The sequence below is a fragment of the Enhydra lutris genome, unplaced genomic scaffold (genome assembly GCF_002288905.1).
Source record: "Enhydra lutris kenyoni isolate GAN:26980312 unplaced genomic scaffold, ASM228890v2 scaffoldscaffold1, whole genome shotgun sequence".
NCBI classification, from domain to species: Eukaryota; Metazoa; Chordata; class Mammalia; order Carnivora; family Mustelidae; genus Enhydra; species Enhydra lutris.
In genome coordinates, this window is record NW_019154085.1 from 81,131,096 (window position 1) to 81,275,274 (window position 144,179).

A 144,179-nucleotide genomic window follows, 5' to 3' on the forward strand; every position below is an offset into this window, starting at 1 on the left:
ACTTAGAAATAGAGAATTTGCAGATGTAATCTAGTTAAGATGGGGTCATACTGCATAAGGATACCAATCATTGGCATCCTTAGAAAATGTTATACTAGTGACGATTTGAAAAGCACCAAAGCACACTAATGTTCATCCCTTCTTGATGCTGGAAACCCCAAGACGTCCATGTAAAAAAAGCATGATCTAAACACCTGGAATATGAAAAAAACATCTGTAGAGAGTGTTTCAGCAATCCCAACCATTACAGCCATCCCAGCTGAGGCCCTGGACATGTGGCTAAAACCATCCTAGATGATCCAGCTCAAACTGAGTCAACTCTGACTAAAAGAAATGTCAGCGAACCCAAGGTTGTGAGAAATAATCATTATTTAAAGCCATTAAATTTTGTGAATGGTTTGTTATGAAGGAAAGGGCAAAATTGTCTCTGAAAAGAACCCAAAGTTTATAAAATTTCAAACACATCCTCCTCTGTCATCTCCAAGAATACAACAAATACTTCTTTATACATACACAGCCAGAGAGAGATCTGAAAACACTACCTACTGGATTTGAAGTGGAGGACAGGGAAGCTTCTAGAAGCCATAAAGAGGAAGGACACAGATTGTGTCCTATAGCCTCCAGAAGAATGCAGCCTTGTCAACACCTTGATTCCAGCAAAATTGGATTCATTTCAGACTGCTGACATTAATTATTATAAGATAATACCTTTGTGTTGTTTTAAGCCACTAAGGTTGTGGCAATTTGTTACAGCAGCAAGAGAAAACTAATACAGGGACCAAGTCTTGGAGGCTGTTACATGCTTTGTGTTATCTTATGGCAACCAGGGATTTACTAAAAGGGAGATAAATGGCATCAGAAAATATTTTGATAAAAGATGGACTGTTGGGTAAAAGGAGGCAGAGATAAGGCTGTGGTGATCACACAGACAAAAAAATGATGAGTGCCTTAACTGGGGGAGTAGTGTATAGATGGCGAGGAGAGGACCAATTGATTTCAGTGATAAAATCAGTAGGACAAAGAGCTCAACTGAATGTGGGGGGATAATGGAAAAAGGAAGTATCCAGTATTACATCACAGTTTCCAACTTGGGTAGATCCTGATAGTGTCATTGAGATAGGAAATGCAAGAATAGGACCTTAGTTTTGTACTGTTTTAGTGACAGGAGGTTGAGATTTGAGTACACTGAATTTGAGATGACTGTGAGAGTGCCGGCAGTGGACTATAGCCCAAGGACTAGATCCCAATTTTAAATTTAGGAGTCCCATGCATATGAGTGCCATTAAAACAAACAGAACAGACGTAAAACTGGTGCACTAAGAAACTGTCTCTGGGGCCACGATTCAATGATAACTATCATTCTTCTTTAACCTTTGGAAAACAGAGGTCATTATTGGCAAGGCTGTTACAAAGATTCAATGTGGTTAGCACAGTATCTGGAGTTAGTAAATAGTAGGTATTTCTACTAAATGTCCCAGAAACAAGAAACAACGACAGTGGGTTGAGTGATATTAAGAGTCTCAGTCCACTTTGCTGACAAACCAGATACATTCAGTGCCCTCAAAGTACTCACAGTCTAGTTGGCTCCTTGAAGGAAGGGGCCAAATTTTACTCACTGCCATATTCCCAGTGCCCCCTTTCAATGACTGGCTCCAAGGAGTCAGGCATTTTATAAGTTCTGGCTGGATGGATGACAGAAGGAGAAAGAGGGATCTAAGAAAAAGCAAGGGAGGCAGAGAGGAGGGAGTAGGAGAAAGAGAAGAGAGCTAGAAAGGAAAGAGGAAAACTACAGGGGGGAGGAGGCCAGGAGAAAGGCAGAGCCCCCAAAGGAAACCAAAGTACAGTTATGTGGACCTGGAGTGAATAGAGGGCGTGGGAGCCTGGGGATGGGTGTGACCACAATATCTATAAGGGGCACATATAGAAAACCAGGCCTTTGTCCCTAGAATGGGCTCTACAATCACTCCCGGATTTTTCATGATTTTTTTTGCCTCCCCCCGCCCCCTACCCGGGGCAAACCATAGCTCCCTGGAGGCCAGGAGAAATTAGCCAGCTACCCTCCCGCAAAGGTTTCAAAGTTCGGGTTTGGGGTTTGTACGACTGAGAGGAGCTGGTTTCTGAGAGAAATAATATTTCGAATGTGGCCCTCGCCGACCAGGCCCCTAGGGCTGACTTCCCCAAATCCGGGGCACTGCAGGCCCAAGCACTGGGGACCAGCCCTCGCGAGGGCACCACCTTTCTGGGGCCCCCAAGTTCGGAGGCTGGAACGCCGCGAGGGTGAGGCCTCGCGCATGCGGGATACTGGCCATTCCGGGTCCAGTCGCAACGGAGGGACGACGACGGGGAAAGGGGTGCGAGGGAAGGAGACAGGGGCGGGCGGAGTGGGAAAGAAGGGCCCAGGCCGGCGATGGAGCTGTACCTCAGCGCCTGTTCCAAGGCTGCCAACGTCGCTGCCACCAAGACGGCCAACAGTAGCCTGGCCGCGGACAGCCAGCAATGCGGAGACGTGAGTGGCAGCTAGCCTGGCGTCGTGGTGCTACGCCAGGCTTCCCGCCGTCTAGGGCCGGGGCAGGGAGAGCCGCAGACCCGTCGCGCGGTTCCTAACCGCCCGCTTCTGGCGCCCTCGTGCGGGCGGCGGGTGGCAGTGCTCTCGGGCTGCTCTGGCCGCAACTGGCTGTGGAGCAGCGGCGAAGCGGGTGACCCGGGAAGCGGGAGGAGGTCTTCGGGGCTGTCTGGGAGGGCGGGACCCTTCGGCCCTGACTGTATAACTCTTGACTGGAGTAGGAGTAGATTGGCCTAATACCTAATACTAAAAGGAAAGGCCAAACTCTCCAATTGCATCTGACAGGGCGTGCACAAAACCCACTTACCAGGGGTCGGAGCGGGTCAACTACTGGATCTGCCTCTTGGGGTCAAGCTGCCTCTGATTCCAGGAAGCAAAACTTTATACTATACTACGAAGTTAAGTGAAAAGGTAAAGTAATTTTTAATGGTCTTATGTTGGTTTTCTTTGCTCTTTCCTACTTGCCGTTAGATTGAGGCACTACATCACACAAAGCCCACTAGGGGAATTTGCACTACCATACACAGGAAAGAAATAACCAGCCCCTCACCTAACCTAGGATGGATACCAAGCAACTTCATCTAGTAGAGTTTGCACAGTATCTTGGGCTAGAAAGTTTAGATTCTTAGTTCTGTCTTAATTCATAACTTACAGAACCACATTAACTTTTCTTTACAATAACCGTATTTATACCTATTTAGTGAGATTTTGTTAAAAAATATTTGGTTGAAAGGTAAAAACTTATTGGTGCTAGTTGGGCATTTAATTGTGTTATGATTTCAGCCAATAATAACTTGGACAAAACCTGCATTACAGAACACTTTTCTATGATTTTGTTATGACTACATTCTATCTCATACATTCAGTGAGAAAACAGTGACGTTGAAATAAGTTAACATGTTTAGTATATAACTAATGACTCCATGATTTGCCCCAGCCTCCTCATCCAGCCTTTTCTCTAATCGAGAGCCTCAGCTTCTTCCACCTGGGGTCTCTTACGCCACATAAGAGACATACCACGTTAATATTTCTGTGCCTTCCTTCATCTTGTTTTCCAAACCTGACATATTGTCTCCTCTTCTGCCCAATCTGTGACTCTGAACCATCTTTCAAGATTCTTTCTGAACTATTACAGCTCCCAGTTAGCTTATATTTCCTTAAAATTTGCATTGCCCTTGGTTTGTGTAATTTTACTCAACACTATAATTTTATAATTTTAATTTTATAATGTAAATCACACTAGAGTTTAGTGTGCCTACCTCAAACTTTCGTGTTTTTAGTCCTCAGCATTACCTCGACCCTTAAACATCCCCAGCCTTTGACTCAGTGCTACTGCTGAAGGAGAGTCAACACATTCTTTTTTTGAGTGGTTGTTTTGATCAATAGTGCAAAAAATTTTACAAGAAAGAATTCCGAGTGACCCTTCTGCCCTCCTTCTATCTATGATGTCATCAGAAATTAGTAGGGTCCCTTGGTATTTGTTACTTGTTTAATAAATATGATTACTCAAAGTTTTGTTTCTGAGAAATATATAATTCCCCCTTGTTTTACTACAATAGAGCAAGCTAACGAAAAATAGGCCACTTCACACTGTTTGGCTAAGTCACATCCCAACAAACTAGCTTTTCTAAACCATGCTTGAAATCAGGGTATAAACTTAGCCCTGTCTTTTGTCTGCTTAGTCAAATATATTGTTTGCTGAATTACCATTTCTGTCAAATATTAATTTGCTTGTCAACTACTTTTTTAAAAGATGTTCTATTTTTTATTAATTTTTTATTCCCCCCAAACTATCTTCATGTAATCATAATCAAGCACCAGACTATTTCCCTGAAGACTGAGTTTGTGAGATCCTTCTTTTTCTTTCAGTACAATCTCAAAAAAGAGATGGTTTATGTTTACACTTTAAAGTTTTTTTTAAAAGAGAAACCAACCACTTTAATTGACAAAGGGATGCACACGCTGGCTCTAATGAATGGATATCAACATCTTAAAAAAAAAAACAAAAAAAAATCCATTCTTGAGTCATGATTGTTGATTGTTCCCCTTGCAAGAAAGGTATGGGCTTTGTACCTGGTCTTACCAAATTCAAGACACTGTCCTAAGAGATTCTTCTCTTTGCCTTCTCAGGGAAACATTAGTAATGAGGGAATTCTGTTTTACGATGTACATCCTTGGAAGAGACTGAAGCCTTGCTTTAAGCAAGAAGTCAGAAACTTATCAAGGAAGCTTTTAAATGGAAAAGGAAAGCTGGCATCCTGTCATATTCCTGCAGTCCACCCCTTTGCCCACATATGAACCATCCTCCCACCTATAGCTTGAGGGAGTTCTTTCGAGGGTCCCACCTAGCCAGGTTCCTTAGTGTTCAGAATCTGACGGAGGTGGCTCCTGCCAGACTGAACACAGAGGTCACAAACTGGTACCTGCAGCCAGACCTGAATTGGTGAACAATGCGGAGGGGCTTATCAGGGGAACTGAATATCTGCCAGCAGGGCAGGTGTTCTCGGGTTTGCCACGTCTTCCACACATTACAGTTGTCTTTCCCTTGAGCCAAGTGCTTTTTGACTGTACTTTAGACTAACTTACACTTCTCTGGCCAGGAAAAATTAAAGGAAAGTGAAAAGAAAGAAAAAAGAAAAAAAAAAAGAAAAAGGAAAAAAAAGAACACAAAATATTAGGACAGCTTCCACACCTACTTCATCCTCCACTTTTTCCCTTTCAGAAGTTCCCCAAAACCCATTATCACCATCCTGCAATTGGAAAATGGGCTGAAACACACACACACACACACACACACACACACACACACCACACACACACACCACAAACCCACCTCACTTTGGTAATGTTTTAATTTACAAATGGATGAGATAATTCAGCTGTTTCCTCTAACATAACAGATAGATAAACATGACTATTAGCTGATATTTTCCTTCGTTTACAGGCTAATGACTACTGTATAAGGTTGTATGTGGTCTTTACACATATAAAGAAACTTCAGTCCTTATCAATATCTTTTATAATTGGTTCTTCAATATGTTGAACTTTATAATACAGACCTTGATTTTTTTTTTTTTTTCCCTGACTGTACTACTCTCAAAGACCACTGGGTTTCTTGCCTTAAATAAGACTCTAACACAAAATAACCTATATTCATTATATTTAATATCTAAGTTTTACTTCTACTTTTTTGGCTAAAGTTGTTTCCATGAATCTTGGTGAAAGACTTTCTTAATTTTATTCATTTTCAGATTATTGATATATAATAATCGTAATTACTATTATCCCTTTATCCTTTTAAATCTAGTGAGTACCTTGAACTGGAAGTGAGAAAAGGAAAAGGAAGAATCATAACGTTCACTCTCTTTATACATTAAAGCAAATTTCATCCTATTTTCTTTCTTTTCCTTCTTTCTTCTCTGACCCAAGAGCCAGGGCTGATAGTGATCTGGGAGGAATTAATTGAGTGAAGGTAGGTTTTTAGAATAACTCAGGTGAGTGGGGAAAAAGAAGTTAGGGTAATATAAATTTATGTTGCCTAATGCAAATCTTTCTGTTGCTGTTTCTTCCCCCATTTCAAATTCTTCTTGCATGCTTTATTTTCAGTGAACAATCTAGTTATTTCAATAGATTAACATTTAAAAGTGAAATTCATTAGTTTTACCTTTATAATATTTTAAAATCTGTGTTTGCAGCTTTTTCAACCTTCTTACGGTTTTAACTTGACTGATCCTTATTGTCGACTTTTGGAAAACCAATATAAAAGTCTTCATGATCCACATTTAAGAGCATACTATAAGCGCAAAGATATCCTGAGAAGATTAAAGAAAGGTGGCTATATCACCAGCAATAATAAAGTGGGTTGAAGATTAATTATTTTTAATCATTATAAACCTCCAAGACTTGATAAAGCTTGCTTCTGTAGCTCACTGGGGGGTCTGTATCACCTCTAACTTGGTCATGAGAAATACTTAATGGGAAATTTTATAAATTACTCAGTATTTGGGTTAAAGGAAAACAGACAATAGTTTCTTCTAAATGAAACTGCTTCCTCCCTCATCTTTTTTCTTTATAATATCAAAAGATGATAACCAAATAATTTGAGGATATAAAGGTAATTTTCCCAGATGTATAATAGTCCTCTTTCTCTGTCTCTAAGGTCACTGTATGCTTGTCAGGGATTATGCCCCCTAAGCTTTTTAAAAACTTGAGATAAAATAGGAACCTAGTAATAGAATCTTGATGAACTATATTCTTATTGGGATAGAACATTATTATTACACTGGTATTTTTATTATGTTATGTTATTCACCATACAGTACATCATTAGTTTTTGATGTAGTGGTCCATGATTCATTGTTTACATTTCTTCTAATAACTCAGTTGTGTGTACTAAATCCCCTAGCATGGCATAATGCATATTAATAAAGTAATGATAACTGGTTAGAAATTTCCTGTTGATTAAAAGTTGTAAAGAGTTACTGCTTACAAAATCGTTAGCAATTTATTACTCTTAATACAAAAATATTGTCAAGTGGTATGCTATTACTATTTTTCCTCAGAAAGTAATTACAGGGTGCCTGGGTGGCTCAGTGGGTTAAGCCTCTGCCTTTGGCTCAGGTCATGATCTCAGGGTCCTGGATCGAGCCCTGCATCAGGCTCTCTGTTCAGCAGGGAGCCTGTTTCCTTCTCTCACTTTCTGGCTGCCTCCTCCTCTCTCTCTGCCTGCCTCTCTGCCTACTTGTGGTCTATGTTTGTCAAATAAATAAATAAAATCTTTTTAAAAATAAATAAATAAATAAAAAGAAAGTAATTGCTATGATTTTTAAATATTTGTATTTATATATTTTTGTCATTACTGTTGTTTTGTTTTTTAGATTGTATGTACCTTGAGAGAATTGAATAAGTACAGGCAGTATCTTACCAGTTTAAAGTTAGACTTTGAAAGAAACTATATAAGAGATCAAGTAAGTTAAACACTTAAATTTGGTTTCTTTACATAGGGCTTAGAAGAAAGCGTTATTTGTATGCAAAATATTTTCACATAATATTTTTACCTTTAATTTTGACAAACTACTTTTTCAAAATGAAAATTTAGAAGAGGAATAAATATTTTGAGATGCTATATTCAGCCAAGAAAAGAAAAGAAAAGGAACCAAGTCATCTATTAACAAGCCGATAGTAGTTTGTGTAATTTAGCAATTAAATTACTACTCAGATATGTCATTTCTACCTGAGCTAAGAGCAATTGGAAGAGTCTATTGTGGCAGCAAGATTCTTCAGCTGGAGCCCCTCAAAACAGCTTCTGTAACAGGAAAGAAGGAGTATGAATAATTACAATGTCCTACTGGTGACCGGAAGAATATATACACCATGCATGTGTACCCACACACATGCAGCTGTGTTCATTCAATAAAAGATGTTCTTAAATGTGAAGTGGAATGATCTGCTGTAGAGGGGTATAGACAGTGACTTCCTTTCAATTTTTGACAGTGTGTGCACACATGCACACGTGCATGAGTGAACTCAGGTTTTAGGGTCAAGAGAGTTGGATAAAAATGAGAAATGTGTTGTGTGTGTGTATGTTTACAAATTTATGTTCAAAGGTTAGGAGAGTTGTAGAGGGGCACCCGGGTGCCTCAGTCAGTTGAGCATCTGACTCTTGGTTTTGGCTCAGGTTATGATCCCATGGGTGGTGGGATTGAGCCCCATCATGGTCTCCACATTCAGCGTGGTGTCTGATTGAGGATTCTCTCCCTCTTTCCCTCCTCCCACTTGTGCACTTGTGCTCTTTCTCTCTCTGAAATAAATAAATAAATCTTAAAAAAGAGAGAGAGTTGTAGGAAATAATGACTTTCTTACACTATTAAGTTTTCTATAATTTACCGAGTTACCCCCTTATGTCTAGAGCTTCTCCTCCCCTCTTTTCTTATTATCATTTAATTTTTTCAGAATGGATAGAAAAATAAGATGAAATATTTATCATTTATTTTCAGAGAAATATCTTTATTTTGGGTTGGCTGTCTTGTCTATAATAGCTAAACAGAATTAGCTATTCAAGAAGTACAGGAATTTTACTAAGCATGTGATAGGACAGCTTTATTTCTGGGAATGTAAAAAGATTTTATATATACATAGTCAAATTTACATACATTTATGTTTATGTGTATATATGATAACACAATTTTTTTTATAGGAAATGCTTGCAAAGCAAGTAAATAGACTACAGGAAAACAGTCAAATACCTAGACGTTCTGATGTTGCACGGTTCCAGAATTTTTTGTTACAGGAAGGTACCCAATCTATTAAGGATCAGGAAAGATTAATAAGGCACAGGTGAGATTGAAGTTAATGTGTATTGCATTTGTATATTGTGGACCCAAATATGTAGGAAGATACTAGAAAGAATTGAAGGTTGGATTTTTAGAGAACTAGACATTACTTAACTCCACTACCGTCCCCACTATGGAGAGGAAAGGAGACCAAGAGGTATGGGAATTGGGAAATTATGGTGGCAAAGCTGAAAAGAGAAATTTCTGCCAGAAAAGACAGGGTTGCTGCAAGTCCAAAAGGTAATCTAAGCTGATAATTGGAAAAGCAAAATCAGATCCAAAGTCCTTCCTATTGTAGGAGATGGAGGAAAATTATCTTTAGCACATGCTTCTACAGTAGCTTCTTATGATCATCTTCAAGGACTGACAGCATTAAGTTTGAATAAATTAGTGAAAAGTCAAAAAACGAAACTTTATCTAATGCTAATATAAATATGCATCATCTCTAAATTGTCTTAAGGTCCTTGGATATTACCTACTAACGTTCAATCATTACCATTCTGTGATCAAGACCATTTCTCAGGAAGTGAAGGGATATTATTGGTCTTTTTCCTCCTCCTTCATTAAAGTGAGAGATTGGGCTGCAGAGCCTGACTTTTTATATTCCATATTTTTATTTCATGGTAGTTCCATAAAACAGATTGACATACCAGAGACCCAGACTATTCGTTCAAGGCCTGGTAAATTACAGCAGACCTAGTACATGTCTTTTTCTTAGGAAACTCAGATCTGTTTTTTGTTTTTTGGTATTTTTCCAGATTTGAAGTCAGTGTTTCAGTTATTTTAGCTTTCTTTGCAAACCCATATTCCTAAATGTACAAAGTTATGAATACTTACTGTGCAAAATGTTTTTAATAAATTTGCTCCACATTTTATCATTGGTCGTACCATAATAAGAGATACTTATATACTAGGGAGATTTGTATAAGGAGTAAAGTATGGTGAGTTGGTGGGTCAGGCTGGCCTAAAGGTCCATGAGCAGAGCTGATAGGAAAACTGTAAAAATTCCTGTAGTTTAAGAAATAAAAAGCAGGGGTGCCTGGGTGGCTCAGTGGGTTAAAGCCTCTGCCTTCGGCTCAGGTCATGATCCCGGGGCCCTGGGATCCAGCCCCACTTCTGGCTCTCTGCTCATCAGGGAGACTGCTTCCCTTCCCCTCTCTCTGCCTGCCTCTCTGCCTACTTGTGATCTCTCTCTGTCAAATAAAGAAATAAAATATAAAATAAATAAATAAATAAATAAAAAGCAAGAAGGTGGTTTAGGAGTATCAAAGCGGAGATGATGCCATTATAAGGGAAAGAAGCAATTCACCTTTACTTGTATTTGCACTTTTACTTAGATATTTGGATATGATAAATAGGGAATTAGAACAACTTGAACACACAGCAGAAGAGCGACGCCTAATTCGGATGGATAGAGAAGAAAGACGACAGAGAGAATACACAAGGAGAAAACTTAGTCTTCGTAGAAAAATTGAAGAGGTGAGATAATAAATTTAAAATATTTAGAGAAAAATTGTATACAGTTGCTTCATTTGTAATTAATTTGCTTCTCTATTATACTTCTTGAAGTAATTTCAGGTCTGAATCATTTATCCACATTAATCTTTTTTCCCAGCTGTAATGTACAAGTTGTTACATAAAATAATGAGGCTGACACCACAGACTATTTATCTGAGCCAATATCTACTATTAAAGAGATGATTGTGAAAGTCACTAGACACTTTAACTCCCCAAAAGTCCTCATTAGAGGGTGGAAAATACTTTAAATTTAGCTTTAGTAAAACCTAACCATGCCTGCATTCGTAATAAAAGTCTGTAAGAAAAGCCCATCCTAAAGCCAATGTATGACTTTAATTATCCTTGACCACATTGCTGTTAGGTCCCTTACTTGTTCTAATTTGCTTGTTGGTGGTGGAAAGAATACAAAGGTTTATTGTGAACAGGTACTGAGTACAGTAACATTCGTGCTCTCTAGGAATGGAAGAATAAAGAGATGTTACTTCTGACAAGGATTGGAGAAGATGTTAAAAGAGAAGCTAGGATAGAGGAACAACGGCGTAGAAGCAGAGAAGAGAGTGACAGGAAGGTAGGGTGAGCTTTAACCTCTAACTGGGGCTGTTTAAGAAGCTTCTGCCAGCTTTGATATTTGGTAGTACAGTTTGTGAGGTAACAAACAGCCAGTTACCCCAAATGATATGCATTACACAAAACTGAAAGTTATGAAGTTCTCTATATTTCGTCCTATTATATTCTGACAATAATCTGAAAAGTACTGCCGTATTTGATACAACTGCTTTTAACTTTATCTCACACCATAAACTATATTTGTAATTCCTCTAGAAAAAAATGATAAACTGATTTTTCTGACAGTCAGAATTTCTTGGGAAAAGTTCTCAATATTTCCCACCAGCTAATTCTTTTTAGAGTAACTATTTTTAATTTTAAATACTACATAATATTTTATGATTGTAGAGTGTAAACCATATAAAGGGAAAGAAAAAAATATTTGTAATCCCAGCATCACCCTATTATGTGGCATACACACACATTGTGTAATATTTCTATGAAAATCTATTACAATAAATAAATTATGTTATTATGCCTTATAGAGTGTTTTGTAGATTTTTTTTATTTAATAAAATAACATTGATAACTATCCATATCACTTAATGTTTGTCTAAAATTCTAAGTAATTTCAGTGGCTTATTGTTGACAACCCAGATGTGGCATAAGATACACATACTTTGGTTATATTGTTACATACCACTACATAGAACATTTTTTTAATATTTTGAATTTAAAGATGTATGATAAGCTTTTATTCTAATTTTGTTACATATACCTTTTAGTATTGTCAGTGCTGGTATGGTGAGCTCAGCTTATTCCACTTTACCATAATTTTTATTTTCCAATATTTACCCCTTTTTTCAGTGAGCGTTCTCTCCATGTTGATTTTTTTTTTCTTCCAGACATCTCTGGAAGTATCTGGTTTGGAGAGAAACAGAATGTCCCAGGTCTCCTCTTTTTTATCAGGTCTCTGATACCAATTACTATTCAAGGAGTCCTGGCCAATTTTAGTGGCAACTAGTGCGATGGAACAAGTTCTGGCACTGGGAGAGCCCATTAGACATGACCACTGATGTCAGGCATGGTAACACCACAGGCTGCCTGAGACAGGTTATTGGCAGAGCTATTTGAATTCTAGATATTTCCAGTGAAGTTATTCTAAATTGTTTCTTTTGAATCGTGTCTTAATACAAGAGGTTAATCTTTTTCACATTGACATGTTGTGTATGTGTATATATATACATACATATATATATGTGCTTAAATTATGTGCTTAAATTACGGTTATCGAAATCTTTAAAAGATTTTGCCTTTGCATCTTTATCAAAAGTCAGTTGTATAGACTGATTTTTGGACTCTTTTCTGTTCTTTGACCTATTTGTCTATTATACTGTCTTGATTATTATACCTTTAATAGTTCTTTAAATTAGTAGTGCTGACCTTCTAAGTCTGTTCTATTTTAAAGTTGTATTGGCTAATCTAAGCCTTTTACATTTCAATATAAATTTTAGAATCAGCATTTTAATTTCTACAAAGAAATCTTGCCAAGATTTTGATTAGAATTATGTTGATTCTATTGTCCATTGGGCACAGTTGATGTCTTGATAATATTGAGTGTTCCAACTCATGAACCAAATATCTCTCTCCATTTATTTAGACTTCCTTAATTTTTGCAGTTTACGGGTATTACACATCTTCTGATAGATTCATCCCTGGGTATTTCATAATTTTTATGTTATTATAATTGGTATTTTTACCAATTATTTAAAATTCTGATTATTTGATGTTAGTATATGGAAAAGCATATTTTTATATACATTTTGTATTTTTCATCAACAAAATCACTTATTCTAGGAATTTATTTCTAGATGCCGATTGATATTCTACATAAATGATTATCTTGCCTTCAAATAAAGGTGGTTTTATTTCTTCCCTTTGAAGGTGGATGCATTTTCATTTATTTTGCCTGATTGCCCTGACTATAACCTCTGTTATAACATAGTGTAGAAAAAATGAAAATGAACATTATTATCAAATATTTCTTTTGCCCTTTCTCTCTTCTCTATAGGCATATTGGGCTTGATGTTGTTCCACACCTCACTGATACCCTTCATTTTGTAACTTTTTTTTCTCCTTGTTTCCTTTTGGATGGCTTCTTTTCCTGACTGCATTAATTAATCTCTTCTTCTGCAATGTCTATTATACTATTAATGCATATCTCATATTATTCACCTCATACATTTTAAAAAATTGATTCTGTTCTTTTTTATACCTTCTATGTCTTTTCTTATGTTTTAATAGTCTTATCTTTAATTCTAACATTTGTGTCATTATGGGTCAGTTTTGATTGATTGATCACTCATTTTATGGGTTATATTTCTTTGCTTCTTTTTATGCTTGGCATTTTTTGACTGGATGCCAGATATTGTGAATTTTACATTTTGGTTGCTGAATATTTTCATATTCTTTTAAATATCCTTTAGCTTTTTTCCTTGAATGTAGATAATTTCTTTGGAAACAGTTTGATTGTTATTAACTATTTAAGATTTGTTAAGAAGGTCCAGGGCCATGTTTAATCTGACACTAGTTATTCCCCACCACTGAGGCAAGACCCATTTTAGAAATCTACACAATGTCCTATGACTGACAAAGTTCTTCCAGAGTGGCTAGTGAAAATAGGCATGATAGATAGGTGCCAAGCACTCTTCTCCCTAATGCTTTAGTACTGTCCTTTCCGTGGCCCTGCTTAGTTTCCTCACACACCTGTGCTGATCCATCTGTTGCTAATACTCTAGGGAACCCTTTGAGGATCTCTAAGGTTCTTTCTCTGCACAGTCATTTCCTTTCTGAGACATCTAGGGTCAATATTAGCCTAGAGATTCACAAAGGGAAGACACATTTCATGTATTACGTGTATCTCTGGTAGGCCTAGGTGTTTTTGGTTAAGTTACTCAGGAATCCCTCCCATTGAAGATGATTTAGAAATTCCCTAAGCTCTGCAGGATAGCTATGATTAAGAGACCCCACCTCATCTGTGATGGGACCAGTGCCCTGAAGGTGTACCTTAGGTAACTGTATCTAAGTGTTCATGTTTGATCACAGATGGAAATTTACCCCTCACTGCCCTCCTAAATTTGTACCATGTAACTTTACAAGTCACAGGACAGGAGTGACTTTTTGATTTCTAATATACACTCTCACACTTTAAACATTTGTCTTTCATTTTTAAACAGGAAGCTGATGTTAACTTATATGTGTATATATATATATTAATATTTTAGAAACAAGCCCTTCTAGAGAAAAAAATGGCTTATCATTTACAAAAAATGCAAGAAAACGGCTTTAAAGGAGAAGAGATGAGAAATGACACATTTCATTACAGAGGACAAGGTGGAACGTATTGTGAATGTAAGAATATTAAAAGCTGATAGAGCTATGTAGAAAATGCTTATTTATATATTTACATAAAAATCTTTTTGTAAAATTCTGTTTGCTTATAATTGCTATCTGCTTTGTGCTAGGCACAGTTCTAGGCATTTCTCTATTACAGTTCAAGCTAAAAAGCAGACATATGTAAAAATTAAAGCAAAGTAAAATAATCTTATCAAGTGGTTCAGTAGACAAGCTTGCCTATACTGCAGTTCTAACCAACTTACATATGCTTAAAAAAAGTGTATTTTTAGATAAAATAATAGACTTTTTAGCATAAAAAGTATAAATGAAACTTTAAAAACTTGCGTGTAAGATAATTGCTATTATATAATAACATGGTAATCTACTATGTTGCCAGACAGAAAGGGCAATACCAGAAGAAAATGCTTGGGAGGGTTGGGGGCAGGAGGTTGGGGAATAAGGAAAGGAGGATGTAGAGAAGAAGGGAAAGTAAGGAAAAAAAGAAAAAAGAAGGAAATGAAGAGTTTAAAGGAGGGACATCCAGTCATGACTTTGCCATACCCAATCTCTACCAGCTTTCTTTTATTTATAACATTATAAAATATAGTGAGTTTATTTAATTAAATAAATTAATGATATTAATTACAATTTCATGGCTAGAATGCAAAAATGTAGACTTGCTTTAGTTATCCTGACTATGTAGTATTAGGAAAGAATAAGATCATCTTCCATCCCATCAATCCTATCTCTATCCCGTCAATTCTGTTTCTAGGCGAGAGCCTCCTCATGTTTCTCCAGTAGATTACTAACTAGTTTCCATCGGCTCTTTTTTCTACCTACTTCAAATCCATTTTTCATGTTGCTACTAATTAAACTTTAAATCTGTCCTGAGGCTTTCTTCCAGCCCCAAAATGTAAAGATCCCCATTACCTCTTAAATGAAGTTCAGACTTTTGAGTCAACCGTTCATCACCATTGAGAGCCCAACCCAAACCTAACTTATACACTTCATTTCACACTACCTACTTGAAGAAAGTAGCTATGACCTAGGGCTGATGTGCTTAGGCTCTGGAGCCAGACTGCTGAATCCCAAGCCCTGCTTTCCCATTATCTAGCCATGTAAATAGCTTGGACAAATTACTTAACCTCTGTGAGCTAAGTTTCATCATCTGAAAACGAAAATAATATCCCTAGGGGAGCCTGGGTGGCTCAGTGGGATAAAGCCTCTGCCTTCGGCTCGGGTCATGATCCCAGGGTCCTGGGATCGAGCCCCACATCAGGCTCTCTGCTCAGCAGGGGGCCTGCTTCCTTCTCTCTCTCTTTCTCTCTCTCTCTGCCTGCCTCTCAGCCTTCTTGTGATCTCTATCTGTCAAATAAATAAATAAAATCTTTAAAAAAAGAAAAGAATATTCCTAAATTCTCATAAAAATCTCAAAAGCACTAGCCCATAATAAGCAGTCAATTTATTTCATTGTCCAATCAAATGAGAAGACTATTCCTAAAACACAAGTAACTTTTCTTACTTCTGTGCCTCTCTTTGTCCAATTTTCTTAGCCTGGAGTGCTGTGCTCACTGTCCATCTAACCCTATCCCACAGTTCATTTAGCTCCACAATAAATGAAACTCCACAAAGTCTTTCTTAATAACCCTAATTGGAAGATCCTTCTCTGCGGCTCCTGGCTGGCTTAGTTGGTTAAGTGTCTGCCTTCAGCTCAGGTCATGATCCCAGGGGTCTGGGATCCAGCCCCACATTGGGTCTCTCTGCTCAGCAGGACGGCTGCTTCTCCCTCCACCTGCCAACCCCCTGCCTGTGCTCTCTCTGTCAAATAAATGATCAAAATCTAAAAAAAAAAAAAAAAAAAGGAAGTTCCTTCTCCTTTAAATCCTTTATAGTACTTTGTATCAGTTTCCATACACTCATTACATACTTTCCATGTCTTAATCATCCATAATATTCTAACTCCCATTTTTGTGTTCACAGAACAAAGAGTACTGTGTGTGTGTGTGTGTGTGTGTGTGTATAAAATATATATATACTAAATGGACTAATTCAACCTATTCAGCTCATTGAAATAATGACAACAATCTCTAGCTTCAGAAAAGAAACCACTTTAGGGGCCCCTGGGTGGCTCAGTCAGTTAAGTGTCTGACTTTTGATTTCAGCTCAGGTCATGATCTCCTGGTTGTGGGATCAAGCTGTGCTCAGTGTAGAGTCTGCTTCAGATTCTCTCTCCTCCCTCCACCCCTCTCTCAAAAAAAGAAAATGTTTAAAAAAAAATGCTTTAGTAACAATATACAACCCTACATATTCAACTGCTAAATTTCTCACTTAGTAAGAAAAGAGTTTCAAGTAGACATTTTAGACATTTGTTACCTCAGAACCCCTCTTCTGAAGAAGATGTAAATGAATTTAATTTATATTACCAAGGTGACAGAAGAATATCTATTTTACAAATGAAATTGAATTATACTTCCAAGTAACATTGTCATCTTCCACTAAGTTGACAGTTTCCAGAGAGACAGAGAGAATGAGAAGAAGGGAATATTAGGTGAATTTTCCCCAATGGGGAGACAGATCACTCTCACATTTTACATCTCTAATGAAAACTTCTTTGATGAAAGTATAATTGAGTACACTTGATGTGAGGAGCTTTTGCCCTCCGTAAATGGTTAGAAACAGGAAATACAATTACTTTTATCACAAAGGAAGAATATGTATGCAGTTGCTTATGCCAGGCTGGAAGGCACACCCAAGGACTACAAGAGTCACTGTGGACTAGTAGGTCTTAAGCCAGTAGCTATGTTGGTATGCATCCCCCCACAGACAGGAAATGATATGTTACAGTTGGTCTGTGTGTCACTTTTCTCTCTATGAGAAGAAAATTCTGTCCCTCCAAGTATATCTTTTAACTGTGGATAATGTTTAAGAGTAATAATGTTTAATAATATAATATAATTAACAATAATATATATATAATGATAATAATAAAACTGATATATATAATATATATAATATATAATATATAATATATATAATATATATAATATGTATTAATAATATAATATAATATAATTAACAATAATATATATATAATAATAATAAAACTGAAGGATAATGTTTCAAGAGTAATTGTCTTCCCATTTCACATCTCTCCATTTTCTCCAGTACTTCCCCACAGTGCCATATACAAATTAGCATAAGGCTCACTTCCCCTTGGGCATGAAGAAATAGTCTATCTTGGGTAATTCTGTCATCACTATTATTAAAAATAAATGTTTTATTACATTTCTTTAGCTTATTCTCCAAAGAAGAAAAAGAAGACTTACAATAATATGAACTTAATTTACACTGTTGGTGACCAGAGAGCAAGTAAAGAAGCATATGGTAATTGCATATTTTGATAAGAAATACTAAGTAGTAATTTGGAGAAAGACTGAGCTTGGATAGCATCTTTTGCATAAATGCTTTCAATGCTTAAATCTTCTGTTTTTTGTTGTCAAATAACTGATTTAGAGTGATGCGTACCAGTAATGACACAATCTCTACTACTTTCAGAATCTGATCTCTAGTTACTGATTTAGTGTTCTAAACTTAACATTATGTCATCATTTTAGAAAAATCAAATGAAGAGTCTATTGCTGTTAAAGAAGCAGTATATGAAACTTAACAAATTGCAAAACAGTTTTAATAACACTCAAAATGATTTTAGAAAACTCTTAAGTGGGTCAGAAATTAACTCCAAAACCACTGTGAACCCTATTTATTATTTATGTCATACTGTGTTACTTGATACTGTCTAGTAGGCTCATGGATAAAACCAGGAACCCAAATTACAACATAAAACTCCTCCAAATAATATACTATCAAAAATATGAGACTATTAAAAGTTGAACAATATGAAACTCCTCCCACTATCAAGTTTCCAGGGAAAAATTAAAGTATAAAAGCTAAAATTCCAGATGGGATCAGGAGGGAGACAAACTGTAAGAGACTCTTAATCTCAGCAAACAAACAGGGTTGCTGGGGGATGGGATAGGGTGGTTGTGTTATGAACATTGGGGAGGGTATGTGCTATGGTGAGTGCTATGTAATGTGCAAGCCTGATGATTCACAGACCTGTACCCCTGGGGCAAATATACATTATAGGCTAATAAAAATAATTTAAATACATAAATAAATATTTGAACTTTTTAAAAAAAAAAGCTAAAATTCCTTTGGCCTTATCAGTTCAAATCTAAAGAAAAAAAGTCCAAAATCTTTCCTCCCTGGTAATGTAATGTGATCAGTCTCATCAAGACTTAGAAACCGGGGAGTGACAAGGTTGCTTTAGTGGAAGCTGTCTTCTACTCAGGACCACTGAGTTAGAGTTAATTCAATACTAAGCTTCATGGGTCCTATTTTTAAAGTTCAACAATTTTTTTTAAGACACTGTAGTTATTACAACATACAAAATTATGACAACACCAGCCCCATCTCTACTAAATATAGACAATAAAACTAAATTCTTAGTTTCTATAGCAGTTATCTCACACAGAATAATCTTCTAAAACTCTAGTGTTTAATACAACAGACTGGTCCTAATGATAGCAAAAATTCTAGTATTATTAGGAGAGGATGGTAGATGGAAAATATTGTTTTCAGCCTTACCAGGATACCAGTCTGTGACAATTGTTCAGGGATCAAACCTATAAATTTCCTTTTGCTGTCACACCTCCCTCCCTCCCACTAACAACGCTAGGTAACCACTGATTATTCTTCATCACTATAGTTCTTTTGTCTTTGGAGCAGGTCTTATAAATAGAATCTTAAAGTAGATATTTCATAATGTCTTTCTTCACTCAGTGTTTGAAATTTATTCAAGTTATTGCATGTATTGATAGTTTACTCCTTTTGTATTTCTGAGTAGTACTCCATTGTATGTAAGCACTAGAATTTGTGTATACATTCATTGTGTATACATTCATTAGTTGAAAGAAATTTTGGTTATTTCCAGGTTTTGGTGTTTATGAATAGAAAAATCAGAAGTGTTTATAGTCAGCTTTTTGTCTAAACAAGGGATTGTCAAGTCATATGGTAAACATATGTTTATATTTATAAAGAGCTATCCAACTGCTTTCCAGAATGCCTATAATATTTTGCATTCCCAGAGCGCCTGGGTGGCTCAGTGGGTTAAAGCCTCTGCCTTCGGCTCAGGTCATGATCTCAGGGACCTAGGACTGATCCCGGCATCGGGCTCTCTGCTCAGCGGGGAGCCTGCTTCCCCCTCTCTCCCTCTACCTGCCTCTCTGCCTACTTGGGATCTCTGTTAAATAAATAAATAAAATCTTAAAAAAAAAACTTATAAAAAAATATTTTGCATTCCCACTAATAATGCATGAGAGATCCATTTACTATGCAGTCCTGCAACCATCAGTATTGTCAGCAATTTTTTAAAAAGATTTTATTTATTTGGCAGAGAGAGAGAGAGAGCACACAAGCAGGGGGAGCAGTAGGTAGAGAGAGAAGCCACCCAAAAGACACCACCCAGGTGTCCTAGCAAGTTTTTATTTTAGTCATTCTAGTACATGTAGTGGTATCTCATTGTGATATTCATTTGCATTTCCTTAATGTCTAACGATGATGACCATCTTCTCACATTTGTTTGCCTTTCATAAATTCTGCTTGGTAAACTATCTGTTGAAGCTTTTTGCTCATTTTTAATTTTTGCTGATTTTTAATTGGGTGGTTTTCTTACTGTTGAGTTTAAGGAGTTATTTATGTATTATGAATAAACATCTTTTTCAGATATGTGATTTGCAAATATTTTCTTTCGGTTATTTGCCTTTTCATTTGTTCCACTGATCAGTTTATGCATCTTTCTCTTTGCCAATACTGTGCTATCTTAATTATTGTAGCTTTTTACTGTCTTAAAATCAGGTACTATAATTCTACTATCTTTTCCCTCAAAATTTAAGAACTGTTTTAATTCATTTGCCTTTTGCATATAAATTTTATGATCAGCTTGTCTGCAAAAAATATCCTGGGACTTTTGAATGAAGTACATTAGATCAATCTACAGATCATTTTGAAGAGAAAAGAAATTCTTAAAGGTTTTGGTCTTCCAATCTTTAGACAATATCCTATCTCTTTCTGTTTCTTTAGGTTGTACTTGATTTCTGTTGTCTTTTTATAGTTTTCAGCATAGAGATCTTGTTGTGTTATATTTGTATATATATATTTATATATATATATTTATGTTGTGTTATATTTATACGTAAGTACTTCTTTTCTTTGGTACTATTATACATGACATTTTTAAAATTTGTTTTCCAATTGTCCATGACTATCTTTTTAGAAGATTTATTTATTTATTTGAGGGAGAGAGTGAGTGTGAGCCAGGGGAGGGGCAGAGGGAGAGGGAAGGAAGGAATCTGCCAGCGTACTCCCTGCTGAGTGCCAAGCCAGATGTGGAGCTTGATCTCACCACCCTGAGATCATGACCTGAGCTGAAATCAAGAGTAGGATGCTCAACTGACTGAGCTATCCAGGCACCCCTGTCCATGACTATTGTTTTACTATGCCTCCTTTTACAGATTTTTTTTTTTTTTTTTTTGTGGTTGGTCCAGTTAACAATGTACTTAGCTTTTCACAATCAACTATTAATAGATATTTAACCCTTTAAGTGGAATGTGGAAATTTTGCCATTATATATGGCTCCTTATCCCTCTTCTCTGTTAGAGTTGTCCTTGTATTACATCTATATACGTGAAACGTCCACTTAGACAATATAATAAATTTTAAATAACTAAGTAGAAGATTAGCCTATTATATTCACTCAGATAGTTACCATTTTCAATTCCCTTTAATTTCTGATATCCCAGATTTCCTTCCAGTATCATTTTTTTCAGTCTATAGAATTTCCCTTCGGATCTCTTTTAGAACAGATTTTCTGGCACTGAATCACCTTAATTTCCCTTCATCTAAGAATGTCTTTATTTTATCTTCATTCCTGAATGATAGTGTTTGCATTTGATATAGAATTGTACATTGAAATTTTTTTCCAGAACTTGAAAACTGTTGTTCCATTTCATTGTGTTTCCATGGTTTTGATGAGATATGAGCCATATTTGAATTGTTGATCCTCTGTAAGTAAGGTGACATTTTCCTCTGGTTGTTAAGATTTTTGGGGGTGGGAAATAGTTTTTAACAACTTCATTATGATATGTCTTGGTGTGGATTTCTTCTTTTCTTTTCTTTTTTTTTTTTCTGTTTTAAGTTTCACTAAATTTCCTTAAGCTGTAAGTTTATATCTTTTGCCAAATTTCTTTAAAGCAGATTTCCTTCTCCCACAGAAAGAACTACAAATCTGGTGCAAATCTGGTAATTGTCTAATCATTATTTTTAAAATATATTTACTACAAACTACATATATACATACAGACATAGATACTGTTAAAATATTTTAATGTAACTTATATGCTGTTGTATCTAGTCTTATGTGACTTGCTTTTTACTCTCAGCATTTCAGAAGTTTTATCTCTGTGCTGCCTGACATTTTATTTCATTTCACTATTGATCTTATCCCATTATGTGAATATACCACAATTTATACATTTGTTTTTCTGTTGATGTAAGTATCTATTATTCAGACAATATTGCACTGAACATCCGTGTGTGTGTGTGTGTGTGTGTGTGTGTGTGTAAAATCTCATGGTACTCACAGAGAGGAGATTCTTTAGGGGGTATAAGCCTAAATATAGGATTTCTGGGTCATGTTTTCCCTTCTGAGAAGTTATCTTTTCAAATCTTTTGTCCATTTTTCTTCTGGGTTTCTTTTTCCTATGGATTTTAAAGACGGTTAAAGCCATACTAGACATTGTCTTTTATATACATATATGTAGTATAATAAACAACTTCTAATTTCTAATTTTTCTATTGTTTCCTTTTATCTATTGATGACAGAAGTTCTGAATTCAATAAGGCTGATGTTAATTTTTTTGTCTTATTTATAGCAAATATTTCCAGTCTTGTTAATGACTTTTTTAGCTTTTCTTATTAAACATTTCAAAAATAAATAAAAACCAGCAGTACCCTTAATGTGTCTATCATCAACTTCAACAATGACTCATGAATAATTTTTTGTCTACACACTCAACCTCTCTTCACTGCCTTGTTTTTCCAAAGCATAGCCCATCAATATGTAAATATGTATCTAAAAGATAAGGATTTTTTTAATGCATTACAGCAAAACCATTATCACATGGTACAAATAATCCTTTAATATAATAAAATATTCAATCCCAATTCAACTTTCCAATGATCTCATGTCACAAAAATATTTTGATGTTAGTTTGAATGTACATTGACATGCATTGCAATAATTTGTTATGTAACCTAATAGATTTTCCTTCCATATACCCCTCTCTCTCCCTCCCTGCTTCCTTTTTTTTTTTTTTTAAGATTTATTTATTTATTTGACAGACAGAGATCCCAAGTAGGCAGAGAGGCAGGCAGAGGGAAAGAGGGGAAGCAGGCTCCCCGCTGAGCAGAGAGCCTGATGCAGGGCTTGATCTTAGGACCCTGAGATCATGACCTGAGCCGAAGGCAGAGACTTAACCCACTGAGCCACCCAGGCACCCCGTCCCTGCCTCCTTTTTTAAAATTCATTTGTTGAACAAACTGAGTTGCTTGTTTTGTGAGTTCCTCACAGACTGGACTTTTGCTGATTGTATCTGTATGTAAAAATTGTATTTTATTTTTTTTTCTGTATTTCCTGTTAAGTATTAATTAAATCTATACACTTTTGGGGCACCTGGGTGGCTCAGTCATTAAGTGTCTGCCTTCAGCTCAGGTCATAATCTCAGGGTCCTGTGATTGAACCCTGCATCTGGCTCTCTGCTCAGCAGGGAGCCTGCTTCTCCCTCTTTCTCTGCCTGCCACTCTGCCTACTCATGATCTCTCTCTGTCAAATAAATAAATAAAATCTTTTTAAAATATTTAAAAATTCTATACACTCTCAGGTTTTTTTTATGAGGTATAAGTGACATATGACATTATCTTAGTTTCAGGTGTACGACATAATGATTTGATGTTTGTATATACTGCAAAATGATCCCACAATAAGTCTAGTTTCCCCCATCACGATGTAAAGTTACATAATATGCAATACAATATTGTTGACTATAGTCACTGTGCTGTATATTACATTCCCATGACTTACTTATGACTGGACGTTTGTATCTCTTGACCCACTTCTCCCATTCCTCAACCCCAACCATGCCCTCTCTGGCAACTACCAATGTGTTCTCTGTATCTGTGAGTTTGGTTTCATTTATCTGTTTTATTTTTTAGATTCCACATATAAGTGAAATCATATGGTATTTGCCTTTATCTGATTTGTCTCACTTAGTATAATACCTTTTTAAAATATAAAATGGTGTCATTCACAAATAGTGACAGTTTTACGTCTTCCTTTCCAATTTGGATTCCTGTTGTTTCTCTTTTTTTGCCTAATTGGCATCCCAGTAAAACTACCATAGATCCTTTAATCTATCTTTTTAAATGTTTGTTTTTTCTTTTTACTGCTCTGTTTGGGTGAGTTCCACTGCCCTGTATTCCAGATCACTAGCCCTTCCTTCTGTTTCTTCCAGTCCGCTGTTGAATCCCTAGAGTGCCCTTTTCATTTCAGATATCGTATTCTTCAACTCTGTGACTTATGTTTGATACTTTCTTATATTTTCTCTCTTTATTGATCTCTCTGTGTTCATCCATTCTTTTCCCAAGATCCGTGAGCATCTTGAACCGTGACTATTATCTTGAACTCTTTATCAGGTAAATTACTTACCTGTTTCATTAAAGTTTTCTTTGGGGGCTTTTCTTGTCTTTAATTTGGAACACATTCCCATTTCCTCAATTGGATTGATTCTTTGCTTCTATGTATGAGACAAAACATCTATCTCTTCCAGTCTTAAAGGAGTGGTCGAAAGAAGACTGGGGGTGTGTTTCACCTTTTGTCTGTGCAGCATCCTGCCAAGAACTCTCTGATTGCTTCAGTCCCGTGGGACTCCAAAACAGAGAGCCCCTTGGCCACCAGAGACAGGCATTCAAAGGGTGTCCCCTGTGAACTATGTGTACTTGCTGACTTTGGCAGGGCCACAGTGGAGCGTTGGGGCAGGCAAGTCCACCCACTGGCTTTCATGGGGCAGGGCCATAGAAGCAGTGCTAAGAGGGTTAAGAGAGTTAAAAAATATCATTTGGCATTGCTAGCACTTAGAAATGGAGGAGAGCATAAAAATGGCACCAACCAACACCTCCTTCCCTGGAGAGAGTTGGAATAGACCTCTCCTGTCCAGCAAATGCTTTAAGAATAGCCAGTGGATCTCCTTCACATATGGTCTAAATGCATTTTCAGCCTGCTGCTTTCATGCTGGATCTCAGGGTAAGTAGTCTGTGCACAAGCCCTTTAGGAACAGAGTTTCAGTTTCTCAGTGTCCTTTGAATCTCCTAGACATAAGCCATGTTGACTTTTAAAGACAAAACTTGGGGGCTCATATTTCCAGTGCAGGTCCCAAGGTTACAGAGTTCAAACTCATCGATGTGCTCCATATTTGTGAAATCCTTCTAACCTGTGGGTTGCTGCACTAGGGGTGGGGTTCTCAGCTTGACCACATCTCTGCCTCTCCTCTCAACCAAATGTGGCCTTTTTATCTCTTTTTCAGAAAGAATTGTTCTAGATGTAGCTGGAGATTTAGTGTGTCCAAGGGAGGAGGTGAGGTCAGGGTCTTCTTATGCAGCCATTCACAGGTTCTGTTTCTCTAACAAGACTGATTCATAGATAGTGGTTAGTCTTTCCATCAGGCAGCATATAATATCTCCTTTTCTTTCTCTTTGTAATGTTAGCAGCCATTTATGTTCAAGGCCTAGATCCATGAACTAATTACGGGTTGCAAAGTTGGGATATTTTAATTCTATCATTCCTTCTTCATAGATTAACTGTAATACTTGTATAAAATAAACTTCCTCTTAATTACTACTTTGCTACAATGTGGTGTACAGGATACTTCCAAAAAGCAGATTGATGCTTAATATTTTACTACCATTTATCAGTTTTCAAAATAGTTAATTGTTTCAGTAGCATCCTCCAACAGTGAGCAACCAGTTTTGTTTTATGTCATTATGAATTTATAGATTTAAATAAATTGAAAGTGCTTCAATACAGTTCTCTTACTGTGCTTATTCATGCTGAAAGTTTGATAGCTTTGGTGAGTGGGATCTCCATTTAAGATAATTCTTGAGTCCTTTGTGACATAACCCTAATGATTTTTGATAGCTTCCTTGCTATCTGGCAAGACAGGATTATTCAACCTTATCGTGTACACATTCAATTGCTTCAGTATCATTGAGTTTTACTGGTGTTTTTGCAAAGATAAAGTAAACATATATAGATGATAGATATACAGACAGACCTGTTTGTGGAAATTCTCCTGTTTTATTTATTTATTTGTTCTTATGTGGATACAGTGTTCTCTTAATTACTGTAACTTTATAATAAATCTTGAAATTTGGCAATTTGAGTTCTCTAACGTTCATGGTTCTTCTAGGCTGACTTGCTTATTGTAGGGCCTTTATATCTCCATATAAATTTTAGACTGAGCTTTCTAGTTTCTACAACATACTCTGCTGGAATTTCTTTGAAATCACTTTTCATTTTCTTTTTTCTCACTGGCTAGCACCTCCATGATAGTGTTGAATAAGATGATTGTGTACAACTTAATCTTGTTCCAAAAACTTAAGGGAAAGTGATCAATATAAATTAGAGTATCATCTTTAGAGATTTGAAGATAACTTTTATCAGAGGAAGGACATATCCTCATATTCTTAGTTTACAAAGAGGTTTGATCATGAATGTTTATTGAACTTTATCATATTTTTCCCTGCATCTTTTGAGATAACCATCTAAATTTTCTTTTTTATGTTTTAATGTTGTGAATCACTTTGGTTTATTTTTAATGAGTAATGGATTAACCTCATTCATTTTGCATTAGCTTTATCATATATTGTTAGATTCAATTTATTTTACTTATAATTTTTATATCTTTGCTAATGGGGGGATGTTTACTGAGGTTTTCTTTTCCTGTAATACCTGTAATACCAAAATACCTACTTAATCCTTTAAGTAGTGATTTTGGTATCAAAGTGTTCTTGATCTCAAAGTATGAGCTGAGAAAGAAGTTCATTCCTCTTCAATTTTCTGGAAGAGTTTATGTGGAATTTATGTGATTTCTTCCTTAGATCTTAGATATACTTCAGAAATGAAGTTATTAGAGCCTGGGGCTTTCTTTCTGGACATGTTTTTAACATATTCAATTTCCTTTGTAGATATGTAGTTCTTCATATCAACTATTCATGAATGAGATTAGTTTGTGTTTTTTAAGGAATAAGTCACTTGTATATGTTGTTAAACTTAACTGCCATACATTTTTCATAATATTCCTTTATTATTAATTTTAGTATTCTCTATAATTTTTGTTGTGCTGTCATCTCTAATCTTCCTGATGCTGAAAATTTGTCTTCTCTTTTTCCTGGTCAATCTGGCTTATCACTTTTATTAAAGTTTTCAAAGAATCAGCTATTAGGTTCATTATTTTCTCTCTTTTTTCTATTTCTTTGATTTTCATTTTGATCTTTACTATTTTTCTTTCTTCTGCTTATAAATGTGGGCAAGAATGTGAAAGAATTGAAATTCTGATGCACTGCTGAATGATAGGTAAAAGGTATAGCCATTTTGGAAAACAGTGTGGTGTTTCTTAAAAGTTAAACCTATACCTACCATATGATCCAGTCATTCCACTACTAAGTATTTACAAAGAGAAATGAAGACTCATGTCCACATAGTTGACTTTGTACATGAAAGCTCATAAAGGTTTATTTGTGAAAGGCCAAAATGGAAACAACCTAAATAGTAGGTAAGTGGATAAAAAACTGTGATTTATCCATATAATAAAACACTTCTCAAGAGATAAAAAAAAATTTAATGGTATTGTAAAAGTTATTTTGATTGCAGTGATAGCCTCAGAGTTGTAGACATATTTTAAAATTTAAAAAAATTTCAATTTAAATAAGTGTGGTTTGTTGTATTTCAATTACACTTCAATAGTTTGTTTAAAAAAAAAAAAAAAAACTATGGTGTCTCTCTCTCATTTACTTTCAGGACCTGCAGCAAATGTTATTTATCAATCTTTAAGTAGTTCAAAGACTGTTGTCAAAAAACCAGCAACTTCAGCTGGCCAGTTAGAAGTGCAAGTTAATAGTACAGAACAAAAGGTATAATATTGTCTCAATCTTTTGAATGGTGATTATTTATCTAGTTAATTTTTCACTTCTATGACCTATCTCCTTCACTAGCATGATACTGATTGGCTAAGGAAATTATGATCTATTCATGAGGCCAAATCTCTCCTTCAGAGTATTGAGTCACTGTGTAATTTAGCAGAAACTAATTCAAACATTTAGCAATTGCAATAAATAATAGCCAAAATTTATTGAACATCTATTGTTGACGAAGCCCTGTGCTCAACCAGAAGGAAGGGAAAATGAGGAAATTGGGACACATACGATAAAAAGATGAATAAAACATAATCACTCCCCTTGAGGACCCATTGCCTGATGGTACAGACAGACACAGGAAAAATATCACAATGAAATGATGTTCTCAAAATCAAAATAAAATTTTGGCCAAAATTTTGAGAAATATGTTTGCTAAGCTATAGGCTGGATTGGAATGGGTTATATTTATTTCCCTTAGACAGATTGATGACTCTAAACTTTTTAGAACCAACCACTGAATGGATTATTATGCCTTTAAGCAAAGTATGGAATACTAGAAAAGGAACAATTGTACATTGCTACATAATGAACTCAATTTTAAACTAATTAAATTTGAGATTCCCTATAGAAGATAATCTAGAAGGTTGTTAATATATATTTTCCCTGAGACAATTTTCACGTGAAAGTTAGGGGATTAATGGGGGAAAATTTTTATAAATTTGGTTGATTGACAGAGGCAAAATTTCTTTTAGAAGTACAGTTGTTAATGAATGTTTTTCTCTATACCATATAGAAAGACGGAGTAACCAGAAAATCAAGTACTTTTGATGATAGAGGTAAAATGAAAAATAATCATACTTGTTATTTTGTTAAGTTCATAATCATGGTTTTATCATATAGTTTTTCAAATTGTTCTACCTGATTATAAAAACCATGGTTATTTTGGAAAGTAAGGCATGGTATAAAATTATTTATGAATATAGATATTATAATTGGCTTATATATTTCAGGGATTATTTGATGAGTATAGCTTTTGTATTTTGCGAACTGTGGAAAAGTTAGGGTCCCTGCTGTGGCTGTTTATCGTGCTACAGCACATTACTGATATACTTGATTCAGTAAGGTACAGCACAGAGAACTATCTCCAGGAAGGTCCCTGTACTCCACTGCCATCAATTCTCCATAGATAATACATCTTATTTCTCATCTCCCCTTCAGTGGACTACACATTAGCTAAATTTTTCTGTGCCTTGTTAGATTTCTGGAAGTCACTAAAAATAGTTCCATACATATCTTACATATATATACAGAAAATATTAGACACCTCCATCCAGTGGCCAATGATTGCCTCAAATTCAATAGAATATCAAAGTCATCATCTTCCTGATCTTTCTTCTGTTTTCACCCAGGCACAAGATTTGAGTTATCTTTGACTCCCTTTTTTTGTATTTGCATCCCAAAGTTGCCACTTTCTGTCTAATCTATCTCCTTTTCTTTTGCCCTTTTCTATTTTTTTTATTCCCAGAGTTTCTACCCTTGTTTCCTTCATTCTTGACTATTTCAGTAACCTTCCTCCATTCTCCTCCTCCTCCTTTAATCCACTATAAATTTTACTGTGAAAGCAGTCTTCCCTAAAACACATCTTTGGTTATTCCCCTAACCAAGTAGTGACTGGTCTTCCATTGCAGACTGAATGAAATGGAAACAATTAATTCTGGCAGTGGTCTGTGTTTAATTATAGGCATTAAGCTGGCATAATGTTATATAAATTAGGATTAGAGGTTAAGGATTTCAGACTTGTCTCTAAAGGCAATGGTGAACCACTGGAAATTTGCAGCCAGTGAACACTTAAAAAGGTCATGTTATTCTTGGAGATACTTCCTTAACTCAAATATATCCCTAATTGTGGTAATTTAGTGATTGTGGTGGCTCAGCAGAGACCGCTGGATCAAATATATTCATTAACATTCACCCTTGCTCCAGAAATATGATCTTCTCATATGTAAAATTATCTCTTCTTTCTCTAGGAGCTGTATTCACCTCAGCTCAAAATTCAGTTATTTCACCTCAAACTTCACCCACAAGAAATTATCCAAGAACTTCACAGTCTTACTTGGATCCTCCAAAAGATGAGGTATATAATATTTCTCTTGCTCTAAATGCAAGTAGAATAAATGAATAAAAATTGTATAAAAATGAATAAAGTTGGTATAAAAATTTTCAATCATGAAGGGACCATACCAAACTGCTTCACTTCCTGATATTAGTCATATTATAATAAAATTTTAATAGGCCTCAGATAATTTTTCTAAATATAATTCACAGTACATACCTGAGCCTTCAGAGGAAGTATTAATTTGGCCTTTGATTGGGCTTTGACTAATACTGATGGACTGGTCAGAGAAAATCATGCTATCAGTCCTCTTGGCTCTTGACCAGCCATCAGATTCCTGCTATTGGAAAGTTAACCCCAAAGATTCAGGGTATGTCTTCTGATATAAATTAGATTTTTTTTTCCTCTGTGAGTTGCCTACTTATTATAGGAGTCAAAACCACATCATCCATTCCATTAGTAGCAAAGTGTTAACTGTTTAACCATGCTAAAGAAGTTAACATGATTTGAAAATGGCAACTTATTAAGTTCTTTCCAAATGAATTCTACTTGACTTGGGTAGGAAGTGGCATCATTTTCTGTTTCTTCTAATGCATAATAATTGACAGACTACATTACATATAACTTCTAAGATATATGTTTACCATAAAATGCTTCTCTATAGTACAGTTTAATTATACATATTTTATAGCTCAGTGTTCTGCTATGTCATTATCCATTTTAAGTATGCTAAGAGTCAAAAAAAATTCTTAATAACTTCAATATTTAAAATCCTCAATCTGCCCAATAGATTGCAAAAGCTATGACCTTTACTAAAAAAACAAATAAACAAACAAAAACTCCTGTAAAAACAGTATTTAAATTTTATTGCTGATACTTTTTTTAATCTTCATATTTTATTTGTTTTTGCCAACTGAGAGAGGTTTATTCACATCTTCCCCAAATTTTATTGTAACCAATTTTCCATTCATGTTCCTTTCTTCTTATGTTAGTCACCATACAGCACATCATTAGTTTTTGATGTGCTGCTCCATGATCCATTGTTTGTGTATAACACCCAGTGCTCCATACAATATGTGCCCTCCTTAATACGCATCACCAGGCTCACCCATTCCCCACCCTTTCCTGTGTAAAACCCTCAGTTCGATTGCAGAGTCCACAGTCCTTCATGGTTCATCTCCCCCTCTCATTTCCCCCTTTATTCATCCCTTCCTTTTCCTAATGTCCTCCATGCTATTCCTTATCTTCAACAAATAATTAAAACCATATGATAATTGTCATTCTCTGTTTGACTTATTTCACTCAGCATAATCTCCTTCAGTTCCAACCATGTTGATGCAAATGTTGGGTATTCATCCTTTCGGATGGCTGACTAATATCCCATTATGTATATGGACCACATCTTCCATATCCATTTGTCTGTTGAAGGGCATCTTGTCTCCTTCCACAATCCGGCTACTGTGGATATTCTTTTTTTTTTTTAATTTTTTAATTTATTTTCAGTGTAACAGTATTCATTGTTTTTGCACCACACCCAGGGCTCCATGCAATCCGTGCCCTCTCCAATACCCACCACCTGGTTCCTCCAACCTCCCCCCTCCCCCCCTTCAAAATCCTCAGATTGTTTTTCAGAGTCCATAGTCTCTCATGGTTCACCTCCCCTTTTTTTTGTTGTTGTTGTTCGATGTGTTTATTATTAAATTTTCCACCTATCTTGATCTCAAAAGAGTACCAAATGTCCAGAAGTTCCAAATTTATTATGAGAAACAGCATGGCCATTTTATTATACGAAGTATTTCACTCTGCTTCCAACATATACACAGACTACCACTGTCAGAAAATGTGTTTCTAGCAACCTATGTTCAGCTCTCAGACCTGGGGTGCAAAAAAGAAGCCTATTTATTTCACTGGATTTACCTCCCTGAATATGTTGAGTTCTTGAACAAGTCTAGAGAATGACATTCCTCTATATTCACAGAGCCTGTTCTGTGCTCCAGCTCTACTTTAACTTTTATCCTATTGTAGCTTTGTTTAAAAACACACCTATTTTTTTGTTCCACCGAGTTGATTAGCTTACTCTCTAATCAGCGCATTCCACAGATAGTTTATTTTAGGATGCCAGCGAATACTACTGTGTAGGAAAGAGTTAACACAGCAGGCTTGAGACTGCTGTCTTTAGAAGGGCCTGCTTTCAAGGTTGCCCTTTGTCTAGTGTTGGGGAGGTTAGCTTTTCTAACTGTCCCTAAGTGATACAGAACTTTCCCTACCTGAATGGATGGTGCATTCTATTGCAAATAATGTGATTTTTGCTGACCATCTGATTTCTTTTTAGGAGGTTAGAATTTTGATATACATTAAGGCGGAGGGTGTCCTTATGACCAGGCTTCAATAAAGACTCAATAAAGACTGAGTGCTAACTTTCTAATTGATTTCTTTGGGCAGAAACACTGTACATGTTACTGCATTTTTTTTTTTAATTGTTGGAGAAAAGTGTGTCCTCTTAAGTGTGTTCTCTCACAGGAGGAGAGAGTATAAGAAAAACTATGCATGGATTTTTCCAGACTCAGCCTGTGTCTTTTACTCTTCCTTATCCTATAGTATACCCTTTTACTGTAATAAATCTTAGATGCAAGTACAACTATATTCTGAGTTCCATGAGCCTTAGCAAATCACCAAATGTGTAGGCAGTCTTGTGGACCTCCCATGATACAACTGTGAACTTTTAACTTCTGTAAATAGATTTAATATAAATATCACAAAATGTGTGCATTTCTTAAAAATTGACATTTAAGAAAAGTTCTCAAAATCTTAAATTTCCATATTTTAAATATGTAAGTAATAGTTGATGTTCAAATACTGGGGGAAAAACTCCCTTGAGGATGTTTGTTTTGTTGTTTGGATTATGTAGAAGGAGATAAATGCTGATTGGAATGAAAGAACAAACAAGAGATCAAGCTACTTCTGTGAATCAGGTAAACATCAGTAACAGCTATTAATAAGTTATGCAATCTCTTAATTGACTTTTTCAACTAATATTTATTGAGCTCCTGCTTTATGCCTAGTATGGTGCTGAATATTCCTTGAATGTTTGGTACAAATCACTGGCAAAATATTTAACCTGGTCCTGGCTCTCTTAGTGAGAAAAAATTTAAAGCTACAGATTCAATTAGATTTGAAACTATATATTTTGTTTCTTTTTAAGTTTGTTTTCACCACTACACTTTTCTTATAAATTTATTCATCTAAATTTTCAAATTTCTTGGCATAAACTTATCATATATCCTATCCACATGGATCAGATTATCAGAAGGCAGTATAGCATAACAGGGAGGAACATATATTTGGGCAAGACTACTTAAATTGAATCCACACTCCAACACTAAAAATTTATGTCTGGCCAAGTTATTTAATTTCTCTGTTCTTCGGTTTTTCCAACTATAAAATGAGAATGTTACCTAACCCAAATTCACTGCCCATCTCTGGAAAGGCCAATCGAGAGATGAGTTTTGATTGGAAAGGAATCTTTGAGCTTTATTCAGGAGGCAGAAATCTGCAGAGAAGCAGACTCTTGTCAGAGGTTTCTGCTTGGCCATAAGATTTTTATAGGGGTTTAATCAGTTAAGGGAGTGCAGTAGTCTGTGACATTTTTTGATTACCTGCAGACTCAGTAATGCCAGCTACAGTTATTTCAGAGCTCAGAAACTGTGCAAGAAGTTCTATTTCTTGGGTGTCCAAGGTGGATGTTGTGTAAGAAGGTCTGGTTTCCTGGTACCCAGGGGTTGTGCAAGACTACTCTGTTCCTTCTGCAAAGAAGGGCAAGGTCTACAGATGCACAAGGGAGGTCAGTAAAGTCACTGTGTGACCTTAAAAAAGAAAAATATTTTGCTGAAAGATTTTTGGGCTAATCAGAGTCCAGGTGGCTTCAAACAGGTTTCTGGCCTCTGTGGCCTGGGAATGCTCTGGTCCTTCATTCCCAAGTCTAGTGGTCTGCATATCTCAAAGAAAGTAAATTAGTAATTAGTTCTGTTACAGATCAAGGACCTTAGGTCAGTAAGCAAAGAGTGGGTTGATTTGAAGCAAGTTAACCTTCAAGACTGGCTGGAGTTCTGTTACATGAACAGTAATAATAATACATCATTCATATGATTCCTATAGCAATTCAATACATTAGTATTTGTAAAAGTGCTTAGAATAGTGTGTGGTGATATGTAAGAGATTTTGAAATGTACTGTAAAATTTAATGTGCAATATTTTCATTTTTTTCTAGATCATACCTAAATTCCAATTTTTTGTTACTTTGTATTTATAAATGAGTTTTGTAATTTCAAATATATTGGATTTCTAGTTTCCTTTTTGTTATTGATTTCTAATTTAATTGCTTTGTGGACTGACGCCATGGCCTTTATGTCACCGGATTTTTGAAATATCTTCAGAATTGCTTTATTGGCTTAGCACACATGATTAATTTTTTACATGTTCTGTGTGTTTGAAAATTATAAATATTATTAATTTGGTGGTGCCATGTTCTAAATATTTCCATTCAATCAAGCTCTTGAATTGTGTAGTTCATATATCTTATATATCAAATATATCATATATATATAAAAATATATATATGCTATATACTTATTTTTATTTACTCTGTTCTAAAAATCATTGGGAATGATTAGTTTATCAATTCCTCCATGTAGTTCTGTCCATTTTTAATTTTTATTTCTTGATTTCTTAATTTTTATTTCTTGATCTAGGTTAGCAGGCACATCCAGGACTATCCTGGTGAATCGAGGGCTTTTTCATTTTTTATTTAAATTTCAGTTAGTTACCATACTGTGTAATATTAGTTTTAGGTATAAAATTGAGCTTTTTGTTATTATGTATGACCTTTATCATAAGTGAGGCTTTTTGTCTCTAATATAGTAGATCTGATACTAATATAGCTATATCAGCTTTCAGTCTTAGTATCTTTTTATGTAAAAATGTGGCTTTTGTAAACACTCTACATCTGCATCATCTTGTTTTATTTTTATTGAGTCTTGGAATTCGACTTTTATTTGAATTTAAACCATTTACATTTATATTAATTACAACCTTTGGAAGATTTTTACTGCCTCATTGGTGCTTTTGCTTTGTTCTACTTTTTTTATATTTTCCTTTAATTTGTCCTTTCTTGCTTTCTTTCAGTGTTAAGCTTATTTTTTTCTTATGTAAGTCATCATTAGTTTTTAATGTAGTATTCCATGATTCATTTTTTTTTAAAGATTTTATTTATTTGACAGATACAGATCACAAGTAGGCAGAGAGGCAGGTAGAGAGAGAGAGAGAGAGGAGGAAGCAGGCTCCCCGCTGAGCAGAAGAGCCTGATGTCGGTCTCGATCCCAGGATTCTGGGATCATGACCTGAGCCAAAGGCAGAGGCTTTAACCCTCAGAGCCACCCAGGTGCCCATTCCATGATTCATTATTTGCATATAACACCCAGTGTTCATTGCAACACTTGCCCTTCTTAATACCCATTACTGGGTATGAAGGGGTATCCCATCCCCCCTCCCTCTGAAACCCTAAAATTGTTTCCCAGAGTCCATAGTCTCTCATGATTCATCTCCCCCTATGAATCTTCCCACTTTCAGTTTTCTCTTCCTTCCCCTAATGTCCTCCATGCTATTCCTTCTGTTCCACATGAGTGAAACCATATAATAATCTTTCTCTGCTTGATTTATTTCACTTAGCATATTCCCCTCCAGTTCCATCCATGTTGATGCAAATGGTGGGTATTCATCCTTTCTGATGGCTGAGTAATATTCCATTGTATATATGAACCACATCTTCTTTATCCATTCATCTGTCAAAGGGCATCTCAGCTCCCTCCACAGTTTGGCTATTGTAGATATTGCTGCTATGAACTTTGGGGTGCATGTGCCCCTTCTTTTCACCATATCTGTATCTTTGGAGTAAATACCCAATAGTCCAATTGCTGGGTTATAGGGTAGCTCTATTTTTAACTTCTTGAGGAACCTCTATTCTGTTTTCCAAAGTGGCAGTACCAACATGCATTCTCACCAACAGTGTAAGAGGGTTCCCTTTTCTCCACATCCTCACCAACGTTTGTTGTTTCCTTCCTTGTTAATTTTTGCCATTCTAACTCATATAAGGTGGTATCTCAATGTGGTTTTGATTTGAATTTCCCTGATGGCTCATGATGTTGAACATTTTTTCTGTGTCTGTTAGCCATTTGTATGTCTTCAATGGAGAAGTGTCTGTTCATGTCTTCTGCCCATTTTTTTACTTGAGTATTTGTTTTTTGGGGTGTTGAGTTTGAGAAGTTCTTTATAGATCTTAGATACCAGCCCTTCATCTATAATGTCATTTGCAAATATCTTCTCCCATCCATGGGTTGCCTCTTGATTTTGTAGACTGCTTCTTTTGCTGTGCAGAAGATTTTTATTTTGATGAAGTCCCAAAAGTTCATTTTTGCTCTTGTTTCCCTTGCCTTTGGAGATGTGTCATGAAAGAAGTTGCTGCAGCTGGTGTCAAAAAGGTTGCTGTCTATGTTCTCCTCTATGATTTTGATGGATTCCTGTCTCACACTGAGGTCTCTCATCCATTTGATTTTATCTTTGTGTATCATGTAAGAGAATGGTCAAGTTTCATTCTTCTGTATATAGTTGTCCAATTCTCCCAGCACTATTTATGGAAGAGACTGTTTTTTTCCATTGGATATTTTTTCCTGATTTGTTGAAGATTAATTGACCATATAGTTGAGGGTCCATTTTTGGACTTTCTTTATTATTTTTTATTATCTTCTTTCTTCTAAAACTTCAGTTATGTATATTTAAATCTTTTTTCTTCTATATCCTTTAAAAACTATCATATTTTCCATTTCTCCGTGCTGCATTCTGGTTAATTTATTCAAATTTGTCCTTCAAATCTCCAATTCTTTCTTTAGCTTATCTAATTTACTATTTTATCAATTCAGTGTATTTTGAAATTTCTCTGATTAAACATTATTTATATGCATACACACACACACGTAGTTCCTGAACAATTATTTTTCAAATTTAACTGGACTTTTTTGATAAGTTCTTGTTCTATTCCCGTGTTTTCCAATCCCTTCTTTAAATATTTAAACACATAAGACATACTTTTTGAATATTCTATATCTGGTAATTCAAATACCTGAAATCACTGATGTCTAATTCTAATGTTTTTTTCCCCCCTGTTAACAGTCATGAGAATTTGTTTCTTCATATTTGTCTATGTGTGTGTGTGTGTGTGTGTGTGTGTGTGTGTGTGTGTGTGTAGGGGGCATTATTGTTATATGTGAGTTCATTTTTGACAGAAATGTATCATTGAGAATTCTATATTTCGATAGTATGTGTTGTTCTATAGAAACTCAAATTCAATCCATTAAATATGTAGAGCTCCTTGAATACCGATTAAACTTCTATAAAGCTGTTTAAAAATTTTCCATATGCTTCTGCTAGGCATCCAAGAGGTATAAATACAGGTTCATTTTAAAATAATTTCTCACTTGGAGTTTTATGGACATGCAGTAGATTTGAACCTCAAAGTCATATAGGAATTCATAATCACAGATTATCTCTTAAGAGCTATTTTAATTTTTTCCCTCTTCTTCCTTTATCCACAGCTGAAGCCAAGACATAGTTTATTTGTGCTGCTACCTCTGTGACATGAGTTCTGTTTGTTTTGTTTTTTTTTCTTTTTTGTTAAGACAACTCTTCAACCAATGTATAGCTCTTTGGCACCCAGTATATTTTTAGAGGCTCTTACTCAGTTTTGATTCCCCATTTTGTTTGTAGGTATTGCCAATGCTCATAGAGCAAGCATCAGCTGCAAAAGTTGCTTACCACTCTAGATTTGTGTTATTCCAAATTTTTTACTCTGAAAGATTTCTCTTAATATGTTTAAAAGCTTAGCTGCTTTTAAGAGGGTGGTTTTAATGATTTATATAGAATTCTAGGCAAATATTTTAGATATTTACTCTAGCATATTAATGGAAACAGAAAACCTTTTTATTTATTACTTTGCTTTTAAAATAGTATTGTCTTCACACTTAATTTCTCAGATCTGTGCACTCTTAATTCTAGTTACTTCTACCAAACTGTACACAAAAACGTATCTAAAAAAACAAAAACAAAAACAAACAAACAAAAAAAACTCAAAAAAGTTTCACAGGGTTTAAGTAAGAGTTTTTATAGACATCGTTAGTACCTATTGGTTACTCATTTGCTGGAAGATACAAGAGTTACCATCTAAACTTAACTTTGAACTAGTTCTAATTACTAAAACTACTTTCTGAATTTAGGGCAATCTTTTTGTCTAAAACTTTTATTCATTTTTGTTTTTGCATAATTGACATACACCAATTCAGTATGCCTGTAGAGATGTACTGCAGAAAGACTTCCTGTATCACTTCAATCCCAAGTATTTCCCAAAACTCAGCAATAGAATCTTGCTGGATTATATATAAAGTTAGATAATATCCAAGTAGGAGGAGATTAATGGCAGCAAATCAATCAATAAATGTTTAGGAACATATTAATTAAATAATGGATTCTACAAACAAATGTTACTGGATACTTACTATGTGTTAACTGCTGAGGATATAGTGGTAAATTTATGTCATAGTCAGGAACACAGAAGAGTAAACATTTAATTATAATATAACATAATGAGTTTTATAATAGAAACGAGTAGAATGCTTCAGGAGCACTAAAGAAGAATATTTATTTACTCAGGCAAAGCTTTCTAGTGGAATTAATACAAACTGAGTGAAGCCTAAAAGAAGAGAAATTACAAAGAAGGAATAGGATGCTCCAGACTAAGGAAATGGCAAAAACAAAGGCCCAGTGGCATGAAAAACATGATATATTTAGCAAATTATGTCATTCTGTGTCTATGGACCATAGAATATATATGAATGGATAGAGACTAGCCAGAGTAGACACTGCTGAAATGAGAACATCAGATTATATGGTATATTTTATGCTTTCCTAAGGAATTTAGGCTTCATTGTGGAGAATCTGCCTTTAAACAAGATAGCACCAAAGAATAAAGATCTACTAGAGGATATTAATTTCCACTTTACAAGTTGCTGGGGAAGTATATAAACTAATTGTAATTTTATTTTTCTAATAAATAGGACCTCAGGTTCATGCCACAGCCCATGGTACTCTCCCTTCTCATGCTTTCTCAAATACGTAAGTATCTAAGAAAATTAATGTGTAAATATAAATTAATATTTTAATAATTATATGAGTGCTATTAAAAAGCAAATGATTATATGGAATCCTCTAGTAGTTCTACTTGGATTTAGTGAGCCTTCTGTCTTTTGCAAACTCTCAGCACTAAGCTTAAATTGTAAAGCAGACAAAGAGAATGTTTTTCCTCTTCTCTGTTTCCTTATCCCCACTGTGGTTCTATCTTCCCCCTTCACTTCAGAGTCTTCATACCACGTCTGAATATATCCAACAATAATCCCTCCTCTTCAAAAGTCTTCCAGCATTTGGACCTTGTTTCTTTGTTTTTATCTCCTTTGAAACATTTATCATTTATTAGGCCTTTTGAGATTATTGGCTTCCCAAGAATGGTAAAATAGTTTACCGCAAATATTGATGACATAATCAATTATTCTTCTCCTAAACGGTATTTGCAATATAATCCCAAATCCTCTGATGATGGAAATTGCAAGTCTCTGGAGAAGAAATTTGGGAGGCCTCAGGGATTTTCATTCCTCAAACCTCAATGGCCACCTATTATGGTGGTTAGGTATGGTTTTTCTCAACTCTAGGGGAAAAAAAAAAAGAAACCTATTATTTTAGACCCAATATCATCACCTTCTTAAAAAGATAATATACCAAATAATGTTTGGGATATATTTTAGAAACCCTAAATCCCTTTGAAAATGGTAGGCCAAAGTTAAGTGGTGTATGGTGATAAAGGGTATCAAAATATTCAGATCAAACTTCCTTGGAGGAAGTATCTTGATGCTGTCAATTTAACTGACTACTGAGAATTCATAGGATATGTAGCATTGTAATAGATGCAGAAGGAAGAAAACTGACTTCAGTTTAAAGCACAAAGTGGAGGAATGATGATCACGTGTAAATAATGACTATATTTATTTTACTTGTTGAATAAATACATATAATATAAATATTAGTATAAATACTTGCCTCTTCATTAAACAAGTTAGAAGAGGCTCATAATGAAGTCTTAATTCCTGCCTCTTCATTTTCTCCCACCCAAGATTACAGACATACAGAATCAATTCATAGTAAATATTTTGGCTACTCTTTCACTAATAATCTTGGCTCAGCTAAGATTATTAACTCTAGGCATGGTCTGGGGCTCTTTCACCAGTCCCTCCCAAACTAACAGGAATAAGATACATTTAGCTTCATGTACCCATCCCAACCTCAGGTCAGAGTACAAATAAAGCACAACTAACAATACTTTCCAGTCTGGCTCTGGCCATCATACACATATCACATTCCTCTTGTTCTGATTTAACTCCAGATTTCATTAGACTCTATGAAGAATCATCACATCTGATCTACTGTCCACCTAAAATTCCCTCTCTTTCCTCTATTATTTAGTTCTATCTTTTTCTAATGTTAATATAAAAGGAATACAGAAAGGTTTATAAAATGGACATGGAAATTCAGGACCAAAAGAATGAAGACAAAGCAAATACCATAGCAGTAGGGGTAAACAGAGTTGCAATAATTATGTACTGCAATTAGGTAATGAGTAAGTTCATATTATTGGGATGGAAGACATAAAGAGTAATAGATTGAAGAGGCAGTAAGTCTGCAGCTATGCAGATTGTGGTCAGGAATTTGTAGTTTACTTAATGGGTAGCACTCTGATGGTTTGGAAGGGGAATGTAGTGGTCATATTGGCATGCATGATAGACAATCTGTCAGAATATATAAGAAAAACTGAAGGCAGGTAACCAGGAACCAGTTCTAGAAGTCCATTAGTGACCTGCATTAAGGCTTCATTTTGTATTGGAGAGTAGGCCTAGATCCAAAAGACTTTAAATGAGAATTTATCAAACATTTATTAAGAAACTTTATGTTTCTTTATGTTCAAAACATAATGCTAAGTGTTAAGCAGATACCACAATGAACAAAGCCATGCCCCTGTGACTGGAAGGTGTTGTTTTTCAAGGATACCGTGGAGCTGGAGAAAGGGGATAGAAATAGAGCAAGTTAAAACACCACAAAGCTCACTGTTTTTAACCTAGATCAACTATTTTTCTTGAATAAACATTCTCTGGAATGCTAAAAGTCTTTGGTTAATTTTCAGAGTTCTGAAAACTGAAAAAAAAAATAACTATAAAAACATTTACTTTGAAATTGTTTTTAAAAAAAAAACTTTTTTTTTTTTTTTTTTTTTTTTTTTTTGCTGGTTTTCCCATTGCTTTTATGGAGGAGTAAGTTTTCAGAGATCCTTATTCTGTCTTTTTCACTGATGTCATACTTTATCTGGTTATTATAATTGTTCAAAGTGGTCTTCATTAAAGCTTTCTGTTACTTGGTCAATTTTATTCTTAGGTCTTTGCTTTTTGGATCTATATGCATGCCTTTGGGGCAGAGAGCCTGTTGGGAACAGTTATCAGTTAATAGGTTGGATTCCATGAGTTCTGTTTGGTACCTACAGTATAATGTGAGGAGAATAGAAAAATGAATCTGGGAGAGTTAGATTGCAGAATGACTAAAAAAAGAAAATTATGCTCAGGTTGACCTGAGAAACCGAATCCTGGAAAAATAAAGAAGGCCAAAAGATAGAAAACATGTCACTGATACCAGCTTTCATGCTCCAGGTTCCATCCCGCAAAAAGGTTTTAGTCTAAATATGTCTAATTTCTGAGCTAAAACCAGTAAAGATGGGTTTTTGGGGTTGTTTTGTTTTGTTTTGTTTTCCTTCCAAGATTTAGGATGTAATTCTCAGTCTTGCTGTTTCTCATGATTGAATTTTAGACTTTAGGAAAAACTGAATGTTATAATGTATAGCACAGGCCTACAAAAATGAAAAAAGAATGTCAGTTTTCTTTTAAGGAAGCAGGAAAAGAATTGAAATACATGAGAGTATCGTATATCTGATTATAAGAAAAGAGCCCACGTTGAAATTTATGAAAGTATCATATGGTCTTTGATCTGGTTTTATTAACTATTTATTTTTTCTATAATTTTCATTATTTGTTACAATTCAGAATTTTTTTTATTTCATTACTGTGTGTTGATAAATAATTCTAATTAGAACACATGACAGAATATTTTCATATGAAGAAAAGGTCTCACTCTAAATTAGTATTGCATATGGCTAGGAACCTATTGTTTGAACCCACAGTTACTGAATAATCATTCACATATTCCCTTCTTGCTGTTTGGTAAAAGAGTAGGTGGGACCATGGGATTTAAAAGAGTAGGTAAAGGATAATCAGAAAGCTCTGGTCAAATACTTTACTTCATGTTGCCTTTTACCAGGCAGAAAGGACTTGCCTATCTTCTAGCTCCAATTCTGTGTCGCCCCTGAGAGAAGCACAGAGCAGGCATGGCAAAGGTGGCTCAGAAGTAGACTTTTCAGATAGATATATTTTTTATGCAGCAGCCACAATTCTATTCTCCTAAGCAATAAAGTATGTGGTTATCAAAGGGGCAGGATAAATTGAGGGGGAGGGACAAAAAAAAGTTTATTTCACCTTTTGAATTTCTGTAGAAAACCCTGAGATATAAGGAGAAGAAACAGATGCTTCAATGATTAGAACTTTTGGGGAAAGTTATGTGAATTCTTCACCCTAGGTAATAATTAAATGCTCAACCTTTCTTAATTTTACAGAGAACAGAACCTCCTACAAAACTGCTTGCGAGAGAAAGTATGTATCATAAAATCAATTGATAAAGCAACATATTTAAAAACTGTGAATCAAATAATGAGTAATTACCTATCAATATTGGTTTATCTCTTTGACCTTTTTTTTTTTCTTTAAAGTTTGCTTTCAATTAATTCTTAAATTTTGCAGTGATCTAAAGTTCTTATCAAAAGATAACACTGGCCCTTCAGGAAGAAGTCTCATGGGCATAGAAGTGTATGGAATGACATTAAAGGACCTAGCCATCATAACAGCATCGAATACCACAAACTCATTTTATCATGGGAAGCCATTGGGTGACAAGCTTTAAAGACTTGGCTGGTGAGCTGGAATGCCTGGGTCTGGCTCTAGCCATTTTAGTGAGAAGTGACCTGGTCATCTAAGTAACTAAAAAAGTGACCTGGTCACCTGGTCACATAAAAAAGTACCTGGTCACCTATGAGCTGAGCCTTGGAAGAGGCAGATAAGATGGTCCAACTTAAAAAGCCCAACTCTGAAACTAGTCAGACCAGTCAGGAAAGACAAAGTTATTAGAGAACAACACATACTCTTATATACTTTTTCACACTGGCTCTTACTCAAGTCATAGAATGTGTAGCAAATATAAAAGCTCTGATTCAAGGGAATATTTCTCAGCTTAATATTTAAATGGAAAGCGACTGAAAACTAGGTTCTAATTACTAAATTTCATTACATAGGAAACTTTATGAATATCTCTCTTTCATATATCAAAGTCAGAAACTTTCACAACTAGCCTAGGAGTAATAATGTAGATTTTTTTTTAGTATCTCCAGTAATAAGAAAAATAATATATATTGAATGTCTTAGTTTATATGTGCTAGAGTAGATTAGAACAATTGCTTTTTCTGTTAAAATCTGATTTAGGATGCCATTATATAAAACAAGTATTTTACAACATATGCTGCCATCCAAAATGTGTTTTCAAAGCACTAGCCATTGTACGGTAAAGTAAAAATTACATTAGGAGACTCATGAATTACAGCAAGATAGAATTGCTTTTCCTAAGGTGCCTCCAAACACTCTCAAATGTGTCAGGAAAGAGTATGTTACACAGGTGTTAAATTTTCTTTGAATGTTTGCCTGAACTGTGAATATTTCCCTGTTAATCTAAGGTAATATTTTGGTTATGAACAGCCCCATTATAGGAATCATACTGTTTAACCTGGTGTCTATGTACCAGCCTTCCAGTCTTTGCTGCCAATTACTCAAATTTACAGCCTTTGTGTCTTAAGAGTAATAACAATTTAAAAACAGACTACTCATTTATGACAGGCTAAGGGATTTTGCAAGCCTAAAATTCATTTTCAGTAAATAAGAAGTGGTTTATAGAATTCTACAGATGCATTTTTTCTACTTTAGGTCCATTTTAAGCTGTGACATTACCACTGACTACTAAGAAAATGGTTTTCCAAATCTGGTCCCTGGGCTTCTATTTCTGGCTCAAAAAGGAATTCAATTTCCCTACCCTTGTTCTTCTCCTGGCTCTTTCAGATCCCAGTCTAGGAGGAGCCCTTTGCTTCTATCTCAACTAGTTTGTTCCTTCATTGCACCATCTTTTCTCAGCCTTCCTATCTAAAACAGTTTGCTCTGATACTCTTTTGTTGAATACAAAGCCAGTCATCTCCATAGACATTAACTTTTCTGTTGCCTATGAAATAACTTTTAATAGTTAGCTGCACTCATTTCCCTTTATGCAAATCATAGGGTCACCTCTGCATCAGAGAATGGGAAGAAATGACTTATTTTTAATCCTTATAGCTTAGCTAGACAGATGTCTCTGAAGGCACCCAAATGTTTTGACCACATCTGTTTTGAGAAATATTTTGTAATAAATAATCTGGGATATTATTAAATAATACCATTGGATTGTAGACACTGTTTTTTCTTGCCAAAACTCGTATGTTATTTGGGAGACAGCAGTTTGGTGATTTTTTTTTTTTTCTATTTTTACCATAAAGTCATTTATCTCAACAACAAATGTTGGGGGAAGACAACAAAAAACTTGGAGGGAATGTGAATCAAATAGAAACTTATAAAAAAAAATTTTACTCTAGTACAGAGTAAGCCAACTTGAAAGTAATCTGAAAGTCTAAATAAATTCTTTACTATGTTCTTTTTATAACCATGATGGTATCCTGCTAGGAACTGTTTGATATAAAAAAATTAAATGTTACCCTCTGTCCCAGAATGGAATAAGTTTTTACATGATTTTCTCTTCATTCCTGCTTGCCTCTTTTCCAGGTAACTTCTGAAGAACTGAATAGTATAATTCAGAATATAATGACCTGGGTTGTAGCTACAGTGACCAGTATATTATACCCAGCCATCACAAAGTATGAAGAAAGGTTGCGAACTAAAGCATATCCAGTGTCTGATGAATCTATCTTCTCATCAGACAGTTCAAGTTTCTGTAGCACATGCAGTGAAGAGTTTACATATGGAAGCTACACATCTGCTACAACTAAAACATTTCAGGGAGAACCCTGTATGTTTACAGTTGACCTATCAATAAAGCGACCAACCACACCTTTAAAACCACCTTCTGCCCATGTGGAAAGAACAACTGTGGGTAAAACATATCACGTGGAAGGGCAATCTATATCATCTGAACTCAAATATAATAAAACCAGTATGACATATGCATATCCTAAGCTCAGAACTTGTAAATCTGATAGTCACCTTTTAGCATCATTTGAAACAAGCACAAAAAAATTTAAGGATGCCACCACTGAAACAGATGGCTTAGAGAGTCCACGGTTTCCTGATCAAAAAGCAAAAGCCATGAATGAAATGAAGAATTTAAAGAACATTTTTGTTAACTTTAAATGTCACTTAAAAGGGGAAACTGAATTGATTTTAGAAAGTATTTTTCAAGAAATAATGTCTGATTTAACGCAGGCTATTCCTTCTATTTCTTCTGTTACTGCTGAAATTTTTGTTGAGCAAAATGAACCTGAAAAAAGAGACTTGCTTTCCAATGTTGATATCTGCTCAGCAGCTTCAGAGATTGTAGAGAATATGCTTGAGAAGCTACAGTCTGCAGTTGAGAAAAAATGTGTTGAGATATTTTCACAAGAAGATTTGTCAGTTGACATTAAACCAAGCTTGCCACCCAGTAGAAAATATCTCAGTCTATCAAATAGAAAATCTGTAAAGGCTTCACAGCCTTACAATTTGGAACCCATGTGTGATATTGCTGAGGGTATGGTACATGCCATTTTAGAAAAGCTGATGACTCTTGCATCTTGTAAAAAAAATGAACTTACATATCTTGAAGATGCAATTAAACTTTCTGATCAGCAACCTATGACAGACCCAACATACATGTCCCTCAAAAGAGACAACAAAATGAAACATAGTCCTGAACCTGATGCAGCTAATTTAATTGTTAAAGATCAAATACAAAATTTAATGTCAAATATTTTTTCCCAGTCCTCTTTGGTTGGATATATAGAGGAAGTAATCAGCACTATACTAGAATATGTACAAACTGAACTTAATAATGAGAGACTTACTGCATCTGAAGAAACAGTAGTGTTCCTTCAGCTTCTTGATGATATCTTCACTCAGCTACATCAAGAGCCAGTAAGTGCAGATATTCAAAAATGCAGACACTCTAGACCAAGAAATCTTTCTGACACTGAAGAAAAGTACAGACTTACTGGCACTAGATTAGCTAATGGTCCTAAATCTAGAAGATTGTTTCCACCTATTAATGTTCCTGGCATGGTCCTTTATTCTGAAGATGATAATGAAGAAATAGACAAAATTGTGAAAAATGTGCTTGATTCATCTTTCAGAGATGAAAAGCCAAAATCACAGAAAGGAGTTCCTGAGAATTGGTTTACAAAAGGAAACACCAGTTTTGAATATAAAAGAAATAGCAGACCACCTACAAATGCTGCTTCTCAAAGAAGCAAAGTTGCATTTTGTGATAGGGGATTAAAAACTGAGCTACCATCTTTTAATAAGAAAGAAATTTTAAAGGAAAAACCCTGTCTGAATACAGACATCTTGATTTTCAGCAGAGATCAAAAGCATCACATACAAAAAGCTTCAGAAAACATAGTTAAAAGTATTTTAACAGATATGCTCAAGGACCTATCTTCTGTTCCTCCTTCAGTTCTTGTTTCAGAAAAATCTCAACGACTATCATATCAAGAACGGATGGACCAGATGTTTTCTGTGTCAGAAATTAGCGCAGTGTCTCAAGAAATAACAGATGCTGTGTTAAATATACTTCATAAGGCTTCAAGCTGCATTCCCAATACGACCAAAAGTTCCATTTCATCATCAGTTCAAACTTCTCTAGGTATTTCTGATACTCCACACATGGTCAAAGAAGCACCAAATAAAAAGTCATTAAAAGTATGGTTTGACAGTGAAAAGAAAGTGAAATATTTATCTTCATTCAATGCAGATCCTGCAAAACCTTCTGTGTCACAATCTGAAGAAAGTGAACCTCAATCTATAGATGACATTACTGATAAGATCGTTAATACAGTTTTTAAAAGGCTGAAGTTGTTTATTTGTCCAAAATTGCAAATGGGCCTCAAACCTTCAGTTGTGGAGAAATCTTCCTTACAATCTCAACTTAGTTCTTACACAACTAAAGTGGTAAACATTGTTTTGCGTGCTATCCAGAATGAACTAGAACTCAGTAAGAGAAGCCTAAATCACAGGGAAAGAGACGATACCAAATCCCTTACAGATGAAGGATTTTTTGCTGATACTGATAAATTAGAATCTCTTGTCTCAATTATGGAATCTCCATTGTTAACTTGTATTTGTGAACTGTTATCAAGTGGACATTCTGATCAAAGCAATATATCACTCCCTTCAGATAAGCCCAAGACTGCAACTTCATATGGATCTGACAGTACTGATAAACAAAATATTTTGCCAAATAGGCAGGATAAAAAATCTTTTTACAAATATTTGGCTACTCCATGTGCTCTCCATAGTGTTGTAAATCGAAAAGATGTCAAAGACAATGCTAGATTGCAAGTGTTAGACAGTATTGGGGAAACACTATATGAAATGTTACTTAAGCTTATAGGAGCCCATCCACACCATCAGCCACCTAATAGTAAACTAAACAGAGAAAAGAATGAAAATCCTGAAATGGCTACTCCACTGCAGTCTAATATTCAGCTCATTTCCAAAACAATTTTGGAATACATCCTTGCAAAATTATGTAGTGTTGATATGGATACCAGTTTTGCAAGTTCTGGATTTAAAGCTGTCTCAGAGTCTTTTGATATCGACAACCTATCATTTGCTTCAATTATTGAGGAAATAGCCAAATGCACTGACATAATCTCCAGCATCATTTCCAGGATGATTCAGGAGGGTAATAAAGATGTGACAAAAAATAAAGAAAAAACTATTGCTCTTGTGTCTTCCAAAACAGGGAGCACAAAAGAAACACATTCAAATGAACTGAAAGCTCTAGCTTCGGATATTCTAAATGTGGTTTTTGCTAAACTGGAAGGGTTCGCTAATGGAAATTTAGAAACTCTCGGTTCTATTAACAATGGAAATGAAGAAAACAATAAGACAAACTTGGAATATGAAAGTCCCAGTATTTTCACAGACACACATGAGGAACTATTGCAGTCTGCTTTATACATGAATGCAAAGAAGATATCAAGTACCATTTTGAAAGCTATTCAAGCAGAATTAAATATGAACTCATTAGATTTGAGGACAAGTATAAATACCCCACCACCTGAGAAACAAATGCTTAAGAATATAGTCAATTTAATTTTAGATGCAGTATCCTCAGATATGTTTAAGGAAACTGAATCCGAAGAGGGGAGCATTGAAACTTATCGATACAGGCCATCCTATGAAAATTTTCTTCCTGGAGGAGCTGAATCAGATTCATTTCTAGAAGGTGTCTCACATACAGAGAAAGAATTCATTGGGGAGAGAACATTACTAAGAGAAGAAGCTAAATCAGATTCTCTTAAACAATGGGTTCTAGAAAGAACATTAAACAAAATCGAAGTTAAACTCAAAGAACCACAGAAATCTCCAATTGTTCCCATTATAAGAAATATTTTGAAGGAAATTTTTCAAAACGCTTTGGTCAACCAACTAAATGTGCTTTCTCTCTCCCACTCTCATTTAAACAGCACCATTCACAATGTTGATGGGCCAATTCCTCAAACATCTGTTCAATTTATAGATAAAATAGGCTCTTTAGTGTCTGAAGCAGATGTAATCGTAGTGGCAGATGATGTTGTTAGAACAGTATTTCATAAACTTTACTCAGCTGCTATGCCGGAAAGAAATACAAGTGAAAATAGGTATAAAACCATCACCTTTAGAGCAAATGTTTCTTTACAAGAACACACCAGATTCAGTGTTGACAAACAGGCCAAAGTAAATGTAGTTGAAGATATTGTACAGGCAATATTAACAAATTTAGAGACTTTTGCTACTTCCAAAGTAAAATCTCTCTTCTGTCCCCAAATCAGCTTCACCGTTCCAACGGCTTTATCTTTTCAGCAGGATAAAAGTGCATTAAGCAAAGCATTCTCGGCCAAAGATTTGTATTCTGATGATCACTTGTCCTCTTGCTCAGTGGATCATATTACATCAGAAAAGACCAACTCAGTGTGCCAACTGTCTTTGAATAAATTAAATACGTATGCAACAGAAGTGGCTAGAAAAATTTTACAAGGAATCAAACATGAGTTAGATAAAGAAAGGGAAAGTCCTTTCTCAACTCATAACATTGTGGTTTCTGAAAGTATTGCAAGCCAAGTTGTTAACACAGTATTAGATATCGTATCATCAAAAGGCATATGTGACAAAAACAATTCTGAGAAAGAGATTAATTCAGATCAACAAGAAGGTATTATTGAAAAGCTGTTTAATAAGACCGAATATAGAAAAGTACTTCAGTTTCAAATACAAGATATCATTGAAGGTATCTTATGTGATATTTATGAAAAAACACTGTATCAAAATAATCTATCATGTGCCAAACCCACTCTGAAATGTAGCATAACTGGGAAACATTCCAGAGAAAATTCTGAAATATTCATCAAGGATGCAAATAAAATTATTCCAAAACTTTCAGTTCCTAAATCAGATGTCATTTTCATATCTAATGATATAGTGGATATTGTTCTTCATAATCTCAGTTCTACTGTCCGGCTTAGCATAAATGCAAAAAATCCTACATCTGCAAGATTGCCCCTGACCTTTTGTGACATATTTTCAAAAGCAGAGTGTCAACAGCCTCCTCTTATGGGGTCAAAAAGTGAAATAAAGACAGAGTATTTGCCATCCTCAAGAAATCTGAAATCAGCTTACGCTGATGATTGTCAGATAACTACAGTAGAGAAAGAAGATGCCAAGAAACCTGCTCCTGACCCATGTGAGGAAAATGCTAACTTCATTACTAAAACTATTTTCAATCGGTTAGAAGCTTTTGCCACAGAAAGAATAGACTCATTAATTACTCTTGCTTTCCAGTCTAAAGAAAAGTCAATTGCTAGCCTGGAACAGGAAAATTATAAACAAGAAGATAACCTCTTTCATGAATCAAGCCAAGAGGAATCAAATGTGAATGCCATGAAAATATCCACTAAAACAATCCTCAGCCAAGAGCTCACAGATTCCACTTTTGCAAGTTACAAAGAAAATGTTCAGTCCACAATTCATCTCTCACGAGCTAGTCTTAAAGAATATGCAGACATCATTGCCAGTGCCATTTTGAAGCTTATTAAAAATGACTTAGACTTAGAAATTCAAAAGATGTATCCATATCCAAACAACATTTCATTCCAAGAAAATATCATTGTGAGTGGAATTGTCAGTAGTATCTTAAAGAGTTTATATGATAAAAGATCTGCAAAGGAAATAAGCGTTTACTCAAAAGGCAATCCTAAATTATTTTCACAACTAACAGCATCAAATGAAATATTGCTGGGACAAAGAGAGCAGGAAAAAAACAAATTATCTCCATTTTCAAAATATCCATTGGAACAAAACCAAATAACATTGGAAAAAGAAAGCCAGAGAACTGTTTTGGAAGAAATATTTATGAGAAATGGAGAATCGAAACAAAAAGAAAAAAATGAATTGCTCAGTGGAGTGCAAGAGGTTTTAACTAAATTGCATCAAAGAATAATGGATATCATAGGCCATTTGCCTCCATTTAATGATATCCCCCATTTAACATCTAACTCTAAAATTAAAACATCAGACATAACACAAAAAAACTTTCAATCACAGATTAACAGGATAGCAAATGACATCGTTGAAAGTGTTTTGGGGAAAATGTACTCTATAGTTGTTACATCATTAAATGAAAGTAACAAAAAAGCAGAAGCATCTGACAACAAAGATACCTTGTCTAAGATAGCAACCTGCATCAAGGAAACTAAACAAGCAGGAAAAGGAAGTAATTCCCCCAAATATGTGACACCACAAGGTTATTCTTATGCAGGCAGTCAAAGTGTCTCTCTATTAGAAGACAAATTTTTGCAGTATTCACCACTGCAATTGGGGAAGGATTTAGTCGAAATGGTTCTTAATAAGATCATAAATTTTGCCTCAATTCATCTAGAAGAGACTTTGTCCCCTGAAAATTGTTCTGATGAGTTGCAACCTGTAAAGTCACATAATTCTAAAGTGAGCTCTAAGAGCAGCTCTAAACCAGATTTTAAAACAAGTTTAAAAGCAAGATCAAAAGTTACTCCTTTGCCTAAATTTAGAACAAAATCACACCTAGGACCTAGTGGTGCTAAGGTCAAAAGCAAGACCAAGTTAGGTCCTGGAGAGAAGACTCCAAGAGACAGCCAGTCCAAGACTACCACTGGGCTGCCACACACACTATCAACAGGAGATGCCAAAAACTTACTGGAAATGAGATTGCCCAATTCAGAACTAAGAATGTATGCCAAGGATATAGTAAGTAGTATTCTGGAAACAACTGTGAAAGAATTTGAAAAGGTGAAGCAAACTAGAGCAATGATAAATGTCAAAGCTTTACCATCTGATCAAATCATGGCAGCAAATAAAATAGTTAATGCAGTTTTGCAAGGATTATATGCTACAAATAACCACAATTTGGCTTATCCAATCAAATTCTCACATGTGGATGATCTCAAACTTTCACAGGGGAATTCAGATGCAGAGTATCTTGCCAAACCACAAGCATGTTTTTACCTGGAAAATGTTTCTTCACAGCTCGAACAGATTTTTCCTAAAGAAGGTATATTTAAAAAAATGTTTGACAAATGGCAAGCAGAATCAAATGATATGGAAAATGAGAAGTGTAAGCTAATGATGATAGCTGAAAATGTTTTGACTGAAATTCCAATAAAAACAAAAGAATTAGAATATTCTCTTTCACTTTTAAATTTGCATCAACTTGAGGATTGTGAAAGCAGGTGTTATAATCATTTCAAAGGAGCTTCTACTAGAGTTGAAGATACAAAAGCACAAATTAATATGTTTGGAAGAGAAATTGTTGAAATGCTATTTGAAAAATTGCAGCTGTGTTTTTTGTCCCAGGTACCCTTCCCAGATAGGAAAGGAACTCTAGGAAATAGGAAAGAATATATTAGTACTAAAAGTAAATATGATTTGCCAGTCAAGGACATCCTCAGCAGTGTACCAATATATAACACAAAGACAGTAGACCAAATTTCTTTGGGCTCCAGCAACCAAATTGTTCGAGATATTGTAGAAAGGGTTTTAAATATTTTAGAGTCATTTGTAGACTTGCAGTTTAAATATATCTCTAAATATGAGTTTTCTGAAATAGTGAAAATGCCTATAGAAAACTTTTTTCCTCTCCAACAAGGACTAGTAAGCAAAAAGATGTTGCCAAAATTACAACCACTAAAAAAGTTTCCTGACGAATCCAATTCAAATACTATTATTTCCAAAGAAAACATACAGAACACCATCCTACACATTCACTCATTCCATTCAGAATTAGTTACATATGCTATTAATATTGTCAGTGACATGCTCAGTATAATTAAGAACAAGCTAGACAAAGAAATAAGCCAAGTGGAACCATCTTCAATTAGCACATTGAAAGAAACCGTTATAGCAAGTGAGATCATTGGCACACTGATGGACCAGTGTACTCATATCAATAACCTTCCAAAGAAAAGTTTGTTCCAAGGAGCAGAAAACACCTATCTTGTTAATCAAGTTGAATTAGCAACTTATATGAAAATGCCCACATCAAAGTTAAAGGAATTTAGTTCTGGGAATAATCCTTCACAAATCAGTGTACCTGGTTTTGTGTGTTACTCAGAGGAAAGTATGAAAAAAAAGTATAAGCCTTCATCAAAATTACCCTCACATCCCAGAGCCTCTGTAGAAGATACAATTAAAAGCTCAGAGCCAATGGAAAGGCTTGATTCAGAAAATGTACCATCATGCTTTAAAAATGAAGTACAAGACTATAGTCCAAGGGAATCAAACTTTGGCCATTTTGACCAATTAATGCAAGGAAATAACTCTCTCCCTGAAGGCAGTGTCTTACAAAAACTGTTTAAGAAAGCAACTGAGTCCACAGAAGCAGCATTAAAGCAAGTGATGTCATTCATAGAAATAGGAAAAGGTGAAAATCCAAGAATATTTCATTTTGAAACTCTAAAGCCAATTGAGCCAAACCAAATTCAGACAACTGTTTCTCCACTTAAAATATCTTTAGCTGCAGAAAATATTGTCAATACTGTGCTGTCAAGCTATGGCTTTCCAAGTCAACCACACATTAATGAAAACATGGAAACAAGGAAACCATTTTTCCTATCGAAGCAAAACCCTTTGTCTGTAATATCCGGAGGACAAAAGAATGAGGAGAAAAGTTTGCTTAGAATGTGGGATAAAAAAATAAGCTATATACCTGAAGAAGAAAATAAAAAACCTGAAGCCAGCAGGGAAGATTTTTCTTTATTGCAAAAATGGGAAAGTAAGAGATCCCCAAATGGAAAGGCTCTGAAGGAAGTTAAAGTAATTGCTTTTGCTGATCATGAACTGGGTCCAAAGGAAATTCATTTGGTAGCAAGACATATCTCTACATCTCTGGTCACATATTTCAAGAATTTTGAAACTAGAGGTAAGCAAGAAATAACCTACTTTAAAAGTTGGCATAACAGAAAAAACAGGTATTTTTAAAGCAATTTACAGGTTTCTTTTTTCTTTTTTTCTGACAATAGCACTGGAAATGGAGTATTTAATTACTTCTTAATATATCAGGATACCAGAAAAGAAAAAAAAAAAAAAAGTTTGACATTCACATGGTTTGAACCTGAACAAGTCTGCTGTTCAGTTTTCCATAACTACAGATGAGAGAAAATGGCATTACTTTAAAGCAGAGGATTGTGGTTGAGTGTGAGATAGAAGCTCCAAAACGTTTTTAAAGTTTTTATGCATGACTTCTTTATGATCATGCCAAATATACATGTAATTGATTGAAGGTTAGTGACTCATCTCTTCAAGGTGAACAGTTGAACTCTTTGCCATTATTAGTCACAATGTATAAGAAGGGGTGTATTAACCATTGTTTGTATTCCAGTATTCTTAAATTCTTTAAAATCTGAACATCTCCTAACAAAGTCATTTTCATTCTTTTTCTAAGAGGTTGAATCATATATAAGAGCCATTTTTTGTATATCAAAACCTGCTGATTATTGGCAATTTCTTTACTGGCAATATTCCAATATTGCATAGTACCCCTGAACTGGATCAATAATTCCAGTTACCAGTAACTAGTTGCTATAATACCAGTTCAGATACATCACTTGCCAATCATTCAAACAGGAAAACACATCTTACCAGTCCTGCCCACCTGCATGGGGGTTCATTTCCCATCCTTAAAACTGTCATTCTTTCAAAATGGATAGCTGTGTGTCTGCAATTTCATGCTCATAAATATACTTTCTCCAAACACAGCCTAACTAAACTTAGAGAATTATAAAGAAAAACAAAACAAGAGAAGATCTATGATTTCATCCCACTGGTATTTTTCTCTATCAAATGCATTCTCTATTTTCAGACACGGTCAGGGCCTTCCAGTGATTTTACTCCTGCTCCTTATTCCTTTTGGAATACTCTTTCCCCACTTTCTTCATCTCAACATAGCCAAAGCCTGCCTAGCAGTCAAAGCTCAGCTCTAAGCTTCCCATCTCCACAGTTTTGCCTAATATTACATGCAGAGGTATAACAGATGATTAAGTGTTGAGGAAGTTTTGTTTCTCTGGCTGCCACTTGAAGAAGTTGGCCATCCCAGGTAGGTATATGATTTTCAATAAATACTGTTTTGAATAGAAAAAAAAGAAGAGAGGTGTGACACACTAAAATCTAAGGGTTAAAATACTACTGACACTGCAACCTATCCCTAACCCTTCTGGAGTTTAGCACATTTTCATTTCAATCAAGTCATTGTTGCAACACATCTCTGTAGCTCCCTAAAAGTAATAGAGGGATGCCTGGGTGGCTCAGTCTCAGGTTACGTGTCGGGCTCTTGGTTCCAGCTCAGGTCATGATCTCACGGTTGTGGGACTGAGCCCCCAGTTGGCTCTGTGTGCAGCGTGGAGCCTTCTTGTCCTTCCCTCTCTGCTCCTCCCCCCCACCCAAACATATAAATAAATAAATTCTTTTCAAAAAAGTAACAGGTAACCTAACACTAAATATTTTCACTAAAAAATAAATTTTAAATAATTACATGAGCTCTCTAGAGATTACTGCAGACAAGCTAAACAGTAACATCAAACTTGGAAATCAGTTTTCTGCTCCATGATTTCCAGCTTCTTAGAGCTCCTAACCCATCTAAGCAAGACAGATACCAACACTTAACTGAGAGACTTGAATTCTTTAGGGTTATTTTCTCAATTTTCTGGCTAAAATTAAGATTCCACAGGTGGAATCCACAGGTGGGTAATAAATGTCTGAAGAAAACCCAATTTCTTTCTTGACTATGTTTTTCTTTTTCTTTAGGGAGATATTCCATAGGTGAAATTCAAATGTAAATAATTATCAATATATTGAATTTTACATATTTCTCTTTATGCATGCTAAAAGTGGTAATTTTTCTTCCAGTTTCCAGTGAGGAGAAGGTGTCTATTATTTCTACATTGTCAAGGAAAAAATGTGAATCAAAACAGCCTCTAAGAAGTATCTACAATGATTCTTCACTTAATCAACTTTGTGAACATCTCACTGAGTCTATCATTTGCCATTTAACTTCAAGCATTTCTGGTAACACCAAAGATAGCAGAGAAAGGGAGAAAATACTGGAAAGCCAAAATGTAGGATTTAACAAGATTATTTCTATTGATTCTCAAACGTTTGAAAGCAGGTCAATTTCTATTGGAGAACTTGCTTTAAGTATTTCTGATATTGTTACTGAAATCCTTTTTAACAGTAACATTATAGAGGTTGACATTGCACAGCAAATGTTTCCTTTAAAAACAAAGTACATTTACTGCCCAAGAGTAGCTTCTGCTAACTTTGATAATCTCTTTCAGGATCTCTTAACAGGAGTGATTCATATAATGTCCAAAGAAATAGGAATAAACCATCATCTTGAAAGCAATGGAAGAGAAAAATCATTTTCCATGTTTAGAAGAAATAGTGTGACCATTTGCAATGAAACAAATACCATGGAAAGACAGAGAGGCTTCAGAGATCGGAAATCATCTAATTACCAAACTGATCATGTCCTTCAAAAAAGTAAATTTAATTATCTGGCATATAAGTTAGACAATCTGATTGGTACCCTAAAAACTCGTGAATCCAAAGAAGTAGTCAATAAAGTTTTTAATATTGTTTTAGATTTATTTTTACCAGATGAACATCCAAGTGAAGCCATGAATTCTGATAAAAAAGCAGGAACATTTTTTCCATCCTCAGATGATCAGCAAAGTAATAGCCTACTTGGAAATAACTTAGGCCTCACCCCCAAATCAGTTTTTCTTCTCAACATTGTGTGTGAGAAACTTATCAGAACACTTTTGGAAAAATGCACAAACACTGTTTTACTTGATAATAGCCCTCTTTCCAATGAAATATCAGCAGAAGAATGTAAACTTTTAAAAACACTGCAAAGTGTAAAAGATGAAGAATTTGATTACTGTAAGGGAGAAATGGACTGCGAACAATTTCAAGGAGATTATATGTCAGACTTTTTAGAAAATCTGGCAGAAATGGATCAAGATTTATTATCATCAGACTCTATGCTTACTGTTATTTCCCATAGCTTGGTTAAATCACTGATGGACAAACTATGTCACAGTGTACAACTCCCCCAAAGCCCACCTTTTGCAAACAAGCCTTTGAAGTATACAAGAAAAGAAATGCAGTCTAGTTTCATAAATGCAAAAGGGCCAGAATTAACAGAATTAGGACAAGGTAAATCCTTTTTAGGATTCATGAGTTACAATGGTAATGCTTTGACAGGATCCCTGAATAATCCCAGTGGGGTTAGCTCCAAAGTAAAAGCACCATTTGGCAAGAAATGTTCAGTAAATTCCACCTCTGTGTCACCTCTCAAAAGACAGGGAACAAAAGATGTGGATTCAATACCCATCCATAATAAGCTCTATCCAGGAGATATAAATACAGGTGTGTACTCAGCCACATTTTTGGAGGAAATAATTTCAGAACTGTTTTTTAATCTCTCTACTTCACTGTGGGACAAAAACAAAAATATCACTGAGGACTGGCTCTATGAGATGAATACAATATTTGTCAACAATGTAGTCAATGAGTTTAATAAGGCACAAGTTACCGTTTTACGGAATGTTGAAGAAAGGCTGTGTTTTCCACCAATCCATAAAGAAACTATTAGTAGAATTGTTGACTTAGTTTATTATGATGTTTTACAGCAATATAAAGTGAAAGTGACCTGTGATGATAATCAAGCATGTGACAATACCTCAATAGCAGAACAAATAACTAATGGCATATTGTCAGAGATTTTAGATTACCAACTCCCATCTTGCTTCAGAGGAAAGCTCATTCCAAATTCCTATTACCCTCTCCAAGCTGAAATTATATTGCAGAAACTTCAAAATAACATGAGAAAATTTACTTCCCAGTTTAGGTCTTCAACAAGCTACAGCACCATGTTGTCCCACTCATTTTTGGAAGATATCATCCGAAGACTTTTATCTCAACTCATTCCTTCACCCAACAAGGCTTCCCCTTTGGGGAACAAATATTTCATGAGTTCTGATTTCAATGAAATGTCTACCTGTATAATAAATAAGGTTTTATCAGCCATTTCAAAACATAAAATTTGGTTCACTATATATGATAATCAGTATCTATGTACTGGAAAAAACCTCCAGAAGATGGTGGATTCTGTTTATAGTAATATTGTGCAAATGTCCGAGTCTCTTGTTTCAATACAGAAAAGTATAGTCAGCCGAAGCCCAATTATGACTGACCGAATAGCCAGTTTTATTATCCAAGAGATTATTGAAAATCATCTTCAGCCATTTTTGTGTGGAGAAGGTTTACCTCGTCCAAAGACTCCATTGGATGCAGTATCAAATATGGTTAAGCAGGTTCTTAATGAAGTCAGAGAGTCACACAGATTCCAGACACCATCACCCTTAGGTATTTATCCTGAGACATTTGTAGGGGAAATTGTTGCCAGACTTTTATCAAAGATTTTTAGTCCAAAGCATGACACTGAAATTGAACTGGAAAATATGACCCAAAAAATAGTAAACTCAATAAATAGCCATTTTAACAAAGCTAAAATTCACTTTCTATATGATGACAAAAAACAATCTTACACCTCTGTAAATATAGATATTGTGGATGAACTCGTCACCTCAATTTATGGAAATGTTTTAAAACAGCATGGGCTAGACCCCAAAGTTGATAAAGAGTCTAAAGACAGTGATATTTTTGTGGAAAATATTACCAATTTAATTATAGCAGCTATTTCAGATTACCTTCTTCATCCACTCTTTTCTGGTGATTTGTCATCATCTTCTCATTCAATTTCAATGGCTGAGAATATTGTTCAGGACATTCTTGATAACATCAGTAAATCTACCAAGCCAAGTCCGAGTTTATCTCCATATAACACTTTGCTTCCATACACGTTTTTAGAAGACATGATAAGAGTGCTATTATCTAGAATCTTTCCTTCTGCATCTAACATTGTTCCAGACAGAGAAACTCCAAAAGACAGATCCAGAGCGAATTTCAATGAAATTGCTTCAAAGATAATCAGTGATATTAGGATGAAAATTTCCCAACATGAAATTCGATTTTCCAAAAATGAGGAAGAAACCAAGTTTGTTTATTCAGAAGATGATGTTCAGCATCTTGTTGACTCAGTATTCAAAAATATTTCACAAAACTCTGAGTCTCAAGAACCATTTGAGCAAAATATCACAAGCAGTAGTGATATTTTTATTGATAGAATAGCAGGGTTTATCATTAAACATATCTGTCAACAACATCTTCAGCCATTTGTGGATGGAAATGTATTACCTTCTTCATCATACACATATTTGGACAATAAGAAAAAGCAGTGGTTTTATGCCACTGTTTATTCCTCAACTTTTTTGGAAGATGTAGTCTCTGGGGTTTTAAGCAAAATACTCCACAGGGTATTAGGCATTGTGCAAACAAAACCAGTAAGAGATTCAGAAGATGAACTGTTTGATAAAGCTGAGAAACTCATACATTTGATAACAGAGGAATTCTCAAACTTTGAAGTTAGCATTCTAGAAAATGCTGAGGAACAATTGTGTTTGCCTCCAGTGGAGAGAGAAATAGTCAAGAACATTATTGATAAGGTGTACAGCAAACTTCTGCAAGAATATGAGATGGAAATAACACCAGACAAAGATTTTCTAAATGACACAAAGACGTTAGCTGCAAGGATAACCAAAAGTATCCTTGCTGAAACTTTTGATTTCCAAATTCATCCAAACCTTGTAAGAAAGCTTCCTTTAAAGTCACACTCCAAACTCAATACTAATGTTTTGATGAAGAGGGTTCAATGTAACATTACCAAATCAAGATTTCAAAGGCAGACATCAACAATATATACTACTATGTTATCACATACTCATTTGGAAAAAATTGTCACTCAGCTTATATCTCAGATGAGTCCATTGGCCTCCAGAACAGAACACCCAACTACTACTCAATCAAATCTAAGTAATACAGTCATAAAACTGATAAATGAAATTATGTCAATAATTTCAAAACATGCAATATGTATTATTAAACATGGAAATGAAAAACAAAGTATGATTTCAGAAAAAGATATCCAGTCTATGGTTGATTCCATCTATGCTGATCTTTCATATTTGAATTTATACCAATCTCTTACAAAAGATAAAAAAGGTATAAGTAACATACCTGTTTCAAAAATAGCAAGTTTTATAATAAAAGAAATCTTTAACCACCATCTTCATTCATTTTTATCTGGAGATAAAACTCTTGTTTCATCTGCAGTTGATCAAACATATAAACAGAATGTAGCAGATCCTAAACAAAGAGAGTTGTCCTTCATTGTGAACTCAGCTTTCTTTTTGGAAGAAGTAATTTCTGAGCTTTTATGTAAACTCCTTTATGCATTCTCACATAATTTCTTGGCTGCTGAAAACCCAGATACAGTAAAAACCAAAACTGCCAGCATTGTTACAACCTTAGTAAACTCAATTGTGCAGGAGTTTACCACATCAGAGATTTTAGTTGCAGATAACTTTGATGATGATATGCGTTTTTCAGAAGGATATAAAGAAATTGTTCAAAAAACAGTCAACCTTATTTATGAAAAAATTTTAGATGAATATAAATCTCTGATTCAAGTATACAGGGCTATACAAAGTGACACTGTTTGTTTTGGAAGAAAAATATATTATTTGATATTAGAGGAAATTTATGATTATCAGGTGCAATCATTAGTTTCAGGAGAATTAGTGTCTTCTTCTTATTCTTCCCCGCAAGCTGATAATATCATCAAAAATGTGCTCAATGTAATCACAAGTGATAGCCATACCTTACCATCATGTATTACTGTGCTGCCTCGTTCTCTTCTGGAAGATATGATTTACAAGCTGCTAGTGCATATCTTCCCTTCACCTGACACTGAAAGTGAACTAAAAGAGGAAGAAGTTACCTCAGATTATGAGTTTGTAGATGCAACTTCAAAGCTGACAGATGAAATTATCAAAGAAATATCTGAACATGAGATCCGTCTTGCCACAGCAGAGGAGAATGCAGAAACTATGCAATTAGAAATGATTGAGAATTTGGTTGACTCTATATGTAATAATATTTTGAAAAAATCTGAATTTCAAGCTGAAGTACAGAAAGGTGCAGACAAAAAAGAAGGTTCATTCCTCAGTAAAATAGCTGGATTCATCATGAAGGAAATCATGGATCATCATCTACAGCCATTTTTACATAGTGAAGAATCTTCCAGTGATGTATCTGATTATGGGCAAAAGTCTGTACTTAGTAAACCTGATAAAGAAAAGACACAGCCTGCTCTATATTCAGCTACATTTTTGGAAGATGTAATTGTTGACCTTGTTCATAAATTTTATTCTCTTCCAAGTATTACTGAAGATTCTAAAAAAGAAATGCTAGAGCCTGACATTGTGGGCTTAGCTATAAAATTTGCAAATTCTCTGATAGGAGAATTTAGGAAAAGTAAAATTAAAGTTCTACCAAATGCTGAGGAAATGTTTTCTTTTCCACCAATTGATAAAGAAACAGTTGACAAGATATCCAATTTTGTATATGATCAGTTCATAGGAAAATATGGCTCTAGTGATATTCAGAAGGATGACAAAAGTAACGTTGTAGCAGAAATGATTGCTGCTTTAGCTCAGAAGGCAATCTCTGCTTTCAAGATTCAACCACTTTTTTCAGGAGACTGGTCTTCCACCTTCTTTTCATTTCTAAATCCGGATAACATCACCCAAAGGGTTCAGCACCTACCACAGCAAACCTCTACACAGATAAACAGATGCTTGAAAGGAAATGAACTTGCTTTACCAAAACAATCATATAAATACACTTCTGTAGCCACAGGCCAGAAAAATGTGTCAGACACTTTGGAAATAGATAGTGGTACAATAAGTAGAAAGAAAAGTTTCAAAACTGATGAGACATCAATGAAAAAAGGTGACATCCAAGATCCAGTAGTTACCTCTATAACTACAATTATGAAAAGCAACATGAATAACATGTTATCAGTGCCAGCTGCAAATGTGACAAATGAAAATAAAGAGACAGAAAATAAAATGGAAATTTCAATAAAATACGAGAATGTATCAGGAGTCACTTGCCCAACTACTAGTGTGAAACATAAAGACAGGCAGGAACCAGATTTGAGGGTAACTCTTAAAAATAATGAAATTGAGAAGATAAGCATATCAGCTTCAAAGGATGAGAGGAGACAAGGTAATAAGTTACACACACAATCTCCAGTAGTTACTGATGTTACAGTATATGAGGAGGAAATACCTGGACCAAATTTTGAAATAAACAATGAAAAGAAGATTGACAAAACAAGGGAAAATACATCAAAAGAGGAAGACAAGCCCTTTCAGTTATCCTTGACATCCAAAGTGAGGAACACAGAGACCACAACAGAAAATATTTTGAAAACAGTTGTCCAAAAGCCAAAAAGAGAGGATGAAAAAGATCTTCCATCTCAAACAGATATAAATGAGAAACAGTACTCAGATTATGAATACGTTCAAAATGTCATTGAAAACATTTATGACAATATTTTAGAATTATATCCTTCTCCAGAATCAACAGATTATTCAAAACCCCAAACTCCCCTAAATGATACATTACATGTAATTCAAGAAGTTCACCAAGATTTTACACAGTCTGTTTCAACAAAAGATTCATCCCTCTCAATTAACAAAAATCTTCCAATCAAAGAGAAAGAGGAAAAAGAGAAAGTGAGAAGTATAGAAAGAAGGAAAGAGATAGAGAGAGAGAAAGAAAAAGAGAAAGAGAGTAAGAGAGGGAAAAAATCAGAAAATGTGAAAAATAAGGAGATTAAAAATGAACCTAGTAAATCAGACAGTCCTCAATACCCATCAAAAAGTAAACCTGGAATTGTTCCTGCTAAATTTTTAGAAGATGTTATCATCGAGATGGTTAACAAATTGTTCTTTTCTTCATCTTCAGAAACACGCATAGGTGACAAATGTCAAAATGTAAGTGAGGATGGTAAAAATCAAGCTGAACTTTATGATATAGCTATGAAATTTATGGAGTCACTGTTGAAGGAATTTTCAGATGCTCAAATTAAGGTATTTAGGCCACATAAGGGAAATCAGTTTTTTCCACCTGTTGATAAAGTGTCATCAGTTTCTAAAGCACTTCCCAGGCATAAAGAAACAACTACAGACGAAACATCATCCAACATTAACAAAATAACTGTGGATAAAATGCCACTTATGCATAAAATGACTGAAACACCATCATCAAATAAGATACCCTTCCTAGATAAAATACAAGTAATTGATAAAACATTGGTCAACAAAGTTGTCCATTCTTCTGTGTGCAATATTTTGAAGGAATATAAATCTCAAGACTTGATTTGTAAGAATATTAAAAATAATGGGGAAAATTTTGCACGAAGACTAACCAGTGCAGTGATAAATGAAATTTTTCAACATCGGCTTAATTTCATATTTTGTGATGAGGTTCCAACTTCAGCATGTTTGCCTCTGGAATCTAAGGATGTTGTTAGAAAGGTCCAAAAGGTGGTACAAACAGCCAGCAAAGAATGTCAACCATTATCACCATCTATCATCATGCTGCCTCATGAATTTTTGGAAAATGTTATTTCTGCTCTTTTAGCCAAAATTTTTTCAACAGTATCCAACACTGAAGTAGAAACATCTGAGTACAATTGGTTCACAGAACTGGATTTCCTTCAAATGAAATTATTAAATACAGTTACAATAGCAATCTCCAAAGATAAAGATGTGACCATACAATATGTGGAACCTTTACATCCCAATGATGATGAAATTATTCAATTAGTGATTCATTCTATTTATAATAATCTCTTGTCACAGTATGGATCACAAGAGATAATACAAAATTGTGTAGCCAGCGGATGCAGAATCCTTTCAGAAACAATAGTTGACTTAGTCCTGAAAGAAGTGACTGGCAGTCAATTGCAAAACTATTTTTCTGGAGAGCTAACTCCACATCAGTGTGCAGAAGTTGACAGTGTTGTTGAAAATATTCTTAAAGATGTTATCCAAACTCCTGATGCTCTCCAGCCTCAACCATCACACGTTCGTATACTGCCTTATAATATAATAGAAGAAACTGCTGTAAAATTTTTATCAAAGCTTTTATCTGTGTTTCCACAAGTGGATAAGGAAAGAACCAAATCTCTAGAAACTGACATGCAAAAAATAAGCTCAAAAATATTAAATTCAATACAAGAATTTATCTCCAAAAGTAAGATTAAACTTGTATCACCAGCCAAGGAATTCCCTACTGTACCTTTAGCTAACAATGAAACTATTGAAAAAGTAGTTAATTCTGTTTATGCCAGTGTTTTAAAGCACTCTGGCTCACACACTTCTGTATTTAAAGATTTAATGGATAAAAGTAATGTCCTCTCTGATATAATAGGTCTTTTAATGGTGAAGGAAATTTCCAATTCTGAATTTCAACCTCAAGTAGAGGACAAAGTATCAAGTTCAGGATTAGTTCTGGAAGCTGTCAAAATTATGGAAAAAGTGCTCAAAACTGCTGATGAATTTAAGTCTCAGGAAAAGTCTTCATCCAAAAAAGGTTCTATGTTAGATGCCAGGTTTTTAGAGGAAGCATTGGCCTTGTTTTTGGCTAAGATTGTAAAGTTGCCAAGTGCCTCAAGCAAAGATGCAAAAAATTTATCAAAGCCCGAGTTAAATAAAATTGCATCTCAACTTACAAAATCTGTGACAGCTGAAATTTCCCAAAGTAATATTAATCTTGTTGCTGCTAATCCTGAAGAACACCTTTTAAATCCAGAAAGTATAGAAGTGATTTCTCAGGTTATTGATTCTGTTTATAATAATGTACTCCAACAGTCTGGAACCCAGGAAGAACTTTATGATGATATAAAATGTACAAACACTGTTTTCCCTAGAAAAGTGGCTAGTTTAATTATTAGTGGAGTTTCACAATTTCCATTAGATACAGTTACCAGAAAGAATTCAAATGCTAATCTCTTTGGAAATCTAGATGTTGATAGAATTATTCAAAAGGCCCAAAAGCATGCTGCTATTGATATAACACATGAGTTAGAGGAAGAAGAGTCATATCAAGATTCAACTGGAAATTTTCCAATTAAAATAGTTCCTCATTTTGGGAATAAACCCATCAAAATAGATCCAGAAATTATCTCAGAACACTTAGCAGTAATTTCTGTAAAAACTCAACCTCTTGAGAAACTCAAGATGGAGTGTTTAAAAAACACTGGACATAGTATAACAGAACTGAGAAAGGCATCAATAAATGGGAGAAGCTACTCCTTACCAGACACATCCAATGTAGAAAAGATAAAGAGAGAAAGACGTTCCTCATTGAATAAGTTGGGACGACTGGATGTAAAACCCTTTGAGGTAAGTGCAAAAGCAATAGTAAAAACATAAGTGAATAGTGAGACATAGTGGTTCTGTGATTCCCTTCCTCCAACAGGCATATGGGAATGCATTTTTGTTGTTACTGTCAAGCCCTATAGGAGAACTGGTTGCATGGGTTCATCCATATAGTCATATAATTTACTGGGACTTGCCATATCAGCTTAGGGGCTCACTCTAAAGGTCTCAGGCAAGTTCTTTTATGAAAATCAGTTCAGAGTGGTTTTTTTTTTTTAAGAACAAAAAGGCAGGGACCTACCCTTAACAGTAAAATAAGGCTGACTATTTATAAACTTCAATTGCCAATTCAGAAGAGACACAATGCTCCATAGCTCCTGTAAGTTCTTTATTGTGGATATCAAAAGCAGTTTTAAAAGGCCAGTTAATAGAATATCAGGATATATGAGGTTTCAAAAACTATCTACAAAAGTTTAAAATAGTTTAATTCCTCAAACTTATAGCTTATACAGTGGTAATCTTTTTACTTTTAGCAATACTTATTAATAAACATTCCACTAAAAATCCTAGATTATACTGGTTTCTTATTATTTCACTTCAATTATATTAGCTTCTTCAAATTTTTCTATACTCTCAGTAAGTGCCCAGTTTCCCCTTTTACCTATATTCTAGACCTAGGGCAGCTACCCTAATGCTGCCATTTTGATGAACCGATTTCCTCTTGCTATGGACCTAGCTCTGCCTTAAAGCTCCATACTAGGGCCCCAAATACATTAAACTAAGTAGGACTTTAAAATATCAAAACTATGTCCTTGTTACATGGAAACTATACCACTGAGGACCGAGGGATTGTCTGGCCTATACATTTACACTGACCTACACATTTTGATTTTTGTCAAATCCCCTTATATTGATGGTGTTCACTCATTAGAAGACTGAGTGTACTTAGGGAAATAATCTGTGGCCTGGGGCAAAGTTTTATAGACCTTTTCTCCCTGGAGCATAAACTTGAATTTTTTTCCAATGCTGTTCTGCAGTACACTGAACTAAGTCTTAGGGCTGGTAAATATGTTAATTAGTGCTTTATGTTTTCATACTCAAATACTGAGATCATCATGAGCTGAGGCATAATTTAATCTTCTTTGCCCTAAACTTTTTGGATCAGAGGACAGTCCTTTTCACCCTTAAGTTTTGTTCTTATATATGTGTTCTTATCATTCTATTAGCATATTATTTAGCAGTCTTCATTTATATACAAGTAATCCGTTGGGGGTTTAATTTGTGTGAACAGACTGTAGAATAACATTACTCAAAATTGGTTTTTAATTATCTGTAGAATTTTCTGTCACAAATCTTACTTTTAGTCATTGCCTCTCTTTATTTAAGTCAATTAGCAGGAAAGAGAATATTTAATAAAGCAAAAGCAGAAAACCAAGCAGGAAAGAGAATAATTAATAAACCAAAACAATCACCTGTGTCTTTTTAAGGGGAAGAAAAGCCATCCTAAAAATTAAAAAAAAAAAAAAAGTATATTAAAGAAATAGATACAGAGAACTCTATCAAGACACATGATTTTTACTAATCTGGGTATCAACACTGTCTATCTCTAGCATAGGGACAGAGAAGAGATAAAAGAAAGGTAGATTGGATCAAAGAACTTAGACATTTGATGGCTCTATAACAGGGCTTTCTTTTCTGTTTTGAGTAGTATAGATTCCCAATACACTAGGTATATACATATCAAAATTATGTACAGTAATAAATTCCAAAACCATAGGGGATGATTTTTGATTTTCTAAACCATTAATTCCCCTTACTGACACAGAAAATCAAAATTGATTGTGTTTTAATTTCTTTAAAAAGCTGTTTCTATATCTTTCCACAGAAGATATTCTTTTAGGACACCATTGTCTGAAAAATTGGCTCGCAGTATTACAAATGATGTTGAGGTTTATGATTATTGAGTCAGTTTGGAGGTTCTGTGGTATCATCAAAAACAGAAATTAGAGAAATTCTGTTATCTGTAATTGTCTTTTCTTTTATTTGTCTTTAGACATTGGAAATGGAAAGTAAGACTTGACTAGAAAGGTAAAAAAAATTAAGACTTGTTTTGACAATTCTTTTGGAAAATATAACCAAAGATTCAGGAGTGGAAGAATAAGGATTAAGGAGTCGAAGACCTTCACAAATCTGGTTATTCATCATTTTTAAAAGCCAAAATCAGACAATATCTTGATTTTTTTTCTTATTGACTATACATACATTTAGGATTCTTTATGATTGCCTATCTAGAATTTTAGAAAAATAGATTATAGTGTCTATTCTGTTCCAAAACTTTGAAGGTCAATGAAAAAACAAAAATTAAATTATGAAGCAAGAAAATTTAAGTTTAAGCAAAAGAAAAAAGAAAGAAAAGAAAAGAAACCAGTATTAGATGTTCCTCTACACTTTGGAGTAAGTTCTGATAGATTAATATGATCTTTGGAATATAAAAGAAATGCTAGACACCACAAATATTTTTCATAACTTTCATTTGTTTCCTCTTTTTAAAACATTGTTAATATACAAATAGTGGCATTTGAAGATAATACTCCTTAAACTGAAACTATAAGTCATATTAAAGTAGTTAAATTATAACAGAACCACAGGAGATTGATTGAGGCATTTGTTTTTAATATGCAATGTACCTTCAATTCCAGGCTGTTTGCAGAAATTCATTTCAGAATATAAGAAAGCCTGATATCACCAAGGTAGAGCTTTTAAAAGATGTTCAGAACAAAAAAGATCTTATCATTCGGTTAGTAGCTCATGATATTGATCAAGAAGATTCAGCAAGTACCATAGAAGAGGAACTAATGTCTGAAGATGAAGTTGTTTTAAGAGAGATTGTACAAGAAGAATGCTTAAGAGAACAATTTGAAGACCAAGTGAAAGAAGCCAAGAAGCCAGTAGAAAGCAAAGTTTTCTCTCCCAAGCCAACAATAAGCACAAGCAGCCTGAAAAAGTTTTTGTCTCTAAGCAAATGTTGTCATCCCACATCCAGTGTAAATATTGAAAGTACTGAAGCAACCTCAAATCATATAATAGAACCAAAAGAGAGAAAAGTTAAAAGAGCTATTGCTGAGATTGACATGGCCACATGCTCAGCAACCATAACTGAAACAGGCACTCAGGAGAAAAAAACACAGAATAAGGTGAATGAGAAACATAGCTGTCAGTGACTGATATCAATGGAAAGAGTAGAGATCTTCAGAAATTCTGTCTGAGAATGTATCTTAATTAGCCATAAAAGAATACTAAAATGGTTCCAGTCTCCTCCTAAGCCTAGTAATATTTATGATATGAAAGAAATCATTAACAGATGAACCCATGAAACTCAATGGAGGGAAAGCAGATAATGGAAAGAGACCTAGATTAGTTAGAAGCCCAAGGAGAACATAAAATAGAAACCATTGAAAAGAAATGCAAGCTAATTATTTAAATCTATAATTTAATAAATTTCAGTCTTTTGTATTTTGGCTGGTAAATATCCATTGAATATTTTGTGTAAAGAAAACTTATACAGGTAGGATAGGACTAGACATTGGGTCAATGTAGGAAGAAGTAAAAAAAAAAAAAAAAGATTCATACAAATTTAGATTGTCTGGGTCTAAATCCTGACTCTCACTTAATAGCTATGTGTGCTTTGGGCAAGCTACATAGCCAGCTTATTTAGTTACTTAGCCAACATGCCCAAAATTAACAAGCTAATCAAAATATTTTAAATGTCACCCTTATGACCAACCCATAAGCTCCACTATCATCATGGGGTATAGCTATTGTCCCTAAAATCACACCCCTCAAATGATGGTCTGGATTTCAGTGATCATTGGGGTATGGCCCTGTCCAAAAACTGGTACCAAAACCTGTTTTTGGAAAGGGTATATGATTTAGGATTTCCTGGTAAGAAAAGTCTATTGAGTATCCACTTGACATGATTCCTGGGTATGTACAAAAGCTGAGATGAACAAGAGAAAAAGAACAGAGATACAACTCTGTTCAATTCAGAAGCTTAACAAGTAAATTATCTTAATGCATATTCTGATCTATCTGTTGGGAAGCTATGTGTGATTTCATGACCAGATGCAGTCTTCAGAATAATTTTCTTGAGCCTCATAGTCAGAAATGCTGGCTTCATAGATAACTAAAGAAATATTATAGATTAACATTTGCAAAACTCAAAATGGAGGGATGCCTGGGTGGCTCAGTGGGTTAAGTGTCTGCTTTCAACTTAGGTCATGATCTCAGAGTCCTAGGATGGAGCCCTGTGTTGGGCTCTCTGCTCAGCAGGGATCCTGGTTCTCTCTATCTCTCTGCCCCTCCATCTGCTCATGCTCTCTCTCTCTCTTTCAAATAAAATCTTTTAAAAAAAACTCAAAATGGATTATATGAACAATAATCCCAATAATAGTAGCTTTTGGGGATTTTAAGAAATATCACAATAAAGATATTCTCATAAAAAATATGGCCATGAAATCACATGACTTCCCAACAGAGTACATATTAAAATGGTTGACTTGAAAAACTTCTGAATTGACCAGAGTTATGTCTCTGTTCCTTTTCTTTTTGTACTCAGTAAAATAAGATTTAAAATATTTGTAAAGTGCAGAAATGGAAAACTATATTCTTCAAATACTGTTTAAATTTATATTAAAAACTATTCAAACTCCAATATAAAATATAGATCATCAGCACTGAGTCATTTCCCCCAAAAAATTTTTTTTTGAAAGAGACCTTTTCATTAGAATTAAGAGATTCATCTTTTAAGTAATCTCTAGAATTTTTTTTATTATAGTGTAGATTCGAGTGCAAAGTATGCCAATAAGGTGAGAAAGTACATGTCAAACTCGACTTTATGTAACATATGTTTTTCACTTCTCCAGAAAGAAAAAAGGAATCCTAGTACTGAACCAACACATTACTTCATACATAGAATCATGAGTTCATCTTCATACAACCAAGAAGATCTGATTTCATCTACCAGGTATATGAAATTAAAGCAATACAAAAATAGAAACCTGAGATGAAAATAATACTTATGGGAAGAATAGGGTCCCTGGTAAAACTATGGTTGGGCAAGTATTCAGCCTTGGACTTTACCTTACTCCTTATTCTTCCCTCCTACACCTTCTCACTGTGGAGAATTCCTGAGGCAGTCCCCTTTCTACCTGATTCTTCATTTTCAGTTACCTGGTTTCTACATCTTTGTAGTATAGCAGTGTCTTGGATCAAGAATTTGCTAGTGTATTTGGTTTTGGTTTTGATTTTTAACCTGGGAGATAGGCACAATGATATCTGCACTATCACCCCAAGGAGTTCCTGCTCAACCTTCTTCAGTAGCTAAATGTTCCAGTGTATATAAATGCCTGTAAGAAGAATTCAAAGATGAAAGGGGCATTGTAAGGTAGAGCATTCAGAGATGAAGTCTGGAAAACAACGGAGTTTGATATGGGCCTCTAAGTATAGAGAGCATTTATATAAGAAGATAATTCAGGTTTGGACAACTATAGGAACAAAGTCGGGAGTGTGTGGCAATTACAGAGGACAGTGACAATAAAGTATACTGTAGACTTGAAATCTAATAACTATATCTAGGAGAGTTAAAAGTTGTTTAAAATTGTTAAGTTTATGAATATTCTTATATTCATATATTCATAACCCAGAAGAGGTAACATTTTCAATTATAGGAGAAGGAATGGGTATAAAGAGAAAAATTTGTCTGGTTACATTTCTTTTCACATAGCATGAAGGAGTTGTTTCTTTTTGACACTGACTCTGACATTATTTTGGGGATACCCATCATTGCCTCTCTTTCCTGCATAATGGTTATTTTAAAATACATTATTAATGTGAGCACCTCTCTATTGTTTATATCAATGATGAAGACAGAGGGCATAGATGATATCAAATAAAAGTCAATTTGGAACAAGATGGCAGACCAGGAAACTACAGGCCCTTGTCTCCTCAGGGAAACAAACAAACAAAAACTATAGGCTGATAAAATAACCTTATATGAGCTCCGAAAAATAGTCAAATATTTGCAGTAATCGAGTGAATGTGTAATCAAGGTAAAGCCACATTCAAAATGGTAGGAAATTCCAGATTTTTGCTTGCCTTTGCACAATCCCCTCTGCAACATGACAAGACACAGTTGGGAAGAAATGGGCCAATTCCCAGTTCCCTCCCTTGGGATGGAAAAAGCAGACTGGAACTTGTTTGCACTGTTCTGCTAGCTGTGGGCTGGCTGAGGGAATGTTTCTGTTTCACCTAAATAGACTGAGACAGTGGCATAGTTTGGAACTATGCCTGGAAATCACAGAAGGCAGCTGATGGGTCCCACAGTGCATGAAAATCACAGAGGACTACAAGATGCACCTGAGAGCAAGAAATAACTGGCAAAAGAATACAATGAATATTGAAGGCCCTGAAAAAAAGCATGATGGGAAGCATTCTTGGGAAATAAAAAATTTAAAAGAAGATCTGACAAAAGGGAGTCCTTGAAGTTTGGCTGGGAAGTTGGCAGAAGGAGGACCCAAAGCTCACCTTGTCCCCTGGATACAACTAGCTAACATCCATGCCAGTGTAAATAACCCAGGAAATGACCTGAAGACTGGGACAAGAAACTCCACAACTAAAGGCAAAGAAGAGGCCACATCAAAAAAGGTAGGAAGGGTAATAAGGGGTCTGGGAACAAAATGGACAATGGCCTTCTGCAGGAAGGAGGGAGCCAATGGCATAGAGTAGGTCAAAGACAGACTTTTCACACTGGGAAGCTCACAAATAGGGAGCTTTAATCTACATAATATTTGCCTTTGAAAGTGAGAGGGGCTGAATTTGAGTTCTTAAAACCAGCAGGACTTAAAGTCTATTATTTTAAAAAATCAGTAGGCTTGGCTGTGGTAGAGCCCAGAGGTGTTAAGAAGTGGAGTCCCTGCCCTTAAAAAGATAGCATGACAAACAGTCCATACAGATACAGCATAGAACCAGCAGTTTGAAAAATGCAGGGGGGGACAGACAGGAGGGAGACTGCTCTGTTCGTATCAGTGTACAGCCCAGAGAGACAGGGATCATGGGGAGGCCCCTCCAGGAGCAAAGGAGCCAGCAGGTACCATTTCCCTTCCTTCATCCCCAGCATAAACAATGGCCACCTGTGGGATCGAGTGCAGCACCAACACTCCTTACCTTCCCCCTACACACACACATACTTCAGCAGGTCTACCCTTCTCAGTCATGCCCACCTCAGTACTGGTACTGCAGGCCTCTCCCCCAGAAGACCAGCTCAAACCCTGTCAACACCACATCACCTGACCCCTGAGTATTTTGCAGGACCTCAGTTCCAGCAGGAGCAGAGGCAGGTCTCATTTTGCAAGCAGACCACTGCACCTTGCTGTCCACAATAGGCAAAGATAGCCTCTGCAAACAATTGGACTAAAGAAAAAAGAGACCACAGAGACCGCAGAGCACACACAACACACATAAGAAATAGTCCCTGAAGTGCCAGGCCCTGGGGAACAGGAAATACTGTGCTGCAGGGCACTACTGGACATCTTCTTCATAAGGCTATTATCATTAAGAGCAAGTGAGTAGCTAACTTTTCCTAACACATAGAAACAGACACAAAAAGTCACACAAAATGAGGAGACAGAAAAACATCTGCCAAATGAAAGAATAGGACCAAACCATGGCAAGAAACCAAAGTTAAATGGAAACAAATAATATGCCTGATAGAGAATTTAAAGTAATGATGACAAAGATACTCACTGGACTACAAAAAAAAAAAAAAAAAAAACAAAAAAAACAACCCTGTGGACACTGGGGACACCTGGGTGGCTCATTCAATTGGGCATCTGATTCTTGATTTCAACTCAGATCATGATCTCAGGGTCATGAGGCCAAGCTCTGTGTCAGACTCCATGCTCAGTGTGGAGTCTGCTTAAGATTCTCTCTCTCCCTCTACCCACCCGCTTCTCTCACTTGTTCTCTCTCTCAAAAAAAAAAAAAAAAGTGGCAGACATCAGTAAGATATTTATTACAGAGATACAAAAAGAACCAATCAGAGATCAAGAACACAATAAATGGGGGTGCCTGAGTGGCTCAGTGGGTTAAGCCTCTGCCTTTGGCTCAGGTCATGATCCCAGGGTCCTGGGATCAAGCCCTGCATCATGCTCTCTGCTCAGCAGGGAGCCTGCTTCCTTCTCTCTCTCTGCCTGCCTCTGCCTATTTGTGATCTCTCTCTCTCTGTCAAATAAATAAATAAAATCTTAAAAAAAAAAACACAATAAAGTTAAAAATACACTTGATGGAATAAATAGCAGGCTAGGTGAAACAGAGGAACAAATTAATGACCTAGAAGACAGAGAATGTAAAGTAATCTAGTTGACAAAAGGAGAGGAAAAAATATGCAAATTGAGAATAGTCTTAGGGAACTCAGTGACTCCATCAAGCATAATAACATCCACATTCTAGGGCTCTCAGAAGAAGAAGAGAGATAAGGCAGCAGAAAAAGATATTTGAAGGAATAATAGCTGAAAACTTCCCTAATTTGGGGAAAGAAACAAATATCCAGATCCAAGAGTCACAGAGATCTCCTCAAAAGTACAACCTAAGGAGGGCCACACCAAGACACTTACTAATTAAAATGGCAAAAGTTGTGATAAAATACTTTAAAAGTAGCAAGAGAAAAAAAGACAGTTACATACAAGGGGAAACCCCCATTAGGCTATCAGTGGACTTTTTAGCAGGAACTTGCAAGCCAAAAGAAAGTGGCATGATATATTCAGAATGCTGAAAAGAAAATATCTGCAGCCAAGAATACTTTTCCAGCAAGACTATCATTCAGAACAGAAGAAGAGATTTCTCAAACAAAGAGAGTTTCTCAAACAAAAACTGAAGGAAGACATGACTGCTAAACCAACCCTACAAGAAATATTAAAAAGTACTCTGTGAGTGGAAAGGAAGACTATAAAGTAGTAGAAAAAGTAAAAAAACACAAAAGCAGTAACAATAAATATTTCTATACAATCAAGGGATTCATTTTAAAAAAATGTAAAATATAACACCATATACCAAAAACATGGGAGGGAGAGGAATAAAAAAATGGATTTAAACCTAAGCAAACATCAACTTAGTATACACTGCTCTTTATATAAGATGTTATATGTAAAACTAATGATAACCATAAATCAAAAGCCAGTAATAGACATGTAAAGAATAAAGAGAAGGGGATCCAAGTACATCACTAAAGAAAGCCAACAAACCATGAAAGAAAGCAAAAAAAGAAAGGATCAGAGACAATCTGGGTTTTTTTTAAAAGATTTTATTTATTTATTTGACAGCTCAAGCAGGGGGACCAGCAGGCAGAGAGAGACGAAGAAGCAGGCTCCCCGTTGAGCAGAGAGCCCAAGGCAGGACTCAGACCCAGGACCCTGGGATCATGACCTGAGTTGAAGACAGATGCTTAACCAACTGAGCCACCCAGACACTCCAGGATCAGAGAAAATCTATAGAAACAACCATGAAACAAGTTAAAAAATGGTAATACATACTTATCAATAATTACTTTAAATGTAACTGGACTAAACGTTCCAATCAAAAGACATAGGGTGTCAGAATGGATTAAAAACTCATATGCTGCCTACAGACACTCAAGACAAAAAGACACCTGCAGACTGAAAGTGAGTGGATGGAGAAACATTTATGATTAAAAAAAAAAAAAAGCTGGGGTAGCAATAATTATAATCTGAAAAAGAAGCCTTTAAAACAAAGACTGTAACAAGAGGCTAAGAAGGATACTATATAATTATAAAGGGGGCAATCCAACAAGATGATATTACAATTGTAAATATTTATGCATTCAATATGGAAGCACCCAAATACATAAAACAAACATAAAAGAAAAATTTTGTTAATAATAAACATAAAAGAAGATAAAAGTAATACTTGAGAGTAATACAGTAATACTAAGGGATTTTAATACCCCACATACATTGATGGACAGATCATCCAAACAAAAAATCAACAAGGAAGCAGTGGCTTTGAATAACATACTGGACCAGATGGATTTAATAGACATACTCAGAATATTCCATTCCAATACAGCAAAATATACATTCTTTTCAAGTGCACATGGAACACTTTCCAGAATAGGTCACACATTAGGCCACAAAACAAGCCTCAACAAATTAAAAAAAAAAAAAAATTGAAGTAATAGCATGCATCTTCTCTGACACCACTGCAAAACTACGAATCAACCCCAAGAAAAATCTAGAAAGACCACAAATACATGAAGGTTAAATAATATGCTATCAAACAATGAATGGGTCAATCAAGAAATTAAAGAAGAAATTAAAAATTACATGGAAATGGGAAACAAATGAAAATGAAAACACAATGGTCCAAAAGCTCTGATATGCAGCAAAAGTTGTTCTAAGAGGGAAGTTTGTAGCAACACAGGCCTACCTTAAGAAATAAGGAAAATCTCGGGGCACCTGGGTGGCTCAGTGGGTTAAAGCCTCTGCCTTCAGCTCGGGTCATGATCCCAGGGTCCTGGGATCGAGCCCCGCATCGGGCTCTCTGCTCAGCAGGGAGCCTGCTTCCTCCTCTCTCTCTCTGCCTGCCTCTCTGCCTACTTGTGATCTCTGTCTGTCAAATAAATAAATAAAATATTAAAAAAAAAAAAGAAATAAGGAAAATCTCAAATAAACAACCTAACCTTACACCTATAGGAGTTTGAAAACAAACAAACAAACAAACAAAACCTAAACCCTGGAGCACAACAGAAGGAAGGAAATAATAAAATGTAGAGCAGAAATAAGTGATACAGAAACTGAAAAAAGAAAAAAAAAGAACAAATCAAATGAAATCAGGAAATTGTTCTTTGGAAAAATCAACAAAATTCATAAACCTCTAGCAAGGAAAAAACAAAAAACAAAAATGAGAGAGAGAGAGAGAACCCAAAGAAATAAAATTAATAATGAAAGAGGATAAATAACAACCAACACCATAGAAATACAAATAATGGTAATAGAATATTATGGAAACTTATATGCCAACAAATTGGACAACTTAGAAGAAACATAGTATTAGAAACATATAACCTACCAGAACTAAAGCAGGCAGAAATAGAAAAATTTGAACAGAACAATTGCCAGCAATGAAATTGAATCAGTAATTAAAAAACAAAACAACCCAAAAATAAAAGTCTAAGACCAGACAGCTTCACAGGCAAATTCTACTGAACATTTAAAGAAGAGTTAGTACCTGTTCTTCTCAAACTATTTCAAGAAAATACAAAAGGAAGGAAAAATTCCCAGTTCATTCTATGAGGCCAGTATAACCCTGATACTAAAAGCAGATAAAGACCATACACACACACACACACACACACACACACACACACAGAGAGAGAGAGAGAAAGAGAGAGAGAGAGAGAAACTGCAGGAAGATATCTCTCATGAATATGGATGCAAAAATATTCAACAAAATCATTTCAATGCAAAAAATGCAAATGCAAAAAAAAGCATTTGGCAGAGTACAAAATATATTCATGATAAAAACCCTCTGCAAAGTAGGTCTAGAGGGAACATAGCTCAGCATAATAAAGACCTTATATGAAGATCCCACAGTAAACATCATACTCAATGGTGAAAAACTGAGGGCATTCCCTTAAGGACAAACAATCCAAGTATTTCCACCACCATCACTTCTATTCAATAATGTACTAGAACTCCTAGCCATAGCTATTAGACAAGAAAAAGAAATAAGAGCTACCCAAAACTGGTAAGAAAGAAGTAAAACTCTCATTGCAGATGACATGATAATACATATAGTAAACCCTCAAGGCTCCACCAAAAAACAACTAGAATTGATAAACGAATTCAGTAAAGTTGCAGGATACAAAATCAATGTACAGAAATATGTTGCATTCCTAAACACTAACAATGAAACAGCAGAAAATGAAATTAAGAAAACAATCCCAGGGGTGCCTGGGTGGCTCAGATGGCTAAGCATCTGCCTTCTGCTCAGGTCATGATCTCCAGTTCCTGGGATTGAGCCCCACATTGGGCTCCAGCTCAGCAGGCAGTCTGCTTCTCCCTCTCCCTCTGCCTCTCCCCCTGCTTGTGCTCTCTTTGTCTCTCTCTCAAATGAATAAATAAAATGTTAAAAAAAAAGAAAGAAAACAATCCCATTTATAACTGCCTCAAAAACAATACTATATCTAGGAATAAATTTACCCAAAGAGGTGAAAGACCTGTACTCTGAATACTATGAAACACTGATGAAAGAAATTCAAAATAAGGCAAAGAAACGGAAAAACATTCCATGATTGTGGGTTGAAAGAACAAATGTTAAATTATCTATACTACCCAAAGCAATCTACAAATTTAATGCAATCCCTATCAAAATACCAACAGCATTTTTTCAATGGAACTAGAACAAAGAATCCTAAAATTTGTATGGCACCACAAAAGATCTAAAATAGCCAAAGTAATCTTAAAAAAGAACTGGAGATATCACAATTCCAAATTTCAAGTTCTATTACAAAGTGGTGGTAATTAAAACAGTATGTTACTGGCATAAAAATATACACATACATCAATGGGATAGAGCAGAAAACCCAAAAATAAATCCACAATTATACAATCAATTTATCCTTAACAAAGGAGGAATGAATATCCAATGGGAAAAAAGACGGTGTCTTCAACAAATGGTGCTAGGGAAACTGTACAGCTGAGGAAAGAAAAAAGAGAAAAAGAGAGGAAAGAGAGAGAAAGAAAGAAACAAACTGGATGGACCACTTTCTTTCATCATACACAAAAATAAACTCAAAGTGGATTAAAGACCTGAAACCACAAAAATCCTTCAAGAGAGCACAGGCAGTAATCTCTCTGACATCAGCCATAGCAATATTTTTCTAGATATGTCTCTTGAGGCAAGGGTAATAAAAGCAAAAATAAACTACTGGGACTACATCAAAATAAAAGGTTTCTGCACAGCCAAGGAAAGAACCAACAAAACTAAAAGGCAACCTACTGAATGAGAGAAGATATTTGCAAATGACATATCTGATAAAGGGTTAGTATGCAAAATATATAAAGAACCGATACAACTCAACACTCAAAACACAAAAATTCAATTAAAAATGGGCAGAAGACATGAACAGATATTCTCCAAAGAACACATACAGATGGCTAACAGACACATGAAAGATGCTCAACATTACTTATCATCAGGGAGATGAAAATCAAAACCTCAATGAGAATATCACCTCACAGCTGTTAGAATGGCTAAAATAAAATAAAAAAAATACAAGAAACAAGTGTTGGCGAGGATGTGGGAAAAAAGGAAATCTCTTGCACTGTAGTGGGAAGGCAAACTGGTGTAGCCATTGTGGAAAAAACTTTTTGTAGGTTAATCAAAAATTAAAATAAAACCACTCTACAACCCAGGAATTGAACTACTGGGTATTTACCCCAAAAATACAAAAACACTAATTCAAAGGGATACATGCACCCATATGTTTATTGAAGCATTATTTACAGTAGCCAAACTGTGGAAGCACACCAAGTGTCCATCAATAGATGGGTGGATAAAAAAGAGGTGAGATATCTCTTTCTCTTTCTCTCTCTCTCTCTCTCTCTCTCTCTCTCACACACACACACACACACACACACACAGTGGAATATTATTCAGACATAAAAATTGAAAGTAATCCTGCCATTTGCAGTAACATGAACAGGGGCACCTGGCTAGCTCAATCATTAGAGCATGAAACTTGATCTCAGGTTCATGAGTTTGAACCCCATGTTGATCCTAGAGCTTACTTTAAAAAAAAAAAAAAAGAAAGAGAGAGAGAAAAGAAAGAAAAAAGAAAAAGAAAGACTCATGCAATAACATGAGTAGAGCTAGAGAGTATAATGCTAAGTGAAATAAGTCAGCCAGAAAATGACAAATATCATATTATCTTACTCATATCTGAAATTTAAGAAATAAATGACAAAAGGTGGGGAAAAAAGAAAGAGAGAAAAACCAAGAAACAGACTCTTAACTATAGAGTACGAAAACTGATGATTATCAGATGAGAGGTGACTGTGGGAATGTGAGAAATATGAGATGGTGATTAAAGAGTACACTTATCATGATGAAATAAAATAAAATGATTTTTAAAGTAAGCAATAAAATGAAAACAAAAAACAAACCAATAAAAAGCAACCAACAAACAAACAAAAAAAGCCCCAGAACAGACAATTTATAATGGGTTTATCAGGATGTGACCCCACTATAATTCAAAGATCTGTATATACTGTCTTTAAGAGACTCACTTTAGATAGAAGGACACACACAGGTGGAAAAAGAAAGGATAGGAAAAGATACCCTATGCAAACAGAAACCAAAAGAGAACAGAGTTAGCTATACTAATATCAAGGAAAAGAGAGACTGAGTGAAAAACAAGAGACAAAGAACATTATTATAATGACAAAGGGTTCATTCACCAAGAAGACGTAACAATTATAAACACATATGGAACAAACTTGAAAGCTCCAAAATATATGAAGCAAACACCAACAAAGTTGGAGAGAGAAACAGACAGCTCTAGCTCTCCAACAGTAAGAGAGGTCTTCAATAAACTACTTTCAGTAGTAGACAGAAACAAGATGGAATGTCTGGAGGACTTCAACAAGATGATAGATCAATTGGAACTAACAAACGTATACAGAACACACTCCACCCAACAACAGCAGAATATTTTTCTCAAGTGTACATGGAACATTCTCTAGGAGAGACCATATGTAGATCACAAAACAAGGGTTCAAAAATTCTAAAATATTAAATTCATACATAGCATCCTTTCCAATCACAATGGAATAAAATTTGAATATGTAATACAACATATTTTCCAGAAGAAAAACTGAAAAAATTCACAGATATGTAAAAATTAATGTATTCTTAAACAACCAATGGGTCAAAGAACAAATCACAGAGGAAATCAGAAAATATCTGAGACAAATGAAAATGAAAATATACTTAAACTTATGGGGTGCAGTGAAAATAGTACTAAGAGGGAAATTTATAGCTGTAAATTCTTAATATAAGATCTTGGGGGCCCCTGGGTGGCTCAGTGGGTTAAAGCCTCTGCGTTTGACTCAGGTCATGATCTCAGGGTCCTGGAATCGAGCACCACATCGGGCTCTCTGCTCAGTGGGGAACCTCCTTCCCTCTCTCTCTCTGCCTGCCTCTCTGCCTACTTGTGATCTCTGTCTGTCAAATGAATAAACAAAATCTTAAAAAAAAAAAAGATCTTATAACAACAACTTACCTTTATACCTTAAATAACTAAAAGAAGAAAAACAAACTCAAAACTAGTATAAGGAAGGAAATAATAACAAGCAGAGATAAACAATATACAAAATAGAAAAATAGTAGATAAAACCAATGAAACATAGAGTTCGTTCTTCAAAAAGACCAGCAAAATTGACAAAATTATTGTAAGATTGTCTATGGAAAAAAGAGAAGATTCAAAAAACTAAAACTATAAATGAGGAAAAGAAACATCACAACAGATTTTACAGAAATGAAAGGATTAGAAGAAAGTACTACGATCAGTTATATGTCAACAACTTGGATAACTCAGATGAAATGGATAAATTCCCAGAAACACATGGCTACCAAAATTGAATTATGAAAAAAATAGAAAATCTGAGCAGACTTATAACTGGTTAAGGAGACTGAATCAGTAATCAAACACCTAACAAAGAAAATTTCAGGACCAGATGGTTTCACTGGTGAATTCCAGCAAACATTTAAGGGAGAATTAACATGAATCCTGCTCAAACTCTTTCCAAAAAAACTGGATAGGATGGAATATCTCCAAACTCATGAGCCAGCATTACTTTGATACCAAAAGCTAGGAAAAGGCACTGCAAGTAAACTGCAGATTAATATCCCTGATGAATGTTGATGGAAAAATCTTCAGCAAATTACTGGCAAGCAGAACTCAACAGCCCATTGAAATATTTTACTCCATGACTCAGGTGGGATTATCCCAGGAGTACAAGGGAGATTCAATATATAAAAAATATAATACAACATATTAACAAGATGAAGAAAACACACACACATTCTCATCTAAATTAATGCAGAAAAACCATTTAACAACACTCAACATCTTTTCAAAATAAGAAAACTCAACAAACTAAAAATAGAAATTACCTCAAAATAATAAAAGCCATATATGGAAAACCTACAACTAATACTGTACTCGGAGTGAAAGCCTATAGGATTTTTCTCTAAGATCAGAAATAATTGCCCACTCTTACCACTTCTATTCAACATGCTGGAAGTCCTGGTCAGAGCAGTTAAACAAAAATAAAAGGCACCTAAATTGTAAGATAAGAAGTATAATGTCCTCTATTCACAGATAACATTATCTTGTATGTAGTAACTCCCTAAAGATGCCACACAAAAAAGAAACAAAAATTTTAGAATAAATGAATTCATCGAGGTTGTTGGATACAAAATCAACACAGAAAAATCAATTGTATTTCTATACAATGACCACAAAGAATCCAAAATGGAAAACTAAAAACTACACAACATACCTGAAGGAAATTGAAGGAGACAAAAATTAATGGGAAAATTATGTTACATGAAGTAAGACTGAGAAAGAAAAAATACCATATGATTTTACTCATAAGTGGAATCTAAAAAAAATGAATGAACAAAAAGCAGAATCAGACCTATAAATATAATAAAGAGAACAAACTGATCCTTGCCAAAGGAGAAGGAAGTAAAGATAAGTGGGAAATATACACTTTCAGTTATGGAATGACTAAGTCACAGAAATAAAAGGCACAGCATAAGGAATATAATCAATGATATTCTAATAGCATTGTATGGGGTCAGATGGTAGTGACACTTGTGGTAAACACAGCATAATGCATAAACTTGTCAAATCACTAGGTTGTACACCTGAAACTAGTGTAACATTGCATGTCAACTATACTCAAATTTAAAAAATTTAAAAAGCAATTTAAAAATTCATGGATTAGAAGATTTACTATTGTTAAGATGTCAATAATTACACAAAGTATTCTACAGATTAGTATTTTTATAAGAATTACATTTGATAGCATTTTTTACAGAAATAGAAAAAATTTATTCTAAAATTTATAGTTTTTCAAGGGACTCCTAATAACCAAAACAACATTGACAAGGAAGAACAAAGTAAGACTTACTGATTTTAAAACTTACTGCAAAGATATGGTAATGAAAACACTATGGTACTGACATAAAGACAGATATATAAAAAAATGAAATAAAAGGCCTATAAATAAATCTCCCATATATGGCCAAATGATTTTTGATAAACATGCCAAGGCCACTTGGCTTCAAAGGACAGAATGAAAAGAATGGGAGAAAATACTTGCAAATCATATATCTATAAGGGATTACTACCCAGAATATATAAATAACTCATAACTCAGTAACAATAAAATAATCAAAAAACCTGATTAAAAATTGAGTAAAGGACTTGAATAGGTATTTCTTCAAAGAAGATATATAAATGGGCAATAAGTACATGAAAAGATACTCAATATCACTAATCATTAGGGAAGTGCAAATCAAAACCACAATAAGATGTTGTTTCACACCCATCAGAATAGCTGTTAAAATAGAAAACAAAACCAACCAGAAACAGGAAATAACAAATGTTGGCAAGAAAATGAAGAAATGCAATCCTTGTACATTGCTGTTGGGTATTTAAAATGGTGCAGTTGCTATGGGAAACAGTATGACAGTTTATCAAAAAATAGAGTTACCATATGATCTAGCAATTACACTTCTGGATATATACCTAAAAGATTTGAAAACAGTCACTCAGATATTCATACACTCATATTCATAAGCAGCATTATTGACAACAGCTAATTCCCGGAAGCAATTCGAGTCATTCAAGAGAATGGTTAAGCAAAATGTAATATACACATTCAGTAGAATATTATTAAGCCTTAAAAAGGAAATTGTGACATATACTACACGTAGGAACCTTGAAGACATTATACTAAATGAAATAAGCCAGTTCCAAAAGGACAAATACTACATGATTCCACTTATATGAGATACCTCAGGTAGTCAAATCATGGAAGCACAAAGTAAAATAGTGGTCCCTGGGAACAGAGAGAGAGAGGGGGTAATGTGGAGTTACCCTCAGTTGGGGAAGATGAAAAATTCTGGAGAATAGATAGTGGTGATTGTTGCACAACAATGAGAATGTCCTCAAGTACAGAACTTAAAAATGGTTAAGGTGGCAAATTTTATGTTATGTATATTTAACCAAAATTAAAAACGAAAAGTCAATTTAGAAATCATTTTCATTTGATTTTGGAACTGAGTGATAAATTATTCCAGGCTTACTTCCATACAAAGAATAACTGACAGATTGTTCTTTTGCTTAACCAGTAATTTCTTCATTCAATAAATACACAGAAAATGAAATGTTCTCTTTCTTTTGTTTTAGTGAGACTGAAGATTTTACCTCAGATTCAAGTGACAAATTATTACAAGGTTGGATTTATTATTTTTTTTTAAATTAGAAAGCATTCAAAAGACTGCTTTACTGCTTTAATGAATTTTTCAGCTATTGCTTTTTGTTTGTTTACTGCTTTAATGATATTTTTAGTTATCAGACCTGAGGTTAATAGTTTTGTTTTTTTTTCCCCTGGGAATTTACCTATTTTTTTGGAAAATAATCTAGTACTATATCACTCAGGTGTTAAAATGAACCAACTAGTTTGCCTTTGCTGAATTGCTGTCAAGATTTTATTAATAATTTGATCAAGAAAATGGTGTGATGTTATGAATTCACATTTACTATGCTCCTGTGAAAAATATTCATAAAATAAGGATGCACCATACAATAGCTTTTATCTGAGCCAGAACCCATTATACTAGGATTTAACGATTTCTTATCCTTCCTTTGTGCTTAGTCCTACGAAAATGTACAAAAAGTGTGTGGGGGGAAGGGAGTTTTTAGACCTAAATTTGTTTGCTCACATTAATATCTGACTAGTATAGACTTCAGTATTTGTAAAGTAGTACCTACTCTTTAGAACATTTAAGAACTTTTTGGTTCTCTATTTTTTGAAACCTCAGAGGATCAATGTGGTTCCAACAATGACCATATGTACAAGAGGTAGAGTGTCATGTTAACTGTAAAGTGCCTTTAAGCCTCAAACCACAGGTTTACCCTTGGCTATTTCAGACACACAACCCACTGAAGGAATTACTTTAAAAACAAATTGTCTCAACTTGGAAGTGAAATTATTTTAATTAAGATGATTCCTAGAATAGCAATAAATATGCCAGAATCCCATAAACACACCATAATCAGAAGATATCACAATAATCACTGATCATACCGGTAGTATGGAATCACAGGCTACTAGAGGGAGACAAAAACCATTCTATACAAACCCCTTTATGTTTTCGTGAGGAAACACAAGCTAAGAATGATGAAGCAGTTCTGCCAAGGTTACTCTGAGTCTGAGGCAGAGCCAACTCTGGATCCTAAGTATCCTGACCATAAAAGCAGTATTGTTGTTATTGTTGTTTTCTTTTCCAATTTTATGCAATGATCATGCTTAATTTTTACATCCTTCAGTAATATTTCACTTGCCCAGTTCAATCTTTATTCATTCATTCATTCAAATATTTACTGAGCATTTCCTTTGTGTTCCAGAATCCCACAACACTGACAAAGTCCTTAATCTCATAGAATTTACACTGTAACCTGGGGTGGGCATCAAAGGGTAACGACATAAACAAGATAATTCCAGATATTGATAGGTATTCCCCATCTCATCTGGGACAAAAGCCAAAGAAACCACGATAGCTTGCAGAACCCTACCTCATCTGGACATCACCTCCCCCACCTTACCTAACTTCCTCAATCTCTGTCTCTTTCTGGCTCTCTGCTCCAGCCTCATGGGCCTTGCTGTTCCTTAAACATTCCAGGCATTGAGGGCCTTTGCTCTTGCAGATCCTTGTGTAAGAACTCCTCCCCCTACATCTGCATTGCTAGTCCCTCACCTTCAGGTCTTTGCTCAAATTTCACCTTCTCAGTGATGTCTTCTTTGACCATACTCTGACACTGTAGCCTCCTTCCCACCATGGCACTAACTATTCTGCATCTGTGCTTATTTTTCTTACTGGCACTTATAATTATCTGACAGACCATTAATTGTTTTTTCACTCTCTCCTTCTAGAATGTGAGGTCCATGAAGATTACAGCTGTATTCCCAAGAACCTAAAATAGGCAATATAATAGGAGAAGCATTTAGTGAAATAAGAGGGACAATGGGACTAACAAATGAGGGGCACACAGATTCTGTTTTGGTTATGCTGAGCTTGAGATACCCATTAGATACTCAAGTTGAGGTATCACATAAGAAATAGGATAGTTAAGATTGGAGTTTAATGGAGAGATTAGGACTAGAAAATTAGATTCTTTGTTTCATTTAGATATACGATAAAATAAATCTGAATACCTGAGACCCTCAAATATCAGGGGTTTTTTCTTTGACTTTTCATCAAAACAAATTCCTAGTATATCCTGGGAAGTTGACAGTCATGTAGCCTAGAAACTTAAAAACCTAGCATTTGGAATGACAGCCCTGGAAGTAAACCCAATACCCTCAGTCATTTAAAAGCAAAAGTCAGTTAGTTCAATTATGTGCAATATAGAATCAGGCAGTTTAAAAAGATTATCAACCAACAATAAAATTTTACCAATACTGTCAGATAAGTGCAATCATCAGTCCCTCTCATATCTGAGTTAACTGAAGTTCTACTACAACTTTTTTCCCCAAAACCTACATTGATCCAAAGAATAATGCAGAGAATGACCACATATTGGTCCCTGATGATTACATTTCTATAAAATGCACAATATTTTTATATAAGATATCTCATTGCATCCTTTTGTGAGAAAGCCGGGGAAGACCGTCTCATTCACATTCTACATAATGAGGAAACAGAGTCAAATAAGTTAGATTCAATTTGCCAATGTTCATACAGCTCTAAGAAATGAAGCTAAGTCTCAGATTCAGATTTTCTGCCTCCCTAGTAGACAGTCATTGTAAAAATTTTCTCATCATTTCTAACTCCTTAGGCTAAATTTGTTTTATAGGCTTACTAACCTCTCCTAGAACTTGGGCAATTTTTGGTTCTGCAGCAATTCCTCCAGATTTCCTCTTTGTATTGCTTCAAAATTCTCCTGGTTCTCACTCAAATTACTTCATAAGACCAGCATTTTCCTGTTAGTGCCAATTATCTGCTTTTAATTAGCTATGTAGATCAAAGACTGTTAGAGCTGGAAGGCCCCTTGGAATCATCTATGAGGTAATCTCTCATTTTACATGTAAACAAATGAGCCTATAGAGATTGAGTAGTTGTGCATGAATATGTGGCTCTGAAGTTATGGAGTCCTGCCTCTCCTACCAAATCATATTTCATCTTTCATAATTCCGAAAGGAAGATCTGAGACATGCCCCAGAATTCCAGGGATCTTACCTATTTCCATATTATTCTCACTGTCTATACACTGAAAGTAATAATAATTTTTTCTACCTGCCTAAATCCTGGAACTTTCTGGTGAAAAATAATAAGACCAGGTTTGTCTCAGTACTATTCATGCGTCCAAAAAAATACTGTTTTTCCTTTTTTTTTCCCCTTCCCAATAGGAACTTCTCAAGAGCAAAGACCAGAGAGTTCCAACAGTGTCAAGGTAAATATTTTTCAATAAACTATAAATGGTATACATGGGGTCCAGTTGAATATAGCTCAGTTTTCAAGGTCAAATCTGGGCTTGGGTGGTACGATCTGAGGAACATCAGGAAGAGTACCCCTATGCACAGTTTCTTCTTGCTCAGGTATCTCCCTCTGACTGAGACCCGTGCATGGTACTGGAAAAATCCCCTAATCAAAATTCTCACTTTACAATTAAATTATTCCTTGCATATGTGCACAGAATAGGCCACTGTTCTTCCCTAGCACCTATGTACAATTCCGTTTCTAAACTCTGTTACTGCAGTCTCTGAAGAAAACCCTACAGTCACTCCATCCTGTCTAGGGCAGGTAAACTCCAAATGAGGAACTTGGAGGAAGCAGGGAGGGAATAGAAGCTTCAAAAACAGAGGAAATGGGCTTGCAGAAAATTCGTTGTGCAGATTCCGTCTATTTTTCTGTGTTCCTAAAGACTGATTGTTTAAAGGCAGCTTTCCAAAAGGCCCAGCTACTCTCCACCATAAACTCAAGAAATTTCCTCTTCCTTAACCCTTTTTAGAAATTTCCAATAGAGTAGTTTTCAGAACCAAATCTTACAATTCTTACTCATGCCAAATCCCGAAGATGCTGGGCTAGTTCCTCATTCAACCTAATGCTCATTTATGAATATAAACATCTATTTGACAACCTCGGGCTTCATTTAGACCATATTTTCCAAGTAAAATCATTTGGAAATAACAGAGAGAACCTCTGGACTGACAAGCTGATTACAAACTATTCCTTTTGCCAGGCTGAATCCCTGACTAAGCTGGACCCTTTTGACTCTTTGCCCTTCCTCTCTCACCTGCAGCTTTTTCCATGGTGAAACATGGTTGAAATTGGTATATCCAACCCCATTCAAAGTAAGGTGGAGTAAGCACAATCTACCTCATCTCTCTAATTTTACAACTAAAAACGCTGGACAAATACTGAGGATGCTGAAAAATAAATAATAGCTGGAGTTTGAGGAAGTAAAAACTCAATCACCAATACCATTATGAGTTTCCTGCTGTCCCCTGCCCCCATATCTCCTAGTTTAGTTAGATCCAGAGCAGTTCAAATCCTGGAATTACTTAGAAAGAATAGGCAGAATAAATCTTCAGGAGAAACCATTGCTCTCCTATGAAAATTAGGAACAAGTTCCTGTGGACTGGGAAGTAGAAGAAGCTCACTTTTTTCCCACTTTTCCCGCCTCCCTTGGTTTTCTGCCTCAAGGCAAGTTTCAGACATGAAGCTACACAGCAATGGCAGCAGAGGTTGCTGAGGCACTTAAAACTCACAGAAAATCCTTCCCTCTGACCAGAATAGGAAAAGTCTCCAGTAACCTGAAGAATATTAGAAGGAAATCTACTTTTTTCTCTGCTGTCTTTTGTCATTTCACCCTAGACAGGGATGCAGTTATGGGATGTGTGAGATAGCACACAGGGAGGGTAGTCACAGCATTTGGCCATAGAACCAGAAAAGGGGACTTATGAGTGTTAGAGATATTAAAAAAAAATTTTTTTTGAGGATCATCAAAAAAGGAGCCCCTAAAAATCTGCTGAAAAGTCTCTCCTGAGCTGTGCATGTATGGAACTGACATGAACTTGTATAAACAAAAGACTTTGAGAACTTGAACTATAGCTTTAATAGTGGTGCCTACACAGAGATTAAAAAGAAAAGTACTGCTGAGGCTTTGGAAATTGAATTTACATTGGAAACACTGCTATAGAAGGCAGGGTAGGATATGTGGTCTGAATCTCAGTGGGTTAGTTACCTAGTTAAGCAAAAAAAAAAAAAAAAAGAACAAGAAGAAGAAGAAGAAACAGACAAAAAACTCAACCATCTCCAGAGGATACTAACAGTTCTTGGAATCTCATGAATTATTTTAAATGCCCAAGATGGAATCCAAAATTACTTAACATGTAAAGAAATAAGACAATGTCTACAACTTCTAAGGGAAAGGACATGAGATGCCAAGTGCAATGCAGCCAAGATTTTGGAATTTTCAGAAAGAAACTTAAAGCAGTGATAATAACAGTGTTCCATCAAGAAATGGATATACTTTTAAACTAATGCAAAGATTCATGTTTCCACCAGAACTTACATATACTTACTCATCTGAGACACTTGGTGGCATCTGCCCTCTGCTTTTAGATTAGGGATTCTCAAGTCAGTCTCACACTAGTGGACATTTTTTTTTTAAAGATATCGATATATGCCTCATCCTCAGAAATTTAAATTCAATTGGAGATGTGGGACCCAGGGATTCATATTAAAAAAAAAAAAATTCCACATGTAACTATTGTAAGCCAATACTGAGAATCAGTGCTTTACATAGTCTCAGCTCCACTTTATTCCTCAGCTATCCAGAAATATATTAATAAATAAGCTGCCTCAAGTCCTCGTAGAGGAACTATGATAAAACTCTTGTAATATCTGATGGCCTTGGGGCGCCTTGGTGGCTCAGTTGTTAAGTGTCTACCTTCAGCTCAGGTCATTATCCCAGAGTCCTGGGATTGAGCCTCACATCAGGCTCCCTGCTCAGCGGGAAGCCTGCTTCTCCCGCTCCCACTCCCCCTGCTTCTATTCCCTCTCTCGCTGTGTCCCTCTGTCAAATAAATAAATAAAATCTTTATAATATCTGATGGTCTTTACATAATCTATGCATAACACATTTTATGTTTCATATATTTAGGCCTTGATTCATTTCTCTTCATCGATTTCCTTATTTAATAACTAGTATTATATTTACAGTGAAGCCCAGCAACCTACCTCAGTTTATTTTATACATTTCTGAGAAAATTGCTGCTGCTACATTCAAAGAGGTGATGTAGGCCTACAGAGTAAAACTAGTATCTGAGCCATGTTCCCTAACTGACTCGGTCCCCATAGCCACTTCATTGCTCCAGACCCCAAAATGCCTAAGATTTCCATAACAGGAAACTGGAGCTACCCAGTGAACATCCATTTTCCTTCCCCACTTACCATTATCTCTAGCATCAGAAAAGAATTTATAATTCGTTGTGTATTTCAATCCACCCAAAAGAGTGAGGGGGCAGACAGAGCTGGTATTTTTTTGTGACATTAAGATGCCTGGTCATCATTTAATGGTGGCTAAGGCCCACATCTATGACAAGGGTCAATCCTAGGTGCCCTAATTGGCAAAAATTATGAGCCTAAGACTCAGAGAATAATTCTAGGGCTTCAGAGCATAGATGCTATTTATGCATCTATGTGGTTGTACTACATCTTTTGGGGATTTCTAGGTATCTCTAGTGTGTAGTATCCAAAACACACTAACTATATAATTTGCTTTGTCTTGGCAGTTTATCACCATCTTTGAAGGAAACAAGATTACTGACAGTGCATATTCCTCAAAAGAATTCATTTCAGGTACAAAATGTGCTATACTTTAGCATTCCTCCTGGAATGACTGGTTTCTCCCTTCTAGTACTGACACCTGAGATTGAGTAATGAGATTGAAATAATATACTTAACTATATATATGTATGTGTGTATAGCCATTTTCAGTTTATTATGTTTATTATGTAGTTCTTTTACTTTAACCTCAAACCACAGTAACAAATAATGCAGCTAACATTTTTTAGGTACCAGTTATCTTTATTTTATTAAAGATGAAAGTGAGAATCATTGAAGATGAAAGCAAGAGTAGGTTACTCAAGATCACCTCATAGCTAATAAGCTGCAGAGCTGGGATTCATAAGCTTAAGCACATTCAATATGACGATAATTTATATACTCAAATACCACAGGAGCTAGATAGTTACTATAAACAAGAGAAGTAGGGTGAGCAGGGGCGTGGATCCACTGGAGATGGAGTGTCCCATCTAAAGGAGGAGATGATGATCCAATCATTAACATACTGGGTTGTTGCTTGCTTTTCCAGTTCAAGTCTGAGCCTTTTTCAAAAGAAGCTGGAGATGAAAGTTTTATGTGAAAATTCCCAACTTTTAAATTTTATCAGATCATTCAAAGCTTTGTGAAATGTTTTGTAGACAAAACTAAACTTGTCTATATATCCCCTATACCATACTACTCTCCCTCTGTCAATCATAAAGCCCTAATTTACAAAACAGAAAATGGAGGTAATAATCACCTGAGTTTACACAGTCAACAAATGAAGAGCTTTTAAGGCCCAAAAACAGATCTTCTGACTTTGATCCTCCATTTTTGCTTGCCTCCATAATGTGGTTCTATATTGTTGCCACTGCATCCCAGAATGAGCCCCATGTTGGGTAATGATCAAAGACAGTCTATAGTTTTGCTACAAAAAGAACTATTAAAGGACAAACACAGGCTTCACTACTCTCTGTAGGGATGAGCTTCATGTATGTTATTAACCTATGATACTAGCCACCATTGGTCTTGAACAAGATACAAGGAATCTAGAATGGATGCATATTTGAGGCAGTATCCTCAATGTGTTTCCAGGAACTGCTCTGCATTAGAATCATCCAGTATATTTTTTAACAATGCAAATTCCTGGGCCCTCTCAGACTGCCCAAGTTAATATCTCTGAGTAATGGTGCCCAGGAATCTGAATTTTTAATAAGAACACCAATTTTTAAGAATGGAAGCTCCTTAACTAATCCAATGAGAATTTCAAAAGTCTTGCAACAATGTCTCAATCATGTTAGTAAAAAATTTATCTTACCTTTTCAGAATGTACATCTTTCTCTTTCATCCATGCTTTTGTGTCTTATCCACTGCAGATTTTGGCTGTTTCCTTTTAAATTCTTAGGTTATTTTTTAAAATAATAGTTTTATTATTATTATTATTGTATATTATGTATATAATTTGTATATTATATTATGTATGTTATATATATTATTATAATTAATAACTCTGTAGTTAAAAACCTAAATATGCTTTTTTGTTCTTCATAGTTAAATTTACTATAGGCTATCTTAGCTTTAATCATAGAATATTATCTTGCAAAAAAGACATCTCTATGTAACTGCAAGAGGTACAGTCATGAACTCTGGCATGCATTAGAATTAAGAAAATATTGGTTTTTACTGTCATGTGTGTTTTTATGCTCCGTCATATAGTTTCAAAAAAGTACATAAATGTTCACTTTTGTCTTTACATGTCTACATGTAAAAATGTCATTTTGTGATAATTAAAATATGATATTCTTTAAGACCCCATGTGTTGAATAAGTCATGTAGAAAAGTGAATCTAAATGAAAAGTATTTTATTCTCTATACAGTGTTACCTCACATAACAAAAAAATCACTTAAAGTTAGCTAACTGAAAATTCACCCAAAGGAGGTGAGAAATTATACCAATTTTAATGCACTTGTACTTGCACATAAGCACTCTGAAATGGATACTCTTACTGCACAGAGTTGAAAGTTACTTTCCCATGTAAGTTTAGCTCATCAGGCATTTTCTAAGAGTGTTCTGCTAGATAAAGAAAGACATTCTTTACATACCTGACTAAAGAAGCATCAGAATACAGTAGGTGTAACTATGCTATATAGAGTCAGAAAGCTGGATCCTATTACCAGTGTGGCCATTTTCCACTCATATGACCTTATGTTAGGTATTTGACCTTGCCAAGATTCAATATTCAAAACAGGAGAATTTCCTATTTCCTATTTCCTTCCTATTTCCCCGAAGACTGTTAGCAGGGCCAAATCAAAAGAGTCTTTGTGAATGTTTTTTGTTTGTTTGTTTGTTTGTTTGTTTTTTAAGATTTTATTTATGTATTTGACAGAGATCACAAGTAGGCAGAGAGGCAAAGCAGAGAGGCAAGGCAGAGAGAGAGAGGAGGAAGCAGGCTCCCTGCCAAGCAGAGAGCCCGATGTGGGACTCGATCCCAGAACCCTGAGATCACGACCTGAGCCAAAGGCAGAGACTTAACCCACTGAGCCACCCAGGCGTCCCTGTTTTATTATTTTTTTTAATCCCATAAAGTATTGTATAAATGTCTCTTTCTGAATTCTAAATCATCAATTCTGTAATATACCTTCTCTCAATTAGAATGTCTAATAAATATCCATATTACTTTTTTGCTTTATCCACAGAAACTCTCAAGCCTAGTATTTCCAAACAAGGATCTAAAATGCTGGCAAAGGTATCTTCAGCTCTGTCAAAGGTGTTTTCTCGAACTAACACCAATATTTCCAAATCTTCCTCACCACCTCACCAGGATGAGCACTAAAGTTTTTATACTTGATATAACCATGCTTACTTTCCTTAGGAAATAAAATGGTTTTAAAAGCATAACTTACTGTTCTATATGATGATTTTTATAAAATTGAGCAAAATTTTAAGAGCAAAAGAAAGCCCAATAGAGAACTGGGTAAGAGAAAGTTTTAATGAATGCTTTTCATAAGCATTTTGGTATGAGAAGGGTATTAGTATCACCTGTGTGTCATTAGAATAAAGAGACAAAAAGTGTACAAAGTAAGTAGTTAGCCTTAAGCAACCACCAACAAATGCCCTTGGATGTTTCCTGTTAAGTTTTTGGAGGGTATTTTCACCAAAATAGTTAGAAAATTGAGATAACACTCAAATGAATTCTAAAACACAGCTATGAAACTGATTAGTTCACTGTTAAAGGTATATTTGGAGGTTCAAATTAAAGTATACCAGATATAAGAAATCAGACTTTCCCATCTGCAGATAATGTTTCATCAGTTTATAAAATATCTCCCAAGCAAAAAGATCCAACTATAGATAAAGCACCATCTAGAAGAAATCAATTACTGCAGATAAAATGCATAAAATGACTCCTGTCACTTGAAAAAATAATTACAGAAAAGACAAAGTTATTTTGTGGATAAATTACCATCAATAAGTAAATTATTGGTCAGTGGTCACTAAGTCCCCAAATAAATATTTTTTCATGAATATAAATAAAGGCTCTATTCATAAGAACATGAAAAGTAATTAGAATTTAACAAGAGGAATAGCTAGTACACTGACAAAAGAAACTTTTCAAAATCAGTTAATGTGTTCTTCGTGATATGGATCCAACTTCAGCATGTTTGCCACTGGAATCCAAAAATCTTGTTTAAAAAATCCAAAACACCTGTACTCCTGGGACTAATAATACATTATATGTTAATAAAAAATTAATTTTTTTAAAAAAATTAGAAAATAAAAAAAAATAAAATAAAAAATCCAAAACAGCAAAGAGTGTCAGTCATTATCACTATCTACCCTAATGCTGATTCATGAATTTTTGGAGAATGTGACATCTTCTCTTTTGTCTAAAATTTTCTTGACAGCAGCCAATGCTAAAGTAGAAAAATTTGAGAAAATGTTGTTTTACAAAATTGGATTTTAATAAAGTTAGTGAGGTCATCAGGGAGCTCCAGAGAAAAAGATGTGATTATAAGGTGGAATTTCTACATTCTAACAATAATGAAGTGATTCAATTAGTAATTTAGTCTATTTATAATAACCTCAAATTATTTGATCTCAAGGATCACATAAAATCATGAAACTTACAGATGCAGAGCTTTTCAAAAATGTTAGTTGATGAGAAATGACTGACAGTCCAGTTCAAAACTATTTTCAGAAGTATTCTACCATTGGGCTTAAATTGATAAGTATTAACTTGAAAGCATCCTTACAAGTGTCATCAAAACCACATATGCTCTATATGTTTTTAAGCTGTCTTTTATAATATAACAGAAGAGTTTGCTGTAAAATTTTTTATCAAAGCTTTTATCCATCTTTTTATTTTTTTATTTTTTTTTAAATTTATTTATTTGACAGACAGAAATCAGAAGTAGGCAGAGAGGCAGGCAGAGAGAGAGGAGGAAGCAGTCTCCCTGCTGAGCAGAGAGTCTGATGCAGGGCTCGATCCCAGGACCCTGGGATCATGACCTGAGCCGAAGGCAGAGGCTTTAACCCACTGAGCCACCCAGATGCCCCTTATCCATCTTTTTAAAAGTCGATATAGGAATAAGCAAATTTCTCACAGCTGAAATTCACACTGATTTCAAGGCACTCTGATTCACATAGTTCTGTAGTTAAATATTTAATATATAAGAATAATGTACTCGTAGGAAGTTTTGTGAGTTTTTTTTAAGATTTTATTTATTCATTTGAGAGAGAGAATGGCAGTGGGGAGGGGCAGAGGGAGAGAGAAAGGCAGACTCCCCATGAGAGCAGGAAGCCTGATATAGGGATCAATCCCAGGATCCTGATATCATGACGTGAGCTGAAGGCAGATGCTTAACCAACTGAGCAACTCAGGGGCTATTTATGAAGCTGCTTCTTCTTCTTTTTTTTTTTTTTTTAATGGTAAAGGAGACTTCCAGTTTTCTCCAACTCAAGTAGAAGTAGAAGCATCAAGTAGTTAAGAATACTTGTTAAAGTTGTCAAAATTATGAAAAATGTGGCTAAAACTATGGATAAATTTAAGTCCGAGGAAAAGCCTTAATCCAAAAAAAAAAAAAAAAAGGTTTGTGTTAAGTGTCATGTGCTAAATGAAACTTTGGGCATGTTTGGCTAACCTAGTGAAAAAGATGCTAAAAGTATCAAAGATTAAATTGAGGAAAAAAGCTTAACACCTGATAAATTTTTTGGTAGCTGAAATTTCTAGAAGTAACATTCTTTGAGCTGTAGATCCTAAAGAATGTCTTTTCAGCCCATAAGACATCTTAGGTTGTTGATTCTGTTTATGCTGTGCTAAAATAGAAGTTGGCAAACGTTTTATATAAAGGCCTAGACAATAGGCAGCATAGGTTTACAGAGTATATGAATTCTTTCAAAGCTATTCCATTTGGCCTTTGTAGCACAAAAGCAGCCACAGAAAATATATAAGCAAATAATGGAACCAATGAAAATTTATTTATAAAGAGTGAAATCTGAACTTTAATTTTCATATCACAAAATATCATTCTTCTGATTTTTTTCAGAAAATTTGTAAAACCACTCTTTGTTTTCAAGCTGGTCGAAAATAGAGGGCAGGTAGATTGATGCCATTGGTGGTAGTTTTCCATAAAAATTTGGCACCCATATATTAGTTGAGTATGATGTGAAGGACACGGAATAATTCTAAAAATAGTAAACTTTACTAGGGAAGTATATTAGAAAAAATAAGTAATTACCAAAAAATCACTACATAAATTTCAAACGTTCATCTCTTTAGTACTTTAGTTATTGAATATATTGCCAAGAAGGCACATGAGCATTCTGTTAAAATATACCTTGAATTAGAAAAAGAAAAGTTCAGTCAACTTTAGTTTGGCACTGAATTTCTAGTAAAAATTACTTCTTATCTTGAGACTAGCCAACCAAAATGGATCCAGACATAATTTCAGACACTTGTTAGTCATATTTATAAAACAAACAAACAAACAAACACAAAACAAAACAAAAAACTCCTCATTAGCATCCAATGCAGCAAAAGAAAGTAAGGAGCTCCAAGTTCTCATCTCCCACAGAAACAGTGACAAAAAAGCAAAAACTATCAAAATTAACTCTTTCAGAATTCTGGAAAATAGTCAAAGGTTTACAGCAATGCACTGAACATGAAAAGAGGTAACTTTAAAGTGGTAGCAAAGATTTGTGGTGTATTTACTTGTCCTTGCTCTAACTCTTCCTCAGCACAGTAGCAGTTTTAGAAAAGAAACCTGCAACCTAAGTATAAGTCCTTGGTCCCTAGTTCCATAGGGAGCATAGCAAACCTCATAGGAAAATTACTACATATGAATGTCCATCTCAACCCGTCTGGGAGACACTTGAATAAGGGATGCAAGACACTTGTCTATGTTTCACATGACTAAAAACTCTGACCAGAAAAGCAGGGGACCTTGCTCAAAAAAGGGGCAAGCCAAGGGACATGGGTGGCTCAGTGGGTCAAATGTCTGTCTCTTGATTTTGGCATATGTGTGTTTTAGTTCCTGATGCTCAAGGAAATCTCTATGAAAACTAGCTTAACATGAAGATAAGAGACTTCAGTGACCATAAAAGACAAGCAACATAGCCTTTAAGAAATAGTTTGGGAAAGTCAGTAAACAAATGGACTAGTACAGCTTTCAACAGTCAAAAAACAAGCCCTGGAAAAGAGGGAGATCTGATTTCCAAAGTTACCATGTTATAATATTTAAATGTCTGGTTTTCAACAAAATAACTCATGGAATACAAAGAAACAGGAAAGTATGGCACATTTAGAGGAACAAAGGATTAAGAAATCATGAGGAAATCCAGACTTTGGGTTAATTATACAAAGAGTACAAAACGACTTTATTAAATGTGTTCAAAAATCTAAAGGAAAATATAGACAAAGAGTGAAGGAAATCAGAAAAACAATGTATAAACTAAATGAGAATATCCATAGAGAAGTAGAGATCATTAAAGGAATCAAAAAGCCACTATGGAAAATTTGGCATTTCCTCAGAAAAATATTTCTTAGCCTTAAAAAGAAGTAAAATTCTGATACATACTACAACATGTATGAAACTTGAAAACATTATGCCAAGTGAAATAAACCAGACACAGAGGGGTGTTATATAATTCTACTTACACAGAAAAGGAAAATTCATAGAGAAAGAAGAATAAATTTTAACAAGAACTGGAGACAGTGTGGAATGGGAAGTTATTACTCTAATGGGTGCAGTCTTTCTGTTTGGGAGGATGGACAAATTCTGGAAATGGACAGAAGTGATGGTTGTACAACATTTGTAAATGTACTTAATTACTGAGTATACATTTTTAAAAGGTTAAAATGGTTATCTTTTGTTAAAATTGTTACTTTTACCACAATAACTTTAAAAAATGATTTTAAAAAGGAACCACACAAATTCTGGAGGTGAAGAGTAAAATAACTAAAAATTTACTAGAGGGGTTCAACAGCAGAATTAAACAAGGAGCAGAAATAATCAGTGAACTTGAAGCTAAGACAACTGAATTTAGTTTGAGGATTAGAAAAAAAAAGAATGAAGAAAAAATATATTCTAAAGGACCTATATGAGATGCCATGAAGCAGACCAAAATATGCATTATGCAAATCCCAGAAAAAAGGACAGAAAGAATATCTAAAACACATCTTCATATATACCACAATTCATTCTTCTTTTACCCTGTCCTAAAGCCAGATGTCCTAAAATTGCTAATTTTATACACCAGTTTTAATTTAGGAGCTTAGTTGGTCAACAGTTTTAAAATCATACTCTATTTTGGGGAAAGCATAGATTTCATGACCAAATGCATTGTGCAATTTTCCTCTGCAGCATGGTCAGAAATGCATATAGAAATAGAAGGAAATTTTAAGGCATTGTTTTCTTAATTTATACCAAATTATTCTTTGCTGATACCTGACTTGTATTTTTTCCTAAAGAAAGGAGACCAATTACTGAACCAACATATTACTGCATAAATAGGATTGTGAGTTCACACTCAGGTAATTGAAAATCTGATTTCATTTGCTGGTTACATTCAATTAAAGCAATTAAAAATATAATTCTGAGACATAATTTATGTGTTTGGTAAAATAAGGCCCTTGATAAAACTGACTACTTGACCATTCCTCCATTCCCCAACTCCCTATTAAGGTCAGTTCCTAGACCTCCTTTTTCCATTTGCTTCCCCATTCCTGTTTCCCTAATTTCTACTTAGTTTTCTTGAGACTTACTTTGTTATACAATGATGCAATGGATAAAATTTTTGCTAATGTGTTATATTCTTTAACTGGGAGACAGGTACTTAGTCAACAATAGGGCCTTCATACTCTAGGCCCTGATTTTATATTTTTGTTTTTAGTGTTCAATTTATCCATCTTATAAATCTAAGTCTTCTTAAACTTGTAAAGACAACTTATAATCTGTCACTTACAATGGTTACTTGTAAATACAGTAATTTGTGTTAAAATTAAAAGCACTACTTTTACTCATGTCCTTTGTTCAATACTCAATTATTCTATCATTTTGGCAGTACAGAATTACATTAAACACTTACCACAGTTTATAAATTTCACTAGGTAAATTCCCTAAGATATTTCAAGGTACATGAAAAAAATTAGTCTACTTTTCTTAAACATTCAAAATACCTACATCTCAACCTAGACAACAAATGTTTCCTATTACTTATAAAACTTTTAAGTTTAATAAATTATCTTTTTAAATTTGAAAAAATTCAAGCACTAAAGCATTTCAAATAAAGCTTAAAGAAAAGCAAATGATTATAAAATTTGTCAACTACAGCCATACACATATATACAGATAAATATTACTTTAATTGCAAGATAGCTCTAAGTTTTGTGACCAAAAACAAGGTTTTAGGTAATGGATTTCATTGGTGGGTATCTAATATGAGAGTGCTTGGAATGACTGAAGTCTGCCAGAAATAATTCAGGGGTCACCATTCTAAGGACCACATTCATCTAAGAACAATGATCATAAAGGAAACCCAAACAATATTTACTCAAATGAAGCAAAGTTATCTTCAATAGACTATTTGTTCTCTGACACATTGTTTAAATTGACTGAATATATAACCAAAAGAGACTACTTAAACATGAAAGAACTACGATGCTGCAGATTAAGTAGTTTATTTCCCAATAAGCAAAGTGATATCCCACAAACGCCCATAGAAAGGAATGTTAGAAAACTTAAAGAAAGACTAAGAGACTAGTGTTTTCTCTGAGTGCCTGATTATTATCTGAATTTGCAAAGGTTGTGGCTGGAACTTTTGACTATGGCTTTGAAGAGTTTAATAAATCCTCTTCTTCAAAAAATAAGTATAAAACCAGACAAAACTATTAAAGCAAATCATATGAGGAATATGGAAATAGACATATGGCAAACTAAAAATTGGGAGGGGATTATTCATAACAACCTGCCAGAATTTCAGGTAAGAACAGAAAGAAATCTGGTTTTGCATGAGGCTGTTCCCTACCTTCTCTCTCTTTAACTTGGTCAGCTGGAACAGTTTTCTCCAGCCATGGCTGACCACCATACCAGAAGCTTTGCTTCTAGAGAGGGCACACAATTTGTGACAGAAGGTAAGAACATGAGGTGTTTTTTTTTTTTTTTTATTAAAGGTAGTAAATTCAGTAGAAAAGAAAGGTGAAAACCTACAATTATGCTAGGACTGGTTTGTAGTCATGGTTGGTACATAGATTTCTCTAGCCAGAGAGCTTATAAGGGTGAGATATGCTATCCACATAATCCTGGCTCGCTAAGAGACTAGGTCCATGCACAGAGGATACTTGAAAGACCCTGAGATCTTGGATACCTGAGCTACCTCAGATATTAAAGAAGTGAAAGCCCAGGAAGAATAGAAGATTAGCTGTATTTTTAACACACCCTAACACACATAGATAATTCAGCTGAGGTTGAAAACCATAAGGACTTAAGAGCATAACCTCTTCCTTAGTCATTGACTGATACTTGGCTTTGCAGCCCTAGAAGTGACCATTAAGATACCAGGCTAAAAAATAAATAACTAGAATAAAAATACAAGGACAAATATATCTAGATACATTCTTTGAGGTGATAGATTTGGCAGCTTAATCCAGAAAAGCTACCAAAAATTTTTAAAATAAAGAAGGACCCAGATTTGCTATCTTACCTAAAATGCACAGTTGTCAATAAAGTTAGGAACCATGCAAATAATCAGGAAACTGTGACCAATACTATGAAAGGAAAGCAGGCAACATAAATCGACTTTAAGAGGACCTAGTTGTTGGATTTAGAAGACCGATTTCAACCATTATACAAATGTTTAAAAAAATTAAGATAGGATAAAATGACTCAAGAAATAGGAATTGGCTATCTTTCTGTTTTTAGTTTAATTCCATTGTGGGCTGAGAGGAGACATTATATGATTTATATTATTTTGACTTTATTAAGGTGTACTTTATGGCCTAGAATGAGGTCTATTTTGATGAATATTTCCTGTATGCTTAAAAAGATCCTGCTGTTGTTGGATAAAGTAGTCTGTAGATGTCAATTAATTATCAAGTTGATTGCCCTTATTGATTTTATGCCTGCTAAATCTATCCATTTATAATAGAGGGGTAATGAAGTCTCCAATTACCATAATGGATTTATCTATTTCTTCTTGGCAATTTTATTAGTTTTTGCCTCATGTAGTTTGTCATTCTGTTATTAGGTGCATACAAGTTTAAGATCATTTCATCTTGGAGAACTGACCCCTTTATCATTATATAATATCTGTCTTTGTCTCTGGTATCTTTCCTTGCTTTTAATTCTCCTCTAAAATTAATAAATCTACTTCTGCTTTCTTTTCAATAGTGTCACCATGGTAAATTTTTCTTCATCCACTTATCCTTAATATATATGTTATCTTTATATTAAATTAAGTTTCTTGTAGACAACAAACACATAATATTTTTTACCCACTCTGACAATCTTTCAGTTGGTGTATTGATTTTCAAAGTAATTATTAACTATAAAGGAAATTAAAGACCAAAACCCAGTAATCTTAGCAATTTTATAGATAATTTTTATCACATTAATATCAGAGCTTCTACTGGCAAATGAACTGGTACAAATATTGCCATATTATAAATTAAATCAATCATCCGAAGTTCTCAAAAACACTAAATTATAAATTTTCCAATATCACATAGAAAAAATGTGCTCTCAAATATTTCTATGCTGTACCACTTAGAAAATTAAGGATACTATTTAAGCTTTCAAAAGTTGAGAAGTATAATGAAATATATTTTTGGAGGAAGGTTCTTTTATGATACAGTATATTTGATAACTAGCCTTTACTTTGAATAAAATCACAGTTGAAATTTCTAAAAAATCTTAACTCAAAATTTCTTACTTTTAGAAAGTTATAGCAAAGAGGTAACTTGAGGAAAATGGAAGAGTTATGATAATTAAATGATTTATAATGCATAAAGCACTTAAGATAGCCTGAAACAGTAAATTTAACATTCCACAGATGTATTATCACTCAGAATTCATGGAATTTTATAATTTCAATGGATTCTTTTACATAAATTAGAACTAAAAAAGTTGACAAAACAAATACATAAAAAATTAAGACAAAGATGTGCATGGTGCTATAATTTTAAATAGAAAAAAAATGAACTATTGTTAATTTTCAATATATGAGTTTAAATAAATTATAATCCAGTCACCTAAAGCAATTCCATTAAAAACATGGAAGAACAAGTTCTTAATGGGCAAAGTAACATCATTATAACTAAAGTCTACTAGACTATCAAAATATCTTGACCCAATACGTTAGATGAAGTCTGTTTTTTAGAATTTGGTTTTGTAAATTCTTAAAATAATTACATTGATCTTTCTTTTTTCTATCTTTTTTTAATTAAACCTTTCTTTATTTACTATTGTATATTCCTTCTATTATGAAATGCATGTCCAAAACGTGATTTTTGGTCAGTCCACATCTAAGCATTATAATATGGTGAAAAATAATGCAGAGTTGGGAAACAAACATACATAGGTGCATACTCCCTCTCTGTCTATGACCTTTTTTATCTCAGAAAGGTTACTTACTGCCACTGAAATACTAAGAATTCTTATTTTATAGAGATGTTATGACAAAATATGGAGACATGTAGATGATGTTGAGTTACTATTGTTACTTTGAATTATTACCAACTACCGATCTTGTTTAGCAATTTCATTTTACAGATGAGAAAAACAGAGATCCAGAAAAGTTAATAGGCTTACACAAGGTCAGATTATAAAGTTTAAAGCTAGCTTTACAACTATTTATTCTAAATAACAATTACTTTGCTACACAATGTGTAGATAGACTTTAGTAAAATTTACCATTCCCTCAATTTTTTTCTAAAATTAATGAATTAAGACTTGTAAAATTCATGGATAGTTTTCCATGAATTCATGGATAATTTTTCAGATCAAATATCCTCATTGCCATAACTTAGAACAATGCCCTAATGTTTCTTCATAGGCTACAAATATTCACTCCATCATTGAGTTTTCTGCAGATGTTCCATACTCATAGAAATATGAGAAGGCAAAAATTTCACCCAACCCCACTGCATATCCATATACCTTTCTTGTACTACATTGACAAAATGGTTTCCAGGTAATAATATGAGAAATCATGGGACTCATCTTGTTTGCTTTTCTTTTCTCAAAGGATCACAGGCTTACACTGTTATTTTGTCCAGTGTCTAAAAACAGTATTTCATATATTTTTGTCTGCTTTTAGATTTTATTTTTGCATAAGGAGAGGGTAAATCCAGACCACTACTCTGTTATGGATGTAAAGAGAAGTTATTGTTTTATTTTTACTCTCCTTTAAAAAAAATTTTTTTTTTTTACAGATCATTAGGTACTTTTAGTTGAAAACTTTCTACCATGTTCAAGTCAGTTGGCATGCTAAAATATTTCATACTGTATGGGTTTTTTTCAATTTAAATATTTTATACACTAGTGTTTTATCAGTTCAGTTTATGTTCAAGAGGGTTATATACATTTCTTGTTGAATTCCCCCTGAGTCTAAATATACCTGCCTTGGAAAACTAAGATTATATGAGTTTACTTTTTTATTGACTAAGAAGTCTGCTTTAGATAAATCCTTTGTTGATGTTCTAAACTGCTTCATCCTCCATCATATCATTCAGGAAAACATATTTTGTGTTTTCACATTTCACATTGCTAATATGTGCCAGGTTCTGATATACTGAAATATATTTATAAAATTTTATATCTGATCATCTCTTGTAGATGATTACACAGAAGACTTAATTTTCTTTAAAAACTTGAAATATGGGTCTTTTTTGTCTTAACCAGGAAATAAAAGTTTCAAAATAATATTACAACACACTTAGAATAATTGATCATTATCAATATCTTTTTATTTAAATTTTATATTCATTTTCTGAAAATTACATATTTCTAACTTGCTGACAGCCCATTTTAAGCACTGAATAAACTATTTTACTCTCTAATGTATTTCTCTTATGATTTATTTTTTTATTGTAATATAAGGAAAAAGAAAGCAGCTGCATTCTCCAGCTGTGACAGAGTGTTTCAATAAATGAGGCAAGCAACATCAGTAATAAATAAAGCAATTTACTTGTTTACAAAGATGACTATCTCTATTTAATATCAAAGCTGTAGCTAGTAGTACAGCCTAGCAGCTGGTATGGCTGAAGTGAATACTCACTGGAAAATTAGGTTGCCATTATGTCAGCTATATTATACTGACAAGGCCATACTAACCTTCCTGTAGGAAACATTTAAAAGCTTTCCTTTTGATTTCAGTACCAAGAAACTATCTCATTTCACTTAGGTCACTGATGCTGGTTGAGTGACAGAATGCAGTCTGTTGCTGCTACTGCAAAGCAATTAACTTCTACTTCCCATTATAAGCACAGAGTCCGGAGTGCTCTTTAATGATAAGTAAGAAGAAATATACTAAATCCATAAGATTGATGAAAAAAACTATCTTGCTTTTCCAGAGATTGTTATGTTTCTAGAACAGCTAGAGGTTGTAGACATAGAGCATGTTCCAATATGAAGCTCTTAGGTAATTTGTCATTTTATGAACACACATATACACATACAATACACTTCCCCTAGTTGTCAACTATCACAAATTACACTATATAACAAAATTAAAATTTCCCAAAGTATCTTCAGAACTAATTGTGCTTTCTAGTAACCACTAAATTTATGAGGATTTATAGTTAAATTGAGTTTTGTAAGGCTCACTGGAGAAACCACACAACTACTCAACAGCTATTAATCACCTCTCAACCTGAATTCCTATTATCAAACTAGTATTTGGATATTAGAGATCAAGGCATCACCTACTCATGGATCCAGGTATGTGTCTTGAATGTACATATATCAATGACGAAGGACTAGTATTATTCATTCAAATATTTATAGCGCATATTTGTATATCACCTTTCAGTTTACCTTGTATTTTTGTGTATATTAATATATTTGATAACAATGAAAGGAGTTACTACCCCACTTGAGATGAGACCACTCATTTCATAAGGGTAAATAATACTCCAATGCTGCATATCTATCTGTTTGTAATCTTTCTGTTTGCTAGACTGTGAAAAGGGAAAATTCCACAAAATAACTGCCAAAATAAAGTCATCATTACATTAAATATACCAAGTTTGGAAAAGAAGTTCAAGATAGGATGAAGAAAAAAAAAAAAAAGAGAGAGAGAGAGAATGCTTGTGACAGCGAATTTAAAAAGAGATGATTACAAAGGACTTTCTAATGAATTTGTATGTTTTCATCAATATTTCATCCTCTATTTTTTATAATATAGCCTGAAATGTGTTTCTGTACATAAGAAACAAATTATCATGCATATTATTTGCTGAGAAATTCTGCATTCTGAGTGTGCTGACATTCTTGTCAACTTGCTTACGCTGCTCAGTGCTTACCAGGTACATACTGAGCAGAAGTTTTATATCCCCAAGGGTGTGACACCGAGGACAAATTAAAGAATTCTTCCATAACTTCCATAACTTCCATAACTTCCATATTGTAGTCAAATGCTACAATAAATGATTACAGCAAACTACTAGGTAGCTTAAAAAGCTGCTTCTTTATTTTCTGTATTCCAAAATATGGCCAGTGAGGTGAAACTATTTTCTGAAGAAGACTACAATAAGGACAATGACAAGTTTGCCTTTTTCATACTCACACTCTTATAAGTATTCCAGATCACATGGTGTGTAATATTAAAACAAATTAAATAAGCTATCTTCTATTAAACCAAACACAAAAGAGATTTTCAAAATGATAAAACAATGTCAGTTTTCTTGCCTTTTTTTAGACATTTTTGAAGTTATATAAATATATAGAATATCTTATAAATATTTCATAAAATATATTTGTATTATTTGTTTTATATATTTTATAGGATAGCTATATTAAATGAATAAATACTCTAAAAATTCTCCATTTAAATTTCTAATATGGTAAATATAAACAGAACTTATCCACATTAAGGTTCTCAATAATTTTTAAGAATTTAAAATTTCCTGAGAACAATTTTTGAGAGCCATTGCTCTAAACTAAGTATTAGAGTGTGTTACACCAGGTATATAACTAATATATTCATCTTTTAAAATGGGAACAGAGTTCTGCTTCTGTTACATGTAACTAAATAGGTTTTTTTTTTTCTGGTCTACTAATTGAAAGTTTTAGGAAAATATCTTCTAATAAACATTATGAATCTTGGTATACTATCATTAAGCATACATAAGTAAAAATTCACATTAATGATATGGGTCAAAAATTTGTCATTTAATTTGATAGTGTATCATTATTGGTGAAGAACATTCCTTTTTATAGCCATGCAAATTAATTGTTAGTGAGGTCTATAAAACTCATCTATATCGGAAGTAATATATTTGCAAACCACATATCTGATAAGGAGTTAATTATAAAATATATAAGGAACCATATATATTCCTGCTTGAATGGCCATTTTTTTAAAAAGTGTGATGAGCAATGGCTGTTATGAATCATTGAACACTGCATCAAAAACTAATGTACTATATGTTGGCTAACTGAACTTAATAAAAAAGATTTTTAATTAATTTTAAAAAAGTGTTAGGGTGGGGCGCCTGGGTGGCTCAGTGGGTTAAAGCCTCTGCCTTGGGCTCTGGTCATGATCTCAGGTCCTGGGATCAAGCCCCACATCCGGCTTTCTGCTCGGCGGGGAGCCTGCTTCCCCCTTTCTCTCTGCCTGCTTGTGATCTCTCTCTCTCTCTCATTCTGTTAAATAAATAAATAAAATCTTTAAAAAAAAAAAGTGTTAGGGTGCCTGGGTGACTCAGTTGGGTGTCTGCCTTTAGTTTAGGTCACAATCCCAGGGTCCTGGGGTCAAGTCCCATGTTGGGGGAGCCTGGTGTCACTCTCTTTGCCTGCCTCTCCCATGCTTGTGCATGCTTTCTCCCTATCAAATAAATAAATAAAATTTTTTAAAAATAAAAATAAAAAAATAAGCATTGGTAGAAAGTGGAAAATTGGAACTCTTATACCCTGTTGATGTTAAATGGTAAAAAAGTTATGGGAAATAGCATAAAAAGGGCTTAAAAATAAAACTACCATGTAATCCAGCAATTCACTTCAGTATATATCCAAAAAAATTTGAAATCAGGATCTTGAAGAAATATCTGCACACCTATGTTTACTGCAGCATCATACACAATAGTCAAGATATAAAACAACCTGTGTCCATGTACAGAAGAATGATTAAAGAAAATGTGGTATACACATATAATGGAATATTATTCAGCCTTAAAAGGAAAGGAAATCTTACCATTTACAACAACATAGATGAACCTAAAGAAAATTATACTAAGTGAAATAACCCAGTCACAGAAGGACAAATATTGCATGATTCCATTCATATGAGATATCTAAAATAGTCAAATTCATAAAAGCAGAGAATACAATAGTGTTTTCCAGGGGCTGGGGATGAAGAAAATGCGGAATTGTTATTCAATAGGTATAAAGTTTCAATTATGATATATGAATAATTTCTAGAATATCTGCTGTACAACATAGTACCTATTGTTAACAATACATTATTATGCACTTTAAAGTCTGCTAGAGGGTAGATCACATGTTAAGTGTTCTTACCGTAAAAACAGATACACAGATGAAGATGCATAGATAGATAGATAGATAGATGATAGACAAATAAGAAAAGTCTGGGAGATGTTCAATACGTATATTACCTTGATTGTGGTGATGGTATCATGGGTGTTGGCATATGTCTAAACTCATAATATAAACTCACTAAATATGTGTGATTCTTTTCATATAAATTGTACTTCAATAAATCTATTAAAAAATAATAGGTATCTTCCTCAACCTGGTAAAATAAATGTAAAAAACATGTACAGCCTAAATCTTCTTTAATAAAGGAAACTTGAATCATTTGTGTGTGTAATCAGGAAAAGAATGATTCTCATTTCCAACATTCCTATTTAACATTGTTCTAAAGATCTTAGTCTTTGCAATAAAGAAAATAACAAATAAAAGACATAAAGACTGGTAGGTGTCTCGGTGGCTCAGTCAGTTAAGCATCTGCCTTCAGCTCCAGTCATGATCCCAGAGTCCTGGGATCCAGCCCAGAGTCTGGAGCAGGGAGCCTGCTTCTCCTTTTCCTTCTGCCATTCCCCCTGCTTAAGCTCTCTGGCTCTCCTCTCTCTGTCAAATAAATAAAAAATAAAATCTTAAAAAAAAAAAAGATAAAAGTTGAAAAGTAAGAAGTAAACTTTTCATAGATAGTGCGATCATTTAAACAGAGAATTTCATGGAGTCTACAAGAAAATTACTGAAATTTATGAACAAACATGGCAAAGATCAAGAAAAAAAGTTACAGTACCAAAATCAGTTGTATTTTCATTAAATAGTGGCAATAACTATAAAACATTTCCAGGGACACTTGGGTGGCTCAATCAGTTAAGCATCTGCCTTTGGTGCAGGTCATGATCCCAGGGTCCTGGGACTGAGCCCCACATCACAATCCCTGATCAGCAGGGAGCCTGCTTCTCCCTCACCCTCTGCCCCTCCCCCCACTCCTGTACATGCTCCATCTCTCTCTCTCTCTCTCTCTCTCTCACTCAAATAAATAAAATCTTTAAAAAAAAAAAAAAGAAAACATTTCCATTTCCTATACACAAGACATAAAATACCTAAGGAAAAAAATCTAACAAAAGATGTATATATGTATACTATAATGTAAACTGTAAATAATTAATGATAAAAAAAATTTTCAAAAACCTAGCTAAATGGAAAGATAATAATATTCAATGACTAAAATACTCAGTAATTTTAGATTAGCAACCCTCTTCCATTTAAACTATGCATTAAATGTAACTCCAATTACACAAATTGACAAGTTGATTCTAAAAGCATTTCAAATAAAAATAAAAAGATTTACTCCACCTAATTTCAATAATAAAGCTACAAAAATCAAAAGTGGTATTGGTGAAAAGATAGATGTATAGATCAGTGTAACAAAATAAAGCACCCAGAAATAGGCCTATATATATTGGGTCATTTTATTTTTGACAAAGCAATTAAATTTAATCTGTAAAGGCTGAGCATTCTTCCTTTCCTCATGTCCTACACAAAAGAAAGTCAAAATGAAAAGCATACCTAGCGACACCTGGGTGGCTCAGTCAGTTAAGCTACTGCCTTCAGCTCATGTCATGATCTCAGGGTCCTGGGCTAGAGTCTCATGTTGGGCTCCTTGCTCAGAGGGGAGCCTGCTTCTCTCTCTGCCTCTGTCTGCTACTCTGACTGCTTGCACTCTCTCTCACTCTCTGACAAATAAATAAATAAAATCTTTAAAAAAAAAAAAAAAAGGAAAGAAAAGCATATCTAAATTTGTTCAACCAAAAGCTATAAAATTTCTTAAAGAAAATATAGTTTATTTATGATCTTGCAAAGATTTCTTAGATAACCTAAGCAAAACATGAAACATAAAATAAGAAAATGATAAACTGGGACTTCATTAAAAAAAAAATGCTCTTCATTTTTACAAATTAAAAGAAAAGCTATTGAGCTGCCAGGTATCAAAGTGATAAATTAGGACGATGAGCCAAACCAGAAGTAATAATCAAGCTTTTATTCACTTACATGCATATTAGTTTGCTAGGGCTGCCATAACAAAGTACCCACATACTGGGTGGTTTAACCTCAGTTTTGGAGGCTGGAAGTCTGAGATTCAAACGTTGGCAGGATTGTTTCTTCTTGAGGCTTCTCTCCTGGGCTTGTAGGTAGCCCTCTTCCCCCTATGTCTTCACATGGTCTCCCCTCTGCATATTTCTGTCCCAAAATACTCCCCTACAAGGACACCAGTCGTTGGATTAGGGCCCATTCCAATGACTTCATTTAACCTTCATTACATCTTTAAAGAAGTCTGTACTTAACATCCTGAGGTACCAGGGTTAGGACTTCAAAGTATAAGTTGTGTAGGGACAAAATTCAGCTCATAGTACTGGGATAGAACAGGCAAGAGGCAAAGGAAAAGAGAAGTACAGGTCCATGAAATGGTACAGAGAGGATCAGTCAGATGCCATGGACCATGGTGAAAAAAATCCTCCAGACTCATATACCCAAGTGGCCAAGAGGAACAGGTCAGGGATGTGCTAAGTCTGAAAAAGCATTGAGTCCAGAATAGTAAAAAGTTCCGTAGTGAGAAGGTTTCAGCTGAGGTCCCTAAACTGCACCAGGCCACCATGCCTGGCCCAGGAGAAGGGGGCTGTGTCCTTGACTCCCACTCCTTCCATGCTAAAACTCCCAAAACTGGATGCTCAGGAACACAATGTATAAATAAATGAAAGTCTACATTTTTAATAGAACACTAGAAATGTACAATCTAGAAGCAATTAAAATAAATTTAAATCATCAGTGTACTAATAAAAGAACTGCGGAAACAAGTGAAGACTACCCAAATGAGAATGAGCAAAGGCTATTTGTTCAGAGCTTGCTGTAACAAGGGAGTCAGCCATCGACACTTTTGTTTGGCACGTATTCAAAGGCAGGCAGATGAATGGGAAAGCTTTATATGGAAAAAAAGGGAAGACTTCAAGTATCCTCTGATTGGAGGCTGTTGCCATGGAGAAGCTGTAAGTGGACTAACTAATAGCAGAGCATCCAGTTTGATTGGTTATGGGAGTCTATCCGGCTTTCTGTGGCTGGTTCTAAGTTGGAAGCAGGGGCAAAAATTAAGGAAGCTGTCAGTTATTGTTCAAGTCCTGGCTGTTTGGGGCCAATAGCTACGGAGGCTATTGTTCAACTTCCTGGACTGATTGTGGCAGGGTGAGGGTCAAAATTCCACTTTTATATATGGTCTGGCTTTCATCCATTTTTTATTCACTCTCTCAGTGAGAAAGCAGTAAAACATTAGCACAGCATTTTATGACCAAATTATATTGTCAGTTTCTGAATAAAGTCCAAGTAATATATATTCTTTTACATTTTTTCCCCGAAAACTAGAGTTTATATGTGGAATTGAAAATAACACTAACATGTCATATATAATTAGAATTAAAATTATATTGTAAAGTATGAAAAGTGTTCACAAAGCACAAAATTAAGTGCAATAAGCATGAATGTACTATAAAACACTTAGGAGGAAAAATAAAAGCCAGAAGTTCCCCCAGAGGACAGGAATGCAATGCAAATCACAAATAAGGCATAACACAAAAGCAGCAGATTATAGATCTTAAAGGCAAATATTAATTTTTTAATTTACACATTGTTTTCCAGAAAAAAATACCATGTTAGAGAAGGCATATATTCCAAGGCATTGATAAAATTATGGATAACCTAATCTTAAGCTGTCCCTCAGCCAGGGTGAAAATAAACCTCAAATGCATTTGCTCTCTATATTTAAAAGAATGAAGAATACCAAAACCTCAAAAAAGAGAAAGTAATGTTTTATTTTGGATATTAAGAGATATTTCTCATAGTTTGGTAGTTTGATATGGTGACTAACAGCGTAGTCTCTGAAATCAGACTACCTACGGTCAAATCTTACCTCTGCCCCTTACAAACTGGTCATTTCTCTGGATAACATGGGATTCTTGTCAGGAAAATGTAACATATATTTAAACCACTTAACATAACACCTGGCATGTAGGTTAATATCTCTTCTTTAGATATAAATACATTGTTCACATAAGAAATAAATACTTTCCGGTCACTGTTTTAAAAACGGGCTACAGTAGTAAACCAAACAGACACAGTTCCTGGTTTTGTAGCAGCACTGTGGAGCAATATAAATGCTGGAAACAAGATAAGAGTAAAGCAACAGCTAAAGAGGAGTGCTCTACACAGAACAGGCCAGGAAGAACTCTTCAACAAAGGAAACTTTGAGAAAAGACTTGAAAGAAGAAAGGGAAAAGCCACACAGAGGTAGATGATGTATTTGATAGAAGGAGCTCTGGAGGGTCAAGTACACCTCAGTGCATTCTTAATATGTCCTGAGAAAAACAAGGCCATATTTGTAGAATGGAAACTATGGAGTATTTTGAGCTAAGCAATGACATGATTTTATTTTCCAAAGATTATACTGGAGGGCAAAGAAAATATTATTATCTTTGCCACTGTCTCCACCTCCCTCCCCCCATCCCTCTTCCTCCCGGCATCCCTTCATCTCTTCTCTTTCATGTTTACTGCTTAATTAATTTTCAATTTAATGAGCAAATTTTCCATAAACATCTAACACTGTTTACAAACTTGATTTTATCAGTTCTTCAAGATATTTCAAACTATATCTGAGAACAGAGTCTATTTCTCTCAGCCATTTGAAATACCTACTTCCAAATGTAGCCACCTTCTTAATGTTTCAAAAATTCATTTATATCTAATAAGCGAACTCAATTTTTTAAAATCCAATTAGGTGTTTCAAACAAACGTAAAAACAAACAGTGATTTTAACACTTGTCACTATACCTGATAAATGAAATTTAAACCACAGAATTAATGTTACAGATTTTGATAAAAAATACTCACACAAACTCTTGTATGCACACATATGTATAAATATGGATAATTAGGAGCACAGAGGACAGCAATAAAAATAAATACATCGACTAAACACTAATCCACTCATAGACATCTTCTACTTTCTCTCATTCTCACATCCATCCACTCTAATATCATGTTAAAATCATTCATATATGCCCATAGGAAGACCCATACATCCAAAAGCACACACAGACTTACACTGACATACACACATATAAACATAACTAGAATTATAACATTATAAATACTGTAATAATACGAACCCTACAATGATCTTATATATTAATATATACTGATACTTTAAATACACATGTGATATAATGAACAACATCAAAATGCTTGTAAGAGCTGAATTGCTTCAGGTCAGTGTTGCAATACATTCACATAAGAATTCTTGTGGAGTTGACAATATAGTATATCTGTTTCTTTTTGTTTAAAATACATCATTTCTTAAAGATTTGCTCCATATTGCTAAGGAGTCAATTTTAATCCTCCATGTGAAGGTCATAAAGAATAGAATATTTTTGTATAATCTGTTTCCTTAGATGTCATCACTTACTTCAACCATTTTATGATGACTTTAGGCTTTGTAAAAGCATTTGACCTGGCCATCAGCATTCATGCTGCAGCTTTGGAAGAAACATTACCAAGACATGGAGTTGGTATTCATTGACTAGCTGAGAATGGTCCTTATGAAATACTACCTGAGTTATATATTCAGCAGTAATGGGATTTGCAAAATGAAGCAAAAAACAAATCAAAACAAAACAAAACAATTTAAAAACTAACTTATTCTGTTAAGACTGGATTTTAAAATAGAAGAGATAAATTTATGTAGTAAATAGTTGATTTATTTCTTAAAATACAAAACTCCTATTAATTATCTTCTGAATAAGAAATATTTTTGTGTTCTGTATATATGAACATAAAGTTTTAATCCTTTAAAATATATGTAGATTTCAGAAATTGATCTAAAGATACAGTGTATTTAAGTATATTTTAATATTAATGTTGAATATGTTATAATTCATCAATAAGTTTATTTTTGGCTTCAGTGTGATTCATAATGAAATCAACCATGGTTTGAACATAGTTTATGTCTGCAACCAAGAAAGTAAATATGCTGCATAATTGAATCATAAATTTTACCCATTATACCTGGACTTTACATCTATATCCTTCAGAAGAGCTCTAACATCCTTAATTCCATCCTGTATTATTTTTGTAAAATAGCTTTGTTTTATAGATTTATTGCACAATTATTTCAGAACAATATGAGGACACAGAGAAATCACATTCATTTTTATAAGCATATTTTTTTCCATTATGTTTTATGGCTGTGCAAGGAACTGTAGTTCTGTATTTTGTATTTTATTTGAACACTGGATATGACATTAACTGAAATTTTAAAAACTTATAGTATTCCATAATAAAAAGACATTATAGTATTTGGGTATTCTACCTGAAGTCCATACTAGCAGGAGCAGCAACTGTGACCATTTAAAAATTCAAATTCTTGGCCAATCTCAGAACTACTGATCAGATACTCTGGGAGTGACTATCAGCAATTTCTGCATGATTCTAATGGATGCTGAAGTTTGAGAACCACTGCTCTCCATAGTCCTTCCCTCTCTCCCTTCCCTTTACAAACAGGAATCTCTAATAAATGTCTTACAGCCAATTGTTTCATGGCATCAGATTACTGGGAAACTGACCTGTGACAAATTTGTTGTACCAGTACCTACATGAATCAAGGCTCTCACTATCAACCTGAAAATAAATATACATAAATTTAGGCACTCGGGTCTTTAGTATACGGTCTTGTCTTCCTGATAATACCATCTCTTCCCTTTAGGTCCCCCACTGAAAGGGAGATGGGAGCTTTTACAGCTTTGATTCTCTGGTCCCCTTAGCATCCCTTTTATCCTCTTTTAGACTTGATCCATGAAAACAGCAGCCTGCATTTAATCTGTGTTTTGTTTTACTGGACCATGACTTATACAGAATGTTTTCTTTGAAATGGGGGAGGAGTGGTCAATTCTCAGACATCAGGAACCTTCAGTGTATGAAGGTGGAGACACAATGTGAAAAGATGTGGTAGCATGAGGGCACAAGCCAAGTCTTATGAGAAGTCCTATACTGGAAAATCAAAAAGACCCACATATTTAACAAAACCACATTTTAAGTACTGCAATGTTCTTTTTCATAGTGCATGCATATATAAAATAACAGCTATAAAGTACAAAAAAAAAAAAAGGTAACCACTAGATCTGATTAGAATCTGCTAAATTATGACTTAAAACATATACTGAGGAAATTTTCCGTCAATTAAAGGTCTGTAGTTTCCCCTTTAAGATATGAAGTATGATACATGTTTTATAAAAACCTTGAGATTGAAGGTAATATTTAATTCAATATTATAGACAATTCCAAATCACTAATGGGATGCATTATATAAAACTATTGCAGTATGCCATCTTGAAGATACTCCCACCCCAGAGTCCTACAGCCCCCAATCCCAGAGACCTATGCCTGTTAGAATTCAAGTCCTTGTTTAATACCCTACCACTGAATGTGGGCTGAACTTACTGACTCACTTCTAGTGAGAATATAGCAGAAATGAAGAGATGTCACTTCTAATCAAGTCATCAAAAGACCACAGCCTTAGTCTTTCGCATTCTCTCTTGCTCTGCCTTAGATTACCTGCAGGCAAAAACCAGCTGGCATGATCTGAGGCAGCCCTGTGGAGAGGTCCACATCACTATGCCTAGAAGCAGATCTTCTGAGACATGCCAAGAATCATGAGAGTAAGCTAGCACATGAATTCTACTTGAGCTGAAATATGAGGCACCTACAGTCCCAGCTGACACCTCGAGTGCAGTCTCTTCAGTCTCAAGATTAGGCAGAAAAACTCAGCAAATCTGGCTTCTGGACCCACAGAGACTGTGAAATAATAAATGTCTGCTGTTTACAATCACTAAGTTTTGGAGTAATTTATTAGGCAGCAATAAATTACTAATACAGATTTTGGTGCCTGGATGGAAGACTGCCATCACAAAGACCTCACAGGTGGAAATGACTCTGAAATTAATCAGTGAACCTTGAGGAGGGTGTTAGTGAAGACTTCAAGTGCCTCAAACTCACTATTGGTGGGATTTTGAACTTTGAGCGTGCTGAGGGTGAGGACCTACCGAAAAGGAAAGAAAATCTCTTTGAAAACTGGAAGAAGGGAATCCTTGTTAGTGGCAAAAGGATCAGCAACACTTAAGCGGATTGTGTGCAAAGTAGAAAATATACCTGAGTTATCTCCCAAAAGAGATGTCTAGGAAAAGTTTTGAAGATGAGGTCTGGCTTTATACATGTTGGTAATAGTGAAATGTAAGAGAAAAGAGATAAATGCAAAGAAAGACTTTAAAAAAAAAAAAAAAAGCCAGGGCTTGATCATTTAAAAAGTCTTCAGCCTTTCCAGACTGCACATATGCTAAAAATAAGCTAGTACCAAACAAGAGGAGGCTTTGTACCTGCGGGAAGCAGACTACTACATCTGCTTAGCTGAGGGAAAAAAAAAAAAAAAGTCCTAACTTTTATGGAAATGGAAATGACTCCCAGGGAGAAACCAGGAGCCCAGGGAGAAGACATGAGTGCCATGGAGAATTTCTCCTGGACCTTGGGATAGAATCAAGGAGCTTCCAACATGTGGATAGATTTTAGAATTCCTAAGAGAAAGTGAATACTCTGTACCTCTCATTTCCCCCTTAACAACCAGAGTATAACAATTGTCTTATGCCCAGCTCACTACTAATGTTAGATATATTGAGAGCAAATAACATTCCTTTCTGGCTTCTTGGTTCTACAGATTGAGAGGAACTATAATTGAAGAACTGTACTAAGGAAACACATCTGAAGGGCTTCATCCAAGCATGAACCTGATTTAGATCATGAGATTCCTGGCTTTAAGCTGATTCACTAATGAAATAAAGAGCTTTAAGGAGAAATAGATGATGCATGTCAGAGAATAAAATTATTTTGAAATGGGAAAGAATTTCAAAAACTACTCAAACTCATTACTGAGAAGATAAAGTAAATTTTTATAAGACTTCGAAATTGAGTAAAAAGTTAATTTTTAATCCAAAGTCAGGAAAAATAAAATGAAAAACAAGTTAAAAGTCCACTACTATTCTTAAACATAATTTCTTGGAAAGTTTGAAAAATAAATCATTTTTATTTTATTCCTAAAATTATCAGTTCTAAACATCTCAAATGTGGCGATTCAATTCAGAATAGAGTTAATGGAAAATATAAATAAAGATAGTGTGGAAAATTTCAAAGAAAAATTACTTAGAGATTATTGGTGCATATTATAAAAACCTTAGTGTTTCATTTGGAAGTAAAATGAGGGGGCCCCTGGTTCACTCATTTGATTAAGTGTCCAACTCTTGGTCTCAGCTCAGGTCTTAATCTTGGGGTCATGAATTCAAGCCCTACATACTTAAAAAAAGAAAAATTTAAAAGTAAAATGGAAATTAAAGATATTTAGCAAAATAAAAAAGGTATTTCTCCTTAAAAGTATATAGTTGTATATAACATACTGTTAATATAAATATATTTTTTTAAAGTAAGGGAACAATAAAGCTTCCTAACTCCAGTTAGGAACATTCATCATCTCTTGGTATTCACACCCTTGTGTAATATCCTAACTTTGTGTATGTGCTGAACTTAGTGAACTCACTTCTAATAAACAGAATATGACAGAATTGATTGGATATCATTCTGAAATTATGTTATAAAAAGGGTTTTGTGGGGCAAAAGGGTTTTGTGGGGCACCTGGGTGGCTCAGTCAGTTGAGTATCCAACTCCTGATTTCAGCTCAGGTCATGATCTCATGGGTCCTGAGATCCTGCCCCACCTCTCAGCAGAGAGTCTGCTTGAAATTCTCTCCCTCTGCCCTCCCCCCTACTCACGCTATCTCAAATAAATAAATCTTAAAATAAGTAAGTAAGTAAATAAATAAATAAATAAATAGGTAGGTAGGTAGGTAAGTAAGCAAATGAATGAATAAATAATATGGTTTTTGTCTGGGGCAATCACCTGCCATCTACTGAGGCAGCCAGTTTGAGAGACGTCCCTGTCACTGAAACTGCAGGTAGATATGAGGCTTTCAGCAGCCTTCCAAATAAATTTGAAAGCTAATCCACATCCACCTGAGCTTTAACATGGGGGCAACCTTTGTCTCTACCTTGACTACAGTCTTAGGAGAGACTCTGCCATAGGAAAGTATAACTCCCAGATTCTTAGCCACAGAAAGTGTGAGGTCATAAGCATTTCTCTCAGGGGCTGCTAAGTCTTGGGATAATTCAGTGCACAACATTTGATAAGTCGTAAGACAACCCATTGAATGGAAGAAAATATTTTCAAAACTCAATAACAAGAACATAATCTCTTCCTCATTTTTATTAAATTATGTTCTTGTTATTACTGAGCTACAATTTTCTTTATATATCTATGTACAAGTCCTTTATCTGATATATGTTTTGAAATTATTTCTTCCATTCTATGACTTGCTTTTGTATTTGCTTACAGTGACTTTTGAAGAGCATCGTAATTTTAATTTTGATAAAGTCTCATTTTAAAGTTGTTTTTAATTTTTAGCTCATAATTTTCATGTCCAGTCTACGAATCTAACCCAAGGTCACAGGATTTTTTTGCCTTTGTTTTATTCTAGAAACTTTCCAATTTTAGTTTTTACATTTATGTCAATAATCAATTTTAAGTTATTGTAAATGGTATAAACTAATATTTTTTTTTTAGAATTGTATAAACTAAGTTTTTAAGTTCATTTTTTCCCATGTGGATCTTCAACTTTCCCATCTCTATTTCTTAAAACTATTCTTTCTACACTGAATTTCTTTGCCACATATGTCAATATGAAGTTGATCATATCCATATAGGTTTATTTCTGAACTCTCTATTCTGTGCCAACAATATATATGTATATGTATATTGACATAATACCGTACTAACTTAATTATTGTTGCTTTATGGTAAATCTTAAAATCAGGCAATTTAGATTCTTAAACTTTACTCTTCTTTTTCTAAATTGCTTTAGCTTTTCTAGGTTCTTCACATTTTCTTACCAATTTTAGAATTAGCTTGGCAATTTCTGAGAAAAATTCCCAGTGGAGTTTTTATAAAATCTAGTGTTTACAGTGTTTTATATATGGCTGTTTGCTTAAGATTAGTAGAATTCACAAGAAAATAACTTAGCTTTGAAAACTGCTTACCCTAGGAAAATATAAATTATCAATTAGACACTAATATGGAAAAATATCTTGGCCAATTGGTTTGTAATCAATTAATAATTTTCTTCATTAAAATACAAGAATTCAGCAGTAATTTTTAATGTAAGAAATACAATATTGTCTAACTACCTTTCTGTACCTAACTTTACATCATTAAAATGTCCTCCTCACTCAATTACAGGTGAAAATTAAAATGCTGGTGCAAATTAACAAGACTTGCTATAATAAGAATAGTGTAGACCTTTCTTAATGTTCTTAATATTCATTAATGTGACATCAACACATTTTATTTATATATTACTATTTTTCATTAGAAACATAATTAGCACTCTTATTCTTCTCAGATACACCACTTAATTAGTTTGATGATACAATTCTCAAGAGAGCAACATATAGTTCTGCAGGGCTAAAAGCAAAGTTTTTCTTAAGTTTGTCTTAAAAGTAACTGACTTAGGGGCGCCTGGGTGGCTCAGTGGGTTAAAGCCTCTGCCTTCGCCTCAGGTCATGATTCCAGGGTCCTGGGATCGAGCCCCATATCGGGCTCTCTGCTCAGCAGGGAGCCTGCTTCCCTTCCTCTCTGTCTGCCTCTCTGCCTACTTGTGATCTCTGTCTGTCAAATAAACAAAATCTTAAAAAAAAAAAAAAAGTAACTGACTTAAAAGTGCATATAGTTCTCATACATGTTTAAACTGTTTAAATAACAGGATATCAGTTTAATATTACACATCCAAAAAGACTTAAGTAACATATCTATAAATAGTCACAACATCTATCATCTCTTTTGGTCCACATTTATAATACATAGACTTGATAGAGAGGCATCACTAGACATGTGTGCCTTTATTGGTTGGAATGGCAACAGGAAATCATGGAATCTTGGAGAAATATGTTTAGGTATTCTGCCCTCTGGGCAGCAAAGGTTCTGAAATATCTCAACCTGATTTTCCCCACAGCTGAAAAGGGTGAGCTGAAAAGGGCAGGCAAGGGTTCCCAGTATTCACAGGTATGTTAGGTTATCTGTTACTCCGTTTCTCTGGATAGTCAGTATAGGATAGTCAAGTAGCTAATCATATTTCACAGTTAGTATGTTTAGACTGATCCATATGTCTGAAACACTGACCATTTTTTACTACATCCACTGCTACTAACCTGTATCACCACCATTTCTCAGCCAGATCATTATAACAGATTCCTAACTGGTGTTTCCTTGCATTTCTACTGTCCATTTTTTTTTTTACTCAAAAGCCAGCATTAGTTTCCTAAATCATCACTCAGCTCATCTCATTCTATTGTCCAAACTACTCAGCTGGCTCTCCATTTCACTCGAAACAAAAGCCAAAGTTTTCACAATGATCTTTTCTAAGATCTGTGATTCTAAGTAAATTTAGGTCTCTACTTTCGAGACAGTATTAAAGGCCACAAGAATAAGCCAACAAAATTCTACAATCAGACATTTTTCTTCTCAGTTCTCTAAACTTCCAAACTCTGGAGGCATATGGTATATGCCCTTCACCAACACACACAAATAGACTGCCAAATCCCCACTTGTTAATGGAAGAATATTCACATCCATCTAATGTCACCAAACATTTCATACTTTAAAGCCTGTCAGATGTAACATTCTACTTCCAAGTATTGGATACCTTTCTTTTTTTTTTTTTTCCTTTTTTTTTTTTTTTTTTTTTAAGTAAACTCTATGCCCAGCATGGGCAGGAATTCACCAGTCTGAGATCAAGAGTTGCATGCTCCACTGATTCAGCCAGCCAGACACCCCTTAGGATGCTTTTGACTGCACATACTTATACACCACGAAGTAGCCTAATATAAGAAAATATAGTGCCAGGGCACCTGGGTGGTTCAGTCGTTAAGCGTCTGCCTTCAGCTCAGGTCATGTTCCCAGAGTGCTGGGATCAAGCCCCACATCTGGCTGACTCCCTGCTCAGTGGGAAGCCTGCTTCTCCCTCTCCAACTCCCCCTGCTTGTGTTCTCTCTCTTGCTGTGTCTCTCTCTGTCAAATGAATGAATAAAATCTTAAAAAAAAAAAAAAAGAGAGAGAGAAAGAAAGAAAGAAAGAAAGAAAGCAAAGGAAAGAAAAAATACAATGCCCACCTTTTTTTTTTTTTTAAGATTTTATTTATTTATTTCAGAGAGAGAGAAAACATGCAAGTGGGGGGAAGAACAGAGGGAGAGGGACAAGCAGACTCTGTGCTGAGCATGAAGCCCAACATAAGGCTCAATCCCACAATGCTGAGATCATGACCTGAGCCAAAGTAAGAGTCAAAGGTTTAACCCACTAAGCCACCCAGGCACCCCAATGTAGTGCCTACCTTAAAGGAGAATTTGAAAAGGGGAATTGAATTCTGGCCTCTCTTTTCCTATTGATTTGATGTTGCTTTCTACTGTGTGGATTTCTTTTCAGGAGCTCCACAGATGGGCTTGCAGATGAGATGATGACCAGAGTCAATCATGCCACCTTTAGCAGATTTAGAGGGATTTATTTTTGTTACTTAAAATCAATGTTTGAGAACGTAGTTCAGTGGTGCTCTTTAGATTATATGCCCCCTTTTTTTGGGCAAACATTGGTAAAGAAAGAAAGAGAAACATTATTTGGCCTGATCTTGATCATTGTTCCTCTAAAACCTAGATGTTTGGACTGTTCCAGTGCCTCACTAGGGTGACTCGATGTGTAAGAGAGTGATTCCTCAAAGGAAAGGATGCTACATATCCCACCTAAGTGTGGCTGAGAAGAGGAAAATTCTGATTCATTTGCTGTAACACAGTGTTTGGACTTAAGTGAAAAGATATGGAAGTTAGTAACATTTGCCACTTGCAAATTATGTATCTTTGACTATTAACAAGGAGTTTTATCCTGAACAAAACATAACATTTTCTTAAAATAAAATCAATTCTCAGTATTGAATTTTTGCTCTCAAGAAACTTTATTAATGACACATATCAGTGAATAGTAAGGGAGCTACTATGCTACTTTTGAAAATTTATGATTTTAAAACCATACAAGGGTAAGGCCTCAAATAGTTTCAATTCCATTATTGAAACAAACTGCTATAATTATTAACAGAAAGAAGAAAGCTTTTTGGATCTAAGAACTTTTAATCTGATGGTATTTTTCAATATAAAACACAACCAATTATAACATGATAGCAAAAAAACAAAAAAAAATGGATCTTATGTAATAAAGATATATATAAAAACTGGGTGGCTCAGTGGGTTAAAGCCTCTGCCTTAGGCTCGGGTCGTGATCCCGGAGTCCTGGGATCGAGCCCCACATCGGGCTGTCTGCTCAGCGGGGACCCTGCTTCCCCCTCCCCCTCTCTGACTGCTTCTCTGCCTACTTGTGATCTGTCAAATAAATTAATAAAATCTTTAAAAAAAAAAAAACCTTATGCATAATTTAAAAACTATTGAAGAACATAAAGACACCTACATAAATGCAGACATATACCATGTTCATAGAATGATAAAAATATCAATATTGTAAAGACGCCAGTCTCTTCAAAATGATCTCTAAAATTAAATCAATACAAACCAAAGTATGAAATTATATAAAGGGCTCTTAAAATTCACATGGGAAAATAGATCACCACAGTGAGTAAAAGCAATTAAAAAGAACACACATATGAGAAGCCAAGGAAAATGTACCCTAACATATATTAAGTGATCTGATGCCACTGCAATTAAAACAATGAATAACTGATACAGACAGACCACAGTTCAGAAATCATTATGATTTATATAGAGGCATTATCACAAATAAATTGGAAAGTAATAGAATTTTCAATAAATTATTTTGGGATATTTGATTCACTTTATTTAAAAAAAATAGAATTTTGTCATTATTACTAATTCACATCATATATGAAAATCTATGTTCCCAGATGGATTAAAAAACCAAATATGATGGGCAAAATTATAAAGCACAGGAAGATAAAGCTAAAGATGACTTTATGGAGTGGGAAGGATTTCTAACACAGGACCAAAAAACATACTCTAAGGTACATTTTTGATAAATGTAACTACAAAATATAATAAGAAATACATGTTCATTTAGCTACTGTAACTTTGATCTAAACAATCTCTATATCCAATATAAATTCATCAATATTATATAATTAACAAGTTAAAATTTAAAAGTGCCAAATTTAAAGGTGTTATTGGAAATACAAAAAGTAAATAAAACAAAAATTCCTGTTCTTAAGTGAAATGTGCATTAGTAATAACTATAATTCTAGGTAGAATTTGATAGATTTTTTAAGATTTTATTTATTTATTTGACAGTGAGTGAGAACTTGCAGGAGTAGAGGGAGAGGGGAAGCAAACTCCTTGCTGAGCAGGGACCCCAATGCCAGGCTCCATCCCAGGACCCTGGGATCATGCCCCTCAGCAGAAGACAGACACTTAACTGACAGGTGACTGAGCCACCCAGGCACCCCAGAATTTGATAGATTTTTTTAAAATAACTCAAATTACTAATCATTTTTTTCCATCTTATATCTTTTAAAGCACAATTTGTGGAAAATATGTTATCTTCTATTTCAGATAATACAGCATGAAAGATACGTTTAATAATTTTATATGAGGGGCGCCTGGGTGGCTCAGTCATTAAGCATCTGCCTTTGGCTCAGGTCATGATCCCAGGGTCCTGGGATCCAGCCCTGCATATGTCTCCCTGCTCGGTGGGAAGCCTCTTTCACCCTCTCCCACTGCACCCCCTGCTTGTGTTCCCTCTCTTGCTGTGTCTCTCTCTGTCAAAAAAATAAATAAAATCTTTAAAATAATAATGATAATAATTTTATATAAATTCTTATTTATGATACTACCAGCCAAACTTACTAATATGTTTGCAAAGCTGCTTCAGATTATGTATTTATTTCTGCTTAATTTTAAGCTAACCTAAAACTTTAAATATTATGTAAAAAGTATCTAAGCTTCCTGCCCCCCACCATGACTGTATTATGAAAATTTCTCTGTAACCTATTATACCATATGGACCAGACAAAAGAAAATTCATTTAATATACTACAAAAGGATGTACACCTCTATTTAATTGGGACTTTAATGCCAACAAATTAAATCACATTAACCACTATATCCCAAGCTAACCATAAAATTATTAACTCTAATGCTTAGATTTAATTAAACATTTTGTCATCCTTTTCAACCTGGCAAAGATGTGTACCCTTTTCCCATGTCTAGTTATAAGAAAAGAATGATAAATAGCTAACAAATTATAATTTGTTTTATTATTTTTATATCCAGAAAAATTAGGTATTTTTAGTATGCACTTTAGCTTACCTGGAATAACCTAAAAGTGATATCAAGATATAACCAAGTAACATTGTGGTATTCATTCTGTTATACTCAGTTATAAAGTGTTGAATGACCAACATTTACCAAAACACACAACATAATGTATTATATATTGTAAATGTTCAGTAAATATCCACTTATTTTCTATTGTCCTTTCTCTTAAGATAAAGATAACAGACACTCATTTATGGAATACTGTAATAATCTCCTAACCATACTCTTCACCACCAGCTTCTCTCCTTTGAATTACTCCTAAATAGTGGCTGCTTCCTTATTTTTTCAAAAGCACCTTCAAATGATGTCTCTGTCCAAGAGTCATCAATTCTCTTCTGCCTGTAAGAAAAAGTCTATATTCATTACTTTACTTAATATCTTTTATAATCTTGCACAGTTTTTCAACTATATCAACTAATATCCCACAGAAAATATGCATTTAAAGATCAACTGTCTACTTACAGTCAATAACTAATTTGTAATTTACTCAAATCATGAAGTACCTAAGATGCATTAGATACCACTTAAGTCACCTTTGTTCATCTAGCATAAATCACATGACATCCTTTGCTTATTCAAATTATAAAAAGTCTATGTGTCTTTCATGTCCCAGAACAGACCCCATCTATACCATGAAAACTTTCTGAACTCAGTCATCTCTACGTGAGCCCAGAATTTACTATATTCTATACAGTCAGAAATATTGACATAACATACTTCTCTGTGTTGCATTGCATATTTTGTCATATTGTTTGATGTTTTGAAATTTTTTGGTTTGTTTTACTATAATTCATATGTATATGTCTTGCAGAAAAAGATTATCCGTTCCTTTAGTGCAGAAACAAATACAGAATATGAATAAAAAATTCTTCCTGTGTTCAAGGACTTTTAGGTCCCAAATAGGCAACAGGTAACCACTCAAATATTTTCCTCTTCTATACGGCTCACTGGGGATATAGTCTATCAATACACACACACACACACATACACACACACACACAGCTGTCATACTCATTCAAGAAATACTTCTCCATAATTTACTTACATTTTCATCTTTCACTCACTCTTCAACTATCTTTAATTACTCTCTTTTGTTCTCTTTTCAAAACTCTAATATCTTTCTTCTTCCTCACTCTCTGTTCATGACCTTGGCTTCTATTTCATTGATTAAAACAAACAAAGAAACAAGACTCCCAGCTTTTTGTCTACTTATCTATCTGAATCTATTCCTATATACTCAGCTCTCCCTCCTGCTACTATGGTTAACTTGTTCTAGGTCCTGTATCAGGCCAAACACTCCACTTGTGCCCTGAATCTAAGGTTATTATACATCCTTAACTTTCCCAGGATAGTCCTGGTTTACAGATATATTTCTTCTGTAATTACCGGTAGTATGATTATATACGTAAAGTGCAATAAAAGAAAATTTCATTGTCAGTGTTTCTTTTTAGGCTATTATTATTTGCTTTTCTTTTACATGGGTATAACTGAAAATGATTTCTTTGTATAGAGGAAGAAAGTGTTGAGAAATGATCTATTCTTGGTGTTGAGTACACTAAGTATGCTACTTTCTCCATGTAGATAAATCCAATGATTAATTTCCTCTTGTCCACCTATCAGTAAAGTTAACAAAGCTGATCACATTCTCCTCCTTGAACATTCTTTCCCTTAGGACATCATTCTCTTAAGTGTTTCTCCCCCTCATCAACCACCACTTTTTAGTTTTTCCTCTTTTCCTGGTATGCCTTCATCTATCTGAACTTTTGGAGGCTCACCTCAGATTTTATCTTATCTATGCCAATGCTTATTCCCAAAGTTATCTCATTCAGAATCAAAGTTCTTAATAAAGTATAATTTCAAAAATGTTCAAATTATGACTCTGAATTAGTTATTAAAATATACAAATTTCTAGGCAGACTCATCAGGGTAAGAAGGGGAATATAAACAAATTACAGAATAACAATATAAGGACTAGTAGAGGGGATCTCATTATAAATGCTGTAGAAATTAAAGGGTAATAAAATACTATCTAAAAAACTATGTTCAGGGGTGCCTGGGTGGCTCAGTTGGTTGAGCATCTGCCTTGGGCTTGGGTCATGATCCCAGGGTCCTGGGATTGAGTCCCATATGGGGCTTCCTGCTCAGCGGGGAGCCTGCTTCTCCCTCTCTCTCTGCCTGCCACTCCCCGTGCTTGTGCACGCTTTCTCTCTCTCTCTCTCTCTCTCTCTGTGTCAAATAAGTCAATAAAATCTTTAAAAAATAAAAAACTATGTCCATAAATCTTTTAATATAAACTAAATGAACAAATTACTTAAAACTTAAGAACCATCATGGGTCTGGGGAAGCATGCAGTATTTGGTACCTGTTCCAGCAGCTCCTGCATTCCTGCCCCACTGAACAGGGCTCTCCATGCTTTCTTTTGAGCCCCCAGGGACTCTCAAGGAAAAGAGTTTGCAAGTAACTGTGAACTCCTCTTGTGTCTAGAACTGTAGTCATCCTAAACTGATAACACTTATTCACACATAGCATTTAGAAAATTTGTTAAAATCATAACAGATTTTTTTATCATCTATTTTTATGGCAGTTAGCTCTGACATGCTCTAATAAAGTTGAAACAGTTCCTGTGACCTGTTTCTTCTTGGAGCAGTTTGTCATTCTTTGATACTTGGGTTATTTCATAGGCTTACAACATCAGCTCTTTGATGGTTTTAAGGCACAGCACATTATATATATATATATATATATATATATATATATATATATATATATATATATATATGCATATATATTTTTTCTTTTTTTTAATTTTGTCTGGTCCTTTCTCATTGTTAGAAAGGCAATGATATTTTCTTATAGCTTTTGACTAGAGCACAGAACTTCCAGGCACTTGTTAAATGATATATATTTTTAGAATGCCTGAATTGCTTAACATTTACAATTGCTCTCATTTTAAAATTTAGCTTTTGCTGTTGCATTCTTCTTATTTGCAGCTTTATTGAGATCTCAATGATTTACCGAGAAAAACCCCATACATATTTAGTGTATATAATTTGATAATTTTGGACACATTGGAATATCCATGTGACCATCACCAAAATCAAGATAATAAACATATTCATCATCTCCCTGAATATTCTTGTGTCCCTTTGCTTTGTGCATGTGTGTAGGTGTGTGTGTGTGTGTAAGCACAATTAACATGAGATCACCCATCCCAACAAATTTTTAAATGCACATACTATATTTCCAACTATAAGCACTGCATTATATAGCAGGTCTCCAAAACTTATTCACCTTGCATAACTTTGACTTTATACCCATTGAACAACTTCCCATTTTCTCCTATCCTAAGCCCCCAACAACAACCATCATTCTACTTTCTGCTTCATCTATGTGTCTTTCTGTGACTGACTTATTTCATTCAGCATGTCTTCCAGGTATAGTCATATTGTTACAAATGGCAAGATTTCCTTCTTTTTAGAAGCTGAGTAACATTCCATTATATGTATATACTGTATTTTATCCTTTTGACTGTTAAAGGATATGTGAATTGCTTTCATATCTTGACTACTGTGAATAATGCTGTAATGGTCATGGGAGTGCAGATATCTTTATGAGATCCTGATTTTAATTCCTTTGGATATATATCCAGGGATAAGATTACTGGATCATATTATAGTTCTATTTTTAATTTTTGGAGGAATCTCCATACTATTTTCCATAGTGGATACACCAGTCTGCACTCCCACCAACAGTGTACAAGGGTTTTTCTCCATATCCTCACCAACACTTGTATTTTTTTCTGAATAATATAGCCATCCTATCGGGTGTGAGATGGTATCTCATTTTAGTTTCAATTTCCATTTCCTGCTTCATGATGTTGAGCACCTTTTTATATATCTTTTGGGAACTTGTATGTCTTCTTAGAGAAATGTCTATTCAAGTCATTTTTTCTAAATAATTTTTTCGCTCATTTTTTCTAAATCAAGTTGTCTTTTTTGTCACTGAGTTGCAGGAGTTCCTTATTTATTTTGAATGTTAATTTTCTGTCATATGTGGTTTGCAAACATTTTCTCCCATTTTATAGATTCCTATTTCACTCTGTTGGTGGTTTCCTTTCCTTGGTAGAAGCTTTTTAGTTTGATATAATACCACTTGTCTATTTTTGTTTTTATTGCTTGTGCTTTTGGTGTCATGTGCCATAAAATCATTGCCAACACTGATGTCATAAAGCTTTACCCTATGCTTTCTTCTAGGAATCTTACAGTGTCAAGTCTTAGGTTTAAGTCTTTCATCTATTATGAGTTAACTCTTGTGGATGGTATAAGATAGGGGTCCAATTTCGTATTTTTGCATGTTGATAACCTGTTTTCCCAATACAATTTGTTAAAAAAAATACCCTTTCCCCATTGGGTATTGTTGGCACTCTCGTTGAAGTTCAGTTGCCCATATAATGTGTGGATTTATTTCTGGGTTCTTTAGTCTGCTCCATTGGTCTATATGGGTGTCTTTATGTCAGTACCATATATATTTTTTTAATTATTGTACCTTTGTAATATAAATTTGAAATCAGAAATGTGATGCTTCTAGCCCTATTCTTTTTTCTCAAGATTGCTTGGCTATTCAGTTTTTTGTGGCTCCAAATGCATTTGAGGATTTTTTTTTTTCTATTTCTGTAAGAAATGCCATTGGAATTTTGATCAAAATACTACTGAATCTGTAGACTAGTTTTAACAATATTCTAATAGCTTTCTAGTCATGAATATGGACCATCTTCATATATTTGGTCTCCTTAATTTCTTTCAACGTTTGTACTTTTCAGAGTACAATTCTACCTTTTAGTTTGCCCTTCTGATAATTCTATTCATAAGTATTTCATTCTTTTGGATGGTATTGTAAATGAGATTTATTTTCTTAGTTTGTTGTTATTGTTGTTAATGTAAATAATTTACAAGTAACAATAATAGCAATATAAATCTCATAGTGTCTATACATTTTACCTTCTTGCTAAACCTGTTCAAAATATAAACTCTTCAACATATGTGCTGTTGCAATCACTCTGTTATTTCTCTTAGGAACTCAGTACATGTTGTTTTCAGTACCTAAAATCCCTTCTCTACATTCACAAAAGCCAAATCTTCTTTTATCCTTTATATCTCAGCCTACATCTTATTACTTCAGGATGTTTCCCCTGGATATCCCATCAAAATGATGACCACATACACATATCTGCTATTTACTCTCATAGTACTTTCCACTGTTTCATAAGAGCAGCTATATAGTTTCCCTTCTCCCTGAAGAACATTTAACACATCTGCCGGTGATGGAGTCCCTTAGTTTTTGTTTGTTTAAGAAAGCCTTTTTTTCATATCCCTTTTTGAAGAGTATCACTGAATATATAGCATCCTAGGTAGGTTTTTTCCTTCCAACACTTTAAAAATTTCACTACACTCTTATTCGTATGGTTTCTGATGAAAAGTCTGCTGAGTTATTATCCTTATTCCACTCTAGTTTGTTTTAGTTATAGAAGTCTCTGGCTTCTTTCAAGATTTTATCTTGTTAGGGTATGGAGTCGACCACCCCTCAATTAGACAGAGAACACTCTCGATAATGCAAGTCACACAGCGAGGTTTATTTCCAACTAGCTGGGGCCCAAGTATCCGCCCCGCGAAGCCGGTTTCAACAAGGACCCCAAGCGCTCAAAGCCAAGGGTTTATATAGCATTTTCAAGGCACTTTTTCATAGCAACAAACATCTCTTGCGCCCCACTTTGACAGTTTAACTTTGTTTAATTTTTTGCCATCCCGGTGTCACCCTGGCAGTTAAGTGAGATTTAGGTTTAGAAGAACTTTCTCCTTACCTACATTTCCTTCTGCCTCTGCCTCCCACAGTTTTGTGGTGGGGAGGGCGACCTTTGGACTCGAGGTACTGAGCCATTTGTCTCTGGAAATTGGGCCATTGAAAAGGTGGCCTTTTTGTTGTAAATCACCAGGACATTTGCAAACCAAGCGAGACTCCGGTCTAGCAGGATTCTGATCTCTGCAAGTTAACTATTTGTTTTTCTTCAACATTTGGTCCCTGTAGCGCCATCACCTAACCACCCTGGTGGTATACCGCAGTGTCGGCCTGTTAGGGACACTCAGTAAAATGGCTTCCGGGCCTTCAGGATGGCCACTCTTATGCTAACCCACTCTTACAGTGCAAGGTGCTGGCTTTTGCTTTGCCAAGATGGCTGTACTTATGTCAGGGCCAGACCCGAGGTGGGTACAGCCTTGTTTTTCTTGGCCTCCACACCTGGAGCTGGTTTCTGGGACTTGTTTTTAAGTCCCCTGGGGGAAGGGGAGCAGGGACAGTTTAAGGTTTAAACAACAAAGTTATTGTTTAACCTCAATGGAAGCCTCTGGCTAAAATAAAAATATAAAATAGGTCCTTACAATCTTTGTCTTTGACTTTCTGAGTTTTGAATACACCATGCCTAGGTATAGAATTTGGGATATTTATCTTGCTTGCTTTACCTGAGCTTCCTGGATCTGTGATTTGGTGTATGTCATAAATTTGGAAAATTCTTAAGCATGATTACTTCAAATATATCCTCTATTCTGCTATCACTTTCTTCCTTCTGCTATTCCAACTGCATGCATGTTATACCTTTTGTAATTGTGCTATAGTTATTGGAGGTTATTTGTTTGTTTTATTCTTTTTTTCTCTGCATTTGCCTGGAAAGTTTCTATTGACTTATTGTTAAGTTCACTCATTCTTTCCTCAGCCATGTTAAATCTACTGATGAGCCCCCTGGAGGCATTCTTCATTACTGTTACAGTGTTCTTGAGTTCCAGAGTTTCCTTTTGATTCTTTCTTATAGATTTTACCTTTCTGCTAACAAAAGCCATTGTTCTTTAATGTTTTCGAATTTTCTCATTAAAGCCCCTAACATATTAGTCATACTTACTTCAAATTCTCTGATAATTCTAACATCTGTGTCATATTTGAACCCAGTTCTTATGTTTGTTTTGTTTCTTCAAAGTTTTTTTTTTTTTTTGGTCTCTTACATGCCTAATAATTTTTTAGTTCATGTCAAACATGTTATGGTAGCCAATAGCAACTGAAGTAAATAGGTCTTCAGAATGAGATTTTGTTGGTTTGGCTTTGTTTAATGTTTGCTGTGCCTGTAGCTTCAACTTCTTCTAATGGCCTTCTTTTTGTCTCTTGTTTTAGTTGGCTTGGGATGTCTTAAGTACTCTTCAGAAAGTCCATCTCACAGCTCTTTCAACTGGGACCCAGAATTACTACAGTGGAAACTTTTCAGTGTGGTGGTAAGGTGCAGAGGAAGGGAAGCATTCTATAATCTTATGTATAAATACATCACTTAGTGAGCCTTTGACCCTATCTGTGACTCTCACAAGAGTTTCTTCTCCTTTATCCCCTTTTGGTGAAAAAAGGCTTCAGGGGACTGAATGAGAGACATGCCCTATGGAATAAGGCTCTGGTAAAATCTTTTCCCCTAGAGAGTAGGCCTTTGTTATGGAAATTGCTCAGGCACTATTTCTCTATTGTTAATCTTCCCCTACTTCTCTGTGAACAGGAGGGAATCCCTCCTGGCTTTTTACTGTGAGAACCCAGCAGAGTTCCTGAACATAAAAAGCCACAGGACAGGGTGCTTGGGTGCCTCATTCAGTTAAACATCTATCTTCAGCTCAGGTCATGATCCCAGTGTCCTGGGATGGAGTCCCACTTTGGACTCCCTGCTTGGTGGGAGGGAGGGGGAAGTCTGCCTCTCCCTCTCCCTCTGACCCACACCCCTGCTCCTGCTGGCTCTCTCTCTCAAAATAAATAAATAAATGAATAAATAAATAAATAAAAACACAAAACACAGGGTATGACTCCTAAGACCACAACACCCCATTTGTTTCTCACTCTCAGAATAGTACACATTCAGCTTAGAGCAATGTGTCAAAATTGTTATTTAAATGTTCCTATCAGTTTATGCCTCCAGCAGTGCCTTGTGGGATTTGCCCATCTCTCCAGATTTTGGACTGGCAGTTTGCCCGTGGATCTCAGTTCTCTAAAGGGTCTCAGAAAAGTCATTGGTTTTCAGTTTGTTCAGCTTGTTCTTGTTATCAGAGAAGGAGTACCATTTCCAATTACACGTCAGAACTAAAACTGTAAGTCCTTATATATTTACTTTTACATTTATTACTTCTTCATTCTCCCCTCCAAAAATTACAAATTACTTGAGGACAATAATTACATTTCTTCATTATCATGGACCCAGTCTCTAGCACAGATTCTGGCATATGATAGCTATTCAGTTAGTTTCTTTGAATTAATGAAAATATAGTATCTTATATAAGAGAAGCATTTCATGATAATATCCCAGAGTATATTTCCCACTGCTATTTTCAACTTTGTAGGAAAAAAAAATCAAATGGATATTTGGTGAAAATTACACTTTTGATTATTAAAAAAAGCTTAACTTCTTGCAGTTGGGAAAATTTTCATATAAATGCTGCCACAGCGATCATTCCTTTTATATGTGCATATAATCAGCAGTCTTATAGTTAGAAATTATGAACTGCAGTAAAAAACTTTAGAAAAAAGACATCTTTTGAAAATATCAAAAAACTTAAACTTGATGATTAATAGTCAAAGAATTTTAAAATTGTTAATCTTCTCTTTCAAAAACTAGATAAGCAATCATTATAGAAACAATCACTTCATGTTTCCTCATGCTCTTTCACAGAACATTAAATCAAATAATTATAAAGTCTTTGTTATAATGTAAATTATAAATAGCCTTAAAATAAATCAGAAAAGGAAGCTATGGGATTTTCCATAAGAATCAAGTTTTTTTTTTTTTTCTAAAATAAACTGCTGTATCCTTTCTAAATTTAAAAATAATGTATAATTCTACTTCATAGAACTATTATCCACTCTCAAGAGATAATAAACCCTAGTTATGGAATCAATTTTAAAAGCTTACAATCCTAAATGCACAGCTGATGTTCACTGCAGTTTGTGGATTTATGCAGACTTTCCATGATCTGTAAGCCCATTCTCCGAGTATAGTGAAATATAACTCTACCCATCATTGGTGCCTTATAATAAGCACTACTGTTCATTTGCTTTCAGTGTAAAAAAAAAAATCAATTAAAAATATTAGTAGTGTTTATTTTCATGACACAAATATAAAGAAAAGTATTGTAAATCTTGAAATAAAGAATCAATTGTGTAAAAACAAAACTCTCTTATAATAAAGTTCAATGTTTATACATACCTTTGATGAGGGAACAGAAGGCCGGCTGAGGACAAAGCAGAAGCTGACACCCTCCAACTTTTCCCCACCACCACTCCTGGGTGGGACACATGTGACATTCTTTAGGAATCTCCCACCCATCTTAATGTTAATACCTTGCTAGAGGGCAAAATGACCTTGGCAATGGCCGGGCCTCCGGTATCCTTTATCTTGTAGGTCCTCTTTAGCATATGAAAGTTCTTTGAAGCCTCCCTTTTCCTCACTTCCCCCACCCCCATGGTATATAACCTGCCATTCCTCACAATCCCGAGGCAGCTGCTCTTCCTGCCCTCAGGTCCTGTCCTCTGTTCTTTAATAAACCACCATTTTGCACCAAAGACGTCTCAAGAATTCTTTCTTGGTGATTGGCTTCGGACCTCACCCCACCGAACCTCACCTATATTCTAGAACTTCATCACCTTTATCATTTTGGAAACATAGCATTGTGATATTTTATGTCATCCCAGTAGAGCCACTGATTGATTATCTTTTCATTTTACTGAGGGGTAGTACAGGCAAAAATCCTACATAGGGCCAACATTACTTAATGGACATTGTGAATGTTATCTGAATAGCCTCAGTTATATTGCTGAACACAGTATGAGTACTGATTTAAGTTTTAGAATATAAGTGAGGTTCAGCAGGGTGGAGTCTAGAATCAATGACCAGTAAAGAATTCTTAAGAAGTCTCTGGTGTAAAAAGGTAAATTTATTAAAGCACAAGGACAGGACCTGTGGGCAAAAAGAGCTGCTGCACTATAGTCCTGGGGAGTGGCTCAAGACTCAGGAGTTGGGGAGGTGAGCCCAAAGGGGGTGTCAAGAAGAACTGTCATATGCTAATGAAGACCTTCAGGATATTGGAGGCCAGGTTATTTTCGAGCCAAGCTGTTTTTCCCTCTAAAATGTACCAACATGAAGACGGTTGGGAGTTTCCTGGTAGAATGTCATACTTTTCCTATCACATGTCTTTGTCAACAGCTTTAGGTTTAGGAGAAATACAATTTTATTTACATTTCCTTCAGCCTCAGCCTCCCTTAATTTTATGGAGGGGAGGGTGATGTTAAGGCTTCAGGTACTGAGTTATAGGTCTCTGAAAGTTAGGTTATTGATAAGAAAGCTTTTTCCTTGTAAATCAGTAGGACATTTATAAACTGAGGGAGACTCCTGTCCTGCAGGACTGTGATTGCTATTAGTTAACTATTTGTTTTTCCTTTAGGGCAGTGAGGAGTGCCTGAGGAATGTCACATATATCCCATGGTGGGGATGGATTGCAAGATGCCAGCTTCTGTTTTGTCCTTAGCTTGCCTTCTGTTCCCTCCTCCATACCATTGTTTATAGCAGCATTTCTCAGAATAATGTCCTAAACTAGGAGCATCAGCATTACCTAGGAACTTGTTAGAAATGCAAATTCTCTGGCTCCACCAAAAGCTACTGAATCAGAAACTCTGACATGTATTTTCACAAGCCCCCCAAGTATCTCTGAAAAAATGCTAATGTTAGAGACTTATACCTCCAAGGGTGAGGACCCTCCATCTTCAAAGCCAGCAATGGCAGGCCAAAACCTTATGCTTTGAATCTTTCCTCTTTCTTCTATCCTTGACCATTGCCTGAGATTTTTCTACACTTGAGGATTCATGTGATTAGATTGGCCCTACTTGGTAACCCAAGACAATCTTCTATCTCAAGTTCTTTGATCTTCATCACATCTACAAAGTCTCTTATGCCATGTAAAATAATATATTTACAAGAACTGAAAATTACAACATGAACACTTTTGGAGATTAACAACATTATTCTGCCTACCACTTTTCTGAACTCTATACCACAGGTAGGAGGCTAGTTTTCCCAAGAGGGCTTTATAAACATTGACTCCTTAATGTCAAACTTAGGCATACCTAAAATTTCCAATTATGCTCTGATACAAGGAGTATAGATTTAATGAATTTATGCAAATATTATAATGCCACAAAAATAAGAGTTTTCAATTCTAGAGAAATCAGGCAGGGAAAATAATATATATACAAATGTCTCATTTCCAATTACAGAAGCTTAGTCTATCAAATCGTAAATTATAAACAGCTTAAGAGGAAAAAAAGGGTTTTCTTATGTATTTAATAAATAGAAAATTAAAATATCAATAATTCCAAATAAAAATCAGTCATCCCTTACTAGCTCATACCTTCTTACATAATTAGTTCTTGTTCTGCTCTGTCTTGAGTTTAGCAGTCTCATGAACCCATCTGCTTTTCAACTAGAATTATGGAATTGTTGACTCAGTTCATTGGTATAAGTTTCAAATTTGTTTAAATGATAACATCAGAAGCTGGTTCCCAAAAGTAGTTAGCATATGAAGTCTTTTTTCATGAGACAGCCCTTCTTTGTTTAAAATGAAATGCTATAGCCTGTAGCCATGGCAAGTGCTTCTCAGGAAGCACTGGTGTAAAACAAAAAACTACTGGTAGATGACAAAAGACTTGAAACTGCTGTGTTTACAATTAACTTATTACTTATTACTGTTAATTTAAAAAAATGAAAGCTCTGATGAGAGTTCAAATGAATAGTACAACTGAAAATGACATCTAGTTGTTTCTATGGCATGTAAAATGAGGTAAGATTCATTCAATTCAAAAGCATCTGAGAGAAAACAACTATAAACATGATTACCCCTATTTGAGGAGTGTGGATATTGCATTAATCCATAAAATGGATGTACATAATCATTACACAGAAAAAATCATTAGTCATAAGATATAGTAATCCTGAGACATAATATACTATGAATAGAACAGGAATATGGTTAGAATATATCAAGTATACATGATGCATATCAGTAAACAAAATTCAGTAGGTCTGGAGGAGAGAATAAGCATATGTATATTAATAAACCTCAATACATAATTGACATAAATCTCCAACTGTGAACCCCTGGCCCAGAAAATCTAAAATTTACATTAAAGAAATAAAGTAGCAATCAAATTGACATTTAAAAAACTAACTGAAATTATGGCTGATAATACTACACTGTTGTGGAACCCCTGGGTGGCTCAGTCAGTTAAGCATCTGTGTTTGGCTCAGGTCATGATCCCAGGGTTATGGGATCAAGTCCCACATGGGGCTCCTTGCTCTGCAGGGAGTCTGCTTTTCCCTCTGTCTGCTGCTTCCCCTGCTTATGCACTCTTTCTCAATTTCTTTCAAACAAACAAATAAATAAATAAATAAATAAATAAATAAATGTTACACCGTTGATGTCTGATATCAGGCAATGCAGACACCAGAAGTCATATAGAAACTTATCATAGATAGCTGGACATTGATGAACTTTTTTTTTTTTCCAGAAGAGTTAACATACAGTGTTATATCAGATTCAAGTATACAATATAGGGACTCAACAATTCTATATACTGCCCAGTGTTCAGCATGGTAAGTGCACTCGTAATCCCCTTCACCAATCTCACCCATCCCCCCTAATCCACCCCCTAGCTCAGCCCCCCTCTGATAACCATCAGTTTGTTCTCTATAGTTAAGAGTGTTTCTTGGATTCTCTCTCTCTTTGTTCATTTGTTTTGTTTCAAGTCCACACAGGAGTAAAATCATATGGTATTTGTCTTTCTCTCACTGACTTATTTTGCTTAGGATTACAACCTCTAGATCCACCCATGCTGTTGCAAATGGCAAGATTTCATTCTCTTTTATGGCTAATATTCCATTATGTATGTACCACCTTTTTTTTATCCATTCATCTATCGATGGACACTTGCTACTTCCATGATTTGGCTATTGTAAATAGTGCTGCTTTAAACACAGGGGTGCACGTATCTTTGTTTGAAACAGTGTTTTTGTATTCCTTTGGTAAAGTACCCGGTAGTGGAATTACTGGATTATATAGTAATTCTAGTTTTAATTTTTTGAGGAATCTCCATACTGTTTTCCACATTGGTTACACTAGTTTGCATTCCCACCAACAGTGCAAGAGGGTTCCTTTTTCTCCATATCCTTGCCAACACTTGTTTCTTATGTTTTGATTATTCCAACAGGAGTGAGGTGATATTTCATTGAGGTTTTGATCTTCAGTTCTCTGATGATAAGTGATACTGGGCTTCTTTTCATGTGTCTGTTAACCATCTGTATGGTTTCTTTGGAGAAATGTCTGTCATGTCTTTTGTCCATTTTTAATTGGATTCTTTGGTTTTTGGGTGTTGAGTTTATAAACTCTTTACATGTTTTGGATACTAACCCTTTATGAGATATACCATTTACAAATATCTTCTCCCATTCAGCAGGTTGTCTGTTTGTTTTGTTGATCATTTCTTTGCTGTGAAGAAGCTTTTTATTTTCATGTAGTCCCAATAGTTTATTTTTGCTTTTGTTTCCCTTGCCTTAGGAGACATATCTACAGTGATGTCAAAGAAATTACTGCCTATGCTCTCTTCTGGTATTTTTATGGTTTCAGGTCTCACACTTAGGTCTTTAATAAATTTTGAGTTGATTTTTGTGTATGGTCTAAGAAAGTGGTCCAGTTTCATCCTTTTGCATATAGTTGTCCAGTTTTCTCATTTGTTGAAGAGACTTTTTCCCATTGCATATTATTCATTGAAGATTAATTGACCATATAATCACAGGTTCATTTCAGTCTCTCTACTCTGTTCCATTCATCTACATGTTTATTTTTGTGCCAGTACCATACTGTTTTGATTACTACAGCTTTGTGGTATATCTTGATATACCACAGTGTTGTTCTTCTTTGTCAAGACTGCTTTGACTATTTGGGGCTTTTGTGGTTCCATACAAATTTTAAGATTATTTTTTCTAGTTTTGTGTAAAATGCTGCTGGTATTTTGATAGGGATTTTTTTAAATCAGTAGATTGCTTTGGGTAGTACAGACATTTTAATATTGGTTGTTCCAATCCATAAGCATGGAATATCTTTCTATTAGTTTGTGTTGTCTTCAATTTCTTTCACCAATATTTTATAGTTTTCAAAATAGAGGTCTTTCACCTGTTTGGTTAAGTTTATCCTAGATATTTTATCATTTTTGGTGCAACTATAAATGGGATTGTTTTCCTAATTTCTCTTTCTACTATTTAATTATTAGCATATGTAAACGCAATGGATTTCTGTATATTGCTTTTGTATCCTGTGACTTTACTGAATTCATTTATTGGTTCTAAATTTTTTTTGGTGGAATCCTTAGGGTTTTTCACATATATATTATCATGTCATCTGCAAGTAGTGAAACTTTCTTTCTTACCAATTTGGATGACTTTTATTTCTTTTTCTTGTGTTAGCTATGTATAGAACTTCCAGTTCTTGAATAAAAGTAGTGAGAGTGGACACCCTTGTCTTGTTCTTAATCTTAGGGGGAAGCTCTCAGTTTTTCACCAACTGAGCATGATGTTAGCTGTGAATGTTTCAAATATGGCTTTTATTATGTTGAAGTATGTTCCCTCTACACTTAACTTTGTTGAGGGTTTTTATCATGAATGGATGTTGTATTTTACCAAATGCTTTTTCTGAATCTATTGAAATGACATACGGTTTTTATCCTTTCTCTTATTGATAGGATATATCATGCTGACTGTTTCATGAATCAGCATTCTGGGAACAAATCCCACTTGACCATGATATATTTTTGTAATACATTGTTGGTTTGCTTGTAGTTTGTTGAGGATTTTTACATCTATGTTCATCAGATCTATTGGCTAAAAGTTCTCTCTCTCTCTCTCTCTCTCTCTCCCTCTTTTTGGAGTGTTTTGTCTGGTTTTGGTATCAGGATAGTGCTGATAGACTAAAATGAGTCTAGAAGCTTTCCTTCCTCTTCTATTTTTTGGGGTAATTTGAAAAGAGTAAGTATTAACTCTTCCTTAAATGATTGGTAGAATTCACCTTGAAGCTATCCAGTCCTAGACTTTGCTTTTTTAGGAGTTTTTTGATTACTGATTCATTCTTACTGCTGGTAATTAGTTTGTTCAAATTTTGTATTTCTTGCTGATTCAGTTTTGGGAGGTTATATGTTTCTACTAATTTATCCATTTATTCTGGGTTGCTTAATTGTTGGTGTAGAGTTTTTCATAAAATGCTCTTAAAATCATTTGTATTTCTGTTGTTTCATCTATCTTATTTCTGATATTATTTGAGTCATCTCTCTCTCTTTCTCTCTCTTTGATAGGTCTACCTGACAGTTTATCAATTCTGTTCATCTTTTCAGAGAACCAGCTCTTAGTTTTATTAATCTGTTTTATTGTTTGTTTTTGTTGTTGTTTAGTTTCTAGTTCACTTATTTGTGCTCTAATCTTTATTATTTCCTTCCTTCTGCTGGTTTGGGGGTTTTTTGGTTGTTGTTCTTCTTCTTCTTTTGCCCCCTCTAGGTGTAAGATTAGGTTATTTGAGATTTTTCTTGCTGCTTGAGGTAGGTGTGTATTGTTACAAACTTTCCTCTTAGGACAGTTTTTGCTATATCCCAAAGATTTTGGACAATTGTGCTTTCATATTCATTTGTCTCCACATGTTTTTTTATTTCCTCTTTGATTTTTTGCTTGACTCATTCATTGTTTTGTAGCATGTTATTTAACTTCCATGTATTTGTGGTCTTTCCAGATTTTTTCTTGTGATTGGTTTCTGGTTTCATAATGTTGTGGCCAGAAAAAAATGTGTGGTATAACTTCAATCTTTTTTAATTTGTTGAGGCTTATTTTGTGACCTAATATGCCATCTATTCTGGAGAATATTCCATGTGCACTTGAAAAGAATGTGTATTCTGCTATTTTAGGATGAAATGTTCTGAATGTATCTGTAAGATCCATCTGGTCCATTGTGTCAATCAAAGCCACTGATTACTTGTTGACATTCTGTTTGGATGGTATGTCCAAATAGTATGGTATTAAAGTCCTCTACTATTATTGTTTTACTATTGATGACTTCCTTTATGTTTGTTTTTAGCTGCTTTATGTATTTTGGTGTTCCCGTGTTGGGAGCATAAATGTCATGTGTCACCCAATGTCTTTTGATTGGAGTAGTTAGTCCATTTACATTCACAGTAATTATTGTCATTTGTTACTTGTTTTATGCTTATGTTTGTAGTCCTTTGTACCTTTCTTTTCCTTCTCTCTTCTCTCACAGTTTTCTGGCTTTCTTTATGATTGGATATGATTGGATTCCTTTCTCTTATATTTTGTATATCCATTACTGATTTTTTATTTAAGTTACCATTATGTTTATATATAACATCTCATGCATATAGCAGTCTATATTGAGTTGATGGTCACTTAGGCTTGAATGCATTCTTTACTCCTCTACCCACACATTTTAGGTATATGGTTTCATATTTTCATCTTTTTATTTTGTGAAACCCTTGACTGATTTTTATAGATATACTTATTTTGACTGCTTTTGTGCTTCCTATTTTTCTTACTCCTACTTACAATCTTTCCTTTCCACTCAAAGAATCCCCTTTAATATTTCTTGGTTTCTTGTAGGGCTGGTTTAGTGGTCATGAATTCCTCTAGCTTTTGTTTTCTGGGAAACACTTTATCTCTAGTTCTAGTCTGAATGATAGCCTTGATGGATACAATGTCCTTGGCTGCAAGTTTTTTCCTTCAGCATTTTGAATATATCATGCAACTCTCTTCTGATCAACAAACTGTCTACTGAAAATTCAGCTGATAGCTTTATGGGGTTTCCCTTGTATATAACTGTATTCTTTCCTCTATTGCTCTTAAAATTTTCTTTTTGTCACTATTTTTTGCCATTTTGATTACTATGTGTCTTGTTGTAGACCTCCTTGGGTTGACTTTGTTGGGGGCTCTCTACTTGCTAGATCTGAATTTTTTGTTTCCTTTCCCAGATTCAGGAAGTTTTCACCTATGAGTTCTTCAAATAATTTTCTGCTCAATTTTTTTTTTTTTTCTCTTCCCCTTCTGGGGTCCCTATAACGCAAATGTTACTATGCTTCATGTTGTTGCTGAGTTCCTTTAATCTATTTTCATTTTAAATTTATTTTTTTTCTCTTTGCTGTTCAGCTTGATTGTTTCTCATTACTCTGTCCTCTAGGTCACTGATCTGTTCTTCTGCTTCCCCTAGTCTAGTATTTATTCCTGCTAGTGTGTTTGAAATTTCAGTTAATGAGATCTTCATCTCTGATTCACTCTTTTATTATGTTTTCTATCTCTTTGTTGAAGATCTCACTAAACTCCTCCTCTCTTTTCTTAAGACTGAGGATCTTTATGACCATTTAAATTCTCTAGCAGACATATTACTTATTCGTTTCACTTAACTCTCTTACTGTGATTTTATCCTGTTCCTTCCTTTGGGATATATTCCTTTGTTTCCTCATTTTGTCTAACTCTGTGTCTATTTCTATGTGTTAGGAATATCAGCTATGTCTCCTGCTCTTTAAACTAGTGGCCTTATGAACAAGAGATGCTATAGAGTCCTGCAGTGCAATATACCCCATTCACCAAAACCTGTTGCTTTGGGGACATTTCCTGTGTGTGTTGCTTATGCCCTGCTATTGTGGCTAAGATACATTTGCCCTCAGTCCTGTCATCTACAGTAGTTCTCTTTGCCTGTTACAGGCAGAATTTGGTTCTTTGTTGTTAATGGGCCAGTCTTATGTTGCCTTGGGATTCAGCTGAGTCCAACTAGGCATTTTCCAGAGATGCAGGAGGACTGAACTGCAGGCACCTTCCCTGTGTTATCCCCTGGGAAGCTCTGTTGACGAATGGGGCTTGCAGTCAGACCCATGTCTTCTCCAAGCCCACCGATGGAGCCTCAGTTGGGCTGGTGTATGTGGTTATCTTCTCCACTTCCTGAGGCAGAAGTCACTATGGAATGGTGCTGGTTCATGACTGTATCTCCACCTTTCTTACCCTCTTCAGTGTGGTCTCTTCTCTACAATTAGCTGTGGAGAGTCTGTTCTTCCAGTCTTCAAGTAATTTTCTGAGTTATTTATACTGATGTGGGTATTATCTAATTGTGTCTGTGGGATGAGATAAGCTTAGTATCCCCAACTCTGCCGTTTTCCCCAGAAGTCAGGCATTAATAAATCTTTAGGAACTTCCCATATAACATACACATTCTGAAATATTTACATTAATAGCATTTTACCCATATAAATTTAGCATAGTGAAATGATAACTATCTCTTCTGATTTGATACATCATGTAATTTGTCAATAGTAATATAACAAATAAACTTAACTATCCTAGCACCTTTTTTTTTTTACAAAGTGTAAGAATAAATCCTTGTGATTTTCCAAGGCCTTTCTGGCACATTGCAAAGACAGTTTTTGGTGCAAAACACATTTGAAATTTTTATATTATTTTACATTTAGGATTTCATTTCAGAAAGGCAAATATGAAAAGTTGTTAGGAGACTTGAAAACTTAAGATAGGAGTTGGGTTATTGTTATAGACATCTGTAATCTTTAATAAGAAACATTTGGATCAGACTCATTTCAATATTAATCTAATTTCCATTCCATTTTATATTATATAAATTAAGTTAACTTGCCAGTTTATATATTTCCATCTAGTGTACAACTTATTAGCATGAATTCTCAGTTCCTAGTCAGACCAGAATATAAAAAACACTGAATTTCTTAATCTCCATGTATTACTGTCAGGCCTACAAGTCTGAGTCCCAAACCCCAGGAGTATGGGGTCACATTTCTGTACAATGCTGCAGATAAGCTATGAAAAACAAGAGAAATTTTACTATAGTAAAATGAGTTTTAAAAATGTATTCTGCAAGTTGTCATTCATAAAATTTCTATGTGATACTACAGAAAAGGTCTGTCATATTTCCTTCTCACTGAATTAGGAAACAGAAAGCAAATATTTAGCATTTCCTATATCAAAGTAAGAAATGTTGTTCCTCTACTAGACTAACAAGTCCTTAAACTGGTCCAAGAAAGGAGAGGGGGTAAAAACTTACTTCAAATTTTGTGGAGAGAAAAGATATTAGAATGACAAAAGGTGGGCTTAATAACACCACAATTTATATGTACTTTAAAAGAAATGGGTTTTCTACAAATTATCAAACATTTTTTTTTCTTTTTAAAGAAAATAAAACATAATCCTGAAATAACAGCCAAACTAAGAGTAAATGGAGGCACTTATCAGATTTTAGGGACAGCTGTTTACTGCTTGACATTTAAAAATACCAGGTTTTGAATTTCTGTTTCACAACGCAGTGAGACTATATGGCAGAGAAAGAGTTCATACTGCTTCTAACTGAAGCATCTGTGTGGTTTTATAGTTATCTGACAGCACCACAGCAATCAATAGATTGCCTTTGAGTTCTGTGAAGATAATTCACCACAGAGAAGCAATCAGTTTCCCTCCTTCATGCTTAACTTGTATTTTCAGTGAAGCTTTCCATGAATATGCTGTTTAAAATTACAGCACACATTCCCCACCTCCAGCACTCCCTCCTTGTTTTTCTCCGTAAGCCATGTGAGAATTGAAACCATTTACAATACAATTCACAGAGCTTACCATCTGTCTGTATTAATATGACCTTAGTTTTCCACCCTCTTCACCAACACAACCAAGTGGACATAAAGTGGACACAAAGTTGAGCTTCTTTGTTGTGTTTCCCAGGAAATTCTTGCCTGGAAAGAGGAAAGTTACACATTACTTTCAGAA

General features: G+C 34.8%; 1 protein-coding gene across 1 annotated transcript; it reads left to right on the top strand.

Moving 5' to 3' along the window:
- Positions 1-2,407: 2,407 nt before the first annotated feature.
- LOC111145218 (fibrous sheath interacting protein 2) lies at positions 2,408-93,319 on the top strand. The gene is made up of 23 exons (XM_022499977.1): positions 2,408-2,506; positions 2,849-2,974; positions 6,259-6,420; positions 7,441-7,530; positions 8,760-8,899; positions 10,233-10,374; positions 10,871-10,981; positions 14,244-14,370; positions 17,650-17,739; positions 27,545-27,657; positions 28,454-28,496; positions 29,688-29,794; positions 32,682-32,745; positions 38,932-38,989; positions 42,636-42,672; positions 44,932-53,791; positions 55,774-65,309; positions 67,985-68,479; positions 70,208-70,308; positions 83,842-83,888; positions 87,065-87,108; positions 90,455-90,521; positions 93,183-93,319. Exons 1-23 carry the CDS (start codon positions 2,408-2,410, stop codon positions 93,317-93,319), a joined length of 20,796 nt encoding a protein of 6,931 aa, XP_022355685.1.
- Positions 93,320-144,179: the final 50,860 nt, after the last annotated feature.

Coding starts and splice junctions, on each gene's coding strand:
- LOC111145218 (XM_022499977.1), top strand. CDS start 2,408: ATGGAGCTGTACCTCAGCGCCTGTTCCAAGGCTGCCAACGTCGCTGCC. Junction 2,507..2,848: donor ACAGCCAGCAATGCGGAGAC/GTGAGTGGCAGC, acceptor TGCATCTGACAG/GGCGTGCACAAAACCCACTT. Junction 53,792..55,773: donor CAAGAATTTTGAAACTAGAG/GTAAGCAAGAAA, acceptor TTTTTCTTCCAG/TTTCCAGTGAGGAGAAGGTG.